Raw genomic sequence first — 144,179 nt, 5'->3', positions numbered from 1 at the left:
ATGTCCTACACCAGGGTACTGGTGGTCATCCTGGGGGTGGGGGATGGTGCTGGCCGCCGCAAGGCCTTCAACACAGTGGCGTCCCATCTCACGGTGGCTGTGCTCCACTATGGCTGTGCCACAGCCATGTATGCCAGACCCCTGAGTAGCCGCTCCCTGGAGGAAGATAAGCTCGTGTCCCTCATTTACATAAACCTCACACCGCTCTTGTACCCAGCCATCTATACACTGCGCAATCGGGACATGCAGGGCGCCCTCCAACGGGTAGTCAGCCAGAGGACGATGGGGGCGGTCCAGCAAGCTGATCCGTCCTAACTGTGGATGCCAGGTGTTACTGGAGGTGCTGATGGGAATCATGCCTCGCCACAGCCATCACCCATAACCTCCCCATCATCTGCCAGATGTAAACGTGGCCGTAGCATCAGAAGACCTCCAAACTGAATTTCAGACTAGCAACACTTCTGCTCACGTTCAGAATGACATAGCTCTTTGTAGTGGGGATGCGTGTTCAGCAGCACCTCAAGTCTCCACTCACCGAATGCTGGTGGCACCTGCTGGCCAAGATGTGGCAACCAAAAAAAAAAAAAATGTTATCAGAAACCAGGTGTGGAGACTCACACCTGTAATTCTAGCCCTCAGCAGGCTGAGGCAGGAGGATCAAAAGCCCGAGGCCAGGATGTGCTTACACAGGAAGACCTAGTTTGAAAAACAAAACAAAACTCCAATGAAGTTGGGGGTGGTGGCTCACCCCTATACTCCTAGCATTTGGGAGGTGAAATCAGGGGTTCAAGGTCATCCTCATGGTTACATGGAACGCTGGAGGCCAGCTTGGACTTCATGAATCCCTGTCTTAAAAAATATAGAAAGGACCATGTGTGGAGGCCCACACCTTCAATCCCAACATTCGGAAGACAGAGAGGCAGGTGGATCTCTGTGAGTTCGAGGCAGCCTGGTCCACATAGCAAATTCCAGCAAGGGATATATGGGAAAAAAAATGTTCAAGAACATACAGAAAGGAGGAAAAAAGAGAAAAGAAAGGGGGAGGAGTAAAAGAAAGAAAATTAATAAAATTAAATCTTAAAAATGTTGTTAGGGCCGGGCGGTGGTGGCGCACGCCTTTAATCCCAGCACTCGGGAGGCAGAGGCAGGCAGATCTCTGTGAGTTCGAGACCAGCCTGGTCTACAAGAGCTAGTTCCAGGACAGGCTCCAAAACCACAGAGAAACCCTGTCTCGAAAAACCAAAAAAAAAAAATGTTGTTAGACCAAAGACCCCCAAAGGGCAAAACCAACGTTGCTGTTGCTCTAAGCCTTAGCCAAACAGCAGCTCCTAGACAGATGCAGAAGCTTTCAGAAGCATCCGTCACACTATGAAAAGTAGAGACAGAGAGGGCTCACTGGTTAAAGCTGCTTGCTTAGTAAGCCTAACAACCTGAGTCCGAGCCTCTTGCCCCACGTAAAGATGGGTGGAGATGACTAATCCCTCAGTGGTGTCTGACCTCCACACGCCCACCAGGCATGACATCCCCATCATGCTTACATATGTACAACAATAATAAGAGAGTTTTAAGTATCTGCAAATGTAGACCTACTATAAATAGCCTATAGCGTATGTATGGAATACTCAGGAGTACTCCTGTGGCCTACTACACAGCAATGAGAAGGAGCAAACTGCTGTCATCAGAAACACACAAAGACGTCAGCACAAACACAGCCCAAAGTTGTCAGAAACACACAAAGACGTCAGCACAGACAAAGCCCAAAGTCTAGTAAGCCAGCCACAGAGCACACACCATGGACTCCCACGCAGATGATGATCCATTGAAAATGGCTGGTGTCCAGAGACTGGTGGGACACGAGGGTTGACGAGGGGCGTATCAGGAATATTGTCTGGGTGCTAGAATTACTATTTTTCTTGGTTTGAACCAGCAAGATGGCTTAGCAGCTAAAGGTGCCTGTTCAATGGCTGGGTCGCACATGGTGGAAGGAGAGAGCCAGTTTCTAAAAGTTGATCTCTGATCTCTACACAGGGTCCCCAAACCCCAATAAATAAATATAATTTTAAAAGCTCTATCGAGATCTATTAAGACACGTGCACACTGAAAATGTGTGCCTCTCTTTGTAGTAAACAAGCTGAGCTGATTCCGGTTATCTGGGCAGAGCGATCCTTCACAGCACCACTGCTTGCACTGTTGGGAGCCCGGTACCCTCTCTGCTTCATCCTGTGCAGATCCTTGTGTCACTCGAGACCAGCCCATCATCACCCTCTGGGTGCTGATGAAGCCCCACTGCCCTTCCTCTATAACCAGGTCATCTAGAATCAGCCTGAGGGCTGGGGAGCTGGTTCAGTTAGTAAAGTGCTGGCCGTGTAAGCATGAGGACCTGAAGGAATGGAGACTCCCAAGAACTCAGTCGTCAGCAGGCTCCAGGCTCAGTGAGGGGGCCCCGTCTCAGACACTAAAGTGGAGAGGCCAGTGAGAGGACGGGGGAATAAGGGTGTTTGCCACACAGCTGAGTTTGATTTCCCAGAGCCCCTGAAACCTATAAAAGGAAAGCAAACTCCACAAAGGTGTGCTCTGACTTCCACATGTGTGAAATAGTATGTATACATACATACACACATACACAAACACAGGCACTGATAATAATAAAAATTAAATTTAAAACAGTATCTATCTGTGTATAGGTGTGTGATTGTGCGTGCAATTGCCTACAGAAGCCAGAAGAGGGTGCTGTGTTGCAGTCCCTGGCGCTTTAGTTATAAGCCACTGTAAGCCGCCTCATGTGCATGCTGGGAACTGAACTTGAGCTCTCTGCAAGAGCAGTATGTACTCTTTTTTATTTTTATTTCTTTATGCATTCACTTATATTTTATGTTTATGGGTGTTTTGACTACATATATGTCTAGGAAGACAAGCATATAGTGCCTGTGGAGTCCAGAAGAGGGCATTAGATCACCAGGAACTGGAGTTGTGAGCTGCCAGATACATGCTAGGAATCGAACCTGGTCCTCTGGAATAGCAGCCAGTGCTCTTGAGGACTGAGCCATCTCTCCAGTCATTAAAAACAACTTTTAAAGGAGGCAATCTACTGAAGAACATACCCTACTGGTTGACACACATGAATGCAAGGGTAAGCATGCACACACACAAATAAAACAAAATAATGATCAAATGTAAAATGGGCTTGAAAGGTGGTTGCTTTTTTTTTTTTTTTTTTTTTTTTTTTTTTTTTTTTTTTTTTTTTTTTTTTGGTTTTTCGAGACAGGGTTTCTCTGTGGTTTTGGAGCCTGTCCTGGAACTATCTCTTGTAGACCAGGCTGGTCTCGAACTCACAGAGATCCGCCTGCCTCTGCCTCCCGAGTGCTGGGATTAAAGGCGTGCGCCACCACCGCCCGGCAGGTGGTTGCTTTTTGTTGTATTGTTTGTTTTTTTGAGACAGGACCTTTCTTTGGAGCCCAGGCTGGCCTTGAACTTACAGTCTTCCCCCTCAGCCTCTTGTTTGCTGGGACTACAGGCATGCAGTACTACATCTGGCAGACACATAATTGACTGACTGATTGATAAAGGTATTAGGGATAAAACCAAGGGCTTTCTGAGTGTCTGGCAAGTGCCCTATCGCAGGGTTACATTCTCAGTTCTTAGATTTTGAGAGAGGATTTGTGTGTCTTTTGTTTTGATAGTGTCTCATCAAGTTGGTCAGACAGGCCTTGAACTCATTCTGTGGACTAGACTGGCCTAGCATTTGCAATCTGTCTGCCCCAGCTTTCCGAGTGGCTCTGGGCTGAAAGGCCTGCCCCATCAGCCTAGGTAAGGCTTTTGTTTGAGAGTCCTGGCTGTCCTGGAACTTGCTGTGTAGACCAAGCTGGCCTCCGTTCACAGAAAGTCTCCTGCCTCTGCTTTTCAAGTACTGTAATTAAAGGCACATATGCCACCATCCCATCTATCTATCTATTTTGGCTTTTGAAACAGAGTCTCACTAAGTAGCCTGGCTGGTCTGGAATTTGCTATGTAAAATGGGCAGGCTACCCTTGAACTCACAGAGATTTGCCTGCTTCTCCCTGCCAAGTGCTTAGATTAAAGGAGAAGCCAGTGAATGTTGTTTTAGTTTTGTTTTTCCCCAAGACAGGGTTTCTCGGTGTAGCCCTAGCTGTCCTGCAACTCACTCTGTAGACCAGGCTAGCCTCTGTCTGCCTCTGCCTCCTGAGTGCTGGGGTTAGGGGTGTGCGCCACCACTGCCCGGCTGTGGATGTTTTAATCACTCATCATTTCCAACTGCTTATGGTAGTCATTACTTAACAGATGGTCCACCGAGCTCACGGGGACTGAGTCCCAAACTTGCACATATAAGATATCATTCTCATCTATTTCAAGACAAAGTCTTGCTCCATAGCCAAAACTGGTCTCTAACTTGTGACCCTCCTGCCTCAGTCTCCTAATTTGCTGGGATGATAGTCTTGCAGAGCTATGCCTGTCAATCTTAGTGACAAAATTCATTCTCGCAGTTTGAAGTGTAATTCACAGCTAACAAGATAAACTTTGTAATTAAGGATATCCTGTAAAAAAAAATATGGGTGGGTAAGATGGCCTAGCATGTACTAAACAGTGCTTGTCTTCCCGGCTGAGCATCTGAGTTCAGTTTCTCAGAGACGCGGTAGGAGAGAACTGACTTCACAAATGGCCCTCTGGTCTGTGTTCACGGGCTGTGGTTCACATGCACCTGCACGCTTGCACGAATACTCCCACAAAAGTAAATAGCAAATACAACTTCGAATATGTATGGCTCAGGGCTGGAGAGGTGGCTCAGAGATTAAGAGTGCTTGCTGCTTTTTTTGAGAAACCCAGTTAGGTAGCCTGCACCCACAGGACAGCTAGCTGACTGCCAGTAACTCCAGTTCTAGGGAAACTGATGCCCTCTTCTGGCCTCTGTGGGTAACTGCACTCACCTGCTCTTAGTCTTCCTCCGTTCTGTTGACTGGAAGGTGCTTTGCTTAGTTCTGCAGGGTGACAGGACGCCCCTGGGCTGTGTGGATGGTGTCACTGGAGTTGTTGCTGAGAATGCATGGGTCGTCACCCCCAGCTTGGCTGTGCTCACCGAAAGCAGCCCCTGTCATGTCTATCTGCCTCCAGATCTCTGTTGTGCACTCAGGGGTGTGTCCCGGCTTAGTGCCCACACTGGGTACATTCCCATTGTGTCACCGCAGAAGTCAGAGTCTCAGATTTGGAATAGAGAAATAAGTTCCCGCGTCCGTGGCACTCCTGTTTCCTCTGGGCCAGGTAGGCACCGTGCAGAAACCCATTCTCTGCTGCAGCCCTCTCCGTGTGGCTCACGTGACTGGGGCTGCTGTCTGGCTGAGAGAAGGTTTCTAATTGTAGAGATTTTTTTTTTATTTTGTCAAACTCACAGAGAACTTTATTGGGTTTTTTTTTCCCTCATCTTGCATCTTGAATGACCTATCCCAGCTATGTGTCTTGATGTCTCTGTTGTCCTGTACACTTGGGTATCCACTTGCCCGACTTCTAGGGAAAAACAAAACAAAATGAAAAAAAAAAAACACAGAAAAGTTTTCATTTATCCAGGTTTATGTCATAGAGCCACTTCAAAAGTGTTCAGAAGAGCCGGGCGGTGGTGGCGCACGCCTTTAATCCCAGCACTCGGGAGGCAGAGGCAGGCGGATCTCTGTGAGTTCAAGGCCAGCCTGGTCTACAAGAGCTAGTGCCAGGACAGGCTCCAAAGCTACAGAGAAACCCTGTCTCGAAAAACTAAAAAAAAAAAAATGTTCAGAAGGAAGATGAGGTTTGTTTTTCAAATCTAACAGCTCAGACTGCAAAATAACAGTTCTTTTTTAATGTAGTATTTTGGGATCTTAATTCCCTGGGCTCTGCTCGCACAGATCCTCATCTCTGTGACTTCCTTGAAAACCACTTCCTGGATGAGGAGGTGAAGGTCATTAAGAAGATGGGCAACCACTTGACCAACCTCCGCAGGTTGGCTGCTGGGCCGCAGGCGTCTCTGGGTGAGTACCTCTTTGAGCGGCTCACTCTCAAGCATGACTAAGAGACCTCTCCCGCCTCTGCTCTGCACCAGCCCGCCTCAGGACCTTCACCCGAACCTCTCAAGAAGCCACTAGGCAGCTTTGTAACGCCCTGGAGCCCCTCTCAAGTCTTGGACCAAGTAAAAATAAAGCCTTTTGAAACAGAAAAAAAAAAGGGAAAGAAAGAAAAGAAAAGAAAAGAAAAGACAAAGTGAATTGCTTAAAATTAAGCCAGGCATGTTAGGGTAGGCAGGGAGTCCGGGAATCAGAAGAGGAAGGTTTTTCCATGTGCCCACCTATTGGCAAGCAACCAGAGACACCCTCACCCATTGTCAGCGCGCGCAGCCAATGATAAACCAGTGTTGGCTTTTCATTAAGTAACGGGAAATCCCCGAAGTAGCTTCCCGCCAACCGCAAAGTGATAAGATAAACCAACGGCAGGAAGATGTGGTTAGAGACTTTCTTCCGGGCCCCCAGGAGCAGAGCAAGTGAATCAGAACCTGTGGAGAGCTGTTTCCTCAAATCTAAAACACGCACTCGAGGTTTGGTTGTGCTTGGTGCAGAACTGAAAGTTGATCCTAGGGTCCTGCGATCCCCACCATTAAGTAACAGCAGCCCCCAGTCTCCTTATGATTTGTTTCCTCGCTGTTTTAGTTAGGCTGCAGGGGCAATGAGCCGTTGGGATCCACCTGTCTCTATCACCCAATGCTGAAATCCCAGACATGTGCAGCCATGCACGGCTCTTTCTGTGTGTGCTGGGGATTCAAACTCGTGTCCTCATGTTTGCAAAGCAAGTGCTTTTATCTGCTGAGCCACCCTCTCCCACAGCCCCTTAGCCTGCCTCCTAAAAGCCAGACATGGCAGATACACATCGACAGGGCACTAGTGACCTCTGCGGCTCTTGGATATATCCCATTCTGATCAGTCATTCTCTTCAGAGTTGTACTGACTTTTTGTATGTGTGGGTGTGGGGCAGGGCATGTGTTTATGGGTGTGCACGTGCCCATGAGGGTATATAAAGGCTTGCGTTTGGGCATGTTGCCCTCAGAGGTGGGCAGCAGGTTTCTTCCTCAATCATCTGCACCTCAGTTTTCAGAAGGGTTTCCCTAAACCCGGCCAGAGCTCATCGCTTTGCCTAGATTGGCAGGACAGTGAGCTTCAGGGGTCCTCTAGGCCTCCGCAGCACTTGGAGTGCAGGTGCACACCGCAGGTCTTGCTGTGCAGTGATGCACAGCTTTAATCCCAGCACTCAAGATTTCCATGAGTTCAAGGCCAGCCTGGTCTACAGAGTAGTTCTAGGGCAACCCTAGCCACACAGTGAGTGAGACCTCATTTCGACAAAATAAAACAAATTTTAAAATATTTATGAAAATCTTCGGCTCAGGGCTTGAGGGATGGCTCAGTGGGTCAAAATAATTTGCTATATGAGCCTGACTGAGCTCAGTCCCCAGAGCCCATGTAAAGGTGGAAGGAGAGAAGTGACTCCCAGAGGTGTCTTCTCACACTGGCACTGTGATATGTGCATTCTCTCTCTCTCTCTCTCTCTCTCTCTCTCTCTCTCTCTCGCACGCACGCGTGCGCATGCACACACACACAGTGTGTGCTCCTGATTTGGACCTTGAGATTTCTGTCTGGTGCTCCAATGTGGGTCTCTGTCTCTGTCTCCTTTCATCGCCTGATGAAGGTTAATATTCAGTAGGATGCCTATATGTTTTTCTTTGGGTTCTCCTTCTTATTTAGCTTCTGAATTTATTCTTAATGCTAGCAGAAGGACGTCAGCCTTAGAGCCAATGAAGAATGCTGTATGGAATGCGGGCAGGGAAGTGAGCTAAGGAGAGGGTTTTGGTGTTGGTTTTTTGTTGTTTGATTGATTGATTTTTGGAGACACTGTTTCTCTGTGTAGCTCTGGCTGTTCCAGAACTCACTCTGTAGACCAGGCTGGCCTCGAACTCACAGAGATCCGCCTCCCGAGTCCTGGGATTAAAGGCTTGCGCCACCACTGCCTAAGGTGAGGCTTTAAGGCAGACATGAGAAAGGCGTGTATCTTAGTTCTTATTGCTGCTAAGAGACACCATATTCACAGCAACTATTATAAAGAAAGGGTGGCTCACTTGCGGTTTCAGAAGTTTAGTCCATCATGGTGGGGATCATGGAAGCGTGCAGGCAGATATGCAGCTGGAGGTAGGAATCATGGCTGTGTGCAGGCAGATGCACTGCTGGAGGTGGAGATTGTGGCTGGCATGTAGGCAGATGCGTGGCTAGAGGTGGAGATTGTGGCCGGCATGTAGGCAGATGCGTGGCTGGAGGTGGAGATTGTGGCCGGCATGTAGGCAGATGCGTGGCTGGAGGTGGAGATTGTGGCTGGCATGTAGGCAGATGCGTGGCTGGAGGTGGAGATTGTGGCCGGCATGTAGGCAGATGCGTGGCTGGAGGTGGAGATTGTGGCTGGCATGTAGGCAGATGCGTGGCTGGAGGTGGAGATTGTGGCTGGCATGTAGGCAGATGTGTGGCTGGAGCTGAAAGTGCTACATCGTGTAAGTAACAGGAAGTCAACTGGCAATCACACTGAGGGAAGTTTGAACCTAAGAGACCTCAAAGCCCACCCCCACAGTGACACACTTTCTCCAACAAGGCCACACCTCCTAATAGTACCACGCCCTTTGGGGGGGACCATTTTCTTTCAAAGCACCACAGTCTGTATTACAACTATCAGCCGAATCCACAGTTGGGCCGAAAAACTGTTTTACTTCCTCAGTTGTTTCTTATTTTCATGCTGTACAGAAATAAAAAGTGTTTCATCCCGTAGCAATAGTGAGTTTTACAGAAGCAAGGCAGCTGTTAACCTCACAGCCCATTATTCTTATCTCACCTGCAGGCCTCTGGATCTCCCAGCATTCTGAACAAAAGGTCGACAGCCCTTACAGGATGCCTGGCTCCAGATTCAGTTTCTTCAGTCCTCACAGGGGACCTGTGTAAACTATCACTCAGGTCGGAAGACTCTGCTGACTGCGATAGAGCAGTTTATTCCTGAGCAGGCAAAAACATAGTGTCATCAGGTTAGGGCTGGCTGTCACATCCTCATGTAGCTAAATTAGGTTTGTATTTACTGTAAAACTTAAGTTTCTGTTTCTCAGTATTGGGCGGTGCCCCACCCTTGTGAACACAGAATGGTCTGTAACAAATGTTTCAGAAAGATTTCTTTAACTTCCTGGTCTTGCTTCTGTAACCACACTTGCCTATAAAATCCCTCACCTTATGGTTTTGCCCTATAAAAGAGGCTCGGGAAGCTGGTTCAGGGCTGTTCGTGGGAGACAGCCACAGATTTGGCTCTCAGATGTGCACAATAAAGCTTACTTTGATTTGGCCATAATTTGAGGTCAATGGTCTTTCTCCTCATGTCTGTTGGATTAACGTGACCCTCTCCCACGTGTTTTCCACCCCAGTCTACCTGACGAGATGCTCACCTTGTTCAGTTATAGATCTCACATCCACTTTCCTACTCGGTTTTCATCCCCTTAGTTCACCTTCATCAGCTCTACCTGCTATGGGAGTTGAACTTAGGACCTTTGGAAGAGCAGGCAGTGCTCTTAACCACTGAGCCATCTCTCCAGCCCTGTTTTTCTTTTTCTATATTTGTCATTTTAAATGTGTGTGTGTGTGTGTGTGTGTGTGTGTGTGTGTGTGTGTACTGGGATGCCAGCATCCATGGAAACCAGAAGAAGACGCAGATCCCCTATAGCTGGAGTTACTCAAATGTTGGTGATGGGAATTCAACTTTTTTTTTTAATTTTTTAAATTTTTTTTTAAAATATTTTATTTATTTATTATGCATCCAATATTCTGTCTGTGTGTATGTCTGCAGACCAGAAGAGGGCACCAGACCTCATTACAGATGGTTTGGAGTCACCATGTGGTTGCCGGGAATTGAACTCAGGACATTTGGAAGAGCAGGCAATGCTCTTAACCACTGAGCCATCTCTCCAACCCCCGGGAATTCAACTTTGGTCCTCTATAAGAGCCCATGAATCTTTCTTTCTATTTTGTTAATAATTTATTTATTTTTATTTTATGTGCATTGGTGTTTTGCCTGCATGCATGCCTGTGTGAGGATTCTGGATGCCCTGGAACAGGAGTTAAAAAGAGTTGTGAGCTGCCATGTAGGTGCTGGGAATTGAACCACGGTCCTCTGGAAAAACAGCCAGTGCTTTTAACCACTGAGCCATCTCTCCAGGCCTCTCTCTTTTTTTCTTTCTTTTTTTCTTTCTTTCTTTTCTTTTCTTTTAGTTGGGGGGGGGCATTTTATTTTGTATTTTGTTTGTTTTGGTGTTGTTTTGTTTTGTTTTGTTGAGACAGAGTTTCTCTATGTAGCCCTGGCTGTCCTGGAACTTATTCTGTAGACCAGGCTGGCCTCAAACTTGGAGGTTTACCTCCCGCCTGGGATTAAGACATGCACCACAACCACCCGACTCCACAAATGTTTCTTAAATGAGTTCAGACCCCCCTGAAATAAAAAACACTTTTCAAAAACCTTCCTTGGATTTGCTCACTCTTCTGAATTTAACGCTGGCTGTAAGATGGGGTCAGCAGTAGCCAGGGAAGACTATGAAAGAAGGGAAAATATTCTCTAAAATAGTGGGGTGCACTGCCTTGCATGGCAGCTCCTCCTTCCTCTAGGAACCCAAACACAGGAGTGGACAGGAGTGGCATTCAGGTACCTGGATAGACAGTAAGCTACAAGTGAAGGGATGGAAGGAAATGCTCTCGGGAAAGAAGAGGTGATATCCGGGCAGCTTTCTGGGGTCCGTAGTGTCATGGCATCTGGCAGACTCTGGTGGACCAGGGCTCTGAGTAGGTAGAGCTGAAGAAGAGATGGTCAGTGAGATGATAGGCTGGACATACGGACACTAGAAGGACCTCTACACCGGGACCATGCACAGCACAGCCCGCTCTACAGAAACCATGCTCAGCACTGCCAGAGAGCAAAGCTATGCTTCTTGGAGCAGCTGGGACAGCAGCTGCCACCGTACTGCTTGGAAGTATGTACTGTCCAGAATTACACACATCCGCGTCCGACCCCTGAAAACAAGCAGAAAGACCCCACACCTGTGGGTGAAGAGAATACAACTCCCGAAGGTCACCGCGGCAAACTGGAGCGAGGCGCTTCCGGTCATCAATGACGCATTTCCGTCTACAGCCTGACAGGACCCGGTGATGTGACCCAGTTCCTGAATCCCATTAGCTACGTGGCCTAGCCGGAAGACGCTTTCGTGGCACTCCTGGTCCTGGAAGTTGTGAGGCACTACATCCTCTAAGCGTACCAATTGTATCCTTCGAGGATACCACGTGGATTTGCCCTGCGCGATCATGCAGAATTAATTATCAAAAGATCAACACTTGGGGGCAGTAGAGATGGCTCAAAGGTCCAGAGCAGTAGCTCTCAACCTTCCCAGTGCTGCGACCCTTTACTTCCGCATGTTGTAAATGAAAATGTTATTTTCATTTCTACTTCATAACTTCAATTTTACCATTGTTACGACTCGTAATGTAAATACCTGGGGGTTTTTTTGTTTTGTTTTTTCAGATAGTCTTAGGCGACCCCTGTGAAAAGGTTCTCATCCTGGGGTCCCGACCCACAGGTTGAGAACCACAGGTCTAAAGCACTTAATGATTTGCAGAGAGCTTGGGTTTGATTGCCATTAAAAAACTTCAGTTCTGGCGGGTGATGGCGCACCCCTTTAATTCCAGCACATGCGAGGCAGAGGCAGGTAGATCTCTGTGAGTTCAAAGTCAGCCTGGTCTGCAGAGTGAGTGCCAGGACAGGCTCCAAAGCTGTACAGAGAAACCCTGTGTGGTTGGGGGATGGGGGTGAACTTCAGTTCCAAGAGATCCTATAATCTCCACCGGCACCGGGTAACACGTGGTACACACATACACATACATACACTCATATCCACTAAAATTTATCTTTTTTTCTCCAGGACATCCAGGCTTACAAAGGATGACCATGAAGAAGGAGGTGGGGAAGAAGGAAGTGCAGGGGAAGAGAGATGGGTAGGTGGACCGATGTAGACTGAACATAGTTCCAGGTCAACTATGTAAGAAATAAGTTAGCTGAGGAAAATGAAGACCCTATTTCAAAAATATAAAAAATAAACTATTAAATGAAAAATTAATTAAAATGAAGAAAATGAGTCATAAGCTTTAAAAGAAATATTCAGAACTCACAGGAAAAAAGACAACCATGAACACTTGGATGACAAAAGGCAGTGGGATCAAAGGGATCAAATATGAAGACATTGTTGGATGGGTTTAATTTCCTGGGGACACCCATCTTCTCTGGGTGAATCAATAAACTAGACATGAACTCAATAAAACCACTATTCATTTCCCCCATCTTTAAGTTAGAGACAAGTTGAGTATCATTTTGAGACAAAAAAATTAAGGCAAGCCAGGCAATTCTTGAAAGACAGCGGGTGGCCATATATTGAGCCATATTTTAAGCTTTTATCATTAAATCAAGACACCATCATTTGCAGACACCACAGGGAAGCAGGAAAAATGGAATCTAGAAATAGAACCCAGCACAGATGCAAAGCCAGCATGCAATACAGATAGCATCTCGAGCCAGGAAGCAGGATAAAAGCCGCCCGTGTGTGATGGTGGGGTAGCCAGCTGGACTGATGGAAACAAAACGCAATCCCGTCTTCACTCCCTCCAGCTGATACATCTGAAATGAACCAAAGATTGAAATGGAGGGTGGGGATGAGACCAGAGCCTGGAGAAACGGGTCGGCAGTTAAGAACTCTTGCTGGTCTTGCAGAGGGCTTCGTACATGCGGAGCAAGCACTCTACCAACGGAGCCACATCTTCAGACCAGGGAAGTTTCCTAACAATAAGATTCAACTATATGAACGTAAAAAATAAAGCATTTACATTGCAGAAAATAATATGCCCAGAGTTAACAGACAAATTACTTACAAGGGGGGGGGAGGCTATGCTGTATCCTGCATCATAGATGAAGAGTAATTCTGTCTATCAGATAGTTCTTAAAGTGAGAGGAAGATGGCAAAACCCTTGTCATTAAAAATTAGCACTTGGGTGAAGGAGACAGCTCATTTACTAAGGTGCTTGCTGCCAGCCCTCAGGATCTGAGGTCTACTCTGGTTCCTATGTGTGGAAGGAGAGATCCAGCTTCCCCAAGTTGTCTTCTGACCATCCCATGCTCACACGATTATGCACATATGCCCACATGAACATGCGCATATATAACATATACATGGCCTCAAAATAAATAAGAAAGTGAAATCGGTGGCAAAGCCATTCCTGACAGAAAAGGTGAGGATGTCAGCGATTGCCCTAGCAACAGAACATGCTGTGCATTTGAATCATCTCATCCCCATAGCAACGCAGAATCATAGTCCTTTGGAGTCCGGTAGCAATGGCGCCTGTTTAGTGTCCAACCTCTTCAATGGAAACAAAAACAGAAACAAACCAAGGACCCTCTGCACCAGGCTTTCAAAACCTGCGTCGTCCATAGGAAATATAGTGGAATGATGGTACAAAAGGGATGAGCCGAGGAATAGCGGCTTTACCACTTTGCCTCTCTCTCTCTCTTTTTCGAGACAGGGTTTCTCTGTTTGGCCAGGCTGTCCTGGAACTCACAGAGCTCTGCCAGCTTCTGCCTTTCGAGTGCTGGGTTTAAAGGCGTGTACTACTATGGCCCAGCTATTCTCTCTCTGTCTCTCTCTCCCTGTCCCTGTCTCTATATCTGTGTGTGTGTGTGTGCTGTATGTATATATGTGTGTGCACCTGTGTCAGCCAGAGGTTAACTTCTACTGTCTTCCTCCACTGTTCCCCACCTTACGTTTTTTTTGTTTTTTTTTAATGTTTATTTATTTATTTATTATGTATACAATATTCTGTTTTGCGTGTATGCCTGCAGGCCAGAAGAGGGCACCAGACCTCATTACAGATGGTTGTGAGCCACCATGTGGTTGCTGGGAATTGAACTCAGGACCTTTGGAAGAGCAGGCAGTGCTCTTAACCTCTGAGCCATCTCTCCAGCCCCCCCCCCCCCACCTTACGTTTTGAGGCAGGGTCTTTCCCTGAACCTGGAGCTCATTGTTTTGTCTAGACTGTCTGGGAGCCCCTTATCTCTACCCTGATAAGAGACTGGGGAATACAGGCACACACATCTATGCCTGGCTCTTAACAGGTGCTAGGAACTGAACTCATGCTTGCACAGTAAATGCTTTGTCCACTGAACCACTTTCCCAGCCCCCACTTTGCCAATTCTCCAACAAATTTAAATGTGTAACCTGATTAGTAGAAATGAAGGGGAAACTGTCAGAGAGCTGGCTCAGAGGTTGGAGCACCACCTGCAGTGCCCAAGGTCCCGAGTTCGATTCCTGCCTGGGTAAGTGTCTGCGTATGTGAACGTGTCTGCCTGTCTCTGTGTGTGTTGTGTGAATGTGTCTGTATGTGTGAATGTATCTGTGTGTGAATGTAGATATGCATGCATAACTAATCAGAAAAAAAAGTTTAGAGACGAAGGAGATAAAACAATTTTTTTTTTTTTTTTACCCCGAGTGATGGAGGAAAAGCAAGCTTGACAGGGATGAATGTGGAAATGTTAGTATTGGAGACCACGGAGCAAGGACTCCTCATTCACTTCTCCTTCACACAAATGAGGTCACATGCTCGGTCACATGCTCCTCAGCTATGGGGGCTGGCTGGCAAGGTAATGCCCGTCCTTTTCATCAGCTCTAAGTATGTATTACAATAGGAAAATATTCTCTCTGCAATCACAACACTAATGTGTGGCCTGGAAGTGGGTTGCTTGTTTCTTTGTGTTTCCTTACTTATTTTGAAACAGGGTCTCACTATGTAGCCTGGGCTGGCCTGGAACTTGCTATTTAGACCAGGCTGGTTTGGACCATGATCCAGCAGGACTTCTCATCTGGGGACTGGTTAGGTAAAATTCATGGAAATCACCACCTTGTCCCAACCAGAACACCCTGGAAACTTAGTGACTCAGCTAAGACTCATCAGAGCCCTCAGGCCACACTGATGGCCTCAAACCAGGAGAGACACACACAGGAAGTTGCCAAGCAGGACTTACCTGAGCAGAACCCTTTCTGGGAATTGGCCACAGGCAGGAACTCCATTTTCAATGGTGAAAATGGCTGGTGTGAGCGCTAACCCGGCTGTTGGGCTCAGGACTGGCTTTGCGCGGTGGAATCTCTGGGTGCTGGAACCAGGTCCAAGGGTGGTGAGGTGCCTCAGAGGGGCCAGGGGGAAGAGCCCTCCTGTCTCTGCAGTGGAAAGGAAGTTAACTGACCAGAGCACCTGTTCTTGAAGCACCCAGCTCTTAGGAGGGCTAGCTGAAGGGGCCTCATCTGCTGGGCTTTAATCTGGACCCTCATAAACCTGGAGAATGGGGGGGGGCGCAAACCTGTTGTCATACACCCCCCTGTCCCACCCCCTTTATTCCCAAACTATCCCCCTCCTCTGTTTATCAACTTGGTGGGATGTGGAATCTGATCAGAGACAGGCCTCTGGGAGGGGCAATATGGTATTTGGAAGAAGAAGTAACTGAGAGGGGAAGCCCCTCCTCCTGAGTGGATGGAAGCTTCCAGTGCGACCAAGGTATGAGGAGGTCAGAAGTTTGCTCACTTGCCTTCACTTGCTGCTGGTGAGTGCATCCACCCCATTCTGGTTGCTGCCACCACCATTGTCCCTAGCTGACACTGGGACACAACTTTTGTTTTCCAATAAGGGTCAACAGCTCTCTGGAATCCTCCAGGCCATCAGTGCCAATCAGGACTGTGGGGGCAGCTAGCCTGGTGGACTGAGCAGCTACTGCGTTCCCTGCCTCTCAGCACGCAGACAGCAGTTGTTGGACTAGCCAGCCTGAATCAAATAAACCCATTTAACAACCTTGGGTCGCTACATTCATTCACGACATTCATTCTCTACGTTCTGTCCCTCTGGAAAACCCTGACTAATTCACTGACGTAAGCAGGTGAAAAGTAAGAGACTCCTTGTCAGAGTGTCATCAGTGTCCAAGGCTCAGAACACAGGCCTTAAGCTGAAATCCTCTGAAGCTTTGAACAGGGGATAGAGAGAAGAAAGAAGGCCCCCTGCCCCCTCCCCCTACTTTCAGCCACCCCTCCCTCCTTTTCTCCCTCCCTCCCTTCATCCCTCTCTCCCTCCCTCCCTTCTTCCCTCCCTCCTTCCCTCCCTCCCTCCCTCCCTCCCTCCCTCTCTCTCTCCTGCCCTCCATAGCCTGCAGTGGGTAAGGAAATCAGCTACCCAGCTCAGTGTGGTGGCATGGGCCATTAATTGCAGCAGCAGCAGCAGCAGCAGGGCTTGGGAGGCAGAGGCAGGTGCACCTCTGTGGGTTTGAGGCCAGCCTGGTCTACATAATGAATGAGGCTAGCCAAGGATACATGGTAAGACCCTGCCTCAAACAAAATATAAAATAGCCAGCAATCATGGGGACCTTGGGGGGGGGGGGGTTGAAGGAGGGAGGGGGGAGGCAGGGAGGGGAGCGGAGAAAAATGTAGAGCTCAATAAATATCAAGAAAAAAAAAAAAGAAAAGAAGGAAAAAAATAGCCAGCAATCTCTGGCAGTCTCAGCCCACCTTGGGAGGGAAGTCCATGTGAATGATGCCTAGCAATGAGAGAGGCAACTGATACAATGTGTTTGTAGTTGTAGCTGATGTCTGGGTCTTCCCCCTCTCACCAAGGACTAAAGAAGCCCAACCGTGGCTTAACTTCCAAGACAGGTTACAATCAGTATGGTATGGCTGTAGACTGGGTGTGTTGGTTTAAAGGAGAATGAATGGCCCCAGAAGACTCATATGTTGAATACTTGCTCCCTAGTTGGAAGAACTGCTTGGGAAGGAGTAGGAGGCGTGGTCTTGTTAGAGGAGGTGTGCTTTGAGGTATCAAAAGACTCCCACCGGGGCTGGAGAGATGGCTCAGTGGTTAAGAGCATTGCCTATTCTTCCAGAGGTCCTGAGTTCAATTCCCAGCAACCACATGGTGGCTCACAACCATCTGTAATGAGGTCTGGTGCCCTCTTCTGGCCTGCAGACAGACTATTGTATATATAATAAATAAATAAATTTAAAAAAAAAAAAGACTCCCACCATTTCCGGTATGTTCTCCACTTCCTGCCTGTAGTTCAAGATGTGAGATCTTAACTGCTGTTCCAGCTGACTGTTGCCAAGTTTTTCTCCATATCACAGGCCCAAGCCCTATGAAAGCATACATTCAATTAAACTATCCTTTTTATAAGTTCGAGTGGTGGTGCATGCCTTTAATCCCAGCACGTGGGAGGCAGAGCAGGAGGAAATCAAAGGTGTTTGGGGAGCTCTGACCAGGAACAAAACAAAAATACTTATTTCGTACTGTAAGACATGATCACAGTCGCTTTATTGAAATATTGACAGATTTCACAAGATATCAGCAAGTCACATCTGTTGCCACCCCGCCATCTTAGTTAGCTGTAGGGCCCTGGTCTGCCCCTGCTCCTGGGGTTCATCTTGAGGACAGTTTCTGGTCAGTCAACTAAAACATTCTGTTTGTTCCTGTGCTCCCTCTGCCCCACCTGGTGATTAGCTGTAGGGCATTGTTTACTCCATCTTGGGTGTGGTAATTTCCCACCTGCTGGGGGGGGGGCATTCCTTGTGCAGCAGCTAGGTGTGCAAGGATTTCTCCAAGGTTGAATAAACGGCCTTTGGCTGAACTCCTTTCGAATGACCCAGGTCTCTTGTGTGTTCTTTCAATCTCCAGTGGCACGGGAACTGTCCCGAGAGGGTAACACAGAATTGGGTGTTACAGTTAGCAGCAACATGTCCCAGTCATGGGAAGCAGTCAGGCTCACAGGGTAGATGGAAAGCTCACACTCTCATCCTCTTCAGAAGGCACAGACATTATCACTGGAAGCAAATACAGCTGTTTTACTAGAAGTCCTGGTGTCCATTATTCAGTGATAAGAAAACAAATCTCTGAAGTACACTCTTGAATTAGCATAGCTTATCATAGTTATTTTTTCCTCTAGAACCAGGTGCCTTGGAGAAGGAAATCCATTCCTCCCACAACTCAGATGATTACTGCAGAAATCCTTTCCTCCAGAAACCCTTGGGCTTTGTGACTACTTCCTGTCCTCGTTTTGCTTCACCCTGATGAAGAGCAACCCAGCTGGGAAAGGGTTCATTGTAGCTCCCATCTCCAGGTTACAGTTCATCAGAGCAGCGAAGTCAAGGTGGCGGAAACTTATACACAGTCACGGACTGGAGAGATGGCCAAGTGGTTAAGAGCACTGACTGCCTTCCTGAGGACCTGAATTCCATTCCTAGGACCCATATTAAGTGGCCCACAATGGCCTGTCACTCCAGTTCCAGCGGATCCAATGCTCTCTTCAGGATTTGCCAAGTACACGTACTCGTGTGTAGTCACATGTAGGCACATACATTTTTGAAAAGTCATGTCACATCTAGTCAAGAGCAGGGAGAGGCAGATGCGTACATGCACAGTGCTTGATTTCTTTCTTATTTTGAATGCATATGCATGTCTCTGTATGTGTAATGCATGCCATATGTGTGGTGGTGTCTTTGCAAGCCAGAAGGAGCTAGAGTTATAGGTAGTTGTGGGTCGCTAGACATGGGTGCTGGGAATAGAACTTGGGTCCTCTATAATAAGAGCATTGAGCTGAGCAATGCTGGCGCACACCTTTAATCCCAGCACTCAGGAGGCAGAAGCAGGCGGATCTCTGTGAGTTTGAGATCAGCCTGGTCTACAAAGTGAGTTCCAGAACAGCAAGGGCTACACAGAGAAACCCTGTCTCAGAGAGAGAGAGAGAGAGAGAGAGAGAGAGAGAGAGAGAGAGATCTGTCCAGTCATTCCCTCTGTCCAGTCCTTCCCTCCCTCCCTCCCTGCCTCCCTCTTTCTTTCTCTTTCTCTCTCTTTCTTTCTTTCTTTCTTTCTTTCAAGACAGGGTTTCTCTGTGTACCCCTGGATGTCCTTTAGATCTGTTTGGGTTCAAACATCCTCTCTGCCCCTCAGGTTCAAACTCTGCCTCCTGAGTACTGAAATTAAAGGCATGTACCACCACTGCCTGGCCCTTCTCCTTTTTTTAATACAGTCTAGGACCTAAACTCATGTAATGATACTGCCCACCGTATCAATTCTGCAATCAAGACATGCCCACAGACCAACCTGATCTAGACAATTCCTCATTAAGATTCATACATGTATATAATGAATCTTTTACATTCCTTACCTTATTACCCCTTCAACCCTCCCTCTTCCTCCCTTTGAAACCTTTTTCTTCCCAATAAATCTCATTTTTACCTTCATGTCATTTTAAAAAATGTGTGACCCACTGGGTTTAATTAGGGTATTTTGTATGGCCATAGATAGGAGGTTATTTGCTTAGGTAATATTTGCTTAGGTAATATTGATAGGAGGTTATTTACAGGAGCATCTTTAACTTACCAGTGGCCACACCGCTGACGAAAATTACGCCCTTTCCCCGGCTACCATTAACTGAGATACAGCCTCTCAGGGAAGCCAAGAGCTTCTGGAATTTATTAGTTCGGCTAGGCTGGCTGGCCAGTGTGTTTCAGAGACCTGCTGGTCTGAATCTTGCTGGTGCTGCCGGTGTCATTGCTCAGACTTTACTGGGTGCTGAGGAACTGAACTCGGTTCAGTTGATACTTTACAGGCTTCACCAACTCCCCACCCACTGAGCTCAGTCCTGGTAGCATGATAGTTTCGTGAGTTTGCAAATTTGTTAAAACTGATAGAAAGTATGCTTAATCTGGGTGTTGTGTTCTGTATATAAATTATATATCAATAACATCAATTTTCTTTTTTCATAATAATGGACCAGAATGACAGAAAATTACTGCTTTTGAAAGCAGATCCAGTTGGCTCTAGTTTTCTCTGTGACAAGACACACAGGGCCTCCATCTACATTAAGCTAATGACAATGGACATAGCTCTTGGGAGCAGACGGATGGGATACACGTCAGGAGTGCGGCAGCCCTGCATTACTGAGACTAGTCTTATAGGTTGAATGAACATTAACGAAGTACAACCAGAGAAAGGCAATTAGGGAGTCTGTGGAGCTGGGGGTACGGATCGATCGATGGGTGGAAATGTAGTCAAGCCTCTATCTCAGCACCACAGTGTGTCAAGAAGAACAGCCCGAGAAGGGGTCAACAGCTAGCACAAGGGCACAATTCTGGAGAGCGAACCCATCAGGCCCAGCGTCTTTTGCTGTTGTTTGGATCCGTGTGTTAAAGATTTGATCCTCAGGGTGGTACTACTCAGGTGTAGTATTAATTATTAATATGACACAGCAACTTAAGAGAAGAACAGCTTTAAAGATTTACTTTTATTTACGTGTGTGTGTGTTTGTGAATATCCACATGTTCGTGCAGATGCCCATGGAGACCACAAGAGAGTGTCAGATCCCCCAAGAACAGGAGGTACAGTTGAGTCATCTGACATCAGTCCTGGGAACCAAACCCCGGTCCTCTGCAAGAGCAGTACACACTCTTAGCTGCTGAGCCATCGCCCCAGGAAGAGTCTACTCACAGGTTGAGGGTACAGTCCGGGATGGGGGCAGGGGAGCTGGAGTGTGAGGTCACTTTGCACCCACAGTCAGTGAGCAAAGAGATAAACACAGGTGCTCTACTGGCGGTCTGCTATGTGTGCAGTCTGCATGGGCTCCCCCCCCACAGATGTTAGCAGAGGCTAGCCTAATCCAGATGACACCTCCTAGGCTTGCCCAGAGATTTGTCTCCCTGGTGATTAGAGACTATCAGGTTGCCAATCAACATAAACATCAAAGAGGTGGAGGAGCCTTTAGGAGGTGGAGCCTATTCAGAGGTCTGTAGGTCATTGAGGGCATGCCCTGAAGGAGGTTGTTGTAGGGACTCACCCCCTTCCCCCCCCCCTTTCTTTTTTGGCCGGGAGGTAAGCAATTTGTTCCATCACGTGCTCCCCACTATTGTCATTTGGATCACCAATCAGAGGGTATGATTGGCCTGATCTTGGGCTGGAACCTGGACAACTGAAAGTCCATATTAACCTTTTCTCTTTATTTTTTTTCTTTTTTTTTATTTTTATGTGCAGTGGTGTGAAGGTATCAGATTCCCTGCAACTGGATCTTCAGACAGTTGTGAGCTGCCATGTGGGTGCTGGGAATTGAACCCGGGTCCTCTGGAAGAGCAGTCAGTGCTCTTATCCACTGAGCCATTTCTCCAGCCCCCCAACCTTTTCTCTTTGTAAAGGGATTCTCTCCGGTGTTTTGTCCTAGAATAAAAAACTGAATAACATTCCTTTGGGGGTCTTATTTGCTTGTTTTGTTTTGTGGGTTTTGTTTGTTTGATCTGTTGGTTGATTGGATTTTTTTTTCAGACAGTCTCACTCTGTAGCCGTCACTGGCCTAGAGCTCCCTGTGAACCAAGGTAGTCTTTCAGCTTGTGGTACTCCTCTTAACGCCTGTTCCCGAGGGCTGAATTTACAGGTTAAATTTACAGGTTAAATCTCTTCCTAGATTGAAATGATCACTCTTTTGCAGGGAAGCTCCTCAAACAGGTAGGGAAACAACTCAAGAGAGCTTCAGGAAACCCCCCCCCCCCCCCACACACACACACTGATCAGATCCACTAGGTCCCTCCTTGCCAGAGTAGGCACTAAAAGCTGAAGTCACCCTCAGAAGAGCAGAGCCAAGCTGCAGGGAAGACTCAGATGAGCAAAGCTCCCATAAAGACTTGAGACCAGACCAGCTTCCTGGGTGAAGCCACAACCAAATAAGCTCCCTGGAAGAGGTTTTAAACCAGTTGTGGCCCCTGGAGGGGACAAGCTCCACCCTGTTGAGCTGCCTGCAGGCTGGGTAGTGTGTCCCAGATCCCCAGCTTTTTTTGAGTTGGAAAAAGCAGAAACCAGTGGTGCTCCCTGTAAGAGTTCTAAATCACCCGAGACGCCCAAAAGGGACACACTCCAGCCTGTTGAAATGCCTGCAGGATGTGCAGGGTGTCCAGGTCCCCAGCTTTTGTGAGCTGTCACTCATGCTGGGGTGAACTTTGGTGATGCAGCGTCTTTGAATCCTTTCTGCTCTGTAAATAACTTCTCACCCATAGCCCTGGAAGGAACACCAGTACAGCTCACAGGTTCAGTAAGTTGGACTTGGGTTGAATCTACATGGGTTCCCTGTCGGGGTGAGTAGATTTCTGTGTTGCGTTTCTCTAGGAAACGTTTTATCACACAACGTAGGCGCCACCGCACTTGGCTTAACCATCTTTGCTTCATTCCCCACGTTATTCCCAAACCTCACCCTAAGTTGTGGAGGTATATACCTATAATTCTAGGAATTCTAGCACTTGGGAGGAAATTGGCGGCCAGCCTGAGCTACATAGCTGGACCCTGTAACAATAACAATAATGCAGGAACTGAATCCTAGAAGCAGGGCCATAGGCTCTGTCACCCCCGCTCTTTGTGCCTCTGCTCTCTGGCCTTCTTTTCTGGTCTGGTCTGCCTTTGCACTCTAAGCAAAGTTCACATCCTGAAACATACTCCTTGGTTCTGTGTGTTACTGGTATTTGGAAATGGAGATTTTGAGATTAGATGAGGTTGTGAGGGTGGGACTCTCACAATGACATCAGTGGCTTTATAAACAGGAAGAGACTCCCAAGCTAGGACAGGAAGTCTGTTTGTTTGTTTGTTTGTTTTGGTTTTTCGAGACCAGGGTTTCTCCACGGCTTTTAGAGCCTGTCCTTGAATTAGCTCTTGTAGACCAGGCTGGCCTTGAACTCACAGAGATCCGCTGTCCTCTGCCTCCCTCTTTTTGACAATGCAATGCTTTCTACTATTTTTATGCTTCAGTATTGAGTTTCTCTCCTGATCCACAGTGCCTTCTGGCCTTTGGACTTCCCAGCAAGAACACAAGTTCAAAGTCAGACTAAGCTCTGTAGTGAGTTCAAGGCCAGCCTAAATAATCTAGTAAACTCTTACCTCAAAATTTAAATAAAAGTAAAAGAGAGGGAAGGAAATGTAATTCAGCATTTGGCAGCTTACCTAGCATGTACATGTATGAGATCTGGGGTTCAATCTCAGCAACACACACATACACACACACACATGCATCCACTAATAAAACCCAAAACACAACTATAGAAATGGCTCAAAGGTTGAGAGTGCTTGCAACTTTACCAGAGGACCATAGTTCCAGAATGCCTAAGTCATGACTCAGAATAGCTCTAGGGGATCTGATGGCCTTTTCTAGACTCTGAAGTCATCTGCCCTTTACATCAAGCACGCACGCAACAAGTGTGCGTTCAAATTTAAAAACAAATTAAAACATACCCAAACCAAACAAAACACACAGTAACTTAAGTTTTTTGATTTTTTTTTCATGGAGAAACAGGTTTTTTATTTATTTATTTATTTATTTATTTATTTAGAGACAGGGTTTCTCTGTATAAACTTGGTTGTCCTGGAACTCTTTTTTTTTTTTTTTTTTTTTTTGGTTTTTCGAGACAGGGTTTCTCTGTGGTTTTGGAGCCTGTCCTGGCACTAGCTCTTGTAGACCAGGCTGGTCTCGAACTCACAGAGATCCGCCTGCCTCTGCCTCCCGAGTGCTGGGATTAAAGACATGAGTTACCACTCTGCTGTGAAATAAAATTTAATTATTTTTGTCTATTTTTAAAAATTTAATGTGTATGGGTGTTTTGTCTGAATGTTTATCTGTGTGCCACTTGTGTGCCCGCTGCCCACAGAGGCCAGGAGAGGTCGTCAGATCTTCTGAAACTGAAGTTACAGACTGTTTGGAGCTGCAAGGCAGGTGCTAGAATTTAAATCCGGGCTAGGGCTCTTAACCATTGAACCAGCTCTCCAGCCTTTATTTAACAAACGTTGAATAGGGGCTGGAGAGATGGCTCAGGGGCTAAGAGCATTGCCTGCTTTTCCAAAGGTCCTGAGTTCAATTCCCAGCAACCACATTCACAACCAACTGTAATGAGGTCTGGTGCCCTCTTCTGGCCTTCAGGCATACACAGAGAGAATATTGTATACATAATAAATAGCCGGGCGGTGGTGGCGCATGCCTTTAATCCCAGCACTTGGGAGGCAGAGGCAGGCAGATCTTTGTGAGTTCGAGACCAGCCTGGTCTACAAGAGCTAGTTCCAGGACAGGCTCCAAAACCACAGAGAAACCCTGTCTCGAAAAACCAAAAATAAATAAATATTTAAAAAAAAAAACAAACGTTGAATAGAATGTATGAATGTTTTATTCTTGACCAGATACCCTTGGGGGAGGGTCATTTTACCGACCCACCTGGTACAAAGAAAAACCTCAAGAGGGGACAGATAAGAGGTCAATCAGTTGATTCCATGATCAGCTGCCTATACCTCCCCAACCCCCAGCTTTAAGAGGAGACAATGACCCTGGGGTTCAACAGTTCCTTGTCCTCCTGCCGCAAGGGGGAGTCAAGGCTCTGCCGCTGTGGAGCCCAGATGAAGGCCCGCTAGGCAGCCATCTCTATGGTCTGGCTCACCAGGCCCCTCCTCTCCGGCCCTCCGCGTGCCTCTATGGTTCTTCCTGTCATTAGTCGGGAGGGGGCGCTGCGCGCAGGCGCGAGGTAGACGCCGTGGCGCGGCCGGAAGGAACGCAGTAGCGGCCTCGGCGGCAACGGCGGCGGCAGCTGGGGCAGCGCCGAAGCTTTTCGAGCGGCTGCTTCAGGTGACTTGAGACTGAACTCCGGGCGCCGATCCGCGCTCGCGGACCTGGGCAAGCTGCGCGGCGGGTACGTGACGGACCCGCGCGCGTGGGCTCCTCGGGCGCGGGTCGAGTGAGGCGAGTGGCCTCCCGCCAGGGCGCCACTGGGGTGGGGGCGGGGGCCGAGGGGGGACGCGCTCGGGAGTCCCGGGGGTCCGGGGGGCTCCGCACAGGGGGTGTCGGGAGGGGAGCGGCGGAGACGGCCGCGGGCCAGCCGGTTCTCCTCCCGCCACTTGAGGAAGTTTCTCTGGCCGGCCTGCTGCCCCGGGGGCGACGAGCCGCCGAGAGAAACGGCTCTCTGGCGGCTCTGGCTTTGGTGGCCGTGCTTCCCACCGCGGCCTGGAGGAGCGGAAGAGGCGACGGACTGTTGACTTTGAACTCCAGCCCGGGATAGTTCGGGCCCCTCGGAGTCTTGAGTTGACAAGCCTGTCATCCCAAGCAGCGCTCCGGAGTAAGGGGACACACAGCTCTTGCAAACGGAACCCTGGTGCTCCCGTGGCGCGTGGCACGCTGGGTGAGCGCGAGACCCACGCTCGAGTGGACGAGGCGGCCCCTTGTGGCTCATCCCGTGATTCCCAAACTCCCCGCCTGTCCAAAGGGTGCAGTGACCCTGGGACCCTCTCCTGCGTTGTCGTTTCCCAGTTGGGGTTTGCTTGCCTTCTTTTGAGAGTCTCACTGCATAGCCGAGGCTGACCTGGAACCTGAGAAGTAGATGAGGTTGGCCCCTGGAACTCGTAGGAATTCATGTACCTCTGCCTTGGGAGTGACGGGGCTAAAGGTCTAGGCCTAGGAAAGCTGCGACTGCTTGCTATTTTAGCATATGAAGAGAAAGGGCTTGTGCCTGCCCTTCTTAGGAGGAAGGGACCAACAATATTTTGTTTTCAAAACAGGGTTTCTCTCTGTGTTGCCAGGCTGGCCTTGAACTCAGAACCCTTTCTTTATGACCTCTTCCCACAGTTTAGTTTATACGAACTAAGAAATAACCAAGCTTTGCATTCTGTTTGAATCCAAATTGACAGTGCCTAGGGTATAGAAAAGGTGGTGAACTTCAGGAAGTGGCTGAGGATCTTGAGTTTAGTTTTTGAACAAATTCTTGAGCCTATTGCATTAGGGACTTGAGACTTTTAAATTTTATTTATATTTATTTTTATTTGTTTATTTATTTCTTTATTTTTGAGACAGGGTTTTTCTGTAGCTTTGGAGCCTGTCCTGAAACTAGCTCTTGTAGACCAGGCTGGCCTCAGAACTCACAGAGATTCGCCCTACTCTGTGAGTGCTGGGATTAAAGGTGTGTACGCCACCACCCAGCAGGGCATTTGAGATTTTTATCAAAAGAGGACAAGAATGGCTAATAAGAAGATCTTGAAGAGAAATCTAATAAAATTGTGACTCATGGAGATTGAAAGTTTATGAAGTCAGCCAGGCCATATTTAGTGCTCGCCTTTAATCCCAGCATTTGGGAGGCAGAAGCAGTCGGATCTCTGAGTTCAAGGCCAGCCTAGTCTACTAGTTCCAGGACCCGCCCAAAGCTACAGAGAAACCCTGTCTCAAGGGGTTAAAAAAGTGGTTTGTAAAACCTGGTGAGACTGTTTACTAACTATAGTATGAAGTACTCCTTTTATGATTACTGTATTCTAGGCTTTGCCATATTCCAGACATAATGAATTCTTATATTGCCATCACTTTTGTCAAAACAGTGTTTCTCTGTGTAGTCCTGGCTGTCCTGTAATTCACTCTGTAGATAAGACTGGCCTCAAACTCACAGAGATCTGCCTGCCTCTGCCTCCTGAGTGCTGGACTTAAAGGCGTGTGCCTCCACACTGGGCTCAAAACCTTTAATTTTTAAAAACATTTATTCAGCATGTATATGGGCACGTAATTTCACTTTATGGTCAGAGTACAGTTTTTGGAAATGAGTTCTCTTCCACCATTTGTGATTCAGGCAACTAACTCAGGCTTTCGGGTTTAGCAGCAAGTGCCCTTAACCTGTTGTGCTGACTCAACAGCCTTATCTGTACAAAACTGATGCTAAGTGTGATGTACGTACAACTCTTAAGCATTTTTCTTATTCTTAGCCCTATCAATTGAGGTAAGTGCTCCAGTATCACGCTTGCGCGCGCTCGCGCTCTCTCTCTCTCTCTCTCTCTCTCTCTCTCTCTCTCTCTCGTGTGTGTGTGTGTGTGTGTGTGTGTGTGTATGAAGGGAGGTGCTGAAAAATGAAACAAATGTAGTAAGGTTCAGAGCTAACTCTGAAACTCATTTGGTTGCACAGTTCTTGCCTCTAATTGATTACCCTGTTGTACCTTGTTAATGCTATTCAAAATGTGGTTTTAGACCAGCTTCTTGGTGCCTGGCTGTGTTCTTGTCCCCAGGCTTTGGAAGTATTGAGTAAGACATGGTCTTGCGCATTTGGAATTTAAGTTCCAGGAGAAGAGGTTAACATTAAGTATAGTTTCTTAAATTGTTGAAGTTACTCTGTAGTAGTTGAGAAATTGAGGGATGTTTTTTGAATAAACGGGTCAGGGACACTTACAGGTTAGTCAGGAAAGGTTTTTCTCTGAGGGAGTAGAGAATTGAGGGATGAACATAGGTAACTTGGCCAAAGAGGCAGTCTCACAAAGAGAATTCAGCCTGAGAAAGTAAGTTTGGTAAGATCAAGGAACCAAGACATTGTTGCTAGAGAATGGGGAAAAAACTATCAGGTGACACTACTTGGATCAGCAAATGCTTGATGAAACCTGTTTTATATACTGTGGTAAGGACTTGGGTTCTGTCATAGTGACACTTGTAATTTAAAAAGCAGCCAGGTGTGAAGGTGCATGCTTTTAATCCCAGCAGAGGCTGGTGTGGTCGACATAGCATGTTGCAGGTCAACCAGTCTGGAAAACAAAACAAACAAAAACAACCCCCAGTGCTAAATAGGTCAAAGTGTGGAGCCTAGAAGGCAGAACTTGAACTAAAAGCAAGATGCAATGCGTTGTAAGCTCCGAGATGATTTTCAAGGACTAGGGCTGTATGGGACTTAGCACCTGCCAGGCCGTGGGTTCAGCTCCTTGTACGGTGCCCCATCACCAGAAACATAATTGAAAATGTGAGTGACTGTTTACTTACCTGCTCCCATTTCAGAATCAATTTTCTAACAGTTGAGAAAAATCTTAACATTTTATGTTAACTTTTTCTAAAACAGTTTCTTGTCATGCAGGCAGTCTGATCTCAAACGCACTATGTAACTCAGGATGATCTTGAACTAGTACTATCTATCCATTCTGCCTTTTCTGAGTACTGGAATCAAAGGTCTTTACCAACATTTCAGGATTATGTGGTACTCATTGAACTCGGCTTCCTGGCTACCAGGCAGACCTGTCCTTGTATTAAAATCGTCAGCTAACTCTGAGGCTATTAAAGAGCAGTTGCTGTTCTTGCAGAGGCTCTGGATTTGGTTTCCAGCATCCATGTGGTGGCTCATAAACACCTGTAACTCCAGCTTCAGTACCTCCTTTTGGCCTCTGTAGGTACTGGACACACGCATAATGCACGTACATATATTCAGACAAACATTTGTGTGCACAATTAAAATAAAAATATTTAAAAATGTTTAGCTAACCAACCTGAGGATTGTGAATTTAATTTTTGGTGTGAGTTTTAGTGTAGAAAAACACTGATATAGGACTTTTAGATTTTTTATTATCTGCACACTTACATTTGTAAACATGGATATTATACTTTACGTATTTTATTTTGACTATATATTAAAATTAACATACTAAATTTTCTTATTCTGAACTCCTTGTTTGTTTGTTTTTTTTTTAAAGATTTATTTATTATGTATTCAGTGTTCTGCCTTGCATGTATCCCTGCAGGCCAGAAGAGATGGCTGTGAACACATGTGGTTGCTGGGAATTGAACTCAGGACCTTTGGAAGAGCAGGCAAAGCTCTTAACCACTGAGCCATTTCTCCAGCCCCCTCCCTTTTTTTTTTTTTTTTTTTTTTTTTAGTTTTTCAAGACAGGGTTTCTCTGTAGCTTTGGAGCCTGTCCTGGCACTAGCTCTTGTAGACCAGGCTGGCCTCGAACTCTCAGAGATCAGCCTGCCTCTGCCTCCCGAGTGCTGGGATTAAAGGCGTGCACGCACCACCACCGCCCGGCTCTTGTTTGTTCTTAATAGTCCTGCCATTCTCCACTTGATCTCACCATCTAGGTCAATTTAGACTCCTTTCTTTTTCTTGCCTCATAGCCAATTATATTCAAAATTCTACCTAAATCTAATTCTGTATTCAGTATCTGTGCCCCCTCCCCTTATATACTATTATCTCTAATTCAGGCTTCATAGGCTCTTGTTTACTGGGTTTCCTGGCACAAAATGTCCCTGCGTTGCCCATTGCGGCAAAGCTGATCTTCCTAATATGAAGCTCTCATTGTTCTGTTTCCCACTGGCTGGAAAACATAATTTGAACTTCAGTTCAGCATCCTATCAACACCACAAACTACCTCCAAACGTACTGGCAATATAATCATTTAATCTTTTGATAGGAGTAAAAGAGAGAGGGAGAAGGAGCGTGTGTGTGTGTGTGTGTGTGTGTGTGTGTGTGTGTGTGTGTTTTGAGAGGAGAGGAGAGTGTGTGTGTTCGATAGAAGAGCGAGTGTGTGTTTCTTGAGTCTGGGTCTTGATATGTAGACCAGGCTAAAGTTCCCAGCTTTTTTACGGTCTGGAGATAAAAGAGGACTCACCTGGTGCATGTTGTCAGCTAAAATGGCCATTTTTTTTTTTTTTTACTCACAAGCCTTGTCAGAGATCAGAGACTGCTAGAAGTCTTGGGTTTTGTTGTCTATAGTGCCAGAGGATTCCATTTGACTCCAGCTGACCATGCAGACTTAGCCTTCCAGAGAGAGCTCTTAAAGGATAAGATGGATTATGGCACAGCACTTGGTGGTGTTTAAAGTGGCTGGCCTTGCTAAATGGTTCCTGTCTACCTCTCCTGCTTAGGATAATTTCTGTGTGTATGTGTGCACATGTACATTGTGTGCTTGGATGTGCAGGTGTGTGTGTGTGTGTGTGTAGACCAGAAATCAACTTCCTTAGGAGCTGTCCAACTTGTTCTTCTACTGGCCAGGAACAAGTCAAATGGGCTATACTGTCTAGCAAGTGGGCCCTGCAGATCTACCTCCACAGCACTGGAATTACAAGTTTGGGCCACCATACCTGGACTTCTGTTTTGATACTGAGGATCACAACTGTGTTCTCGTGCTTTCATGGTAAACATTTTACTAGCTGTTTGTCTCTCCAGTCTCAAGTGATTTATTTATTGCATGACTATCACATAGAATGTACTTGACTTTCTTTTACTCTTCCAAGTTTCCTTTATTTGGGGGGGAGGGGTTCAATTTTTTTTTGTTTTATTGATATTTATTGAGCTCTACATTTTTCTCTGCTCCCCTCACTGCCTCTCCCCTCTTCCCTTCAATCCTCCCCCCATGCTCCCAATTTACTCAGGAGATCTTGTCTTTTTCTACTTTCTACTTCCCACGTAGATTAGATCTGTGTAAGTCTCTCTTAGTGTCCGCATTGTTGTCTAAGTTCTCTGGGATTGTGGTTTGTAGGCTGGTTTTCTTTGCTTTATGTTTAAAAACCACCTATGAGTGAGTACATGTGATAATTGTCTTTCTGTGTCTGGGTTACCTCACTCAAAATAAAGTTTTCTAGCTCCATCCATTTTCCTGCAAAATTCAAGCTGACATATTTTTTTCTGCTGTGTAGTACTTCATTGTGTAAATGTACCACATTTTCCTTATCCATTCTTCAATTGAGGGGCATTTAGGTGTTTCCAGGTTCTGGCTATGACAAACAAAGCTGCTATGAACATAGTTGAGCACATGTCCTTGTGGCACGATTGAGCATCCTTTGGGTATATACCCAAAAGTGGTATTACTGGGTCTTGAGGAAGGTTGTTTCCTAATTTTCTGAGAAATCGCCACACTGACGTCCAAAGGGGTTGTACCAGCTTGCATTCCCACCAGCAATGCAGAAGTGTTCCCTTTTCCCCAAAACCTCTCCAACATAAGTTGTCATCAGTGTTTTTGATCTTGGCCATTCTTACAGGTATAAGATGGAATCTCAAGAGTTGTTTTGATTTGCATTTCTCTATGGCTAAGGATGTTGAACATTTCCTTACGTGTCTTTCAGTCATTTTAGATTCCTCTGTTGAGAGTTCTCTGTTTAGGTCTGTACTCCATTTTTTTGTTGGATTATATGATCTTTTGGTGTTCAGTTTCTTGAGTTCTTTGTATATTTTGGAGATCAGACCTCTGTCTGTGGGGCTGGTGAAGATCTTTTCCCATTCTGTAGGCTGTCATTTTGTCTTGTTGATCGTGTCCTTTGCTTTACAGAAGGTTTTCAGTTTCAGGAGGTTCCATTTTTTTTTTTTTTAGTATTTATTTATTATTTTGTCTGTGTGTATGACTGCAGGCCAGAAGAGGGCACCAGACCTCATTACAGATGGTTGTGAGCCACCATGTGGTTGCCGGGAATTGAACTCAGGACCTTTGGAAGATCAGGCAATGCTCTTAACCTCTGAACCATCTCTCCAGCCCAGAAGGTTCCATTTATTGTTTCTCGCAGTGTCTGTGCTGCTGGGGTTCTGTTTAGGACGTAGTTCCCTGTGCCAGTGCGTTCAAGTTTATTTCCCACTTTCTCTTCTATAAGGTTCAGTGTGGCTGGCTTTATATTGAGGTCTTTGATCCATTTGTACTTGAGTTTTGTGCATGGTGATAGATATGGGTCTATTTTCATTCTTCTACATGTTGATATCCAGTTTTGCCAGCAACACTTGTTAAATATGCTTTCTTTTTTCCATTTGATATTTTTTGTTTCTTTATCAAAGATCAGGTGTTTGAAGATGTGTGGATTGATATCCGGATCTTCTATTCGGTTCCATTGGTCCTTTTTTTTTCTTAATGTATATGTACTGAGCATTGGTAGTGCACACCTTTAATCCCAGCACTTAGGAGGCAGGGACAGATGGATCTCTGAGTTCAAGGCTAATCTTGTCTTTCAAGTTTCAGGAGAGGCTCCAAAGCTACACAGAGAAACCCTGTCTAAAAAAGGTGGGGGGGAGTAAAAATTGCATGTATGTGGTGGCAGTGTTTTACTAGCATGTGTATCTGTGCACTGTTTGCATGCAGTGCCTACAGAAGCCAGGAAGAGGATATTGGATCCCAGGGAACTACAATTATAGGAGGCTCTTAGCCACTACTTTGAGATCTGGGAATTAAACCTCTCTGGTCCTGGAAGATCATTCAGGGCCCTTTAGCACTTACCCATATTGCTCTAAGTTCTTTAAAACAATATTTTCCATGAGAGATTTTCTTTTGTATATCTTCCTCATGCATCATAAAATCTTTGTGCCATGTAGCAACACACTAAATATTTGCTGAATTCTTTATTGTTTGATTTTTTGGGGGGTTGGGGGCATGGTTTCTCTGTGTAGCTCTGGCTGTCCTGGAACTCGTTCTGTAGACCAGGCTGACCTCAAACTCATAGATCCAACTGCCTCCTAGATTGTTGGGGTTACCTCATGTACCACTACCATCCACCTTATGTTCTTAAGTTTATATTGTGGGCCAGTGAGATGGCTCTAGTCTGACATTGAACTCCCAGAGATCTGCCTACCTCTGCCTCCCAAGTGCTGATTAAGGCCATGCACTGCTATGCTCTGCTGCCCTTCCATATTCTTTTCTTAGAATTTATCTGTTGTTGAACTTGGTCCCCTAGACCTATGATTTCCCAGAGTCTTAATAAATATTTGTTAGCCTTAAATTACCATTTCCCTATATAGAATTGTTTAGAAATTTTTGCCCAGTTGGGGAGTGGTGGCACACGCCTTTAATCCCAGCTCTTGGGAGGCAGAGGCAGTTGGAGCTCTGTGAGTTCAAGGCCAGCCTGGTCTACAGAGTGAGTTCCAGGACTGCTCCAAAACTACAGAAAAACCCTGTCTCGAAAAATCAAAAAAAAAAAACAAAATAAAAACAAAAATCTTACTAAATTTCAACCAGGCACTGGTGGTGCACGCCTTTAATCACAGGTCTTGGGAGACAGAGGCAGATGGATCTCTCTGAGTTTGAGGCTAGCCTGGTCTACAAGAACTAGTTCCAGGACAGGCTCTAAAACTACAGTAAAACCCTGTCTGGGAAAAAAAAAAAATTTCCCTACATGTCTTTTTCTTGTTAAGTGCTGTGTAATGAAAAGTTCCTCAGGCTTTCATTCTAGAATGTGGCCTGATCAGACTTGCATTCTGTTTTGTTTGGCAATGTAACATTGTTTCCTTAAAAAGGGCTGATTCTTTTTTTTCTTTTTCGAGACGTGGTTTCTCTCTGGTTTTGGAGCCTGTCCTGGAGCTAGCTCTTGTAGACCACGCTGGTCTCGAACTCACATAGATCCGCCTGCCTCTGCCTCCTGAGTGCTGGGATTAAAGGCGTGCGCCACCACCGCCCGGCAAAGGGCCTATTCTTGCCCCTAAAGAGTTTTCTCCAGTAGCCAGTACTTGTTAGTGTCTAGAGTTGGCAATTCATTGAAGGCTGAAAAATGATGGTTATCTTTTTTTGTTGTTGTTTTTTTGTTTTGTTTTGTTTGTTGTTGTTGTTTTTTTTGAGACAGGGTTTCTCTGTAGCTTTGGAGACTGTCCTGGAACTGGCTCTGTAGACCAGGCTGGCCTCGAACTCACAGAGATCCACCTACCTCTGCCTCCTGAGTGCTGAGATTAAAGGCGTGCGCCACCACCGCCCGGCTAATGATGGTTATCTTTTTATTAAGTTTTTATTTGTAGCCAGGCGGTGGTGCCACACACCTTTACTCTCAACACTCAGGAGGCAGAGGCAAGTGGATCTCTGAGTTCGAGGCCAGCCTAGTCTAGAGAGTTCTAGTACTGGCTTCATAGCTACTGAACAACCCTGTCTTGAAAAAACAAAAAATTTTGATTTGTTTTAGTTAGAATACTTTTATAAAGAAGCCACTTATTTGGTCACTCAGTTTATGTAGGAAAAGTAAGGGAATGTCAAATTATTTGTCCTTATTTAACAATTTATTGATTAATTTTGTATGTTTATTTCTTTGTAGTTTTGTTTTTTTCCTAGACAGGGTCTCTCTATGTAGTTCTGGTCATCCTAGAATTCACTATGTAGAACAAACAGGCTGGCCTCGAACTCACAGAGATCTTCCTTCCTCTGCCTCACAAGTGCTGGAATTAAAGACATACACCATTACATTCTGATGTGGTTTTTTGTTTGTTTGTTTGTTTGCTTGCTTGCTTGTTTTGAGACATGGTTTCACTGTAGCTTTGAAACTAATCCTGGAACTCACTAGGTCTAGCCAGTCTAGCCTTGAACCTGTCTGCCTCCTGAGGGCTGGGGTTAAAAGTTTGCAGCCACCACTGCCCAGCACGCATTGATGTGTTCTTGTTGTTGTTTGGTTGGGGTTTTTTTTTTTGTTTGTTTGTTTATTTTTCCCCCTAGACAGGGTTTCTCTGGGTGTAGCTCTCATTGCCCCAGAACTAGCTCTCTAGACCAGGCTGGTCTCAAACTCAGGAATCTACTTGCTTCTGCCTCCTGAGTGCTGGAATTATAGATGTGTGCCACCACTGCCCTTTCTTTAGAAAGGGTCTAATGAGCCTAAGTAGGGCTCAAACTCATTCTGTAGTTGAGGAGAACCTTGAATCTAATCTCTTGACCTCCCAAATGCTGGAATCTCCACATTCAGCTTTCATTTGCTAGATAATTCATCTATTGCTTGTCATCATCTGAATATGACCTTTAACAAATTACAGAAGCTAAGGAGATAGCTCAGTTGGTAGAGTTGGCTGTGAAAGCATGAGAACTTAAGTATGATTACCAACAGCCCTGTAAAAAGTGTTAATCTTAGTGATGGGGAACTGGAGACAGGGGAATCCTGGGACTTGTTGGCTAATTAGCCTAGCCGTATTGGTTGGTGAGTCCCATTTTTCAGTGAGAGAATTTGTCATAAAACCCAAAATTAAAAAGTGCCTGAGGAGCCAGGCAGTGATGGCACAAGCCTTTAATCCCAGCACTGGGGAGGCAGAGACAGGTGGATCTCCATGAGTTCAAGACCAGCCTGGTCTACCAAGTGTAGCTCCAAAGCTACAGAGATACCCTGACTTGGCGGGGGGGAGGAGGGGAAGTGCCCGAAGAATGATACTCAAGGTTTACCTCTGGCATCCACACACATGCGGGCACACACCACACAAAATTATAAACTCTCATTTATACACACTGAAGAATTCCATGTTAAATAAATTCATATCTTTATTGAAAGTGAAGATTTTCTGTTTTAGGGCAGTGGGAACTTCTCCAGACTTGTTTTCTAGTTTTGCCAGAACCCAGTCTTGACACATAGTCTTTGTTAACTCCTTTGATACTGAATGACAAGATGCTCCAGACTCATTTTGTATGTCTCCAGCCCAAACCTGTAGTTGGTAATTGTCCAAAATTACTTTTGGTAAAAAAAAATTTAAAAATTAGAGAAAGCCCTATTTTGTGTGGTTTTCTTCATTACCTTCAAAAAATTGTTTCATATATTTAGTCTTAACAGTAGTTTTATATAAAAAGGTTTCAAAGTTGGTCTATACGTGCTGAGTTATGGCCAAAATGAAAGACTCTAGAGGTCAGTAATAGTGTGTCAGTGGTCTCAGGGTTGATTGTGAGCATTGTCAACATTAACACAGAGAAGGTGATTAGAAATGCCTTACTTTAGTTTGTCATTATGTTGTTACTATCTCAGACAAGATCAAGGATCATAATTCAGATATCTGGTAAATACCACTCCCTTGGTATATCACCCTTAAAATTGTATAAGATTTCTCTTTTTTTGACTTTTTTTTTTTTTTTTTTGAGGCAAGAGTTTCTCTGTAGCTTTGGAGCCTGTCCTGGAACTAGCTCTTGTAGACCAGGCTGGCCTAAAACTCAGAGATCCACCTGCCTTTGCCTCCCAAGTACTGCAATTAAAGGTATGCGCCACCCACCACCTGGCAAGATTTTAATTTCAATTTTACAAAAAGGTTTTAAGTTTTAGTGGTAATGGAGTGGCTTTCTAAAATTTAGACTAGATTTCATTATCCATTTACTATGCTGTAGATGGTGTTTTTGGGTTTTTTTTTTTTTGTTGTTTGTTTTTGTTTCTTTTTTTTCGAGACAGGGTTTCTCTGTGGCTTTGGCGCTTGTCCACTGTCCACCTGCCTCTGCCTCCCCAGTGCTGGGATTAAAGGCCTGCGCCACCACCACCTGGCTGATTCTTTTAACTCTTTATGTGTTACACTGGCTGGCATTTGCAATAAAAATTGACTTTATTACTGTTCTGGAGGCTTGAAGTCTTGGAAATAGGATTGCCAGTCTGGCTCTCATGAGGACTTTCCTTTAGGATCACAGACAGCTGTCGTCTCCTCAGTGGTAATCGAGTAAAAACCTAAGCAAGCTCTTTGGTTCTGCTGCTTCTGAGGGTGCCAAATCATAATTGGGCTTCATCCCTTAGCGTTCTGTTATATTACCTTACAAAAGACCTGCCTGCAGCTCCTGTCATAGTGAAGGATTTGAGTCAATTCAGGGAGCAGGGAGATAGTTATTCTAGATTCCGGTTTCTCTTAATGAAGGGTTTTGTTTTGTTTTTGTTTTTTAGGGTGGGATTAAGTAGCTCTTTGAATAACTTTTGAGTGGTAAACCCTGCATATCTAAAAATAACTTAGGGGGGCTGGAGAGATGGCTCAGCGGTTAAGAGCATTGCCTGCTCTTCCAAAGGTCCTGAGTTCAATTCCCAGCAACCACATGGTGGCTCACAACCATCTGTAATGGGGTCTGGTGCCCTCTTCTGGCCTTCAGGCATACACGCAGAAAGAATATTGTATACATAATAAATAAATAAATATTTAAAAAAAAATAAAAAAATAAAAATAACTTAGTCCTTATTCAGAACTGTTTTAGCTGATTGATTCTAGTTTCATATTTATGTTTTATAACCCTTTGAAAGTAGTTTTCATTATCTGAAAAATTATTCCTTCTAAAGAGCCAATGTTTTATCTCTACAGTTTTTTGCCGTTTTGAGGCAGTGTTTCTATGTAGCTTTGGAATCTGTTCTGGAACTTGCTCTGTATACCTGGCTGGCCTCAAACTCACGGAGATCCACCTGCCTCTGCTTCCCAAATTTGGGATTAAAGGTGTGGGCCACCACCACCAGATTTATCTCTACAGTTTTTAATGGTTTTAATCTTTGTCTTTAGGATACATTTAGGCATACTTTTATTTGCATGCTAAATAGTTGTACTTTCATGACAGAAAAGTCATTAAGAAGTATCTGAGTTGAAGGCCAGCCTGGTCTATAAAGTGAGTTCCAAGAGAGCCAAAAAAAAAAAATCACAAAAGAAAAAAATGAACAAATGAATAATTAATTTACCCAGGTATGGTGGCACATGATTTTAGTGGGAGGCAGAGGCAGGCAGATCTCTGTAAATTTGAGACCAGTCTGGTCTAAATAGTGAAATCCAAGTCATCACCCAGGGCTACACAGTGACACCATGTGTCAAAATAACAAACAGGAGTCTGAGGTTGGCATCCTTAGCAGGGGTGGGACTGGAAATTGCAAATGGCTCTGCTGCGAGGGGTAGAACTGCTCCAGAGGCTTTACTGGTCCTTGTTACATTGTTCCTGACAACTCTCAGCAAGCACACTATCAGGTCAGACAGTTTACAGTTTCACTGCTTGAAGAAAAGCCTGAGAGAATTCAGCAGATTATTAAAAAGAGCCATTGAAGATGTTGACTGAATCATGAATAAATATTAAAAGAAAGAAAAAATAGGGCTGAAGAGATGGCTCAGAAATTAAGAGCACTGCCGGGCGATGGTGGCGCATGCCTTTAATCCCAGCACTCGGGAGGCAGAGGCAGGCGGATCTCTGTGAGTTCGAGACCAGCCTGGTCTACAGAGCTAGTTCCAGGACGGGCTCCAAAGCCACAGAGAAACCCTGTCTCGAAAAACCAAAAAAAAAACCAAAAAAAAAAAAAAAAAGAAATTAAGAGCACTGACTGCTCTGCTCTTGCAGAGGACCCAGGTTCAGTTCCCATTACCAACATGATAGCTCACAACTGTCTGTAACTCCCATTCCAGGGAATCTGGCACATTCACATAGACATACGTGCACATAAAATAAAAATAAATTTTTTTAAAATATTTATTTATTTGTTATGTATACAATATTCTGTGTGTATGTCTGCAGGCCAGAAGAGGGCACCAGACCTCATTACAGATGGTTGTGAGCCACCATGTGGTTGCTGGGAATTGAACTCAGGACCTTTGGAAGAGCAGGCAATGCTCTTAACCTCTGAGCCATCTCTCCAGCCCCTCCGGTGACTTCCTTTTTTTTTTTTTTTTTTTTTGGTTTTTCGAGACAGGGTTTCTTTGCAGCTTTGGAGCCTGTCCTGGAACTAGCTCTTGTAGACCAGGCTGGTCTCGAACTCACAGAGAACGGGTGACTTCTTATACAGAGGAAAGTGGGCTTCAGAATCAGGCAGCTATGGATCTGAATCCCAGAGCATACAGTTTCTCTCGAGTGCTGCTTGCAACTCAGTTTCCTCCCAGGGGAGGACTGAATGAAAAGGAAAAGTGCTAACACAGTCATTGTACATAGGGACCTTAAAAGGAAGCTAGTGCCCTGGTTTCTCTCCCAGCTCTAGATTTGCTCTTCCATACTCTGCATCTTCTCTTAAGAACTCATCTGAGCCGGGCGGTGGTGGTGCACGTCTTTAATCCCAGCACTTGGGAGGCAGAGGCAGGCGAATCTCTGTGAGTTCGAGACCAGCCTGGTCTACAAAAGCTAGATCCAGGACAGGCTCCAAAACCACAGAGAAACCCTGTCTCAAAAAACAAAAAAAAACAAAAAAAAAAAAAGAACTCATCTGTGATCTTGTCCTGTCCCAGCTCAGACCTCCACCTGCCTTATCTATCACTCACATGCCCTGCACTCTGCCAAATTGCTGCCCCTCCTGACCCTTTCACTCCATGCCCAGAGAAAGAAGTCCCGGTCCTTTGTGGTTTTAAAATATGTAATAATACGAGATGGAATACTCCCTGAGTATACTGAGCCAATATGTCCTTGCAGTTATGTGAGTCAAAGTGGCATCTGCCTCTGCCAAACTGATAATGAAGTAAGTGTATCAATTTGTGACAACTCAGAAAAAAAATCTTACCTTTTAAAATATTACTTTACATAATTGATTCTCAACTTTTCTAAAGCTGTAACCCTTTAATACAGTTCCTCATGTTGTGGTGACCCCAACCATAAAATTATTTTGGGGGGCTGGAAGAGAGGATGGCTTAGCAGTTAAGAGCACCATTGCTCATACAGAGTTCCTGAGTTCAATTCCCAGCAACCACATGGTGGCTCACAACCACCTGTAGTAAGATCTGGTGCCCTCTTCTGGCCTGCAGGCATACATGCAAACAGAACACTGTATACATAATAAATAAATCTTTTTAAAAATTATTATTGTTGCTACTCCATAAGTGTATTTTGCTAGTTATGAATCATAATGTAAATATCTGTGTTTCCCACTAGTCTTAGTTGACCCCTGTGAAAGTCTTTTGACCCCTACCCCCCAAGGGTTTGAGCTGAGAACTGCTGCTTCACATAATTTCTTATTTTCTTCTTCTGAATTCTCTGGCACTTCTGTGATAGAACGTTTGTCTTCTATGACTAACCTCTCAACATTTTTTTAGTATAATCTATATTTAAATGACATGAACAGATAACTGAGGATATAATATGACCCATTCCCAGTTTGCTCCATCTCAACAGGTGCATGTAATAGACTCATGTAATAGATAACCTCTTCGAGCTCTAGAACACTTTTTCCCCTCAAAAAGTTGCTCCATAATCTTTGAGGTCATCTTTCCTTTCACAAAGTAGTTCTTGATTTTCTGTCATTATAAATTAGGTTTTTTCCAGCTGGGCAGACCTGTAATCCCAATGTTTCATAAATGAGGTTGAAGGATTATATGAATTCAAGGCCTACCTGGGTTACTGAGTGAGGCCCTGTGTGAAAAAGGAAGAAAAACTACATGGTGGTGAATGCCTTTAATCCCAGCACCCTGGAGGCAGAGACAGGAGGATCTCTCAAGACCAGTCAGGGCTACACAGTGAAACCCTGCCTCAAAAATTTTTTTTAAAAAGCCAAAAAGGTGTATTTGTGTAAATGTAACTCATATATTTATATGAACTTTCACATTTGCAGGTCTTTTTTGTTAGTTTGTTTTTTAAGACAGGGTTTATCTGGCCTGGACGGCCTGGATCTCACTCTGTAGACCTGCCTGACCTCAAACTCAGAGATCCACCTGCCTCTGCCTTCTGAGTGCCAGGATTAGAGGTGTGCACCTCCCCTCCAAGATCACACTTGTAGATTCCTTATTGCAATGAAATATTAGGCTTGTGGAGGGTATAGTTCAGTGGTAGATTGGTTGCCTAGCATATGCAAGGCCTTGAAGTTCCCCAGCAATTCAGTTTGTCAGTCATTAATTTTAAATTCGGTTTTTTATGTGTCATCATTAGCTTTTATTGAAATACTTAGGAAGTAAGTTTAAATCCTGTGAAAGTACCATAACACTGGGTTTAATGGTACAGCCTGGTCTTCACAGCAAGGTCCAGGTATGCCAGGGCAACAAAGAGAAACCCTATCTCTAGAAAAAGGAAAGTACTGTATGAAAAAAATTATTTTTCTCTTGGGACTGAAGATTGAACCTAGGCCCTTATTCTTTCTAAGCAAGAGCTCTGCCCCTGAGCTCGTCCCCAAATCTCTTTAATGGCACGTAAACTATATTCCCTTGTTGTATTTCTTTGATTCAGCATTCTGTTTCCGAGATTCATCCATGTTGCATATATTGTGTTGATTCCTTGTTTAAACAATATTCTTACTAATTTGAGAGTTTCATGCAGTGTATTTTGAATATTTTAACTCCCCCTAATATTAATTCCTTCTTTTGCTAAGCAGTCTGTATTTCATAAGTATCTACCAATTTAACTGTTTTTCTATTGATGGAGACCTGGGCTACTTTCAGTTATTGTCTGTAATGAAAGCAGTTATGTACATTTTTTTACATTTATTAAGCATACAATGTACTGCTGGCATGGAAGGCACCAGGTCTCATTACATATGGTTGTGAGCTACTATGTGGTTGCTGGGAATTGAACTCAGGACCTCTGGAAGAGCAGCCAGTGTTCTTACCCTCTGAGCCACCTCTCCAGCCCTTACATTTTATTTTACATGTGCACACATACACCTATGGAAGTCAGAACAGTTTGTAGGGGTTGATTCCCTTCTTCCATCATGTGAGTGGGTTCCAGGAACTAAATCATATTCCCAGAGGCACCCTTTCCCACTGCCCACTGTACTATCTAGCCTCTGAACATTGTTTATTTTAGATTGTTACTGATTTTTTTTTTAATTTTGTGTGTATGTATGATTGTTTGACACTTGCTTGCATGTGCCTGAGAAGGACAAAAGAGTGTGGCATTGCTTCTAACAAGAGTTAGAGACAGTTGTGAGTTGACCAGCATGGGTTCTGGGTTCCAAGTGTAGTCCTCTGAAATAGACATCACATACCAGGCCTGCATGTGGGGCCAGAGTACAACTTCTAGGGTCAATTTTTTCATTCTATCCTGTTGGTCACAGGAATCAGCTCAGGTAGTCAAGCTTCACAGCAAGCATCTTTCCCACTGAGCCTTCTTGCTGACTACCTGGACATTCTTAAATGGGTTTTTCCTGCAAATATTTGGGAGGGGTAAATTCTTTGGAGCAAAATAATATGTTTACATTGATAAAGATACATATTTAGCTTTTTTTTTTCCTTAATAACATTTAGCTTTTAAAAGCTTCCAATTTCAGAGTTATTCCATTGTATTTTTTAACTATTGCTATGAGCTATATGGCAATATTTTTTGGGAATTTTTAGTATCCTGTTTTTTGTTTGTTTCAGAGTCAGGGTCTTTCTCTGTGTGTCTCAGGCTGGTCGTGGACTCCATGGTCATCCTGCCTCAGTCTCCCCAGTCAGAGGATTTTAGGTCTATACTGCCATTGTTTGTTTCTTTGGTTGGTTGGTTTTCATTTTTTTCTGTCCTGGAACTTGATGTGTAAACGAAGCTGGCCTTGAACTGAGATCTACCTGCCTCTGCCTCCCGAGTGCTTGGATTACAGGCATACACCAACTTCCAATCTTATTCTGATGTTTTTGTTTTGTTTTGCTTTTTGAAACAGGGTCTCTTTGTGTAACAGCCCTGGCTATCCTGGAACTCATCCTGCAGACTAGGCTAGCCTCAAGCTTACTGTATTTCTCTGTGTATTCCTGGCTGTTCCAGAACTCACTTTGTAGACCAGGGTGACCTCAAATTCATCCCTCTATTCTGCCTCCTGAGTGCTGGGATTAAAGATATGCACCACCATCGCCCAACTATACTGCTGTTGTTAATGTTATTTTCTCTTCTTTTACAGACCCTGTGGAATAGATGATTGCCATGTTTGGGTACTAACAATCACATTATTTATATTGGAATTTGAAAATGGCAGAAGGAAACAACAAAGAAGAGGTCATTCACTTGAACAACTTTCACTGCCACCAGGGAGAGGGTAAATTGCTTGTCTTTTCGCCCTTTACTCAATGCTTTTTCTTTACTGCAATGGTTGTATCTTTGAAATGATCCTGTTTTGTACCATATATAAACCAGGGAGACGGCAGAGGCAGGCAGATCCCTGTGAGTTCGAGGCCAGCCTGGTCTACAAGAGCTAGTTCCAGGATAGGCTCCAAAGCTACAGAGAAACCCTGTCTCAAAAAACCAGGGGGACTCCACTGCTAGACCTAGATCAGGCTTAAAATGTCAAAGTAGAATTATGCAGATTTATACTGTATTGATTTGCCTCTAGAGGTTTTTGAGGAAATGGAGGTCATACAGGAGCACTCCGGGCCTGTCAAATTTAAAATACCAGACAATGCTAGGCATTCTTGTTCTTAGATACTTAATTTCTTTTTTTTTCTAGTTTTGAGATTCTGACTTAGCCTCATTGAGAATGTTAGGACATAGTTCTTTGTTTTATATATAGTCCTTAAAATTTTGACAAATTCATTGATTTGCAAAGAGCAAAAGAGTACCAGCATTTGCATAACATTCCTAAATGTGTGGGAAATTTCCTGTCAAATCTGAATGTACATTTATTAATACTTGGTCCAAAAGAGAAAAATCATGTTGATGAATAAAGAAAATTCTTAATATATTCATTTCTTTTGAGTACAAATTCCATGATGAGGCTAAACTAGCTTTGTTTTTTCTCCTGATGACATTTTATAATTGTGACAACAATTTTTTCCTAGTATGAAATAAATCATGTATTTTGCCTTCAGCAATTTGAAGTGTAGGAAATTATAACACGTGAATAAATTTAGAGGACACAGAATCATTCAAACTGTACAAATTATAGGTACAAAAGAAATACTGAGTTTAAGAGTTTGTTGATAATGTATTATGACTTGGGTAGTGATTGTAATAGCCATAACTTGTTATTCAGAAAGTTTGAAATCTTAGCTATAATTTGTACCCACACTCATTTCTGACTTCTGCACATGCATATTGAATTAATGTTAGAATTTTTTAATTAGGCCTTAAATGCAGTTGAACAGTGTTTTTCAAAAACAATTACTAGGCGAGGTGTGGTGACACGTTCTTTTAATCCTAGCACACAGGAGGCAGAGGCAGGTGAATCTCTGTCAGTTTGAGACCTGTCTAGTCTATATAGTTCTGTAATAGCCAAAGGTACACAGTGAGAGTTTGTCTCAAGAAAACTAGACACACAGACAATTACTTCCTTATGGAAAATTGCTGACTTTGGAAATGGTTTTTTTATTGTTGTTGTTTTTGTTTTGTTTTGTTTTTTTGCTCAACAAATATAAACATGCTTTACCCATTATAAGGATATTTGTAAGGTGTGTAGAGTTGATTAGTAGTTTTATTGTGCCAATCTCTTAAGCTTTTTTGTTTGTTTTGTTTTGTTTTGCTTTGCTTTTTCTCTGTAGCCTTGGAGCCTGTCCTGGAACTAGCTCTGGCCTCAAACTAACAGAGATCCACCTGCCTCCCAAGTGCTGGGATTCAAGGCATGTGCCACCACCACCTGACAAGTTTTTTCTTCTTAAGAGTTCTGAAAAACAAACTTGCAATCTCACAATTGTGAGCAGACCATTTCTGTCACCTTATGAAGATTCCTATGTTTTTTTTTGCAGGCGTGCCCCACTCCATCTTGCCTTGAGGAGGGCACTAATCTACTTTGTGTCACTACTCGGTTTCCTTTTCATGGATCCGCAGTACACAGTTTTTTGGGGGAGGGGGGTCTGGCTAGAATTTTTCTGCCCAAACATATTAGAATGAAGACAAATTACAAGTTGTTGTTTTTATTTTTTTTTATTTTTATTTATTTATTTTTTTAAATATGGAACGCTTCACGAATTTGCGTGTCATCCTTGCGCAGGGGCCATGCTAATCTTCTCTGTATCGTTCCAATTTTAGTATATGTGCTGCCGAAGCGAGCACAAGTTGTTGTTTTTAAAATATATTTATGTATTTGGATGTTTTGTCTTCATGTATATCTGCACTCCAGAAAAGGGCATTCAATTCTATTATAGACATTTGTGAGCCTGTGAATGCTGGGAACTGAACTCAGGACCTTTGGAAGGGTTGCCAGTGATCTTAAGCACTGAGCCATCTCTTTAGGCCCACAAGTTCTTATTAGAAAATCCTTATATATGTGGAAGATAAGAATAGACTTCAGGCCAGGCAGTGGTGGCACATGCCTTTAATCTCAGCATTTGGGAGGCAGAGGCAGGCAGATCTCTTGAGTTCAAGGCTAGCCTGGTCTACAGAGCAAATTTTAGGACAGCTAGGGATACACAGAGAAACCCTGTCTCAGGAAAGGAAGAAAAAGAATAGATTTCAAACTAACCTATCACAATGGAAATTCATGTTTTGAAGAAAATTTAAGGCCTAAAAATGCATGTATTATATATCAAGTAAAACTGGGAAATTAAGAATCCAAGTTAGGGATCAGTAAATGGTAGGTCCAAATAATCAGTACAGCCTTGTAGACCATGTGTCTCTGTTGTATCAACTTATCAATACAGTGTGTCTCCTAAGATTGAACATATGCTTCCCCTTGTGACTCAGCATTTCCATTCCTAGAATGTTCCCAACTGAGATGAGCACATAAAAGCATGTACATAACAGCAGTATCCAGAATAGCCCATGTTAGCACCAACTCAGACGTCCATCAGGGAAGAATGAGTAGTTTATGAAGTCCTCTTTTGAGGATAGAAGGCAGTGATGGGAAGAGGAACAAGGAGGTTGCTAATGGGCTAGAAATAAATAGTTCATGATTTTTTCATGGTTGTACGGTCATTTTGTGGCAATTCATGGAGATAAACCCTTGATTGGTAGTGTCTGCTTAGTGAGCTCTGTTCTAGCCTGAACTACAGTGTAAGACCCTGTCTAAAGGAAAAAAAAATGTAAAAACAAAATCAGGACTAGCAGTATAGCTAGCTCAGTGATAGTGCTCTTGTCTAGCATGCATGAAGCCCTGGGAGATGGGTAGCTATTGAGCAGAACCTTTCTTTGGCTCCCCCTCTCTGTCCCCCAGAACCTACATAAAGACAGACACGATAGTGTTTGTCTACAGTACTGGTATTTCTGCAGCAGGATGGGAGGTGGAAACAGAAGAATGTCTAGAAGCTTGCAGGCCAGCTAGTCTGGTTACATAGCAGCGCACAAAAGACCTTCTCAGACAAAGTAGAAAGTAAGGACTAAACATCTGATGTTGTCCTCTGATGGGAATACATATGCCCTGGTGTCACTCTCACAAAGGAACTCATGTGCGCTCACATACACCACAAAAATTTATTTAAAAAAAAAAAAAAAGGCATGTCACTCTTGTGCTCAGAATCTGGACGACCCACCCCCCCCAAAGCCACCAAGAGACCAGATCTGATGCAAAGCAGAGTATTTTTATTTCTGAGTTAACGCGGGTCCTCCATTGGTCCAACACGGTGGAGTAAGTAAAAGGGGCCCTGAACTGCAGTGGGTCAGGGCGTATTTTGGGGGTAGAACAAGATGGGCCATCTGGGGGTCTTCTATTTGCACAGTAACAGTCTCAGGATTGGCACACCTCCTTGCTAGGGGGAACCTGTCCGAGCTGATAACTGTAGCTGCAGAAAGGTTGCTATAGCTGGAGGCCATGGCGGTCACCGCATTCCGTCATTATTAGTAAAGCCCGTCCAGAGAAAAACTTCTGATCCTCTCAGTAGTTAGGGCAAGGTCGGGGGCTCAGCACATTCTGCTGAGTCAGGGGCCTATTGCTAGGTCTTTTCTGCAGCCTGTCCTGGCTGCTAAAGGTGTGTGGGGGGAGGGAGAAGTGGGGGGGAAGGTCTGGGCCCTTCAGTCATAGCAATATATATCTGTGATCCTAGTGCTGGGTAATCGTAGACAGAAGTGTGACTGAATCAGACAGTTCCAGGTTTAGTGAGTGACTCTGTCTAGAAAACAAGGTGGAGAGTAATTGAGGATGACACTTGATATTCCTCCTCTAGCCTTCACACACAAGTGCTTGTGGGCCCCCACATTCAAATAAATACGAAACTTTTTTCTTTAAGCAAAAAGGCAAAAATAGATAATATCCCCAATGGGGAAAACAGCCTCCACAGCTGGATCCACACTCACCCACAGATTAGAGCAAGCAACAACTATTGTTTACCTGCAGAGCTTGTTTTTAGTTTTTCGAGACAGGGTTTCTCTGTGGTTTTGGAGCCTGTCCTGGAACTAGCTCTTGTAGACCAGGCTGGCCTCGAACTCACAGAGATCCGCCTGCCTCTGCCTCCCAAGCAGAGCTGGGTTTTTGGATTTAACTATGGTTTATTTAAAAGAAGAGCAGGCAAGTTAAATTGCCCAGTGTCACAGATGTATCCTTGGTAGGTGATTGCTTGGTAGATGCTAAGTGTTTGGTTGAAATGGAAGTTCTGCTTAAATAGCTTATTATAAAGTAAGCTGATTTTTAAATCTTAAATAAATATATTACTATTTTTGAGTGCTAATTTTTTTTTGAGATGTAGCTGTTTAAATTAAACCGGTCTTTTATTTCTTCAAGGAGTAAACATGGGAAATCTCTAAAGAAACTGGCAGTTCTATGTCAGTGTCATAATTAGAAAAGTTTTATGTGGGAAAAAAAGAAATTTGTGGTTGGCCTAATAACTCATTCAGGAAAGTTGTTTTTTGAGGCAAAGTCTCACTCCCTCAGGCTGACTTTCCTAACTTTCTGTGCTGTGACTGCTAGAATCTGAAACACGTACCAATGCGCCCAACTAAAGAGCAAATTAAATGCCTGTGTTCCTAGGATTTGGAAGGCTGAGGTGGAGGATTGCCAAGAATTTGAGGCTAGTCTGGTCTGCATAGTACGAAGCTAGCCAGGCTTGACATAAGATCCTGTCATAAAACAAAACCAAAAAACCTTCAGATTTCTCTCATTTAACAAAAGAAAAATTTGATACATTTTGAGCATTTTATCTGTCATCTCTTAGTGTTATTGGCAAAAATAAACAAGGAAACAGTTCTTACTGCTTGAATCTGTGTGCACTTGAGGTGGTAAGTTAACTGTTAGTAGCTTTGAACTTGGCTTGACTTGGACCAACAGTGAATATAGGGACTGAATGTGCTCATACTGGCCTCACAGTGACCATGTTTTTTGCTTCCATGTAGAATGGATGAGTGTCAGAGATGGGCCCATCACCATATCTGACTCCTCTGATGAGGAAGGGATTCCCATGCTTGTTACTCCTGCTACTGAGCAACATGAAGATGATGACCTGGATGATGATGTCATACTGACAGAAGTGAGTGTTTTATGAACTTGAAATTGACTTCATGAGAAGAGTTTTTCTTTCTTTATGGTTTTGAATATATAGAAACAGTTAAATTAAAGCTTTTTCTTTTTACTTCTCCTGCAGCTTTTCCAGTTTCCTTTTCTTTCTTTTGTTTTTTTGTTTTGTTTTTTTTGGTGGTGCTTGCATTTGTTTTCTCATGCATGGATTTCTGCTTTGGTGTTTATTAGTTCTCTTGTGCTTTTATCATGTTGACACACTTCGTTTATTACGTGGTTTCTTTACTACTTATTTTTTCATTGTGTGTTTACCTTTTTATAGTTGATTTTTTTTTTTTTTTTTGAGACAGGATTTTTCTGTTTAGCAACTCTGGATGTTCTGGAACTCACTCTGTAGACCAGGCTGGCCTCAAACTCAGAGAGATCCATTTTTCTCTGTGTCTGAGGGCTGGGATTAAAGGTGTGTGTCACCACAACCCAGCTGCATCTTTATCCTCTTATTACATCACATTACAGCTTAATGACTGCAGGCCTATTATGCATGCTTTTAGTTTGCACAAGTGCTTTTAGTGTAAATTAAGAATTATACAGATACGTCCACAGTTTGATTTCAGAACATTAACATTTAGAATATTTTAGAACAGATGACGGTCATTTAAATTGTACTTTTTGACTCCCATGAATAATGTATAGTTCTGTTGTAAATATTCATGTAAAGGTTTGTGTGTGACTATATATTTTTATTTCTATTTGTATATGCCAAGAAGTAGAGTTGCTGAATCACTCAGAAATTGTTAAGTTCTGCCAACAGCTATGCCATTTTACATTCCTACTAGTTTTACCTTTTTTTTTGGTATTTTGAGAGATGGTTTCTTTGTAGCTTTGGAGCCTGTCCTAGCTCTTGTAGACCAGGCTGGCTTTGAAATCACAAAGATCCGCCTGCCTCTGCCTTCGGAGTGCTGGGATTAAAGGCCTGCGCCACCACCGCCTGGCTACTGATTTTTTTTGTGTGTTTTGATAATACTGATTTTTGTGGTTTGATTTACACTTACCAGTGACCAGTGATTTGAGCATTTTGTGTGTGTGTTGTATGCATAGGCATGCATAGACAAGTGGGCATACATATGCATATGGAGACTTTAGGGATTACTGTCTTCTTTGTTGTTTTCTACCTAATGTTTTTGATTTTGTCTCTCAGTGAACCCAGAACTCACCATTTTGGCTAGACTGGGTAGCCAGGAGGCCATTGCAATCTGCCTGTCTCTTCCTCCTTGACATTGGTATCACACACATGCGCTGGGCATTAAACTCGGGTCCTTGTGCTTGTGTCAGATACTTCACCTCAGTAAGCCATCTCCCCATCACCTAGAAGGTGTAGCAGGTGGATCTCTATGGGTTAGAGACCAGCTGTGAGTACATAATGAGATCCTCCCTACCTTAAAGAAAAGATAGTATTTTTTCTCAGGTGATGCTTCTAGTTTTGTTTCTTTCCTCTCCTTTCACTGTAAGTTCAGAAGCAGGCATAGATACAGGAAAGAAATCGAATTTTTATTATTAAAATTTCATTTTTTTCTTAGAAACATAAACCTCAGACATCCCGACCCAATCTCATCAAACCAGCTGCCCAGTGGCAAGATCTGAACAGATTGGGAGAAGAAAGGCCTAGAAAGTCTAGAGAAAACTGTGAAGCAGATCCCCACAGCTATTTTTCCTTTTGTAATGACTCACTGTTTGATTCTGGGGCACAGGATGATTCTGAGGATGAATACGGTCAATTTCTGGATCTTGGGAGTAGCAAAAAAGGAGAAACCAAATCTGGACCGAGCAATAAGCAGACAGCAAACAACATTGTCAACCCCAAATTGGAGCAGAAAGTCATTATAGTGGGAGAAAATGGCATTCTTTTCCCAAAAAGTGAGCCTTTGAAAGCTCAGAACCAATCATCTGAAGACTCAGAGACAGATCTCTTATCAAATCCTGGAGAGTCAACTGCCTCAGTAGATGACCAAGTAATCGAAGAAGCGTACTGGCTGGACCATCCATACTTCCAGGCTCTGAATCCACAGCCTCAGGAGAGAACAAATCAGGTTGTGCCCCAAGAGCGACATTCAGAAGCAGAAATGGGCCCAATGTTCTTCCGCCATGATTTCCCAGAGCCAGCTTTTCCAAGGCCAGAACCTCAGCAGGAGGGGATTCCAGGCCCTGCTTCTCCTCAGCCAGCCCATCCTCTAGGAGAACTTGAAGACCAGCAGTTAGCAATTGATGAAGACCCTGGACCAGCTTTCCCCCTTCCAGGATCTCAGCAGGCTAATTTGGAAAACATGTGGGGACAAGAAGCTGCTGAAGGAGATCAAGAACTTATTACACTATTAGTTAAAGAAACAGTAAGTTTAATTTTTTTAAATTATGATTTAAATAATACTGTACTAGTAATCCTCTTTACTGTTCTCTTGTTTTCTGTCATTGCAGTAAACAAAGATATGCTTTGTGTAAACTTTATTTTCCTAAGAAGTATATATCTAGAAAGGATGCAGATACCTCTAAAACCTGCAGCCCAGACTATACACTCTACCTTCAAGAAGTGCTCTTGTATATCATGGTGTCTGGTGCTGGCATTCCTGTAAACTCCTATTTAATGGATTTCCTAGATCTAGGCCATCTAGTACAGCAGCACTAGCTAGCCCCTGTGGGTATTTACATTTAAGTCTCTGGCAACTGAGTGAAGTAACAAATTGTACTTCCAGTGCATCAGTCATTTTAATAGCCATGATTCTGGAGGATACCTGTAGTAAAGAGCAAAGCAGGTATTTGTTTTCTGGGGTCAGAAAACCAGTTTTCTGCTTGTTGCTCTTCCTGGGTTTCTTAATCCTGATTTGCCATGTCTTTTTGACATTGTGAGGTGTGTCCTTGAAGGCAGGCAGGGGATTGTGCCTTCCTCATACTCAGTAGTTATTGGAAGAATGAAGACTGGAGCTATAAAGTGAGACAGGGTAGATGACCTTTAAGTCCTCATCTGTGCTCTCTAACCTGGGAACTAAGGGCTGCTTTTAAGCCAGGCACAGAACTGCTTTACAGCTGTTCTCTGGTCTTTAGGCATTCTATATACTTTTTGCCGTACAGTTTTATTGCCTTCCAGAACCATTATAAGGAACAAAATATAAGTACTGTTTACTACTTTGTAGGAAGCAAGATTTCCAGATGTAGCAAATGGATATGTTAAAGAGATAATTCATTTGAAGAATTACTATGATTTGAATGTGTAAGTATTCTACCATGCTTTCGCTCTCTTTCTGGTGGTAAAATACAGGTAATGTTTTTTCCATTTTTAACCATACACTTGGATGTCATTAAACACATTTCTCATTATTATGTAGACCTTTCAAATGTTGATCTCCAGAAATTGTATCATCTCAAACTGAGACACTATTCATTGAACACTTCCTCATCCCCTCTCTTAGCCCCCAAGATCACCATTATTTCAGTCTCAGGAAATTAGATTATTCTAGGCATCTCTTAACTCTGAAATCATAAGGCATTTGTCCTTTTCTGAAACTGGGGGGAAAAAAGGTCCTGGATCAGACTTGGAAGAGATGCTTGCAGCTAGTTTCCATGTCTCTTTAATGATCCTCTGATTTATTTTTTGAGACAGCGTCTTACTATGTAGCCCTGGATGGGCTACTCAACCTTCCTCTGCTTCCTGAGTGCTGAGATTAACGGTGTATGCAACTACACCCAGCTTGTCAATGCCCCTTACATATGATACCTCTTTTAGGTAACTCCTTTGGCACCTGGGTAAAATAGGGAACATCTGTCATACTGTTCTGGGATACACTACTGACATTGGGCAAGAAAGAAACTGGGTGAGAGTTTTTAAGAGAAGGGATTGTCCTACAAATATGCCCAAGCAAGGAGAGGAGAACACAAAGAAAATCCTGATTCCCTATTAGCTGACACTTTCTTTTGCTACTGAGCCCTATTCACCACTGTTGTACCTTCCTCTGTCCAGCCTTCTGATTTGGCTTGGTTACTGGATGAAGAGCCTGGATAGTTGACTTTGCTTGAGTTTTTACATTTATGTGTCATTGTGAATTAGCTTGTACTACCTTATCTTATCTTGAAGTACTCCAACAGTGATGTGGAGAATTAATATTCTTCAGTGAATAGAGAAAGCCTCATAAGTTTGGTATATAGAGGATCTGTCTAAGAAGACATGGTCTGCTCATCAGTCTTATAGTTAGCTAATAAGCTGAGCCTGACTCACATAGTCAGTCTTGCATTACCAAGTCTTATAAAGAGAATTGATGTCTCAGGGTTCATTTATTTGCACAACAACTAAATCTCATAGCAAATGTGTTTGTGAGTGTGAATACACACTTTCTTGTAGTTGGATTTTTCTTTTTGTGACCTCCAGCTCACAAATAAGGACATGGAGACTTAGTAGTCATAAAAGTTTGGCCTACCTTAGACTTGTTCCTATCTAGTTCTTATAACTTAAATTAACCAATATTTTTAAATCTATGTTCTTCCATAAAGCATCTCCATACTGCCTATCCTGCTTCCTCTGTGTCTGGCTGGTGATACCACCTTTCTTCTTCCTAGAGTTCTCTCTGTCTAAAAGTCCCACCTAGCTATTTTCCATTTAGCTTTTTATTTCAGTAATGATAACAATGTCTTCACACAGTGTACAAATATTCCACAACATTTACTCTTGTTGATATGCTTATTGTTTTCTTTTTTGTTTGTTTTTCAAGACAGGGCTTCCCTGTGTAGTCCTAACTGTCCTGCAACTCGCTGTATAGACCAGGGTAATCTCAAACTCATAGAGATCCACCTGCTTCTGTCTCCCAAGTGCTGGGATTAAAGGCATCACCACCGCCCAGCGCTCATAGTTCTTTTATTAGCTACTTCTATATTCTCTTGTTCCATGCAGTTTAAGCGTTACTCATTTCAGTGACTTCCCATCATAGAGAAAGCTCTGAGGAGTCTGCTTTTGTCAGCGTGTTCATTGTTTTTGTTCTGTTCCAGCTAGAGTCCTGCTGTGCAGCCTCAGCTGGCTATGACTTTAGAGTCTTCTGCTCCAGCCTTCCTGAATCCTGGGCTTTTAACATGTGTACCACCACATCAAGCAAAGTGAACCCAGAAACCTGATGTGGCTGTCTTACTTGTTTAGTTTTTCTTGGGTACAGCATCTTAATTCTTTTTCTTTCCTTTCCTTTTAAACTGAAGCAGTATCATATTTGAGACCCTCCTGTCTCAACCCTCTGAGTATAAGGATTACAGGAGTGTGTCAACACTGGTACATCTTAAATTCTTTTTTTTTTAAATTAATTTATTTATTATGTATATAGTGTTCTGTCTGCGTGCCAGAAGAGGGAACCAGATCGAATTACAGATGGTTGTGAGCCACCATGTGGGTGCTGGGAATTGCACTCAGGATCTCTGGAAGAGCAGCCAGTGCTCCTAACCTCTGAGCCATCTCTCCAGCCCACATCTTAAATTCTTGATAACTCTAACTAGAGGCTTTTTTAAAAAAAAAAATATTTCATATGACTCTGGGCAAGCATGGGATTTAGAAAGTTCTAGGAGTAATGAAAGTAACATTGTGTGGGGATTTTTGCAGACTTTGTAATTTTCTTCTGGAAAACCCAGATTATCCAAAGAGAGAAGACCGAATTATTATCCACCCCAGCAGCAGCCTGCTCGCCAGCCAGGATGATGTGAAGGCAAGTGTCCGTAGTTTGTTTTTTGTTTTTTTTTAAATATTTATTTATTTATTATGTATACAATGTTCTGTCTGTGTGTATGTCTGCAGGCCAGAAGAGGGCACCAGACCCCATTATAGATGGCTGTGAGCCACCATGTGGTTGCCGGGAATTGAACTCAGGACCTTTGGAAAGAACATGCAATACTCTTAATCACTGAGCCATCTCTCCAGCCCCGTAGTTTGTTTTTTTAATCTTACTATCTTTTTATTTTTTTCTTTTTTAAGACAGGATTTAGGATTTCTCTGCATAGCTCTGGCTGTCCTGGAACTCACTCTGTAGACCAGGCTGACCTGAGCTCACAGAGATCGCCTGCCTCTGCCTCTTGAGTACTGGGATTAAAGGCATGCTCCATGACATCCTAGCTAGTTTGTTTTTCTTAATATTTTGCAGTTGTATAAAAATTGAAATACTTCACATGAATTGTTGGTATACTTAACACTAGTACTATAAAAATTTTATTAGCCACTCTTAATATCTCTGTCTTCGATCTCCACTTATTAGAATACTGCAAAAGCATTACTACACTTCCCTGCGAATTCTTAAGCTTGCAGATAGCTGTCCTTACAACATTTGTGTTCAACCTATTGAGCCACATCCCATGTCAGGATGTCAGAAGTTTCAAAACTTTTATTCTTAGCCAAAAATTGGTCTAAGATAATGTTGAATATATATATGTGTGTATATGAATAGACATACATATATGTGTGTATATATGTAATATATAAAATTAAAATAAGCAACCTGGACTAGAAGGAAGGAAGGTGTATAATGTCTGCAGGGACATTATTGAACTCCCATGCTCAAGTTTCTATGACTAAGGAGACAATTCATTTTATACATATATATTTTTTGAGGGGGTATGTTTTAGTTTTTTTTTCCCCCTGAGAGAGATGAGTCCTTTTTTTTTTTTTTTTTTTTTTAAAGTGGGGGGTTCGAGGCAGGGTTTCTCTGTAGCTTTGGAGCCTGTCCTGGAACCAGCTCTTGTAGACCAGGCTGGCCTCAAACTCAAACAGAGATCCACCTGCCTTTGCCTCCCAAGTGCTGGGATTAAAGGTGTGTGCCACCACCCTCCGACCGAGAGATGAGTTCTTAATGTGTTGCCTCAGCTGGTCTTGGACTCATCATCCCCTGCCTCAGCCTTCTGAGTGCCAGAATTACAGACATGTACCACCATGTCCAAGATTATCCACCACTTCTTCATTTTGTTTCAGTTTGGTCACCTCCTTATAGAGTAATTTTGAGAATAAACAAGATTCTTTCCTGTAATACATACTTTTTAAAATATTTATTTCTTTGTTTTTTGGTTTGAATTTTTGAGACAAGATTTCACTGTGTAGCTGTCCTATAACTAGCTCTGTAGACCAGGCTGCCCTGGAATTCAGAGATGCATCTGCTTCTGTATCCCAAGTGGGATTGAAAACTTATGTGTTATTTTTTGCGGGGTGGGAAATGGGTGTGTATAAATGTATACCATGGTGTGCATGAAGTTATCCATGGGGACTAGAAGTTAGCATTAGATTCCCTGAAACTGAGCTGTCTGGTATGTGTCCTGTAATCAAACCCCTCTCCTCTGGAAGAACAACAATTGCTCTTAACTGTTGAACCTTCTCTCCAGCTCCTGTTATTCCTTGTGGAGCAATATACTCTCATCTCTAACTTTATGCTTTTTGTCTCAATTTAGTTGCCTAAAATAGACTTTTTTGACTATTCCAAATTGACTCCACTTGACCAACGATGCTTCATCCAAGCTGCTGACCTCTTGATGGCTGATTTCAAGATGCTCAGCAGCCAGGACATCAAGTGGGCCCTACATGAGCTCAAAGGACACTATGCAATCACCCGTAAGGTATGTCCTTGGGCTTCCTTTTGAGATCACTCCTTGATTCTCCTTCAGAGACAAAAGTGTACAGATTACATAGATTGAGGGGGCTTGTGATGGCAAAGTCCTTTAGAGTTTGTCATGGACAGTAATTGCTGATCAGAAGAAATTAATGAGAAGAAATGCTACTGAGAAATAGGGAATCCCAAACCTCTGTAAGACCCTACAAGATGTGGAAAACAGGTTGCCTGGAGTATGTTGTGTGTCTACCACTTTATAGCTTGTTTTAAGTTAAACCTATTTAAAGCTATTGGTTACTAAGTGTCTCTTTCCTGCTTTATCTTTTTCTTGAAACTTGTTTGTTGAAGAAAAAGTTGTTATCCCATAGGTTTCAAGAGTCTGGATTTTTGTCAGCTGTGCCCCCAGGTGTCATCTGCTTATGTTCCCTGTATTTCTAGATCTTGAGTCTGATAAAATGTAGGGGTGATTACTTTTTCTCTTTCCCTGACTTTAAACATTAAGGTCTGCTGCTTCCTAGGCTGTGATTTGAGCAAGTGTCTGGTGCACACTGAGTTTAAGTTTACTTGCAGTATAGAAAGGTTCTCTAATCCTTCTCTAGATCTGGATAATAGTGTAGAGCTTTTACCTGGTGTCTGGCTCATGTGGGGCTTCAGTAAGCAAGTTCCAGCCATAACACACTTAATACCTCTAGTCTCAGGGGCTCTGACACCCTCTCTGGTCCCTGAGAGCACTGCATGTATGTGGTGTACAGGCATACATACATGCAGAACACTCATACATATAACATAAAAATAAGTCTTCTTTTAAAAAATCAAATATTGTTCAAATACCTGTATGCAGTTTTTGTTTTGTCTTTTGTTGGTTTGTTTTTTGAGACAGGGTTTCTCCATCTAGCCCTAGCTGTCCTGGAATTCACTCTGTAGACCAGGCTGGCCCCAAACTCACAGAGATCTGCCTGCTTCTGCCTTCCGAGTGCTGAGATTAAAAGTTGTGTGCCATTTCTGTCTGTTTTTTTGGTATTTTGAGGCAGGGTTTCTCTGTAGCTTTGGAGCCTTTTCTGGAACTAGCTCTAGTAGACCAGGGTGGCCTTGAACTCACAGAGATCTGCCTGCCTCTGCCTCCTGAGTGCTAGGATTAAAAATGTGCACTACCATTGCCTGGCCTGTATGCAGTTTCAGAGTGTCAGGCAGGAGGCTTCTCTCTTGAAGCAGCTCAGTTCTATATATTTTGTAGCATTTGCCTTCATGATTTGCGCATAAGTCATTAATGAATCATTTTGAAAACTTCACAGCTCTCTCATGGTGATAGGGAGGTCTTATACATGCACATCTCGTTTTTAAATTGTTTCTATTGAGCTACACATTTTTCTCCATTCCCCTCCCTTCCTGCCCCTCTTCTTCTCCCCTCTCTTATGACCCCCACAGTCCCAATTTACTCAGGAGGTCTTCTCTTTTTCTCCTTTCTATGTAGATCCATGTATGTCTCTCTTAGGGTCTTCTTTGTTCTTCTAGGTTATTTGAGATTGTAGACTGTAGGTTGGTTTTTTTCTTTGCTTTATGTCTAGAAGCCACTTATGAGTGAGTTCATATTTTGTCTTTCTGGGTCTAGGTTACCTCATTCAATATGGTTTTTCTAGATCCATCTATTTGTATGCAAATTTCAAGATGTCATTGATTTTTACCGCTGAGTAATATTCCATTATGTAAATGTATTACATTTTCTTTTTTTTTTTTTTTTTTTTTTTTTTGGTTTTTCGAGACAGGGTTTCTCTGTGGTTTTGGAGCCTGTCCTGGAACTAGCTTTTGTAGACCAGGCTGATCTCGAACTCACAGAGATCCGCCTGCCTCTGCCTCCTGAGTACTGGGATTAAAGGCGTGCACCACCACTGCCTATTCTTTGATTGAGACTCTATTCTTTGATTGAGGGGCATCTAGGTTGTTTCTAGGTTCTGGCTATGACAAATAGTGCTGCTATAAGCATAGTTGAGCACATGTCCTTGTGCTATGATTGTGCATCCTTTGGGTATATACCCATCAGCAGTATTATTGCTGGGTCTTAAGGTAGATTGTTTCCTAATTTTCTGAGAAATCGCCGCATTGATATCCAAAGGGGCTGTACAAGTTTGCACTCCCACCAGCAATGGAGGAGTGTTCCCCTTACCCCACAACCTCTCCCCCATAAATTGTCATCAGTGCTTTTGATCTTGGCCATTCTTACAGGTGTAAGATGGAATCTCAGAGTTGTTTTGATTTGCATTTCTCTGATGACTAGGGATGTTGAGCATTTCCTTAATTATCTTTCAGCCATTTTAGATTCCTCTGTTGAGAGTTCTCTGTTTAGGTTTGCACATTTTTTATTGGATTATTTATTCTGTGATGTCAAATTTCTTGAGTTTTTTGTATATTTTGGAGATCAGTCCCGTGTCTGCCTGCCTGTCCTCCACAAGAGACGTCTCTTATTTTTACTTATTTTGAGTCAGTCTCATTGTGGCCTGGAATTTATATAGATCAAATGGTTTTGAGATCCTGCTTCTACTTCCCAAATGCTGGGATTAAAGGGTGCACAACCTCACCCTGCTTGCTTTGGTAAAGAGAGGTCTCACTGTATAGCTCTGACTGGCCTGAAATTTGCTGTGTAGACCAGGCTGGCCTCAAACTGATCTGGCTGCCACTGCTTCCGAAGTGCTGGCATTAAACCTACCTGGCTTACACACTGTTTATTATACACATACTTTTTGGAAAATCTGTTTTCAGGATTTTTTTTAAATCAACATAGTTTTTTGTTTGTTTGTTTTGTTTTGTTTTGTTTTTTTAAGACAGGGTTTCTTTGTGTAGCCTTGGCTGTTCTGGAACTAGCTCTGTAGACCAGGCTGTCCTTGAACTCACAGAGATCCACCTGCCTCTGCCTCCTGAATACTAGAATTAAAAGTGTGCTCCACCATCATCCGGCTTCAGGATTTTCTTTATTAAGACTTTTGGGATGTATTTGTTACTCAGACAAATAACGTACTCTTTATTATGTTTTCTTTCTTGAGGTTTCAGGGGGATTTGTAGTTAAAATTAAGGGTGGTGGTGGTGGAGGTGGTGGTAGCAGCCATAGGCTAGATACACACTTCTGCACAGGCAGAGGCAAGAAAGCAAAATCAATAGCTTTTCCCTTGGACCTTCTTATATCTGGGCCATTGCTTGGACATGTAACACACCATGGTGAATGTGAGGAGGTCAAAGGGGAAACTCTCTGAGGACACTTCTTTCCAGCTTTTATGTGGTTCTGGGAATTGGGCTCAAGTTTCAAACACTTTACCTGCTTAGTCATCTGTCTGGTACAATGTTTTGTTTTTATTGAGCTATACATTTTTTTCCCATCCTTTCAGGCTTTTTTATCACCTGTCCTAGCCCACACATCAGGAATATCAAAGGAACATTTAAGACCTCTAATGGTGCCGGTCATCTCTAACTTGGTCTTGCTCCAGGCTTCCAAGTTTTCTCCTGCCATGTAACTTTAGTAGTCATCTTATGTTCTGTGTGAGTGGCATTTCCTTTACCCTTCCTCCTTCACATGGCTCTAGTCTTTTCCTGCCCCAATTCTTTAAGATATCAACATGCCTATTATGTTTATGAGTGTTTTGTCTGAAATATATCTAGGCACCACATGCTTGTGTAGTGCTAGGGAAGGCTAAACAGTATCAGATTCCCTGGCCATTGTGAGCCACTATGTGGATACTGTGAATCAAACTCAGGTCCTCTGTAAGAATAGCCATTGCTCTTAACTTCTGTGTCATATCTATAGTCCAAAGATGATGAATATAATATCTTACAGCCAAGTACTAAGATACAATTTTAAGATTGCTGCATGAGGGTTTGGAAATTCTGGAAAGAGGAAATGGGAAGTTCCACAGTCAAAGGAGAGCACCAAGGAAGCATGTTGGGTTTTGCCTTTTGCAGGCTTTGGTGTGGTTTCTCCAGATCTGTATGAGGATGAGGTAGTATTGTCAAAGAGGGGAGCTTCAGTTCTAGCCTGTTTGCAAATCTAGCCTTTTTTTTTTCTTTTTTTTGGAGATTTACTTGGGGTAGCCCTTCCTCTCTCAACTTTTTTTAACAGGTCTTGGAAGGTCCTACAGAAGAGGTAGATACGGTGGAAGGTGCTCCTTCTCTCTTTGTTAGCTAAAATGCTTATTTTCTTTTGATGCATCAGTATGTTGTTTTTTCTTCCCCCAAGATGAACAGATTCTAGGCCGGTCGGTGGTGGTGCACGCCTTTCAATCCCAGCACTCGGGAGGCAGAGGCAGGCGGATCTCTGTGAGTTCGAGGCCAGCCTGGTCTACAAAGGGAGTTCCAGGACAGGCTCCAAAGCTACAGAGAAACCCTGTCTCGAAAAACAAAAACAAACAACAAAAAAAGATGAACATATTCTAAATGTGCATTTTAGCCTTTGGCACACATATCTCCCTGTTTATTTATCTCCATTTAAGTGGTGCATACAAACTGTAGGTTACCAAGGGTCTACCGTGAGCTATGCTGCAAGATTCTGTCCTCCAGAGGCTCACAGTGTGCTGGAGGGAATGACTTTAAGCAGAGAAGCAAACAAATAATCATGCTGTTGGTGACTGAGATGTATCTGAAAGGAAAAAATAAAGTATGTTTACAGAAGACACAACCGGAGGCATGGAAGAAGACTGTATAGAGGGAAACTGAAAAGAACTGACTTGCAGGGACAGAATAAGGTGCAACTTTAATGTAGTGTTTGTGTGGCAGCCAATATGTTAGGTGGTTGAATGGACAGAAAAGGCTAGAGAAATTGTTGGAGATGGGATTCTGAGGTTTACCAGTTTGTAGAAGGCAAACCTGCACTGTGATATATCTAGAGAATCTGTCAGGTAGAGAGGACTTACTACGGGGGGCTGGGATAGCCGAGGAATGAGGAAGAGTAGGTGGGAGCATTAGCACATGGACACCGCCAGGGATGTCAGGGAGATGAGGCCTTGTGTGGAGGGCTGTGCTTGACCCCTTATTAGTACATGGACTGAATCGAGGTTGAATCAGAAGCATGGCCTCTGTAATTTCATGCCTTTTGGAGAGGGAGGGGTGAAACAGCATCTGATGCTATTTTGACCACAAAGAGGTAAAGAGGGGTGGGCTTAGAACTGAAAGGGGAATGAGGTCTTTTTATGTGCTGATTGGAAAATCTAAGAAATGAAGAAGAAGCTGGAGTTGGAAGAAGATACTAGTTTAAGGATTTCAGACTGTAGTGTCTGTGTGTGTGTGTGTGTGTGTGTGTGTGTGTGTGTAGTAAAGAGCCTTGGCGTGCTAGAGAAGGAATCTGTGGGGGCTAGAGAAGGACTGCTACCATAAATACTGTGTAGGCTGAGACTGTGGAACCAGAGCACTGTTCACAGGTACTTAGCCTCTGCTCATGCATAGGCACCTTTCGTTTCTTTATGTTGCCTTTTAGCCTGTTAGAAAGCATTTTGTTGTCACACTAGGCAGTACTGGCACTGTGAGGGAAGATGAGGTTTAAGGATTAACTTTTTTTGTTTTATTACATTTATGATGGTAACCTTTCCCTTTCTCAATTTTTAGGCCTTTTCTGATGCCATTAAAAAATGGCAGGAGCTGTCACCTGAAGCCAGTGGAAAACGGAAAAAGAGGAAAGAAATGAACCAGTATTCTTTCATAGATTTCAAATTTGAACAAGGTAATGATAAGCTTAATGTCAGTGATAACAATGTAAAGTTGTAATCTTTTTTGTGAGGTCACGAAGCAGGTCACGTCCAAGAGTAACTGAGAGGACTGTTTCAACAGCAAACCACAGTTTCTAGACATTAGCTGCAGTTGTTGGCCTTTTTTTCCCTTGGGTACATTCTATCAGGAAAATACTGTGTAGTGGAGGATTTTGTATGAACTAAAGGGAATGATGCTAATCATGGATAAACACTGCTCTCGAAATGTATCAGCTATATAGTTGTACTGACCTTTAGTCACTAATCACTTTATGATTAATTGCTATAGGGAGACAGTTTTGTACCTGATCAGCCAGATACAAAAGTCAGGTATCAGTGTAGCTGATAGCCAGGTTTTTATAAAATTCCCTTTGGAATAACTTCAGAAAGTCTTTCAAAGAAATCACTTGGTTCTGAAACCCCATTACACAGACTGCAGGATTTTATAACATTTCATGTGACTCTGTTACATCAACAAGGAACTAATTGCTCTTAGTTCACATCAGAAATGGGAAGTTGCCATTTCTCTTTTGTTATGTGTGTGTTTCTAAAACTCATCCAAGTATGATTAAATAAAATTTAAAAGGTTTTAGATTTGTAAGTTTTCTGTTGTGGCTTTCATTCCCTGAGACTGTGGTTCAGAGCTCGTGTTCCTCAGCAGTCTGAGGAGCAGTACCTTCTTATGTAACAGTCTCATTGGTCCCTGGTTATGATGTCAGTATCTCTCACTCAGCTATACTAATGCAGTTTCTGTCAATCCTAAAATGTAGCCATAAGGATATTGTTTCTGGTGTTCAGTAGTGGAGAGCATGTTCCTTACAATATGTTTTACCCCTTGTTGGCCAGCTCTGTCTTTCACAAAGAAATCTCTTCTTTATATCAGACAAAACACACTCGTGGAGCTTCCTGTCACAATTGCTGGTCATGTGGCTGAAGAGAAAGAAAAACTGATGCATAAAAGGGCTGAGCGCCTTGCCAGTGCATCAATAAGTAAATGAGCTGAGATTCCAGTTCTAATGACCTGACTTCACACATGAATCTTAGCACCGTGCTTCACTATCCCTAAAGCAAAAGACTGGTTTTTAAATCAAAAGTTACATATTTTATTTGTTTTTTCTGAGACTGTTTCTCTGTCCTGGAATTAGCTCTATAGACCAGGCTGGCCTCAAATTCAGAGATCTGCCTGCCTCTGTTTCCTGAGTGCTGGGATTAGGGATGTGCATTACCACCGCCCGGCAGAAGTTTACATTTTTAAAAGCTTAAGAACAAGAGAAAAGAGGATAAATATATGAGGAACCAGACAGTAAATACTGTTAAAATTAAAAGATTATCAAAAATAAACGAGTAGTAATTGGATATCTGGATATAATCATTTTCTGGATAAATTAACAGAAGAAAACAATGCTTGGAGGCCAGTTGTTCTGACTTTCAATGTGATTTTGGTGAATTTAGGTGCTGATCTTTTAGATAGTCTAAGTAGTTGAAGATTTTCATGACTAACAGTTTAATATGTGGCTGGGTGGTGGTGGCACACACCTTGATCCCAGCATTTGGGAGGCAGAAGCATGTGGATCTCTGAGTTCCAGACCAGGGTAGTTATAGAGCAAGTTCTAGGACAGCCAGAGCTACAAAGAAAAACCCTTTCTCAAGAAAACAAACAAAAAGTTCAGCGTGCATAATGTATGTTTGCATTTGCCCCAGTGACTGAAAGAAGCATCTGGTAATATCAGGTGTGGACCAAGGACATGAAGCAGATGGAACCCATACATTGCTGTTGGTTAGGGGTAATATATTGGAAAGACCACTTTGGAAAAACTGCAGTTATTTTCTATAGCTTAATGTAAAGCATGTCCTAACTACTACCTATAAGCCCTGGTGACTGGCAAATTGACCAGAAAACAAACACAGGACATTCTAGCTGTATCTGTAATAGTTAAGAACTTTAAAGCCGCTGTTATGCTAATAAACTGTATGCTCTAGAACTGGAGAAATGGCATGAAGGTTAAGAGCACTGATTGCTCCCCCAGAAGACCTGGGTTCAATTCCCAACACCCACATGTCAGCTCTCAACCGTAGCGCCTGTTCCAGGATTTCTGACTCATAGCATGGACATACATGCAGGCAAAACACCAATGAACATATAAATAAATAAAAATAACTATATACTCACCTAGTGCAGTGCTGTCAGAATGGGAGAGGCTTTACAGTTGGTGCTCACAAAGAAAAAATGAAAAAGGACGAAAGCCTTACCACAGATTAAGCATGATAAGGCGTATGGTCTCAACTGTAAGATGAGTTGTTGGAAGCTGTAGTGCCCTGCCACAGGGCTGGTGGGGTGGTGCTAAGTTGTAGAAGACAGAATGGCTGGCCTGTATTCCTAGTAAACAGTCGTTCTGTGATTTCACTTTGTCATATGTCTTGTAGGTAACATAAAAATAGAAAAGAGAATGTTCTTTCTGGAAAACAAGCGTCGACACTGCAGATCCTATGACCAGCAGGCTCTCCTTCCAGCTGTGCAGCAAGAGCAGGAATTCTACGAGCAGAAAGTCAAAGAGATGGCAGAGGTAGGAAGCTGTGCTCTGATCTTGGAATGTGGTTCTGAAGTTCTAGTTTGTTCCCTGTTGGATTAAGAGTTCCTTTGGGTGCTGCGGATATAGCCCAGCTTGGGTTCCATCACTAATATCACACCAATGCTTCCTTTTCAAGAAAAGTGTGGTTGTTCCATCCCTTAAGCCTAGCACTGAAAGCTAAAACAGGAGAATCTTGAATTGGAGGGTTTGTTTATCCTCATACTGAGGATTGAACCTGCAGTTGGAATTCTGCCACCAAGCTACAACATCTAGCCCAAATTTTCCCCTTTTTGATTGATTATGTGGTAAAGTTTAGTTTGCTTTTAGTTTGGGTCTTCTTTTTTTTTTTTTTTTTAAACCAGTCTGTCTTGGTACTCAGTTATGTGGTTCAGCCTGATAATGGAAATCTTGCTGCCTCATTACTCCAACTGCTTAGGTTACAGTTACAGGTGTGCACCACCACACCCAACTCAAAGTTTTTGTTTTGTTTATTCCCTTCTTACTATATGTTTTGTATTCATTTTGCTTACTTTTTTATGGACTAAAACAAGTTTTAATACTTTGTGAAGAGGGCTTCTGTGATTTCTTCAGGTTTGTTTCCAGCACAGAAAGGTTTTTTTTTTTTTAATTTTATTTATTTACTTATTATGTATACAATATTCTGTCTGCATGTATGCCTGTAGGCCAGAAGAGGGCACCAGACATCATTACAGATGGTTGTGAGCCACCTTTGGAAGAGCAGGCAATGCTCTTAACCACTGAGCCATCTCTCCAGCCCGAAAGGTTTTAAACAAAACAAAACTATCGTTTAAATTTTTTGTTGCAGTTATTTATGTATATGTTTGTAGGCACACTTGTACCGAAGCATGTAAGATATGTCTTTAACTTCTCATTTAGCTCTATAACTTTCCCAAATGTTATAAAACATTCAATTCAATTGGAGTACACCTATATTAATTATTTAAAAATCTTCTAGGCTTTGGTGACGCCAAGTTCTGAGGTCACATTTGGCGGCGGGGGTGGTGGTGGTGGTGGTGGTGGTGGTGGTGGTGGTGTTTGTTCCAGCGTGGTTTTTTGTTTTGTGTTTTTGAGACAAGATCTCTCTACATGGTTTTGCGTGTACTGGAATTCTCTATGTAGACCAGACTGGCTTTGAACTCCCAGAGATAAACTTTGCTCACTCTGGAATTAAAGGTGTATACCACCTTGTCTCACCTGAAGCCACATTTTTTTCTTAGAAGGATGAATAGAATTTGCTTTTTTAATTTTTTTATTATTTATTTGTTTCAAATTTGGAGCAATAGAAAAAAGGAATGGTGACTTAGCAGTCTCCCTGCACTCAGTATTTTAAGATGCCAGTCTTATCCATGTGTGGTGTTGTAATTCCAGCTACCTTGGAGGCTGAGACTCCAAGGATTAGTGAAAGTTCCAAGGCTAGCCTAGATAACTTAGAGCCAAGGATGTGACTGAGTGGTTCAATGTTTAATTCCCAGACCACCAAGATAATAATAGAATATGCAGATCTCTGAGTCTGAGGTCAGCCTGGTCTACAAAGAAATCCTGCCAGAAAAAAAAACCCTGTCTTGAAAAACCAAAAACATAGAAGCAGTACATAAGTGTTCTGGCAGCATCTAGATATAAGAGCTGATCCTGAGGAGAGGTACTTGTCAACTTGAGAACAGCTGAATCTTTATTATTTCTCTACCACTCATAGAATATCATTTTTACTTTTAAGAAAACAACATGAAAATTATTGATTAATCAGTATTGAGTATTTGGATAGACACTATCTCATAACGAAGTGGTGGTTTGTTTGTGTAGATAAAATTCTACATCTCAAGCCGGCATTAGAATTTGAAGAAAGTTTTCATCTTGATCCATCCATTTATTAATACTACCATGGAGGGTTACAGAGAAAGCTCAGAGTTTAAGAGCACTGTCTGCTCTTCCAAAGGAATTAGGCTCAATCCCCAGCACCCACATGGTGGCTCAAAACTATCTGTATGTAACTCCAGTCCCAGGGGATCTGAAGCCTTCCTCTAGCCCTCTATTGGCACCAGACACACACATAGGACAGAGACGTTGTAGGAAAAACACCCATATACATAAGATTGAAATAAAATTTAAAAGTCATCACAGAGCTTATCCAAGAGCAATTTATAGAATTAATAGATTATCTGTTATTTGTAGTTATTATTAACCTTATATCCAAACTATCCTCTGATCATTGGCAGCCCCTTTGTTCTAACCTGATAGTCTCTGACCATATCCTTGCTCTAACATGGTGAAATGGTCTAGTCTCTCTCGCTTGTCTTAGTTAGAGTTTTATTGCTGTGATAAAGCACCATAAGGAAAAAGGTGTTTATTTGGCTTTTATTAACCATATCAACTTTCATCATCTTAGAAAGTCAGGACAGGAACTCAAATACAACAAAAACCTGGAGGCTGGATCTGATACAGAGGGTATGGAGGGGTGCTGCTTACTGGCTTGTTCACCGTGCTTGCTCAGCCTTCCTCCCTCCCTCCCTCCTTCCCTCCCCTCCCTTCCTTCCTAACTCTTTTTGGTTTTTAGAGACAGGGTTTCTCTGTGTGCCCTTGCTGTCTTGGAACTAGCTTTGAAGACTAGGGTGGCCTCTAACTCACAGAGATCTACCTGCCTCTGCCTCCTGAGTGCGGGGGATTAAAGGCATGTACCACCACCACCCTGCCTGAAATAAATTGTTTTTAAAAAGGAAATAAGGCTAGCAAGATGACCTAGTGGGTAAAGGCATGTGCTGATCAAAGCCTGGGGACCTGAGTTTGACTCCCAGAACCCATGTGAAGGCATATGGAAAGAACTGGCTTCACAAAGTTGTCTTCTGACACATGCCCACCCCCCATGTGTAGCATTTTCAAGTAATTTTTAAGAGAGATACTCTTAAGTTCCTGCTATTTCACTTAGCACCGCATCCTAGCAGACATTCCCTGATGTGGAATTTCCCTCTTTATGCTGTAAATATGATTCTTAATCATTGGTTAATAAATAAGTGGCTTTGGGCCTGTTGCAGTGCAGAATAGGGCAAGGCAGAAATTGCAGGCAGATGGAGGAGAGGATAGGCAGAGTCAGGGAGACGCCATGTAGCCACTGGAGGAGAAAGACACCAGCATAACACTTGTAAAATATAATAGAAATGGGTTAATTTAAGATATAAGAGCTAGCTAAAAATACATTTAAGCTATTGGCCAAACAGTATTGCAGTTATTACAGTTTCTGTGTGATTATTTCGGGTCTGGGTGGCTGAGAAATGAAGAAGCATCCTCTGCCTACAGAATGGCAATTTCCGTCTTTATGCTGTAAATATGCTTTAATTACCGTTGGTTAATAAAGAAGTTGCTTTGGGCTGATGACAGCGCAGAATAGGGCAAGGTGGCGAATTCCAAGCAGAGATTGAAGGGAAAAGAAGGCAGAGTCAAAGAGATGCCAGGTACCCGCCAGAGGAGAAAGATGCCCACACTTCAGTACTGCTAAACCATGAGCCTCGTGGTAAAATATAAAATGAAAAAAATTGGTTAATTTAAGATATAAGAGCTAGTTAGCAATACGCCTAAGAGATTGGCCAAGCAGTTTTTTAATTAATACAGTTTCTATGTGGTTAATTCGGGTCTGGGCAGCCGGGAGCAAACAAGCAGCCTCTGCCCACAAACCATAGAGGTCTTCCTCTTTGCTTTTTAAAACTGCCTGTAACATTGTTTGATGAGGGTCAAGGCTTGTTTCTAGGGTTTGCTGTCTGTAAATATGTTTGTGTAAATATGTCAGTTCATATTTATACCTAAGAGCATCTTGGGGACAATTTCCTGAGCATGACTTTGATAGCATATAGCTTTAATCCTAGCACTTGGGAAGCAAGGGCAGGCAGATCTTCATGAGTTCGAGGCCAGCCTGGGCTATATAGTGTGTCTCTGTCACAAAAGTTCTGGGCAGACATTGTGGCTCATGCCTTTAATCCCAGCACTTGAAGTGGGGGAGGAGGCAAGCTGATTTTTGAGTTTGATTTACAGAGTGAGTTTTAAGTCAGACCAGTACTACATAGAGAGATCCTATCTCAAAAAACAATCAAACAATTTTTTTTCCACTGTTGAGTTTACACCACGTGCTTCCTTCATAGTCAGCCATTTTACTCTTCTGCAGCAATAGATGGTACTGGTTGGTTCCCAACTTGACCAGCAAATCGAGTTATCAGACTTGGTTTTGGCACCTGTAGCTTCCTGTTTATTCTTGCTGTTCTTTGTTATCCCAGACAACATCTGTGTTGATCTGTTCCTTGTTCATTCTGCAGATTTATCCTTTGGTAACCTTTTCAACTACTAAACCATGTTAACTGAAGGGATACCTATTAATAATGTGTATAAATTGAAATCCATGCTTGTGCCTTATAATCTCCTTTCTACATCTGAATGTTTGATTCTTTTGTTTCTCAGCACGAAGACTTTTTGCTTGCTCTTCAGATGAATGAAGAACAATATCAAAAGGTATTTTTAAATCTCAACAAGTTCATTTATTCTGGCTTTTCAAAGCAAACTTTTTTTTTATAACCTCCTCTTGACTTGTGAATTTGCAGTTGACTTAATTCACAGTCAGTATAACAGCTAGTGGATGTTATCATAATACAAGACCAAAACAGAACTGGAAGGAGATAGATATGTTCCCAAAGAGCACGAACAGAAATTTACTAGACAGTTGCCAGAAGGGACGGTTCTACATTCCTACACTCAGATTCCCTGTGTGTAGCCTTGGGCTAGGGGTTTTGTGCCATATTTGCCCACTTGCTTATTGGCATGGCTGAGAGCAGGCTGCTGACTGGATCTGTCTTCTCAATGAGCAGTGGCATCACATCTCTGCATGTACTTAAGGATGCGACTTTATTTTCCTTAGTCCTTTAACCAAAAGCTAGGGCCAGCTGATGGTCTCTTCGCATCCTATCTTCTGACAAGAGGAACAAATCCAGCATTAGACAGCTTCTTGGGTAATGTGCCATGCCGTTAGCCCTTTTATAGTCACGTCAGTATCTGTTGCAGCAGTTGCTCGCTATGGTATAGTGTCATACTGACAGTCTCAATTGGATTTATGTTTTTTGTTTACCTACTTTTTGAGACCAGGTCTCACTCCATAGCCCTGGTTGACCTCAAAGTCTAATTTCTCCTTTCTTAGTGTCTTAAGAATTGTCATTATACATATATTGTCATGATACCAGCTTCTGTGCTAGGGTTAGATAGCAAAAAAAGTTCACTGTTATTTGGTGTCACCTCATTGTGAATCTGTTTCAAGGAAGATAAGGCCACAGTTCTTGAATGGCATATGGGGGTGTTCATGTGTATCTTCTTTGGCTTTCAGGATGGACAGCTGATTGAGTGTCGCTGCTGCTATGGGGAATTTCCATTTGAGGAGCTGACACAATGTGCTGATGCTCACTTGTTCTGCAAAGAATGTCTCATCAGATATGCCCAAGAGGCGGTATTTGGGTCTGGAAAGGTAAGAAGTATGTCATGCACGTAAATATGAAAGATGACTGTACTTGTGTGGGGAGGAAAATTCTGATGATAGGTGATATGTTGGTTCTGACTCCTTCATGCCCTGTGTCTAGCTCCACAGGGCCTCCTGCCTCAGCGCTCACTTTCCTGGTCACAATTAGATAAAGGGTGAACTCAGGAAGAGTTTATTTTTTGAGCATATGAAAGTGTAGTAATATATTTTTACATAAAGATTTTGTAGTTCATTTAAAAAGTCATAATAGATGTAAGATCATATTTCTCTTTCCAAAGTCCCTTTCACTTAACACCAACAAATAGTATTAAGAGGTGTTGCATATTGTTTTATATCTCTTTCAGCACTCATACCAAAGTGATATTGAGCCAAGTGGCTCAGGTCTGTAATTTTAGCTACATCGAAGGCTGAGACAGAAGGATCACAGATTCAAAAATAGCTTGAACAAGTTAGTTGATATCCTGTCTCAAAGTTTTTTTTTTTTTTTTTTTTTAAATAGGACTGGGGACCTGGGGCTATAAGACCTTATAGACCTAGCAGTTAGAGTCCTTGCCTAATATGTGTAAGACCCCGGGTTCCTTTGGGGCTGTAAGACCTTATAGACCTAGCAGTTAGAGTGCTTGCCTAACATGTGTAAGACCCCGTGTTCCTTCCCTAGTTCAGACAGGGTAAGGCAAAGAGGGAGAGGGGAAAGAGAAGAAGACAGAGAAGAAACTAACATCGTGATCTAAAACGTGGACTTTTATTTTTAAGGATTGTCATATGCATGTACTATATTTACATCACACACACTCCAACCATCCGTTGTCTCCTGTGACTACCATCCTTACATTTTTGGCCTCTTTAACTTTTGGTTTTTCAAGACAGGGTTTCTCTCTGTAGCCCTGACTGTCCTAGAACTCACTATGTCAGCAGGTTTGCCTCAAACTCAGAGATCTGCCTGCTTCTGTCTCCTGAGTGCTGGGATTAAAGATGTGTGCCACCAACACCCATGCAGCCTCGTTTTCTTTAATTTGAGAGAAGAGAGAAAAAGAATAAACACATATAACCTGCTAAGTTATTTTAGTGTTATATGTGTGTTTAAGGGGTTCATCCCTAGAGAAGACGGATTCTCCCTCCATCAGCAGCCATTTATCACCTGAATGTCTTCATTTCAGGTGTTACCTTCATTAAGGTGTTGACATGTAGAAATTTTGTGGGTACAGTCTTCCCATAAAATATAGAAGACATTTTCTTGTAGCCTACATCTTGGTCCTCTGGCTCTTAGAACCTTTCCATACCTTCTGTGATGTTCCTTTGGCCTTAGATGTAGGCTAGCTTGATGGAGGATCAGAGCTATACTTACAGTACAGGGATTAGTATTTAGAATGTAATTTGAAATTATACTGGCTCAGTGAAACTAAGGGTAGTAGGTTTTCCTTAATGGCCTTACATCCATGGGTAGTAGACTAGATTTACAGTATCAGAGATGAATTCCCTCCTATTAAATTGGCCTTAAGTCCAATGGCTGTTGGTTACCCTTAGGATATAAATGCCTCCGCTGCTTATACTTGAGGTTTATACAAAGGTTGTTGTAAAGCTCCAGATCAGCAGACCAAGCTATCTAGTATAAGAGCTCTGTCCCTAACTAGGATGCACCATCCTCCTAGCAAGGCGGGGGTGGGGTGGGGGGGATTGCAGGGTTTTTCTGTAGCTTTGGAACCTGTCCAGGAACTAGCTCTTATAAACCAGGCTGGCCTTGAACTCAGAAATCCGCCTGCCTCTGCCTCCCAAGTGCTGGGATTAAAGTGCCACCAATGCCCTGCAGGGTTGGAGTTTTATTCCCCTTCCTGTAAGCCTCCAGTATTCAACATCCAGAAGTTCTCTAGACCCTGTCCTTTAAGTTTTTATAGAGACTTTATTGCATTGATAGGATTGAAGTATGGACAACCTGTGAAAATGGCATCAGAGTTTGATAGACTAAAGAAACTCAGCGAGACTGTATGTTCAGATTTTTCCTGGGCTCTCTGTACCAATCCTGTAGGTATGGAGTATGACCCCTTCTGAAACAGGTGTTCTTGAGGCCACACTCGACCCTGAACATTCCCTCCTTTATGTTGATTGCCATCCATAAAATCAGAATAGAAGCCCAAACTATTCCCTCACCATTTCTTACCTAGTTACCACCTTTCCTCTCCCCTTCCAAGAAGCAGCTTACTTCAGACACTATAACCAGCGTCGTCTGCCAGCTGAACCATGTCACCTTAGCTATTGGTGTTCAGTCTTTATAGATTGTAGTTTGGACTGCTGAAGGTAGTCTACTAACATTGAGGAGAGCCCTTATGTGCTTGTTAATGCTTCCTGGTTTAAAGAATGATTTCTCAGAGAACAGGAGGACTTTGCTACAACTGTGTCATTGCCACCACTGTCCCTTAGCTTTAGTTATTCTGAATCCCTGGTTAACTTTTTTTTTCTTACCTGCTTACTTTATTCTAGTCAGAACTCAGTTGCATGGAAGGCAGCTGCACATGTTCCTTCCCAACCAGTGAACTGGAGAAGGTGCTTCCCCAGACCATTCTGTTCAAATACTATGAACGGAAAGCTGAAGAGGAAGTCGCTGCAGCCTATGCTGATGAACTTGTTCGGTGAGTTCTGAGAGTCTACTGATTCCCCAAATTTAAAAAAAGTAAAGTCTGCTGGAGCATTGATCAGGCGAGAAGATTCAGTGGTGTAGCTGGTTTGTCTGGGTTTTCTGGCACTCCTTGCTGAGAAATGAAATAATTAACTAAGTTTTATAACGAAAGCATCTATCAATAGACTCTGTGTACCTTATTTACTACCCAATCTTCCAGACTGTAGCTAAGTCACTGTATCCTGATTGGGAGGAAAAGTAATGGTTACAAAGAATTCTTGAAAGCTTGTGGTGTTTGGTTGACAGTAAATTTGAACACTGGGATGGTGCCTATATTCCCTGGTAAGTCCAAGTAAAGGAAGAAGCTCAGTCTATGTTAGAATGAAAACTAAAGGAGTACACAGCACTGTCTGTTTTACGTAACACTCCATTTGATAACACAGTCCCATGAAGTCTACTTTAACCAACTTGAGTGATCTGCCTGTCCTTTTTATTTCAGATGCCCCTCATGTAGCTTCCCTGCTCTGTTGGACAGCGATGTGAAGAGGTTCAGCTGTCCTAATCCTCGCTGCCGAAAGGTAAGGAACACAGTTTTTTCCTGACACATTGCTTGAATTTTGGTGCTTTGCATTATCCCGATGACGTATATAGTTTATGGTCTGTCTGCATGCTGATGCATGCATGAGAACAGTTTGCCTGGTCCTTTTCATGAAGTCACTGAAGATCTAGTCAGCATTGTTAGAGATGAGATTACTTGTGGCATTCCAGTTTTCAAAGCTCAGGATCTCTTTTCTATGTTATTTTATAAAGACAGGTACTTTGACACAACACGTGAGGGGTTTTTTCTTTTGCTTAGTTGTATTTGTTGCTTGCTCTTTTCCCTATTCTCTGTTCAAATGCAGCACGTACACAGATATACTTCCTACCAGTTTCAAAGTCCAAGTGTCACTTTTTGATTAAGGAGCTAAACACTGTGTTAGCATCTCTGTCTTATCTGGTAGGTTTTCACGTGACTCTTTCAAAATAATCAGCCATTTCAGGTGAGCAGAGCTATGCAGTCACCTCACTACTGAAAGTCATTTAATAAGGCTTCTACTCTATAAAAATGTCCTAAAATTTACCAGCTATTTATAAACCACTTAGGGGTTTTAGTTAGTGGACATTGCCTTCCCTCTAAACAGATGTGTATTTCTGTGTGAAAGTTTTATGTATTCTTATAGTTGATGTAACCATTCTGTAAGTTGTCCCTACTTCAGTTTGTTGTGTATGAATTGTTCTCTCACAATTCTGACCTCTTGGAATAGGAAGGCACAGTAAGATGTCCCTGTGGGTATCTGGTGTGTCAGGCACTGGAATGTTTGAGCAGTCGGCACCTGAGCTAAGACACAAAGAAACAGAAACATAACTAAAGCAAGTGAATGGTGAAGGGATGTTCTGGCCAGGAGTAGTATCAGCCTGGACTTTGGCAGATAGAACAAGTGAAGGAAGCTCATGAACTGGGTGAGAGCAGGCATTGCATCCTGAGTAAAGGAGAGGCAAAGTATTGAAGACCTGTTTGGCTGGTAAGAAGTGTACAGCAAGTTGTCCTCTGATCTCTACTCATGGTGCTGTGGTACATGTACCCACATATATACATACATACATACAAAGTAAATACATTAAAAAATGGGGCTGGAGAGATGGCTCAGAGGTTGAGAGCACTGACTCTTCTTCCAGAGTACCTGTGTTGAATTCCCAGCACCAACACAGCAGCTCAAAACAATTTGTAACTCCAATTCTAAAGGATCCAATGGCTTTCTATCCTCCTTAAGCACCAGGGACACACACAGATATAAATATAGGCAAAATATTCATACACATTTTAAAAAGGAAGAAAGAACAAACAAACAAAAAAAATGTGGTGATTCATACCTTTGATCCCAGCACTAAGGAGGCAGAGGCAATTAAATAGATCTCTGTGAGTTATAGGCCAGTGTGGTCTACATAGTAAGTTCCACTTTAGCCAGGGGATACTCTATAAGACACCTCCTCCCTCTTTTTTTTCTCCCTCATGTGAAGCATGCATAAAATTCAGTGGATTTTTCAGCAGAAACCTTGCAAACAAGGAAGTCTGGTAGCTGAAAGAAATTGAATGGGGCTAGGCCCAGTGACACACACCCTTAATTTCCAGTACTCAGGAGGCAGAGGCAAGAAGAGCAATATGAGTTTCAGGCTATCATAACAAGTTCCAGACCACCTAAGGCTATCTAGTAAAATACTATCTTTAAAAAAATAAAAATAAAGCCGGGCAGTGGTGGTGCACACCTTTAATTCCAGCACTCTGGTGGCAGAGGCAGGTGGATCTCTCTGAGTTCGAGGCCAACCAGGTCTATAAGAACTAGTTCTAGGACAGGCTCCAAAGCTACAGAGAATCCCTAAACCAAAGATAGACAGATGGACAGACAGACAGATAAAAGCTTTTTAAAAATGAAGAAAAAGAAGAATAAAGCAAGGCTTAGAAAAAGCACAATCAGTAAAGTACTTGCTACATAAGTGTGAGATCCTGCCTTCAGTTCCAGGTATGGTGGCACACCCACAACCTCAGCACTTGGGAGGCAGAAATTGACTCTCACCGGTGAACCTAAGTTCCAGCGAGAGACCACCCCCCCCCCCTTTAAAAGATTTATTTACTTCTGTATAAGTGATCTGTCTACATGCACACCTTTATTCCAGAAGAGGACATTAGATCCCACTGTAGATGGTTGTGTCCTTCTGTATGAACTCAGGATCCGCGTGCATACATATATACACACATAAATGAACGTGCACATATACACGGAAATTAGGGGAAGAGAAACCAGGTATTTTCCTGTATTCCCAGTATTTGGGGGAAAAGACTAAATAAATAGCAGCACAAATGTATATAAAATTATAAAGTCGATTATCAAGTAAGTATACAAATATTTCCTGATTTAGGGTTTTTCTACCCTAAAAAAAAAAACCCTGTATTTTTAAAATTGCATTTATTTGTGTGTGCATGTGAGTCTGTGTGTTGGTGTATGCACATGTGGAAGTCAGGGCAGCTTACGGGAATGGGTTCTCTCTTTATACTATGTGGAACCCAGGAATCAAAATCAAGTCATCAGACTTGGAAGTAAGCTTTAACCCACAAAGGCATCTGCTCAGCCTAATATACTGTACTTTGAATTTTGATCTTTTTGTCAGACTAGTAATGTATTATAATAATACTCTTCTAATATGATACTGTGCAACAACAGCAAGCTACAGTTACCAGTCAGCCACACAACCACAAGTAAACAGTGAGCCTTCTATACTGTGCTGTATTGCTAAGTTTTGGTGTTTGGGAAGTTAGGTGAATCAAATGCATTTTCAGCTTACAGTGGGCCTATTGGTATAAAACTTTATTGTATGTTAGGGAGAATTTGTATGGACATACAGAATTATGTAATATGGTGGTTATATATAAATAATACAGATTTTAAAAGACAAAAACTATTAAAGTACTAATAGATTCACAACAACAAAAAAAGATGTAACTTGTGATGTCAATCCACAGTGGGTGGATGTAAGAAAGTAGAGTGTATAAATCAGTTTAAAAAAATTGTTATGAGCCGGGCGGTGGTGGCGCACACCTTTAATCCCAGCACTCGGGAGGCAGAGGAAGGCGGATCTCTGGGAGTTCGAGGCCAGCCTGGTCTACAAGAGCTAGTTCCGGGACAGGCACCAAAAGCTACAGAGAAACCCTGCCTCGAAAAACAAAAAAAGATTGTTATGAATGCAAGATATTTTATGTATGTCCCATGGTAACCTCAGGGAAGACTTCTATAGAGAATATGCAAAAGAAAACCGAAAAAGGAATCTTGGTAAGAAATCCAAGCATAAAGGGATACAGGAAACAAAGGACCAGAAAAGACACACACACAAACACCAAAAAAAAAAAAAGGTGATATTAAGTTCCTTCTTACTGGTGATGCTTTAAATGCAACATGGAATAAATTCGTGAACAAACGACATGCAGAGTGACTGTACTTTAACTCATGCTCTGGAGTTATGCTATCTACAAAAGCCTATACTGGGTTTGTGAATATATGCTGGCTGAAGGTGAAAGGAAAGGTATTTATGCAGAAATGATAACCAAGAGAGCAGGTTGACTATTCTTCAACAAAATAAACTTAAAAACTATCATGTGAAAGAGAAGACAGTTATAAATACATGACCATCCTGTGTATCCATGGGATCTGTAGCCATAGATTCAGCTAATCACAGATAAAAATACCTGGAGGAAAAATGGCTCCTGCTTTAAACATGTGTAGACTTCTTTTTATCATTCTTCCCTAAGAGGTTGTTTTAAGTGAGGGTGTGCATAGGTTATACACAAATACTGTTGCAATTTCATATAGGGAACTAGAGCATTAGCAAAATTGGCTACCCAAAGGGGTTGATCGTTACTTCTCTGTTGCTATGACATCATGATCAAGGAAAGCACTTTATAGAAGAAGAAATTATAAGGGCAAGGAAGTATGGTGGCAGAAGCAGGAAACTGACAGATCACATCTTTAACAGCAAACATGAAGCAGAAAGAGCAAATTAGAAGTGTAGGGTAAACCTATTTCATCTCAAAGCCACCCCCCAGCATATACTTTCTTCCATCAAGGCCGCACCTCCTCTAACTCCCCAAGCAGCACCACTGCTAGTGTTCAAATGCCTGAGCCAGTAGAGCAGCATTCTCATTCAGATCACACAGGAAGCCTGAATCCAGTCACCTAAGAGATGACTGACTGTATGCACCCTTTATGAAGCAGACATTAATAGAATTCAAGAAAGTTTTGGATCGTAGCACACAAACAAGATCTATGATGGATAGAGCAGCCCAACAGAAGACTGAAAAAGTGGCAGACTTCAGTGACATTATAGGCTGAGTAGGACCTAACAGACACACAACATTCTGCCAATCAGAAGTAAAAGAACCCCTTGCAAGCACACATGAATATGCTATCTTCAGGATAGAATGACAGTTCACAATGCAAGTACTAAGACTTAAGATTGTCATCGTACCAAGTGTCTTTTCTGACCACAGTGGAGTGAAGCTAAAAATCAGTAGCAGCAAGAAAACAGAAAAATTCAAATGTATGGAAAGTTTCTTTGCTGAGACCAAGAACAAGGTAACTGTGTTAGTTTTCTATTACTATAACAGATGCTTGAAATACCAGATTACCAAGAGAAAAGACATATTTTGGCTTCTTGGAGGTGAATTTCTTTTTTTAAAAAAATATTTATTTATTTATCTATTTATTTATTATGTATACGATATTCTGTCTGTATGCCTGAAGGCCAGAAGAGGGCGCCAGACCTCTTTACAGATGGTTGTGAGCCACCGTGTGGTTGCTGGGAATTGAACTCAGGACCTTTGGAAGAACAGGCAATGCTCTTAACCTCTGAGCCATCTCTCCAGCCCCTCTCAGGTTTTTTTTAGATAGGTTCTCTATATGTAGTCCTGTCTTGGAACTCACTTGGAAGAGCAGGCAATGCTCTTAACCACTGAGCCATCTCTCCAGCCCCTGGAGGTGAATTTCTTTGTGTTTCTGTTGCACAAGCAGAATGTCATGTCAGAAGGTTGTGGTAGGAGAAAAGTACATACAGTTTTTAAAGCAACCAGATGCAAGCAGCAGGGTTCTGAACAGTAATTGCCAGGTCTAAGAAGAGAGGAAATAAAAGAATTACTGTTCAATGAGTAGTTTGAATTAGAAAAGTTGTTGGTATCTGCTTATACAACATATTGTTTTTAGCTAGCAGTTCCTAATGGATGTCATGTTAATTTTTGTCACAGGTTTTGGAGAGGGCAGGGCATGTATAGTTCACTTTCTGTTCCCCTGTTAAGATGGAGGTGCACCATAAGGTTCAAGTTTGTCTCAGCAATAACTTCCAATCTCAAGGACCAGAAGTAACTGGGAGTTTTTGAGAAGAGGATCCCAGGTCAGGGTTGTAAGTTACAGGCTAAATGTGGGAAAGGCAAGAAAGGTACAGGTGAGTCTTCTGCTTTGATCCACTGCATGATGGAATGGGGATCTCGCAGGATCTCAGCAGAAAAAAAAAGTTGATGTTGCTTTTAGCATATTTGGATTTCAAGGTGGAAGTAAAATATCTTGTCTGTGTGTGTTTGCCAGTTCCTCAGTGCACATTTGCAAAGTGACAGGTCACGCAGTCTGAAGAGGTTGAGGGGAGAAAGAGCTTGGAGCCTGTAGTTTGATACTGTGCAAACGGTTAGGTGGTTCTCAGAGGATCAAGCTTTTTCATCCTTACGTACACAGTACTCACAGTGAAGAGAATGCAGCACAGGGTGGCAAAGCTTCCAGGGCCATGTGCTTCAGACTTTTCCCTAAGGAAAATGGCACTCATGTTCTAGGTTCCTTTTTTGTTCTTTGAGGAAGGGGTCTGTGGGAGATAAAATAAAGCTCATAACAGACAACATCCATGTTAGGCTGTCTTGTGTGTGCTATGAAACAAAATGCCACTAGGTGGCACTAGTACTCCACAGTTAGGGTTCCTCTTCCCTTTGGGTATTTACAAAGTATTTTTGTCAGCACAACTGTCTTGTAAACAGAATTGATAAAATTCTTCTAGGTTAGTGCTAAAGCAAACCAATACATGCATTCAGAACTTCACTGCAGAGATGGATGCACTGTTAGGAAGGACACCTACCTTTTCTTCTGTACTTGCCCTAATTCTCTAGGTGACCTTTCTCTTCAACAAGATTGCTAAACTGGCAGTTAATCCTTGAGGATTTTGCATGTGCAAAAAATGAGCCACGAGCTAATTTTGGCCTGGGCAAGACCAAAGGCATCTGCTTTCTCATTGCATGCAGTGTTTGCCAGTAACCTACACTCCAGTTGGATTTCCAGGAATCTGTCACTCTGAGATAAGGCATTTATAGTGAGGCGTTATCTGAAAGAGGAAGGCTTGCAGCCCAAATCCCTGAAGAGTGAGACTGTCTTATGTGAAATAGGTTGCGTCTCATGGATGTGATGAAGTGTTTGTCTGTTCAGTTTCCTGGTATGCTTGCAAAGCATTGTTTTGCCATGCTGCTTTCAGCAGTGGATAAGGGTGTATTTGGTATGGAATGGAAGAATGGTAGATTTTGTAGGTTCTGAGATGGCTTCAAATATTCTGTGTAATATCAGACATTTCCGTGTTGAACCTCTATCTTTTTGGAGTTACAACTCTACTATATGCTCCACAGTACACGTAGAGCTTCCTAGAAAATTGGCCAGGGTCATAAGGTAGATATTCACCAGTCCACAATAAGCAAGTGCTAAGGAAAGACAGCCAGTATAAAGAGTTGAATGAAAATAACATGAAGATCTTGTATGGGGTCTTTTAGTAGACACTGAGAATGTGAATGTGGTTGTGTAATCACCCATCTCTGCCCAAGATCACTTGGGTTTGCTTTATTTGTCCATTTCACCTACAAATCCTCTTCCTTGCCCATCTTTTTTTTTTTCCTTAAAAAAAAAAAAAGCTGTCAGGCCCTATTCCATCCCATTTCCAGTGCTCTTAACTCTTATGTCTATGAAATATAACCAAAAATCACATCTGCAAGAAAACAGTTTGCTGTTAAAAACTATGCATCTGTAGCTTCCTGCAGTAGCTGAATGAATGTGTGGAGAGAATGTAAATTAATCTGGTCCAGCTGTCGTTTGTCAGAACAGCTCCAACTGTGGTAGTAAGGCCATCGGCACTTACTAACCACACGATATTGAGGGGATCCAGTTAGTGTGCTGACTCTTTGACAAACCAAGCTTTCACATTGTCCAGAGATGATGAAGCCTAGACTCATGTTCTGTCAGAGAGGACCTTTAATCAGGAAGTTGGCATTGACAAGAACCGAATGTCTTGCTGACAAAAAGATTGCTAAGCCTTATGTGAAGGCTCTCTTCATACTACATAATTGGAGTCAGAAAAGGGAGGGGTTAGAATAGGGAGTCCTCAGCTGGGCGGTGGTGTCATAGGCCTTTAATCCCAGCACTCAGGAGGCAGAGGCAGGCGGATCTCTGTGAGCTTGAGGTTAGCCTGGTCTATAAGAGCTAGTTCCAGGACAGGCTCCAAAGCTACAGAGAAACCCTGTGTCGAAACCCTCCCCCCCCAAAAAAAAGTAAAGATAAGATATGCGTATCTGTGTGACTTGGTCATATTTTTTTACTTAATTGAAAGTTGTAGCCCTTGGAGTCCAAGCTACTTCCCCTGCCTCTGCTTCAAGTCAGGACTGCTATTGTCTGCTGATTTTGAAGCAGAACATACCTGCCACCTCTTGTGTTTGTTCTGTACTACTTACAGAAAAAGATGGGATTTTTAATCTATTGAAATAGAAACTGCCCCCTTAGTTGCTTTATGGTTTAGCTTTGCTTTTCAGGCTCATCACAGCCCCATCTCATTTGCACAGTCTACCAGGAACTCTTTCTAAAAACCACACACCAGTTTACTTATGTTTTAATGAAAAGTTTCTGTGTTTTTTACTTCACTGAAAGAAAAATGTGTTTTTGTTGTCTTTAAAAATCTCATGTTAAAAATCTCTCAAGAATCAATAATCAGCAAACCCTTTATAAACAGTGATTTACCCCGTCTTATTTTCACTAATTGTGAACTACCAGGTGTCAGCCCTTTAATTTGTTTTAATGATTTCATTGTAATGTCCTTGAGCAAGGGCTCTGTATGAGAGAGTACGCATGTGCAATGAGGTGCCAGAGAGAGCATGGGCAATGGGGTCTCCTTTGCATTCTCAGCACATAGCACTGCAGGGTTTCCAGCTTTTCCAGGTAGAAGAGACATTGTTGCTATGGCAATATCAGAGGCAGGAAGCTCCTCAGTCCTAGAGGGGCTGTGTGTGTCAAGGCATAGAACATGGGAGGGAAGTGGTAGCAAAGAGATGGGGGACCATTTACTAAGCAAAATGAGAGCAACTCTGGGACCATAGGTGCTCTTTGTGGATTTTACATTTTCTCTGAATTCAGGTTCTTTCATGGCCTCTGACCCTTTAGTCCTCCCTGAACTAGAGACAGGAAGCAGAGTGGAAACAACTGTTAACTCACTCGTCCCCGCACTCTCCATGACCTTCTCACAGACCACAGTTAAAAAAACAAAGTCTCTTTCTGGCCTGCTACCCTGACCTGGAAAACCTCACTGCCCGCAATAGGGGAAGATGTCGGCCCCTTTGAAACTGTGGTGCACTGTGTGCTCTGTGTTTGCACTGCATGGTAATGAACCCTGAGATGACTCGGTAACCTTGGTTACTCAGAGTTAGTAGTGGAGAAAAATAGATTCTGATCTGCTGAGGTCAGGCCTAACTCAGTATGTGTAGTCATGACTCCCTAGCTTGAGAGCTTGACACCATCCTTAGACTGAAATCCAGAGACATGTCTAATGGAGCTCTCCCCTAGTGGGTGTGAGCTACCTTATGCTTGGAATCACACAGTAGCAAGTGCTGTCAGTGGGAGTCAAACCTAGGGCTTCCAGTCGCTCTTTCTGTATTTTTGGAATGATTTTATTGTGTCAGTTTCAGAGTTTTTATCTTTTAGAGATAGACAGTGAATTGTTTATAAGTGAACCAAGTAGTCTGGAATTTGTTTCATGGTTATACAGTAGGGGATGGAAGAAGATGAAGTGGGCAGATAAGCTAGGATAGGCCATGAGTCAATCATTAGTAGCCATTAGTGGCTGGGTGTGTGGGATTCTTTATATTATCTGCCTTTGCATTTTTCTTACCAAAAATAATTAGTATTAAAATATTACTAAGTGTTGGAGGTGTAGTTTGGTGGTGGAGCACTTGCTTAGCCATGTGCAAGGCCCTGGGTTCAAGTTCCAGCAGTGCAGTAACTAAATATAATACCCAGTAAACATATCTGTATCTTCTCATTTTAGCTATCTGTGCTCCTGTCTGCTTTGCTTTGCTAGTATGCATCTGCCTACCCAACAGGGACTGGAAAGACCTCACTCAAATGGCTTGTCCTAGGGCTGTCAGTCACTTTTCTGAGATGAGAAAATTGGTAATGTAACAGAAAAATGGCAGCAACTGCCTGTGGGAGGGCAAAGACCTCATCATCCTGGAAGAAGGAGGGTTTTGTGTCGAATTTTTCAGAGTCTGTTTTTTTTAACCAGTACCTGGGAGGTGGGGCAGGCAGAATCTATCAGGGCTACACACATGGAATTCATCCAGACCCAAAGGGCAATAGTGTGGCCCGCAGAAAGGCTGCTGAAAACTGGAGACCCTGCATCAGTGTGGCCTCCTCCTCCCTTTCTTACTATGGAGGCTGGGGTGTGGCTACAGCTGACTGGTCCATCCAGGGCAGCTTGCACACAGGATATTCTACCTGAAGGCCAGAAGAGAGGCAAGTCATCTTTTTAGTGTCCTTCCGGTCCAAAGTCAATGCTTTCTAGAAACCTAGGATTGGCATTTGCTTTTCAAAAAGAAATAGACTAAGAGTCTCTCAGATTAAATCCCAGTAGCCTCATAAAAGCACTTTCCCCCCCAAATTTATTATCCATCAGAGGTTCATATGAAAAGCATTTCTGCTACAAAAGCTCCCTGTGCCTGAGAAGCTGATCCAGATTCTAGCCCAGAGTGAATAAAATACCACAATCTCTTTTTTTTCTTGTCTTTGACTACAGCTTGTCTTTTTTCTTTCATCTCTACTGTCAGTCTTTGGAGGCTAAAAACACCTCTAGTTTCCATAGCCCTCTGAGTTCGAAGCTCTCTCACCCATGAAAGCCTCCCCTTTGCCCTCAAGGCCAGTGCTTGTGTTCCTTTAAGGGTCTCCTTGCTGCTTCTTACCTAGACTGTCATGTGCTGCCCTCTTCCTCTGCCCCCCCACATCTCCTGCACAGAGGAAATGGAGCACCACAGTAATAGGAACAGTTTGGTAATTCAACAGCTGTAGTTTAAAGAATGCTATAGGCTGACTCGTCTAAACAGCAGTGGGAGATAGTGGGACTCCCAGGAAGCAAACGTCACTAGGATTTGCCACACCGAGTGAGTAAACCACTGATGTGAGCTGTCTTTTGACCTGACTATGCTACAGTGAGACCTAATATGTGGAGACAAAATTTTGCTGTGGTCCTAGAGAATCATGTGAGCCAGGCTGTATTCGTGGTCAGCCAATAGACAAGTATGACCATAGTGGGAAGAAGTAGAATAAGGTAGCAAAATAGACTCCAGATCATGGACTATCACAGTGTAGAACAAGGAGTGTGAAGTTAGTTCTGCAGATACCAGGGAACTATTACATTGGTCACAGTGGGTTCACGGTGCTTTAGAGGGTAAACCTTTAACTTCGAAAAAAAGCAGTTATAGAAAGAGACCTTCAGGGAGCCTTGTCAACATACCACGACAGGTCATCGCTGGCGACCTTGCAGTCCTTAATTAATTTTACCCTAAAGCCTGTTAACAAATCTCCTAGTGTTTGCATGGCTCTTTCTCCAGAAAGCTGAGATGGTAGTGGCTGAAGAAGCACCAATCCTTTGTTAAAACTATAGATACCAATGAGAGGTGGCTTTGGGCCAGACAGGCCAGTCCAGGGCCATATGGGGTAAAGACCAACATGCATGCCCAGGAGTATCATTCCTCTTTCTTGTAGTTTCCTGTGGTTGCCCCTGGAGCAGATTCCTGGGCAGTTGGTGTGTCCCTACAATTTGACAGGCCAGCTTGCCTTTTGTGTTCTGTTTTATTTTGTTTTTTTGTCCTTGCAAACTTTAAATGTGGAAAAAACTGCAAGCATCACAGTTGTATGCTACCCACCCCCCATTTTAAAAGGCTTGTTTTCCAGCTGAAAGCATGTTGGATAAGCTTAATTTCTCTCACTCAGATAAGCTTAATTTCCCTAACTCTTGATGGGCCTACAGAGAATTGCCTAATTCTCCTTTTGCAATGTGTGTCTGCAGCTGCTGGGAAGCCTGCTTTTTTTCTGTGGGCCTCTTGACAGAAATGCAAACAATTTAAGGACTGTGTTGCAAACTACTGCTTTATCAGCAGAAGGCCCTGGGACATTGCTGTGCTTTCCTGGGGTGGACTCATCTGCAGTAGATGGCTGTTTTCCTGGCCCTCTGTGCTTCATAGGAGGATGGGGAACCCTTGGCCACACTGGTCTCCTCTATCTTGTACACTATACAACCTGAGTCCCACTAGCTTGTGACAAGGTACTTGATTCCAGTGGTTGGAACTCTAACTTCTGGGGCAACTCTGCTTAGACCTTTCACACAAAACAAAACATTTTCATGCTTTGTTTTTATAAAAAGAACACTTCCACAAAACCAAGGCTCACCACTCCTCATAAATGGCTTATCTATTCACAGGCAGGCTAAGGGAGAATGCCTCCAACAGTTAACCAGGCCTCTCTTCCTTAGCAGATGTCTGGTGTACACCATATATCCAAGGGTGGCTGAAGTAAGAACACTATTCTGTGGCTGCCAAAAACCACAACCCCTTCTGTCATCTCTGGGGCCCAACACTGGGCAAGCAATTCATTTTTCTACCATAAAAGGACAATGAGATTTGTCTATAGCTGCCATGTCTGCTGTACCATGGGAGAAAGCAGAGACAGGCAAGGAGAGCTGCTCTGATTAGCCCTGGTCTGCTTAGTGCAGGCTCCAGTGTGACGGTAGAAGCGGTAGGAGAACTCATCTGCACTGCCCTGCCTGCAGTAAGACTGGAGCACAGAAGCTCAAGATAGATGCGGTGTTTGTTTACCTTTCTGTTGGTCCAGTGGAGCCTGCTCAGGTGTTTAATATTGACTTTTGGTCTCATGGCTTGTAATTGTAGAGATCCAGTTTTTAAAAGAGACTTGGGAGATCATGTACCCCAGATATCCTCAATGTTCTTAGCCAATAGAAATTTTAATTGGTAGGTTTATGTTAGTCACCCAGAGTGTTTTGGAAAGCATAAAATTTGAGTAAAGTGTAAATTGTTAAAACAAAACAAAACCCTGGTCTTCTGGGCGGTGGTGGCAAACACCTTTAATCCCAGCACCCAGGAGGCAGAAGCAGATGGATCTCTGAATTCCAGGATAGTCGCGGCTGTTGGAAAGTAAAACCCTGTCTTGAAAAAAAAAATCCTGGATAATAATTGTTAGAACCAACATAGAAGCACTTTTTAAAAAGTAAATACTCAAGTTTGGTAGTGCACGTCTGCAGTATTAGCACTTCAGAGGCAAGGACAGCCTGGGCTACATGAAACCCTGTCTCAAAAAAAAAAAAAATCAAAAGAGAAAGCAAACACCCAGCCCCTTTGACACCATTATAATACTTTGAGTGGGGATGGAGCTTTAGTTGGCTTAGTGCTTAAGAGCACCCGTTGCTCTTGGTAAGAACCCAAGTTCACTTCCCAGCAACCAAGGTTAGGCAGCTCACAAAGAGATGTAACTCCAGCTTCAGGGGACCTGAAGTCTCTGGCCTTCACAGTCACCACTCTCTCTCACACACACATCAACATAATTAAAGATAATAAAATAAATATTTTATAATGATATTTTTATTTTATTTGCATTATGTTTTGCGTGTATGTATGTCTGTGTGAGGGTGCCGGATCTTGGAATTAATTACAGACAATTGTTAGCTGCCATGTAGATGCTGGGAATTAAACCCCAGTCCTCTAGAGGAGTAGCCAGTGTTCCTAACCCCTGAGCCATCTCTCAAGCCCCTAAAATTAATGAATGCTTTTAATAGAATACTTTTAAGATAGTCGCTGTGGAGTTCCTGCCCTGTGCTCCCTAGCCAAAAGGGCTAGGATAACATCCTAACACACGGCTGGGCAAGTGTCTGAAAGGAAAAGCTGCCTCAAGACAAAGTAAGGTTCCTATAAAGAACCGCAGTTTGCTTTATCTTTTAAATCTCCATTCTGGCCAGTTTCATTGTGGAAGCTGGAACTGTGTGGAGCACTTTTTTTTTTTTTTTAAGGAAATAAAGATCATCCAAGATTCTTGCTGATTCAGAAATTTGGGAGGAAAACAAGGCTAAGGTTGAACGTTGTTACTCAGATAGTGCTGGTTGGACTAGGTTCTGTATTCAGCTGGCTCCCATTCAGAAATTAATCACAAATCATTCCTGAAAGAGAGAATTTTTAATTAGAAGTGGCAGAACAAGGTCCATGGGAGTCAAGTATCACATAACTAAACCCTGTTTTGAAGCTGTAAGACCAACTTGAAGCATCACTGTTCCGGCAAGTAGAGCAGGTGGATAGGTAACATGAAAAGTTACCATAGAAATTTTTTTCCCTTTCTTACTTTTTTCCTGTCTTTAAAGTAGACTTTTCTCTGTTCCTTCTTCTTTCTTTCTAGCCAAAACCCGAGGTTTTGCATTTGCCCGGCAACTGCTCTGCCACCAGCCATATCTTCAGCTCTTGATTCTGTTAATCTATTGAAATGCTGATTAATGCCATATCCCTGGCCTATCTTACCTGTGCTGTCCTGGGACTGTATAAGAAGATGGGTGGCACATTTTACTGGTCCACATGGTTTGTTTCTGGAAAATTCCTGTCTTTCTGCCTTCTCCCCCATCTTACTATGTATGTACCCCAGGCTAGAATCAAACTTGTGTGCTGTACTGCTCCTCCTCCACAGGAGTGCTGGATCACAAATGTGTACTGCCACACCTAGCCTTTTGGAAGCATGTGTCCACCCCCCCCCCCCCTTTTTTTTTTTCCTTTTTGGACTGCCACAGCAAGAAAAATTATTAATTCTGAATAACTGTAATTTTTAAGCTTGATTTCTCAAGCAAATAGCATTTCCTTCTGGAACTGATACTCCCTTCCCATCCATCACTGTCTCTGCATGCCTGTACATCCTGACCATGTGGTGACCACTTAAGAGATATCAGCCAGCTTGTTTCCTAATTTGGTTACGGTAAGTTCCAAGCAGTGTTGCCTAACCTTAGAAAAACACAAACACAAGGAATAGCTCCCATACAGCAGAGGGGGATTTCCTCTTATCAAAAACCCATGGTTCCCTTCTTACTTCCTCTACAAAGAAGAAGTAACATTTTGAAGAGGTGGTTGCTCTCTCTGAAGTTCCCTCTTGAATCTTGACTTCTTCCTCATCCTTAATTCTTCCCAAGTATAAGTTTTAATTCTATTATTTTGTTGGTCTTTGCTTTATTTTGATTTTTGAGACTAGGTTTCTCTGTGTAGACCAGCTGTCCTGGAACTTGCTCTATAGACCAGACTGGCCTCTACCAGTGCTGGGATTAAAAACGTGTTGTCATCACCAGGCCATATTTTTATTCTTAAGGATATCCATTTCCAAGACCAGAGTTAATGGTTCATGCCTGTAATCCTAGCCTTCGGGAGTCAGAGACAGGAAGAATTTGAGGCCCAACTGGCTGCAGAATGAGACCTTGTCAAAAAATGGGGAGGAAGCTATCCATTTTCTCTTTGGATAGTTATGAATAGGAAATAAATAGCTACGTTATTACTATGGCATTTGCTAGATAGGAGGCGCCAAACCTCTTTTTTTAAAGAGACCATACATACACTCTTGTCTGACTGCTCACTTCTGCTTTTGGCATGAAAGTAACTGTAGGTTACACATAAACAAGTAAATAGGCTGTGTTAAGTTGGTTTGGTTTGGTTTGGTTTAGACACAGAGACCTTCTGTTCTCAGTGCTGTGGTGACAGGCATGCACTACCATACTCATTTCTACATTGAAATCTTAAATGGAATGAAAAAGGTATTAACATGCATTAAGCTGGATTGGAAGGCTAGACACGGAATTGATAGGAGACATCTCTACATAGGCCTGCTGAGGGTCAAGAGAAGAAGCATATATATTATGTTTTTAACAAAAAATTACAGTTGTCACCAACTTGTCATTTTTTTTCTGCTTGAATATCTGTACACTATGTGTGTGCAGTACCCATAGAAACCAGAAGAGGACACTGGATCCTCAGGAACTGGAGTTTCAAATGGGTATAAGCTCCTGTGTGCGTTCTGAAAATCAAACCTGTGCATTCTGCAGGAACAGCTATTGCGTTTTACTGCTGAGTTCTCTCCAGCCCCCATTCAGTCTTTAAGAGAGAGCTAAAGAGTTTTGTTCCTTTCAAGAGAACTCAAACGGAAGAAAATGGAATTGTCAAAATAAGTTTGTGTGTTTCTAATTTTATATCTGTGTGTCTCTGGTCCCCATGAGGGCTGCATGCCTCAGTGTTTCGGTCATAGGTGAAGTGCTAGATTTGTGTGAATGGAAAGAGCTGCACCACTTTTCTTGAGGCGTTTCTGCCCCAGCTCCAGTCACAGCAATTGCTTTGGAGCTGCCACTGCTGTGCTAGATGTGAACTGTAATACAGCCTTTGTAATTGAGATTCAAGATGGCTTCTAGTGCTTCCCTTTCCCACAGAGACCCTCCTGACTAGCAGGTCAGGATGGGTTCTGAGTCAAGAAGCGTTGCCATGACAGGCTTTTAAAATGTCTGGTTCGGGTTGTGAGAACAGCTGATAGAGTCACTGCTTTCCTAGTATGTGACACAGCTTGCTTTTTGGTACGTGCTGAAGGCTGAGTAGCAAATCCCTCTGCTGAGGGGGCAGTGTGGGGTATAAACAGCTGAAGAATTCACATATGGCTGCAGCCTCCTCCCAAACAGATGCTCTTCAAATAGCCAAACTAAGCCTTTCCCAGGCATAATTCGCAGGCTTCTTTGCCATCATTCAGTTTGTCTACAAAGCTCTGCATAGGAATGTCAGAAGTGGGAGCTTTTGAAATCCCTTCTTGCAGACATGGAAATTTGTGGAGCCAGGCAGGCAGTAGCAGCAATACTGACTCTCCCCTACCCCCCCCCCCCGCACCCAAGCAGAGGGGAGAGCTGCCACAACCCAGGCTGCTGTGTGCTGATGCCCTTGGCTATGGCTGAAAAAGTGGTCAGCAGGCACATTCTGCTGAACAAGCAGGCCTGGCCCTTTATGAAATAAGTTGTTTCAGATATTGGAAGTTGGTTTAAAAGATGCCAGCATAGTTCCTCTGACCTCAGTTTATCCACTGGCAGCTCTCCAGTGCTGATGGACTGTATATGACAGGTGGCCAGGGATGTGGGTTCACTCCCAGACAGAGAAAAAAGCCATGCCTGCAGTAGCTGTGCTTCATCATGCTTGGGACTGGGCATTTCAAAGAGTCTCTTTGAAGCTGGCATTGTTTCCCACACGTGCATGCACCCTTTCTTCTCTCGCTACCCCCACCCAAGCTCGTTCCTATGCTGCTTTTAACCTTGAAACCTCTGTTGCATATTTGTGCATTCTTCCCAGTCCTGCTCTTCCAGTATTAGTGGGCCTGAAGCAATTTACCAAAGACCTGACACTGCTGATCACTACGTGGAACTCAAAAGTGAGAAGCATAGAGGAAAGAGTCCTTAGACACTCTTTCTGGCAATACAGCCCCAACTCTCAAGCGAGAGGGTGTCTGTTGTGAGTGTTTAGGGGTTGGTTTGTTCCCTCAGACAAGCAGACCCAGCTGGGTGGACATTAAGATAATCTTTAATTTGTAACTTTGGGCATGGATTTAGAGAAGAGGATGTGCCTCACCTCACCTGCAACATCACCAGCAGGTCCCTGAGTGAGGACAGGGTTCTTTGTGTATGAAAATAGCAGAATGCAGGGAAGTGTTGAATACTCACTGGCTTAGGGTACTTGGATAAGCATGTGCCTATCAGAGTGATTTCCTGGTGATTGTGTACATTGTGCATGGTGCAAGTATATGATTAGAATATTTGAAGTTCCTGGAACATAGCTGTGGCAGCAGAACATGCACATAAAGGAGAATAAGGAGTTAGAGGCCCATTTGGGATATATATTGAGACCCTGTCTCAAAGGATGGTCTGTTTAAAAATTATTGCCAAGGAAGAAAAGGATGGGGAGCACAAGCTTAAATTTTTCTTGAAAAAGAAAAAAGAGAGCTCCGTGAAAACAAGGAGTCATTGATTGTGGGGCAACAAGAAGGAACAGTGCCGTTGTTTAGTCTTTTTTTTTTTTTTTTAAAGATTATACAGTGTTCTGTCTGGCTTGCAGGCCAGAAGAGGGCACCAGATCTCATTATGGATGTACATTATGGTGGCTATGAACCACCATGTGGTTGCTGGGAATTGAACTCAGGACCTCTAGAAGAGCAGTCAGTGCTCTTAACCTCTGAGCCATCTCTCCAGCCCCATTTGTTTAGTTGTTTTTTTTTTTAACACTTCTTGCTTTCCTTCCTACATTCAGTCAACATTGGCATTCAGTCTCATTAATTTTATCAATTCATTTGTTTCGTTGATTCTCCTTCCACCTGGCCTGGGCTTACAGTTAGATATCACCATGCATACACTAAGTTGTACTTTTATGAGCCGTGTTTGAGCCAGGTGGTTGTGGTGGTGTACACCCTTAATCCCTACACTCAGGCAGCAGGGACAGGTGGATCTCTGTGAGTTTGAGGCTAGCCTCATCCACAGATTGTGTTCCAGGACAACCAGGAATATACAGAGGAAAACCCTGTTTCAAATAAAACAAACTAAAATAAAATAAAATAAAAGCAGAATAAAAGTGTTTTATGTCTTGATGTTTCTCATGCATGAGATCATGTGTCATAGTTATCTAAAGCAACCCTTTCATTGATAAGAAAGTGAAACGCATAGAATTAGTGTTAGTCATCAATTTTCATATCCCATTACAAAAACATGAGGCATGTAAGTGCTAATAAGGAAATCTTTTGTCAAGAGATCAGAGCAAGACATGAAACATAGTGTGAGCTTCCTGTTCTTTGTGTCTAAATGTCCAGTATCTGAATAGAGGCATAATTTTTTGCTTTGTTTTTCTGGGAGGAATCCAACAACTAAAGGATGGTTTGGCACAAGTGTCCACTCTTTAATATGATATGCCTTTTTGTACTTCTTGGTATGCACATATGTTAGCAGAGATTTAAAATAGTCCTGATTTGGCTGAACATCCCTCCCCTGTTCTTCCTAGAATGAACCAAGTGGTATTTCTTTTTTGGCTCCTAGGTTTATGAGGATGTGATAGAATTTGCAGTGTGCAGTTCAGCTTCATTTCATTTGCTGTCAGGTTGCATTTTTTCTTATGTTTTACTTTTTCTCTCCGTCAACTAATAATGAAAAGAAGACTAAACATTGCTGGAAGTGCTTTCTACTGCTTTTAACAACAAAATGAAAGCCTGGAGTTTCCCTGCCAGCTGTAGCCTTGGTGATGTCAGCAGAAATGTGCTGTCCTAAGCCAGTGCCTCCCATCTTTTAGGTGGCCATCTTACCCCCACCTCCACTAGGAAACAGGAAGGTTTATTGACAGAGAGTAACAGATGTTAAGAGTTCTAGGCCATTCTTAACGATAAGAGCAAATCCTTAGGCTGGAGAGATGGCTCAGAGGTTAAGAGCACTGGCTGCTCTTCCAGAGGTCTTGAGTTCAATTCCCAGCAACCACACGGGGGCTCACAAACCATCGATAATGAGATCTGGTGCCCTCTTCTGGTGTGTATATGTTAACAGAACATTGTATGCATAATAAGTAAGTAAATAAATAAATAAATCTTTAAAAAAAAAAAGAGCAAATCCTTGATCCCTTAGCAAAATGGCTTCCAGCTGGGATGCAGCTCAGTTGGTAGAGTACTTGCCTAAACTGGATGAAATCCTGGGTTTGTAATTCCCAGCACTGAATAAACTAGACACTGAATAAACTAGACACAATTGGCACATGCTTATAATCCTAGCACTCAGGAGATTGAGGGAGGGGGGACCAGACGTTTAAGGCCACTGGGGCCGTAGCGCATACCTTTAATCCCAGCAGAGGCAGGTGGATCTCTGAGATCAAGGCCAGCCTGGCCAAGAAGAGCTAGTTCCAGAACAGCTAGGGCTGTTACACAGAGAAACCCTGTCTCAAAAAGCAAAAAATAAAAAAGTTAAGGCCAAGGCCAACCAATCTGGGATACAAGACCACCCCCCCAAAAGATGCATTGCATCACATATTTATAAACCTAGTTTAATAACTCATGAAGTGGTTACTGCCAGAAGAGAGTAAGAGGAAAACAGGACCGTTTGTGGTGTCACAGACCTTTAATTCTAACACTCAGGTGGCAAAGGTAAGCTGATTTCTGAGTTCAAGGCCAGCCTGTTCTACTTAGTGAGTTCCAGGACAGCCAGCCCTACACATAGAAATACTGAAGGGTGAGTGGGCTGGGGGCATCTACAAAATTATTTTAGCACCTTTCAGCTTCAGTCTCTTGGAAATGCAAATTGATTCTTTTATCCCTTCCCTCTGCTGTGCTGCTCTTTGGCTTGTTTTTTGTTTTTCTGGCTCGTGTAACCTTCATGGGGTTCATCCTATTTCTGAGACCCCCTTACCTTGGAATCTTGTAAAGAGCAGAGGATTGAGTCCTTGGTGCTGAGAAGAGGATCCTTCAGCACTCTTTGCTCAGAGCTAACTGTCCTTGGACTCTTTAATATCTAGAGATTTCACACATTCCTTAATTTTTAGCTCTTAATTCTGAACCAGGCACAATCAATTGACCGTGGTAATGAATCCAGTTGGGCTGGTCAGGGCTTCTGCTTTCATTTTTTAAGACCTTCTATAGGTAATAGTCCATTGCTGAAAATAACACTGCCTTTGACAGTACTTTGGCAAGTTTCCTAAGCCCTACTCATGTATTTTAAAGAAGTGAATGATTCTAGCAGAGCAGAAAGTAGACACTCGATACTCCATAGATAACTGTGCACCATGGCTCTGATAATTCCCTACAGCCGCTGTGCTGTGTGATCATCAACAGAGTATTCACCCTGACTTTCTCACCAGAGAAACAGACATTCTCTTTCCCCAGGGTGCTTTGACAGAGATCAGAGAGCTATGGCAGTCCAAGTCTCCTTGGGAGTTTTGAGACACACATTACTTCTGCAAGGAAAGCCGTGCTGCCTTGGCTGCCCTCCTTCAGAAAGTAATGTTGGGGTTAGCACCCCACCTTTAAACAGAAGGTGGGCCCTGGAGGACTGAGGAGCTCAGAACTCCGGAAACGAAAAGTCTTTCCAAGGTGCTGGGGGCAACCCAGAGAGTCCAGATCAGATTGCAGAAAGGAAGTGGAGGCTATTATTTGCAGGCTCAGTTATTCAAGTCCTTTTAAGTGAATCTGTGAGGGCTTAAGAATGTAGCTCAGTGAATCACTTACCTTACAGGAGTGAAGCCCTCGACTCAGGTCTAGCACTGAAACAGAAAGAAAAGAGGAGTAAAACTGTTTACTTGGGCACATTTTTACGACTCAGTATGGGCTGAAATTGTATCTACATTCTTCCACCAGTTTTTACAGTGTATTCTTCATGGAATTTCTTACATAGTTTTCTACAAGGTCAGAACAAAAATGCATACTAATGCTAACAGATTTAAATACACATTTTGAAAGTGTTTTTTGCTTTTGTCCAAGCCTTCTTAGCATACATATTTAATTACAAGGCATGAGGATTAATGGGGCTTTGAATATTTAAAGCTCTTCTCCTGGGATTCATTTGATTTAATTACTCCTGAGATACGCTTTTGCAGCTTGGTGACTTGCCATTTGGATGAGAGTGTCAGAGGATAGGGGATGAATCTGTGACTTCTGACAGGTTCAGCTTTGAGCTTTTTACTTCCGCACAATGTCCCCTTCCCTTTGGTTTTTAGTGCATGCATCTCTTTGTCTCGTGTCTGGAGAGGAGAGAGGAAGGGTTAATAGAGTTTGCCTTTATGAGGTTCTTCTCATAGCACTGTTTGCAGCAGCAGTACTGCTTCGTGTGCCTGCCCTGGCTCCTGGGGAAGTGGGTAATAGAACAGTTTCTCTAGCTCTGTGTCTTTATGTCTTTTCCTGTTGCTGTTATTTAAAAAAAATAATTCCCAGCCTAAGAGAGAAAGGGTTTCTTCTGCTTGCAGTTCAAGGGTACAGTCCACTGTAATGGGGAGGGCAAGGCAAGGGGAGCTTGAAGGAGTTGTTCACAGCACATTCAGAAAGCAGAGCATGATGAATGTGTATTACTGCTCTGCTCCTTTTATGTTATAGTCTAGGACTCCAGCCAAGTGCCATCTACAGTCAACAGGTCTAACTGCCTCAATTAAAGTAACCAAGGTAATCCCCCATAGGCATGTCCAGAGGCCTGTCTCCCAGGAAATTCTAGATTCTGTCAAGTTGACAGTTAATGCTAACCAATGACCGCTTACTCTCCAAAAGACCAAAATCCTCTCTAGCCCCTGGCCTGAGTCCCAGAGACCTATGTGGAGTAAGGGCCTGGGAAACAATGACCCAGCCCCATGCTGTCATAGTCCTGAGGGCCATAGAGCAGGGGCTCATTTTTCCCCCAGCTCATTTCTGTCTTTGACTCTGCATGTATTTGTAGTGGTGGTGACCATGATTTCACAACTGCCAGGCCCACTGTGGCATGAGCAACCAGTAGCCAATACAGAGGGTTCACCAGGAGAGCCAGTACTATCCAGAGTTGTGGCTCACAACCCTTAAGAGACCCAGGAACCTTGTCATTTGGAGGCCTGCCCTCTGGAAAGACCATGGTTGTTGGACATTTGTTCTGTTCAGTTCTATGTCCTCTTTAGCTGCCTGAAGCCTGTTTGGTAAAGGAGACTTACCCTTTCCCAAACTGGTCTGGGTACCCAAGCCTCTTTCCTTCTTGGAGAAGTGAATAAGTTACTTGACTAAGAGAATACCTTAGAGCACATGTATTTAAAGTTTCATGCCAAAACCCCTTTTCATTCCAGCCCTCTAGAGGGCATCTCTGAATTTAAGGCCATGGTCTACATACAGAGTTCCTGGGCAGTCAAAACTACACAGTGACCTTGTCTCAATAACAAAGGTCTAATAAAGTGATTGTTTTACTCTGTGCTCCTGTATCTACCTCAGAAATAAAGAAACGTATTCACTTGCTTTATCAGAAGCAGAAACCACAAAAGTATAAGTTGTTTTTCTTCGCATTCATAAGGTGGCTCAGTAGACATGAGTGCCCATTGGAACAGCTGCTGTTCCTGCTAAGATAGCTGTAAGGTGCCCTTCCCTCTGCAGTGGGGAAAAGCACCGGCTAGAGAATGGAAACATTACATGGGCATATGAGGTGCTTCCCCCCTCCCCCTACTTCCTCAGCCAGCTTCTGTTTTCAGAAACCCTGGGGACCTATGCTGCCTAGACACTTGAGAAGTACAGCTGGTGCCTCCCCTAGTCACTGTGAGTCCTCTTCCCTTCACAAAAAGGGTTCCACAAAGCCCAACCATGGACACATGTGCTATGCCCAGAACCAGGGCCAGTTTCAGTGTTGCCTCCCTGTTCTGCTCATGCCTCAATCTGTTTAACCTCATATCAGCCCGGTCTGCCTTCTCATCTGACCTAACTGGTAATAGGATGGCACTGTCTGTCTGTAAATGGTAGGAGTGTAAATACCAATCCTCTACAGGAGCCAGAATGTGGTTTCTTGTTTGTTTCTTCTCTGAGCAATAGACAGCCGAGGACTGCTTATACAGCTCAGGGCTTATCTACTGCTATGTTGTCGTTATTCTGAGGCTGCTTGATGAGAACACCAAGGTAAGTTTACACTTAGGGCAGAGTTAGCGAATTCCTTTTCACATATTCATTTAAAAGGTTATGATGATGGTTAATTGGGCTATGTCCTGTGTGTGTAGCTCCAGTCTGTTCATACAGGGTGGAATAAAGCAGTGCTAAAACCAGTCTTAGTTTTTTGAAAAATAATTTTGATAGCAATTTGGTAAACGGGCTGAAAGTAAGAGACTTTTGGAAACCTGTTCGAGGGCTCCATTAGTGGGGACAAGTGAAGCCACCTTACTCACCTGCCTTGAGACTCTTGATGGTCGATAGAAAGACTGATCTCTGAGGGTCGCCAGGTTGCTAGGGTGAGGCTGACTCTTTCATCCATGCATGTTATCATGATGAAATCAGTGCTATGACAGGCAGTTTTAAAACGGTACTTACTCCCATGAGACCAGTTAAGGAAAATGTCAGCAGACCAAGAAAGGCCTTCTATGAATAGAGTAAACCTGTGCCTCCACCTTTCTCCCATCCACTTCCTGCAGTAGTATATATTCATTTGTTGGGCAGAATCCTTAATAAGGATGTTCTGTCTTTCTTGCCTGGTTTCAGGGTCTTAATTTCATGGTCCCTTGCCATAGGTCCAAAGCACAGTCTCTATCAAACACTCATTCCATGAACACTCAGACTCCAGAAACAGGAGACAACTCTTTACTGCTGCCCTAGCTCCTTACCACGTTTCTATGGCGCACCAGCAGCCTCATTAACACCATATCTATCTCTTCATGTCAGTGGACTCCTGTTACCTGCCCACCTCTTGCAGCTGGCGACTCAACTCTTTGCCCTATTCCACACCCACCATTCTGGAGCTAGCCAATTTGCCCAAAGTCATGTTCCTAGATGGAGTAGAGCAGATCCTTTGTTCAGAGGACTGAATTGACTGTTGACCTGTGTTTGGATGACCTCCACTGGCACCTCGAATATCAGTTACAGTTCTCTGTGGCTAGGAAAGGGAATTGAAGATAATTAGCTTGGTAAGTGAGGTTTAGCCCTAAAAGATCCTCAGAGGTAGCTGACACTATTCTTGCTGTGCACAGTCTTTCCTCCTCCTTAGACTTACACAACTCCATTCCTTTTTAAGATGCTAGGCATAGTGCTACACGCCTTTAATCCCAGCACTTGGGAGGCAGAGGCAGGTAACTCTCTGAATTTGAAGCCAGCCTGGCCTACTAGCTTCATAGTGAATTCTAGGACAGACTACCCTTACATATAGAACTATATAGTGAGATCCAAAAACAAAAAAGAAATCGTCCCTTGTTGCTCTCCTCGTTGTCAGAGTTGTTGGGGAAGTCATTGACAAAATGGTTCTTGCCATGTATTTAGCTTTTCGTTGTTAAGTCTGCAGAACTAGCTCCAGTTTTTTAGTACTCTTGCTATACCTTTCTGGAAGTTTCTTTCTGTCTTTAGGTTGTCCAGTCAAGTTCTCACTCTTTCCTAGAGTCTGGGTCTGTCCAGAAATGTGATCTGTCCCCATCTGTGTGGAGAGTGGCCTTTCCAGCTCATCCCAATGAGCAGGCAGAGTCACTGTACCAGGAACCCAGGCTGACATGGTGAGAGCACAGTAGAACAGCACTGCTGGGGGCCAGCCACCTTGCTGAGTGCTTAGAGTGTATCTCCTTTATCCCTGATAACTCATTTTATACATAAGGAAACTGAAGCTAGGGCACAAGGCCACTTGCTCAGAGCTGCTGCTTAGTGTTGAGTGATTAAGGAGAACTAGATCTGTCTAGGATCAGGCTCTGGGCCAAATCATGTAAGCCATAGAATCTGTCCTGCAAGATGAGGTTGCTATTAAGTGTGTGGCAAGATAGTGATGCCCCTTAACTTCTAGTGAGAGTTTGTATTTTTTAAGCCTGACACAAGCTTTATTCTTCGGTCTCATTATAAAATGTAGATAAAGTATTTATATTGCAGAATACACCATAGAAAACACATAAGAACTATATAGTTCTTTTACGTGTTTCAGTGAGCTTGAATGTTGAGAATCAATTGTGAGCCTCAGAGGTGGTAGAGCAACCTAGGAAGATTTTGTTGGTCTAAAGAATACCTGAAAGTAGCCAGTAGATGTCCCTAGAGCCTCACAAATAAACCTACATTCCAGCCAGCATAAGCCTGACTTTCCCAAGCTAGTAACCAGCAGCCTCCCTTCACCTGTAACACAGAGAAGATGTAGAGGGGTCTAATATTGGGGCTTCTGTGCATGTTTCTATTACTATAATCTGCCAGAAGCTAATTTGCAGATATGTAGCCTTTAAACTGTGGTCCTGTAGCTGGGCAGTGGTGGCACACATCTTCAATCCCAGCACTTGGGAGGCAGAGGCCAATGGATCTCTGAGTTCGAGGATAGCTTGTTCTACAGAAGGAGTTCCAGGACAGCCAGAGCTACACAGAGAAACCCTGTCTAGATAGATAGATGAATGGATGGATGGGTAGGTGGGTGAGTGGATGGAGGTCCTGCATGTCATTCCTCCTATTATTCTAGACTTCTTCTTTCTTTCCTCCTCCTCCTCCTCCTCCTCCTCCTCCTCCTCCTCCTCCTCCTTCTTCCTCCTCCTCCTTCTTCTCCTCCCCCCCTCCCCTCCTCCTCCTTCTCCTCCTCTCCTCCTCCTTCTTCTAATAGAGGAGAGCTTAAAACAATAGCAAGAAAGCCCTCAAACAAACAAAAAAGAACCCCAGCAATACCACATGGTTCTCTAAGTAACAGTCACAGGGAACTACCTGTCCAATGCCACCTTTAATGACAGCGTGTGACATTGACCACACTATCCAGCAAGCAGAGGGTAGGACTTCCTAAAAGCATAGCCAAGTGGGGCTGGAGAGGTTAAGAGTACTGGCTGTTCTTGCAGAACCAGGTTGTTCCATTCCCAGCAACCACACGTTGGTTCACAGCAATCAGTAATGAGATCTCATGCCCTCTTTTGGCACGCAAGTAGAATACTGCATACATAATAAATAAATGAATAAATAAGCCAAAAAAAAAAAAGAATGGCCAAGAATTGGAGAGATGTGGCTGTTATTTCCAGAGGACCCAGGTTCAATTCCCAGCACTCACATGGTGACTTATAACCATCCATAACTGCAGTCCCAGGAGATCTGACTCACTCTTCTGGCCTCCATGAGCACTATACACAAATAGTGCACAGACATAAGCAGGCAAAACACCCATACTTGTAAAATAAAAATAAAATCTCGATGGGAGGGAATACTCCTTGCTTGAGGCTGAGGAGTCTCCAGGTGAAGGGCATCTACTCCCAGGTGAACACTTTGTTCAGAGGCCATGCTAGTAGAAAACTCCTTAAACAGTTTATTATAGCACAGGCTTATAATCTCAGCACTCAGGAAGCTGGGGAAGGATAATTGTGAGTCTGGAACCAGCCTGTTTCAAAGAATGGAAGCAGAGGAATGAAGTTGTTACTGTAAGCCATACTTTTTGATTATCCTAAATCTGTTGCAGGATATATGTGGTCTATACAGTGTTTTACTGAGATCAGGCCCTCTTGTTCCTTAGGATCATTTCATGTGTCTGGTATGCCTTAGTTTTGTTTTGTTACTTCATAACAATGATTTCTTCTACCCATGGGAAATAATGGACCTTGGATGAGGTTATATCCGCACCCCTGGTCCCATGTGGGCCCACACCTGCTTCACAGGCCCAAGGCCAACATGAAATTAGAAGCATAGGACAATGGCTAGAAGGGAAGTGCCTGAATCCTGAGGCGGTGACTTTTAAGTGTCATGGCACAACTGAACCAGGTTAGGGATCTTTTCTTTCTTTCCCAGTTTAAGCCTAAAATGCCATTCTTTCAGAATAGGAACTTAGGATTCCCCACAGCGCGCACGCACACGCACCATGTTCTTTTTAGTGGTATGTGGATTCCCTTCCCTGCTATGCCTGTCCACACAAAAAGTGGCCTTTGTGTTCCAAGAGCCCCTTGGACAATGGCAGCTAAACAGCTGGGCATCAGGACAGGCTAAGAGGCAATTGAGAGACAGGGCTACCGACTCAGCCTTGAGCTGTAATTGCTTCCAGGAGGTTCCACAACTCTTCTGATGGTAGAGCTTCTGTTGGTTTGGAGCCTTACCATCTTCACCTGATGTTAACAACGATACAGACATTTTTTTTTTTTTCGAGACAGGGTTTCTCTGTGGTTTTGGAGCCTGTCCTGGAACTAGCTCTTGTAGACCAGGCTGGTCTCGAACTCACAGAGATCCGCCTGCCTCTGCCTCCCGAGTGCTGGGATTAAAGGCGTGCGCCACCACCACCCGGCTACAGACATTTTTTTTTTATTTTTTTAAAATATTTATTTACTTATTATGTATACAATATTCTGTCTGTATGCCTGAAGGCCAGTTGAGGGTGCCAGACGTCTTTACAGATGGTTGTGAGCCACCATGTGGTTGCTGGGAATTGAACTCAGGACCTTTGGAAGAGCAGGCAATGCTCTTAACCACTGAGCCATCTCTCCAGCCCCCAGACATTTTTTAAAAAATATTTATTTATTATGTATACAATCTTCTGTCTGTGTGTATGCTTGAAGGCCAGAAGAGGGCACCAGATCTCATTACAGATGGTTGTGAGCCACCATGTGGTTGCTGGGAATTGAACTCAGGACCTTTGGAAGAGCAGGTAGTGCTCTTAACTGCTGAACCATCTCTCCAGCCCCCGATACAGACATTTTTAAGGTCAAATAAAATTCTAAAGTTGATGTCTGTGAGAAAGAGAATGTCTTTGGAATGGAACGAACTCATCAAGGAGCACTCGGGCCTCTCCTGGCTTGTGTGGTTCCTGTTTGCAGTGGTTTGAATGAATGAACAAGGATGTGAGTCATGAAGACATGCTGCCACTTGAGGGTGCAGGCTGGTGTCGGTAACCTTTTAGAGAGGCCAGGTGATCAAAGAGAAGCAGGAAGAGAACATTCTCTTGAACAGGACAGAGGCAGGAGGGGCTTGAGGCTGAGTAAGAACCACAGCAAAGTTCAGTTTATGTGCTAGCAACTCAGCATGTTCTAGTGGTCTGCTAGAATGCCCCTCGTCTGTGCATACCCAGAGGTGGTGATCTGGGCCTCTAGAACATAAGTACCATAGGCCCTACTAAATGTGTTTGGTCAACACCAGCAATATAAATGGAACTGCACGCAACCAGATTTTACTTGGAATTGCATCCTGCCTGGTAGCTCCTCATCATCCCTGATGTTACAAATTTTCAGCTCACATTGCTGCTTTCCATGTAGGCATTTTGTGTTCATGAAATTTGGGTTAGACCATGCTCCACTGAAGTCAGAGACAGAGTCATGACTACCATTAATTTTTACTTTTCAACTGTGTCTGGCGTGCTTGAATTCAATAAGTGCTGAAATAGGTCTGGCCAATCACACTAAATACCATAACTACAAATTTGATTCAATATGGATTCTGTGAATTCTGGAACATTTAATCCTAGCACTTGGGAAGCAGAGGCCAGTGGTTCACTCAGCTTCAAGCCTAAAAACTCAGAGGCAGATATTGGAGTTCAACCTAAAGGTCAGAAAAGCAAAACAGTCAGTCACTGACTCTTAACTCTGTCTCAGTCCAAAATGGTGAATATGCCTCCAGGATTCCTCAGAATGAGACTGTGTGAGAGCTGACTCCTCCTGTCTTATATTCCTCTCTAGGGCTGGGATTAAAGGCATGCATCACTACCATCCGGTTTCTGTGGCAAACTAGTGTGGCTACTGGGATTAAAGGTGTATGTTGCCATTGCCTAGTCTGTAAGGCTGACCAGTGGGGCTGTTTTGCTCTCTTGTCTTCAGGCAAGATTTATTAAAATAAAAATGAAATATCACTATAGCTACATAGTTAAGACACTATCTAAGAAAAAGAAGAAAAAAACAGAGCCAAACATGGTAGCACAACAACAAAAATAATAAAATAAGATCAAAATCTTCTTGTTAGCTCGGTAGCCCTTTTTTTATTATTATTATTTTATTTTTTTTTATTTTTCGAGACAGAACCGGTTTCTCTGAAACAGTTCTGGCTATTTTGGAACTCATTATGTGTACTAGTCTGGTCTTGAACTCACAGAGATCTGCCAGCCATGCCAGCGCCCTCAAGACCTTTTTGGAGGCCAGTGCATGAACTCTGTTAGTCCTTCAGCGACACAAAAATGAAGTCTCCAGAGGGCTCACCTAGTCAGAACAGGTGTTCAAGTGGTTAGTAAAACCAAGACCTGTCAAACAAGCCAGGGCTTCCCAGACCGTGCAGTGTGTTGAAATCACTCAATAATCTTGTCAAAATGCCTTTTTGAGGGGCTGGAGAGATGGCTCAGTGGTTAAGAGCATTGCCTGCTCTTCCAAAGGTCCTGAGTTCAATTCCCGGCAACCACATGGTGGCTCACAACCATCTGGAATGAGGTCTAGTGCCCTCTTCTGGCCTGCAGACATACACACAGACAGAATATTGTATACATAATAAATAAATAAATAAATATTTAAAAAAAAATGCCTTTTTGATTAGTGGGTTCAGGACTGGCCTTCGTACCACTGTGTCAAGTCCCCAGGTTACAATACAGCTGCTCATCCGGAGTAGCAAGAACTAGATGATCAGTGTTTGAGCTTGGTTGAACTATCTCTATTCTGTGTTAGCTTGACCTGTGTTTTAAAAAGTTTATAATTTTTTTTCAGGGGTGGGGGTTGTTTGTTTGTTTTGCATTTTAGAGAAAGGGTTTCTCCATGTAGCTTTGGTAACTGTCCTGGGACCCGCTCTGTAGACCAGGCTGGCCTCAACTCACAGAGATCCTCCTGCCTCTGCCTCCCAAGTGCTGGAATTTAAAGGTATGCACCTAGGTTACTAAAAGTCATTATTAAACTGCTTTATATTTCTGATGCCAACACGGAATCTGCCCTAAAAACCTTTTGTCAGAGAAGTATAGACAAATGTCCGGGGGGCAGAGCCAAGCCATCCATGAGGTCAGTGATCAGGACAGCCTACTGCGTGCCAGGAGCTGTACCCTCACTGGTCCTTACACAGCCCAGAGGATAGCAGAGCCAAGGCATTGAACTCTAGCCTATTTCCGTCCCTAAAATCTGCACTCCTCCCACACACATACATTCTGTTTCTGTTCCTCTCAGGACACTGGGCAGCAGATGGGGGGACATGAACTTCAAAATAAAAGTGGAAGGAAAACCACTGGGATTTCCCACTTAGCAACCTTAAAATAAATATACCTGAAACCAGGACTCAGAGTCCATGACTGCAAATTATAGCTAACTTTTTGTTTATCATTTATACGTACAATCCATCCAGGATGGGGAACAGTAAAATGTGTCTCATAAGACACGTCTGACTGACTGACTGTCTGTGGGAACAGAAAGAAAGGGAGAGTTGGATGGTGGGATTACTCAGTGAAATAGATCCTTAAATCTACTCAGAGTAGAAAGGTGATGCAAGACTGAACACTAGAATGAACACCTTGTTGTCCTCATGCTAATCCAGGAGTCGCACATCTCTCTGTTCAAATTATTGGGAAAGCATAGCTAGCAATAGGTGTTAGAGCCAATACAAAAAGGACTGTATATCTGAGTTAATCATTACCTCTACTCCAAAGCATACCTCCACCCCATCAGCACTGTCCTTTTTAAGGGCCCCCTCTCAGGTTTGTTGGGTTTTGTTTTGGTTTGGTTTGGTTTTGGTCTTTTGGTCCTAGGGATCAAACCTAGACTTTGCACATGATAGGCAAGCACTCTACCACTTAGCTACTTCCTGATACTCTTTGCTTTTATGTGTATCTTGAAAAGGTGAGCTTCTGTTCTTAAAGCTTTCTTGTGGGCTGGTATGTGCTGTGGATCCTATTAAGGGCTTTAATGTAGGTTGTAGGCTGTTCCTGAGGGAACAGACTATTGTGATTTGGCTGTTCCTTCTGGGGATGATGACAGTGGAAGCTGAGCAGGGACAAGTTGAGTTTACTAGCTTCTCCTGCCAGGCCAAGATTCCCAGAAAATGCTAGGAAGCCCAGAGTAGCACAGGCATTGAGCAGAAGTGTTTATTTTTGAATTTGAAGTGTCTGTTGTTAGTTAGGTCCCCCACTTTGTACCATATCACCTACTCTTTGGCGACAGTTAAGCCTCTGTTAGTGTCTGATGCTCATGCAATATTCTTCCACTTCGTCTCAATTATCCTAGGGACTTCTCTGTATAAGAATGACCCTCAGGTGCTTTCTTTTCATTTCTCTTCTTTTCTTTTTTTTAATGTACATTAGTGTTTTCCCTACATACATGTCTATATGAGGGTGTTAAATTCCCTGAAGCTGAACAGAGTTGAGCTGTCACGTGGGTGCTGGAAATTGAACCCCAATCCTTTAGAAGAGCAAACAGTCTCTTAACTGCTGAGCCATCTCTCCAGCCCCATCAGGTTTTCTTTTTTACTTTTTTGGGGTTTTTTTCGAGATAGGGTTTTTCTGTAGCTTTGGAACGTGTCCTGGGACTAGCTCTTGTAGACCAGGCTGGCATCAAACTCACAGAGATCCGCCTGCCTCTGCCTCCAAACTAATTTTTGAATGATTAAATTTGTATTAGCTTATGCACATATTGATTTAACATAAATTCAGGGCATGAGTATATAAATATCTAACTGAAATAACAGTTCAACAAAACAGTATGTGGGGTGCACAATTTTCTGTCCTAGTTCAAAACCCACTAATCATAATCTTATGGGATGATTTCACCTCCTTACCAAAGGGATACAGTTCTTAAAGTCATTGCTGTAGTGACTTTGACTCCACAAACGCCAATTGTGTGGAACCTATATATTAGGCAGATGCTTCTGAAAGGGTGTGAGTCATGGCCTCTTCCCTCCTGTCCTTTCAGAGCTATGAGAACTGAACCCCTGGGCACAGAAGCAGACAAGACCCCATCCTAACAGAGGGTGTAGTTCAAGCCTGAGAGTGTCCCCCTTAAAAGGGCAGCCAGCAGCTTTATGTACAATCACTATGGGGAGACTCTGCCTACTCTGGGTGTTAGCCAGGCTCTAGTTATCACCTTCCCAAACCAGCCAGCCTCATACCCCCACAGCCCCTTGCTTGATTCTCTTGACTAGTCACCTGCCTCTCTCCTTGCAGTTCCCCAAGACATCACAAGACATACCACCTTGGCTTCTGTGCACCTTTCGTTTACTTCGTTACAGCCCTTCCCTGATATCCATCTGACTGAAAACTTTAGCCCTGAGCCCTAACCCTGGTGACCTACCTTCCTGCATGTATCCCTTTAGTACTTATAATCCTGTCTTATTTGTATTTCACTTATTTAACCTGTCATCAGCCCTCTCCAGTGTAACTTACTAGTGGGCACGGAATTGATTGTAATCTTTTATCCCTCAGAACAGGACCTAGAAGGGAACTCAGATGTTGTTTCTAAACGTCTGTGTCCACTTGCCCAGGTGTTGCAGATGATCTGTTAAAGGGCCTCAAATAAACCAGACTCAGTTTTAGTTTTTAATAACTTCTGGGAGAGTATTGGTGAGTTAAATTTGAAGTCAATTCTGATAAAAGTAAACTGAATTGTTATTGATGCCAAGAAGGCTTCGGCAGCCACTTTTTATCCCACAATCCTGATCCCAACTTTATCAAATACCAAAATACCCAAATCAAATACCCAAAGGGTAGATTGAGACCAGGGTGCTTTTATACCCGCTTATCCCTAGAGGGCAGTATGAGGACAGAAATCCAGATCTTCCTGAAAAGAGTACTTGACTAGTTCTAGCCTATGAGAGTAACACTGAGTGATTCCTTTACTGTAGAGAAATAGTACGGCACATCCTTTGGATTTAGTGTGTGTCTATAATTTTTTTTTTTTTTTTGATTTTTCGAGACAGGGTTTCTCCGTAGCTTTTGGTTCCTGTCCTGGAACTAGCTCTTGTAGACCAGGCTGGCCTCGAACTCACAGAGATCCGCCTGCCTCTGCCTCCCGAGTGCTGGGATTAAAGGCGTGCGCCACCACCGCCCGGCTTTTTTTAAGGGCAGTCTTTTCCTTCTGAAGCTCTTTGCTGGAGACTAGAGAGGAAACCAGGGTCATTTTTAAGATTTCACAGTACTTGGCTGGCCACACCAAGTTGAAGTTTCTGAGAGATGGTTTGTTTTGAAACAGTGAAAAAACCCCTGCAGATATAGCACAACTTCATGTAAAGATGTGAGCTGATTGTCAAGTACCACATCTTTAAAATGAGTGGGAGAAGAGTAGGGACATAGAATCTAGCATTTGGGAAGCTGAGATATGATACAAGGCCAGCCTGAGTTACAGTGAGACCATTTCTAAATGGTGTAGCTGGGCAATGGTGGTGCACGCCTTTAGTTCCAGCACTCAGGAGGCAGAGGCAAGCAGATCTCTAAGTTTGAAGTCAGCATGGTCTACAGAACGAGTTCCAGGACAATCAGGGCTACACAGAGAAATCCTTTCTCTAATAATAATAATAATAATAATAATAATAATAAAAGAATTGTAAGCCAAGTGCCCCAGGTATTCAGGAAAAGAGCACCATCTTATTTCCAGATCATCAAAATTTCCCAGATGCCCTGATATTTGACACAGCTATGCTATTAGTAAATGTAGAGGGTGTGTACATTGGCAAGGGGCTACTGGTCTTGGCCATAGATACTGACTAGTCAGTCGTTTCTCTAGACTCCTCACTCCAGCTCTCTAAGGGAAGGGAAGCTGCTGTACCTGCATACCCTACCTTTCTGACCTGACCTCATCATGCTCAATCCTCAGAGGAGTGCAAGGCTTGATAATGTCCCACCAGCCTAGAGGGAGATGGAGAAGGGAGGGCCTCATAATGCCCTCCTCTTGGGCCTTTGCAGAGAGAAACCCTGCCAGATGGCTTGACATTCAGTAGCACTGGATAAAGAGGCAAGAATGGGCAAGTGAAAATGTTTTTTCATTACTTCAGTGCAGAAATCATTGCTGTTTCGAATATCACTCTAAACCAGAACTTTGACCCAATTCTGTGATAGTAATAATCACCAGCAAATCCTAACAGCTGGTCACAGTGACATATCTAAAGTCCCAGGACTCAGGAGGCAGACACTATAAGCTAGTGGCCTATAAGCTAGTCTGTGCTATATAGTGAGACTCCCAAAAACAAAAAGAATTAAAAATCCAAATGGTCAGAGTCTTAGCTACTGTTGAAAAGGCAATTGATGAGTATTCACAGGAAGGATCCAGGACTAGCCAGCCATGGAGAATGACTGACTGATCCTTGGCTCTGGTGTGGAAAGCACACATTGAGCCTGTCTTTGTCTGTATATACGTCTTTCTATTGCCCCACCAGATGTACAAAGTGGCTGAAGGAGGGAGGAACAGCCACTTCCTTTCATGTGACCAGTTTAAGGATATACTGATTAGCAAGCTCCTGTGATGATCTGAAAGAAGGGGTGGCCTCATATTTGATCCCATTCCATTGTTCTTTTGTCTGTGTCATTCTCAGCTCTCCAGGAAGCCCATTTAGGAAGCACCATCCTGCACAGCTGCAACTGGGCAGCCTTGCCAGTTGCCCATCTGTGGCCTCTTTACACGAGATTCCATTGAGACCTAATGGCTTGTCTCATGATCCTGTGCCTTGAGTTTTCTGCTAAACAATGACCAGTTCTTGCCAGCAACTACCACACAGGGAAGCAGTGGAAGCAGGGGGAAAGAGCAAGCCTGCTTGGAACCAGGCTGAATTGTGTCTACAGTTCCATGGCCTTGACCAAGTAATGTGACAGCTTCCTTTCTCGTTTACTTCAAAACACATACCTATATATGGCGGAGGCTCTTCCTCACAGAGGAAGAGGGTACTCAATACTCTGGAACTGGAGTTATAGACAGTTGTAAGCTGCCATGTGGGCACTGGGAATTGAACCTGGGTTCCCTGGAAAAACAGCCAGTGCTCCTAACCACTGAGCAATCTCTCCAACCTCCAGCTCACCCTCCTTTTTTTAAAGATACATTTTTCATTATATTTGTGTTTGTATGTAAGGTTGAGTTTATGTTCACCATGACCATGCTGGAGCCCAGGGAGGCCCGAAGAAGGAATCAGATCCACCACTATCACCACCTCTGCTACTGCAACCATCAAGTCATCATACTTCCTTCCACTCTCCCTGACTTCCTGTAGCCTTGGCACCAGCAACCTGCTGACCCAGGTCTTCCTTTTGCATCTCTACCACCCCTGAACATGCACTTTCCTATCACTGACTGACTCCTACTCACCTTCTGGGTTCAATCTCAATATCTCATCCCCCACAGATCTCTCTAGCCACTAGTCTGACTGGCTGTGGCCGTTCCAGTGCCATGTCCTGCCTACTTGGCAGCTCTGGATCCTGCATACTATGTTCCCTTAAAACACAAATTTGGCCTGGGCATGGCGGTGCACAGCTTTAATCCCAGCACTTTGGAGGCAGAGGCAGGCAGAGCCTCTGGTCTAAAGAGCGAGTTCTAGGACAGCCAGGGCTGTTACACAGAGAAACCCAAACCCTGTCTCGAAAAGTTTAAAAAAAAAAAAGTTCCAGGAAGGCAGAAACTGAGTCTCACTTGCCCACGGCCACAGCCCTATCATTTTACAAGTGGTAGAAACTTCAGCCCTGACTCATACCCATCTGGCATCACTATTTATTTATTTATTTGTTTATTTATCTATCTATTTATTTATTTATTTTTAAGGTATGGTCTCATTGTATTACCCAAGCTTACCTCAAACTGACGAATCTCCTGACTACCCCAAGTAGCACCAACCCAGCTTGTAATGAACCATACCCCGAAATCCCTGAAATAAGTTTTGTTTATTAATATGAAACCCTTCTGTGTTCATTGGAGGTTCAACTTATGGAATGCGTCTCGTTGTCGAGCTGCTTGGTTCAAGGGTCTGTTTTGAATGTTTGATATTTGGTTATTGTTGGTAGCAGAGCCTGGAAAGACGCCTTACCAGACAGTGTCGGTCCAAACTGGGTAACTGTTTTATCAGTTATGTGGGCGTGTGTTCCCCAAGAATTTTAGTTTAAGACCTCAGGCAGTTATTAAAATATACACCTTTAATCCCAGCATTCAGGAGACAGAGGCAGGCAGATCTCTGTAAGTTCAAGGCTAGCCTGATCTACAGAGAGAGTTTCCGGCTCTGTAGAGAGACCCCTGTCTCAAAACAAACAATCCGGGAAGTGGTGATGCATGCCTTTAATCCCAGCACTCAGGAGGCAGAAGCAGGCGGATGCTCTAGATCGGTTAGACTACAAAGCTACCCAGAGAAATCCTGTCTCAAAAAGAAAAAAAAACAAAAACAATACCAAGAAAGATATTATCAGCTCCTTAGAGTGCACTTGCCACCACCCCTCTCACACTAGATATACATGTGTATGCATCCACACTGTCACCTCATACCACTGCACCCTACTTGCTTTACTGAGCTAGCTAGCTACTGAAATTTTGGATGAGGATCAGGCTCCTGCTGATGTTATTTCTTCCTTGTATGGAAGAAAGGGAATTCCCTGGGGTCTCCAGTGACTTCCTTCAATAACAGAAACTCACTGAATCTGCCTGGGCTTTGATTTAACTGAGCTACATTGATTCTCACAACTTACTGCATCTGTCACAGTGTCTCTAAATCAATGTCCTTCTAGATCTTCTGGTTCTTACCCATATGACTTTGGGAGATGGCGGTGAGGGGGTACTAGCATCTTCAACAGCTGGAGGACACAGGTGGCCTAAAAGCGTGTATCCCTGTGGTCCCTAGAGTTGGCTAGGCATTAATGGACCCTAGGGAATTGACCAGGATGGCTGGTATTTGTTTGTTTAGTGTGTGTGTGTGTGTGTGTGTGTGTGTGTGTACACATGAATGCAGCAATCAATCTCCAGTGGTGTTCCTCTGCCTTGTTTTTAGAAATAAGATCTCTCATTGAGGGCTTGCTAATTGCTATAGGCTGGCTGGCCTTGAGGCCTCTGGGATCATCCTCCCCAGAACTAAGATTACAAGGACTCTCTACTATGCCTGACTTTTTTTTTTTTTTTTTGATGTGGGTTCTGGGGGTTGAACTCAGATCCTAATGCTTGCAAGGCAAACACTTTACCAACTGAGCCATCTCCCCAGCCACCTATATTTTCTCTATATTACAAGATATCTTAGCGTTTCAAGGATCCATGGGCCCCATAAGACTTAGGCATAACAAGCAGCAGCTGGTAGCAACTCCTTTAATGATTTGCCTAGGTTAGCTAGCACCTGTGTCCCCTCTCTTTTTCCTGGGGTGAAGTCACCAGGAAAGGGATGGGCCTGAAAGCTCAGGCCTGGCTGGGTTGGGTGGACATGGTGTGCTGTGCTTCATGTTGGTAAGTTACTTGTCAGGGTGCTCTGCCCTCCTCCAAAATAGCCTTCTGGCATTTCTCATTCTCCCCAGTTTAAAGAACATAGTTGTTGTCACATTACAGAAGCTTCTTGATATTTAGGAACAAAGCCTAGCTGAGTTTGGGAGAAGAAAATTACAATGCTTAAAAGAGATGATGCAGAGTGCTCCACATGATAAAGTCTGCCCAGCCTACTCTGTGCTGGGTTTAGAGTCTAGCTACAGTGCCTCTTCAGAATACAATTGAGGCTTATTCTTTGAGACCCTTGGGCCCTTTACTGTGAAGGAATATAACCAACAGGCTGACCACTGTAGGATAGAATACAAGCCAGAGGACTTCCCTTTGACGCTCATAAACCATAAGCTATTTTGTGGGCTTGGGCCTTACCTGGAGAATGGGGTTTCTTCACATAAGAAGACAGGCCATGAATTAAGTAAGGATGTTCAGAAGAACTGCCTTCCTGCCATGCATTGTTTTCAAGCTGTCATTTCTGTGTGTGGTTTGTTGTTCTTGTTTAGGAGGAGGACAGAATCAGACACCAGCTCATCTATTTTCCAGATGTTGTTTATGCGATTTTCCTGGAATAGTCACAAAGTCTTTTTTTTTCTTTCCTTTTCTTTCTTTTTATTCTTTTTTGAGACAGGGTCTTTCTATGTAGCCTTGACTGTCTTGGAACTCTCTACATAAACCAGGCTGGCCTTGTGTTCATAGAATCCACTTGCCCCTGCCTCTTGAATACTGGATTAAAGATCTTTTAAGAATCTACAGATTCTTAAATATGTGCAAATACAGATTTTTGTTGGGAAGTAATTATATACAGTATTGACTTAGCTTTGTTTTCTAAATGGAATGCAAGCATTAGAGAGAGAGAACATCTGTGTCCCTAGAAGAAGTAACTCACGTGAACTCATCTATACCACCACACCATTGATTGGAGCCTTTGAACCACATTCTGCTCAAAAGTGTGCATGTTCCAGACTCTTGTGGCCATCCATATCATTTTTATCCCTAAAATTAAATGTTTCTTTTGTTATTAGCATATATATGTCATATACAATTTAAAAGTAAAAAAGAAGACTAGAAATATACCTCAGTTGTTAAAGTAATTTCTCAACATGCCACAAGGTCCTTGGCTCCATCCCAAGCACAAAATAGCCAGGTGTGCCATCTATCTCTCATCTTAGCACTCAAATCTAGAAGTTCAAGGCAGGAGGCTAGAGAAATGGCTCATTGGTTAAAAGCACCGACTGTTCACCCCACAGTCTTACTGTGAAAAGTATTGTGTCTTCTGTCAGTTCACACCACACCACCCCCTTTCAGCTGCCTGGGGGGGCCATTAGTGCTGCAGTGTCCTTGCTGCTGATTGTATCTGCTCCACCAGCTGTTTTCAGACTCCATTCTCTTTTCTCCCACCAAGGCTGGTACTACCATGTACTTATGTAGAAGTAATAGTCTCTGGCTGAGAAGATGGATCAGTGTGCTGTTCAGGCCTAACAACCTGAGTTCAGATCTCCAGAACTTACATAAAAACTGAATTTGACAGCCGTCGATACCATGAGATAGAAGGTAGAGACTGGAGGATGGTCTGGACACTCTTGGGCTTAGGCTAGTTAGCCTGGAGTATGCAATGGTGAACAGCAAGAGAAACCCTATTCCAAACAAGATGAAAGGCAGGGTTGTCCTCTAAACTCTATACACACACACGCAAGCACCCTTGTGTGCCGTGGTAGTGTCTATATGTACCGTCCTAAGCCTAGAGTCACCTAAGTCACCAGTTACTTATGGAGAGTAGAATTGTCGTGAAGCTCTTATAGAGCTAAGCAGCATCTGTGCTGCCTTCTCCCTAAGTTTAAAATTTGCCACCAACCCCCTACTTCACATTCCCAAGAGATGTCTATTGTGTTACCACCATCCAGATCAGATAGGGTTTTTGTCTGCTTCCCACTCAAAATATGTCAGTGTTGCTGTTAATATCTTGTCCAAACCAGAAAAAAGTCAGTCCTCTTGCAGCCTCATCCCCACACTCAAACCTGCTGAGCTTGCTTTCTGAAGTTTCTCCCATATCAATTAACTTTCAGCTTCTCTGCAGGGTCTCATGGACCTTCATTCATCATTTGACTAGGTGGCCATACTAGCTCCCAGCTGTCGTGTTTTGCCTATGTGAATATAGATGTGCCACATGTATGGCTGCTACCCACAGAGGTCAGAAGAAGGCCATGGATCCCCTGAAACTGTTAATGCAAACAGTTTTAAACTGACATGTAGTTGCTGAATCCAGGTCCTCTGCAAGAACAACAGATGCTGCTTCCTTCCTTTTTGGTTTTTCGAAGCAGGATTTCTCTGTGCAACCCTGTCCAGAACACTCTCTGTAGACCAGGCTGGCCTCAAACTCATAAATCCACCTGCCTCTGCCTCCTGAGTGCTGAGACGAAAGGTATGCACTGCCACAGCCACCCAGTGCAACAAGTGCTCTTTAACAGCTTGAACCATTTCTTCAGCCATCCAGCTGTGTTTCGAACATTATATTCTTTCCTCCCCTTAGTCTGAATCTCACCCAGAATGCTCTAGTAAAATCACAAATTTACTCACGTTACCTTCATGCTTCTTGATGTTCTGGAATCAAAACTAAACTGATAAGTAGGTCACTGTAGGGTCTACATGAACTGCCCTGGCCCATGCGTGTTTGTTCAAGCCTGCTTGTATCATCTGTACCAGCCACAGTACCCTAGAGCCCAGTTTTCTCCACCAGTATCTTCTGACCAGAATGTTGTTTTCTTTAGGTATCAACGGCAGACTTGTTAAATCCCTGATTTTTGTATCCTCCCCTGACAAGGCCGGAGCCCAGGCACCATCTTTTCCTGTGCTATACTGAGCAGAATTTCAGTTTCCACTTCTGCCCATGATGGATCATTGGTTTAATGTTTTCTTATGTTCTTGTTACTAATATAAAAGGTAATGATGTTTATGTGCACACACATGCTCCAAAAGCAAACACTTTCACAAACAATCTCCTCATCCCCAAAGTAATGACATTTTTTTTTCAGTTTGTGTTTGTAATGAAGTGAAACTATGAATGCTTATATCCATGCTTATGAATGATAGGTGTAAGAAGGAATGTCTTCCTTAGTTCCCCTGGTGATCATATTCCTCAGTTCTATGCCAAGAGCCTGGCTGGAAGAATTGTGGAGGGTAAGATCCTAACAGATACACCCTCAAACAGCTCACAGTACTTTAGAAGACTTCACTCTTCTGCTGCTGCTCTATCTTTAGAAGTAGCCTTGCTCATTGGGACAGCAGTTCTCAGAGACTCAGACCCAAGAAGCTCATTTCAAAGGCATTTATTTTGTGAACAGAAGCTTGTGTGGCACTCACCAGAAACTTTGTATCTGTCTTTCGTCTCCAGGAGACCTGTAGGAAGTGTCAAGGACTCTGGAAAGAGCATAATGGCCTGACCTGTGAAGAGCTGGCAGAAAAGGATGACATCAAGTACCGGACATCTATGTAAGTAATGTGATGGCTGAGCTGGCCCTGAGAGGAGCCAAGGGTTCTAAGGGAAGTGCCAGTTTGAGCCATCCCCACCCAGAGGAATCTTAGGCAGGACTCTAACCGATTTCTTTGTTTCTAAACCTATAGCTATTCAAATGTCAGGTAGTAGTACTGCCTAGCCAGTAAGCAGGTGTACCAGGTCTTCATAGGCAAGAATGCATTGATGTTGTTTCTGCCTGTGTTGTAGGATACTGCTGGCCTGAGACAGTAAGTAGAATTGCCAACCTCCAGAAGGCAAAAGACTGTATCAATTATTTTAATGACCGGCACTGTGTGGTGCTCCCTTTGTGGCTGAGCAATTTCTAAATGTTAACTTATGAAAATGCAGTCACCTGCCAGGCAGTGGCCATACACACCTTTATTCCCAGCACTCAGTAGGCAGAGGCAGGCACATCTGTGAGTTCGAAGCCAGCCTGCTCTACAAGAGCTAGTTCAAGGACAGGATCCAAAACAACACAGAGAAACCCTGTCTGATAAAACCATAAAAAGAAAGAAGGGAGGGAAAGAAATGAAATGCAGCCACTAGGTGCTATAGAAGTCTGTTTCTTTCATATAGAATCCAGCTCTGCCAGGCTAGTGGGCTGTATCCCATTAAGTCACACTGACTCCTGAATCCCTATGTGTGGTGTGATCCTCTCTGTGGTTGTGTATAAGAAAGGAGGAATGAGATAGGTTATTAGGTAGGCAACTTTTCCTCAAATTGAAAGTAATGTAGAAATGATGTATATGACCTCCAAGTGAATGACTTCATTCATGTTCCGCTTAAATATGGAGAATGGGCATGGGAGTTTGTTGCTTAGAAGATGAAGAATGACATTTGGGACAGCTAGAAATCTGTGGATCTGTATCACAGATAGGTCCTGTTGTCCTCACTTTGCAGTCTAGTTAAGGAAAACCCAATTAGCATGATCATTGTCACACAGCATTACAGGGACTTTAACCTAGGGACTTGGCTTCTGGTTGTGCTCTGTGTCATAACTGTGGTAGGTAGAATAATGGCCCCCATGATGTTTTTGCATATGAAACAGGGGCCTTACCAATCAATTTAAAAGTTAGGGACCTAAGGTAGTGTACTCATCTGATTGGGGGTTCTTTAATAGAATGCCTTTTTTGGAAGTAGTCAGATAAGAAATGACTGTGGGCTTGGAGACATTAGGACCTGACTTTCCATTGCTGTCTTTAAAGCTGGAGGAAGGGGCCCTGAGCCAAGGAGTGAGATCTCTCCTAAAAGCTAAGGGCAACCATTACCCTTCAGCCCCCCAAAAATGGAGAACTTGTTTCTCTGTATCAAGTAGCTGAATCTTGCCAGCAGGCCATGGATGTTTCTCAGGGAGATTGTGGTTGTTTTAGAGTAGACACTCCTGTTCTGCATCTCTGATTGCCCTGGAATTTAGCTTGACAGTCCTCTAGATCAACAAACCTATCAGAGTAGAGCATCCAATACAATGTCTGTCAGTTCCAGAATTCAAAAATACCTTCCCCAAATGCTTCACTGTATGTAGAAGAGGGTTGAGATACACAGCACACACTTGCTTTTAGGAAGACTGACTGTCCTGGTGCAAAACTGGCCTCCCAACCACCAGAACTTTGTAGAAATGTCACACACCACTGTTCCTTACTAGTGCATGCTAGGTCACCTGCTGCTTTGTTCATCAAGTCAGATGTGTCTATGTGTCACCTGAATCACAGACTAGTATATTGTCTTGGTGGGAGACAGATGAGATCCTTGTCAGCTGCTATTCTCTACCATTGAACAAAAGAACAAAAGCATTTTCCATATCAGTACCTGTGTGTCATTGCCAGGAGCTGTTTATTGCTACAGTAAGAATAGCATCTGAACCAGCAGCTGCAGTTACTCAGTACATGATAAGCCATCAGCAGTGTACCTGCCATACTGCTCTCTTAGGCCCATTCTTCTTGCAGGCCACACAGACAAGTAAAGAACAGAAGAGGAGAAGTCAACATTGTAAACCTTGAAGTCAGTGGGAGTTAGATGCTGGTTTTAGGTAGCTTTAACTTGCCTTCCTTACCATATAGCCATTCCTCCATTGACCTCGGGGGATCATACTTGTGCCAAGTAGCAAAAATAAGAAAGCTCGGGATGTACACAGGGAAATGCTATGAGGTAATGCTCTAACTGGATACCCTGGCAAGGCACTATTCTGAGCTGGGTATGGTGGCACGGGCCATAATCCTAGCACTTAAGATGCTTATACACTGGGTTACAGAGTAAGACCTGTAAAAAGAAATTTCTGTCCCAGCCACCTATTCCCAAATAACCACTCTGAGGCCTATATTAATTAAATTCTCAGCCGATGACTCAGACTAGTTACTAGCTAACTCTTACATTTTAAGTTAACCCATATTCCTATTTACTCTCTGCCATGTGGCAGTACCTTTATTAGCATCTTCTGCTCCCTCTGCATCTGGCTAGTGACTCCTAACTCTGCCTTTTTTTGTTCCAGCATCCTCTTAGTCTGGTTTTCCCACCTGACCTTCTCCTGCCCAGCTATAGGCCAGTGAGCTCTTTATTAGCCAGTGAGAGTAATAACATATTCATAGTGTACAAAGATTGTTCTACAGCAAATACCTTTTTTCAAAAATATAGCCACGCACACAGAGCAAAGCTGTAGAAGGCTAAGTGCAGAACATTTGCCTAACTTACATTAGGCTTTGGATGTAATTGTTTCTCTTAAAGGTTCATGAGCTAGAAGCTTTGCCCCTAATGTAGTGGGTGGTCACCACACAGCCCAGCTGACCCAAGACTTACGGTTCTTCTACCTCTGCCTCCCAAGTGCTGGCATAGCTTACCATGTTGGTGACTTCTGACAAAAACAGTCGGCCTACAGAATACTGTCAGATGACTTTAGTGAGGAAATTTCACAGAGGAGCTGAGCTACTTAGTGTCCACCTGGTCCATCATCAGATGCTCTTTTTTTTTTTTTTTTTTTTTTTGGTTTTTCGAGACAGGGTTTCTCTGTGGTTTTGGAGCCTGTCCTGGAACTAGCTCTTGTAGACCAGGCTGGTCTCGAACTCACAGAGATCCGCCTGCCTCTGCCTCCCGAGTGCTGGGATTAAAGGCGTGCGCCACCACCGCCCGGCCCATCAGATGCTCTTAAACAACAATTGTTAGGCCCAGACATCTTGGAGTTGATGGCTACATGGGTAGCTTTAACAAAAAATAAGGTAGGATTAGAAAGAGGCAGGCATATGGAACCCCCATAGTTCCAGCATTCGGGAGATGAAAGCAGCAGAGGCAGAAGTTGTCTGGTGGTGCATACTGTTAATCCCAGCACTCGGGAGGCAGAGGCAGGCGGATCTCTGTGAGATCTCAAAAAACCAAGAGAGAGACAGACAGACAGAATACACCTTCCAAGACTTTGGGCAGAATTACATAGAAATTAGAGGAAGATAATACATAGAGATTAGAGACAAGAGAAAGGAGTAGCTGAAATCTCAGGTTAGCATCCTCTGTGGGTAGTCACAGCTACTCAGATGAAAATAGTGAAAGCTGTTATGCTCAAAGGACAGCTTTCTTTGGCAGTATCTCTCCCTACAGCCCTGAATTTCCTAGAACTTTTTTACGTACATCAGCCTCCTCTGCCTCCCAACTGCTGGGTTTAAAGGTGTACATCACCATGCCTGGCAGAGGACAGTGTTCCATAATAGAATTTCAAGTAACCTATATTATACAGTGAGCTGAAGACCAGAATGGACTAGGAACGACTCTGTATGTTTGGCTTCAAAGCTTAAAAATATCTCTCCATTCTAGCACTGATCATAACCTCACACAATGGAAAATACAATGCTTATGAAACAGCTTTAAAAAGCCTCATTACTGCCAAACCTGCAAGAAGCAGTCTGATTTGCAATTTCCACTTACAGTATTAAAAATACCCAATTTTCAACAATAATTTACAGGGCATTCAAAGAAACTAGGGAAGTGTGACCTATTCGCAGGAGGAAATACTGCATACAAATCCTTAAAATCTATTGTCATCAACAGAGAGTAAAAAGAAGCCATGGACAGAAAGTACCAGTACCAGTGAAAAAATATGAAAAAAATGTAATAACAGATTTGAGCAAAAGAATGAATCAGAGGCTGGGTGGTGATGGCGCATGCCTTTAATCCCAACACTTGGGAGGCAGAGGCAGGCAGATGTATCTCTGAGTTTGAGGCCAACATAGGCTATAGAGTGAGTCCCAGGACGGTCAGGACTGTTCAGTAGAGAAAGCCTGTCTTGGGAGAGAAAAAAAGAATCTGAGAGTGCTAAAAGTTAGCTCAATTGGTAAAGGGGTTTACCTTATATACACAAAGCCCTGAGTTGAATTCCCAGCACTTCATAAGACTGGTTACAATGGTACATGCCTATAATCCCAACCCTTAGGCTGTCAAAACTGGAGGATCAGGAGTTCAAGGTCATCTTCAGCTAATACCAAATTTGAGGCCTGCATTAGACTATGTCCCAAAAGAAAAGGGGACTCGGGATTGCTCAGTGGTTAACACATTACGTTGGCTGTTCTTTCAAATGACCCAGGTTTGATTCCCAGCACCCACATAGCAGCTCACAAGTATCTGTAACTTCAGTTCCAGAGAGGATCCAAGGCTCGCTTCTGGCCTTTGAGGGCACTGGTACACAAGTGGTGCACTGCCATATGTGAAATCAGAACACTTGTACACATTGAAAAAAATCAAAAAATGAATTAAAGAAAAAAAATGAGCCTGGCTTAGTGACACATGCCTTTAGTCCCAGCACTCAAGAGGTAGAGGCACCACATGGATCTCTGTGAATTCAAGGCCAGCCTGGACTACAGAGTGAGTTTCAGGACAGCCAGAGCTATGTAGATGAGACCCTGTCTGAGGCGGGGGGGGGGGTGATTTTTGAAGATTGTTGAATTGACATCATCCAGTTGGAAAAATGGAGAGAAAATAATTAAGAAAAGGAACAAACTGATCTTTGTGTTAGTTTGGGGGGGCGGGTTCATACTTTGGTTCATTTTCAATTTTAGAAATATTAACCTAAGGACTTAAACGTGCCTGCAAGTGCTCTCCTGCAGAGCTAGTCTCAGCCCAAATAGAGATCTTCAAAGCAGCAAGAGAATGCAGTCGAACCCAAAGACAGATAATTTCTGTAGGTATTCTTTAAGAAAATGAGGGAGCAATAAGCAGTCACTAGTGTTCAGTTGCATCGGAGAAGTCCAAGTCAAACCATAGCAAAGTAGCTGCTAGAGTGGCTGCAGACAAAATGATTGGTTTCTGGATAAAAGTGGGAGGCTGAGTGGCTGGAGAGATGGCTTAGAGGGTAAGAGCATTGCCTGCTCTTCCAAAGGTCCTAAGTTCAATTCCCAGCAACCACATCGTGGCTCACAACCATCTGTAATGGGGTCTGGTGTCCTCTTCTGGCCTGCAGGCATACACACAGACAGAATATTGTTTGTTTGTTTGTTTAATTAATTAATTAATTAATTGATTAATTTAAAAAGTGGGAGGCTGATATGTGTCTTCCTTAGTCCACTCTCCAGCTTTGTTGTTGTTGTTGTTGTTGTTGTTGTTGTTGTTGTTGTTGTTAAAAGATACACTGTTTTATTTGGACTAGAGAGATGGTTCAGCATTGAAGAGCACTTAATTTCTCTTGGTCTTAATTGGTATTACTGTGATGAAACACCATGACCAAAGCAACTTAGGGAGGAAAGGGTTTGTTTGGCTTATGCTTCCACATCCATAGTCTATCGGTGAAGAAAGGTCAGGACAGGAACTCAAGCAAGGCAGGAATCCCTCTGAAGTCGGGAGCTGATGCAGAGCCCGTGGAAGGGTGCTGCTTACTGGCCTGTTTGACCTGCTTCTTTATAGTGCCCAGGATCACCAGACCAAGGATGGTAACAACTCAGTAAATTGCTGGGCCCTTCTCCATCAGTCATTAATTAAGAAAATGTCCTACTGATGTGTCTTATGGAGGCTTTTGTTGTAAGGAGGCTGCTTGTTGGTTCCAAGCTGCTCTGCCCCGAGATAATCACACAGAAACTGTATTATTTAAATTACTGCTTGGCCCATTAGCTCTAGCTTCTTCTTGGCTAACTCTCCCTGACTCTGCCTCCTTTCTCCCAACATTCAGTTTAGTTTTCCCTACCTAGCTAAGTTCTGCCCTATCAACAGACCAAGGCAGTTTCTTTATTAACCAGTGGTATTCACAGCATACAGAGGGGAATCCCACATCACCTCCCCTTTTTTGATTAAGTAAAAAGGAAGATTTTAACTTTAACATAGTAAAATTACTATATATATATACATATATATATATATATAACAAAACAGGTATCAAACAAGAATTAAAGTTACAATATTTATATCTATTTTATCTTTTATCATAACTAAGGAAAACTATATTATTACTACCTATTTTTTAACTCCAAAGACTCTAGAAGGATATAATGCCTAAGTAAACAGGAAGTCCAAAGCTTTAGAAATGACAGAGACATCTTGCTGCCTGGACAGTCACCCAAAGTTCTTCTGCACCATGGGGGTACCTACAGGCCCATAGTATCCAGCAGACTTTTTCACGAGCAAGAAATTTCAAAGACAGTTCCGCCAATGTTGGTAGTTTTGTCAGTCACTTTTTTCTGTGTCCTGCAGAATGTCTACAGACTCTTTTATGAAATAGGAACCTTGAAGGACAGTCTCACCTTTAGGCAAGTCATTTCTCTGCAGGTCCTACGTATCCAGTTCATCAAGCAGTCCAGGCAAGAGCAGTTTCTTGCCCAAATGGCTAACCAACTCCATAAGGAGCCTCTTAAATGCCCATCTTCCTCTTGAAGTAATTGGTGCTGCCAGGAGCAGATGTGTCTCATTATCATGTAAAGTCCTAAGTTCTGAAAACATTTAAATGCCATATTCCGTAGGTCTTTGAAAGATTTGAAGAATACCCATCTAACTGAAATATATCTCTATATATATAGAAAACCTAACTAGCATGACTACAAGCTTGACTATTATAGATGACTTTCTATTAACCTATATTTCTTAATTATACATTACATTCCTAAATGAGCTACACAGACACAATACCTTAATCAAGAGCAGAAATGTACATACACATATAACAAAATTGACCTTAAATTTCTATCAATAAACCAAGATCCATATCAATGCAAATCTCTATAGCAGGCATTTTCTCAAATGAGGTTTCCTCCTTTCAGATGACTCAAGTTTGTGTCAAGTTGACATAAAATGAGCTAGCACATTCTTGTAGAAGACCCAAGTTTATTTCCTAGCACCCACATGGTGGCTCACAAACCACCCATAACTCCCCTCCAAGGGGATCAGACACCTGTTTTTCAATTTCATAGACACCAGGCATGTTCATGTTGCACACGCAGTTTTAGGCAGAACACTCATACAAAGACTAAGTAAACTTTTTTTTATGTGCTTGGTACAGTATGTACACTTTTAATTCCAGCACTAATGAAGTAGAGACAGGTGTATTTCTGTGGTTTAGTGGTCAACCTGGCCTACATAGCAAATTCCTGGCCAGCCAGAACTACACAATGAGACCCTGTCTGTTTCTTTTGTCTGTCTTGTTGTTTTGGGGGGGGGGGTTGTTTGTTTGTTTATGGGAACAGGGTTTCTCTATGTAGTCCTAGTTGTCCTGGAGCTCGCTCTGTAGACTAAGCTGTCAAACTTACAGAGATCCCGCCTGCCTCTGCCTTCTAAGTGCTAGGATTAAAAGCATTTGCCACCACTGCCCAGGCAAGACCTTGACTGTCTTAATGGCTTTTCAAAACAAGGCTTCTCTATATAGTCCTGGAATTCACTTTGTAGAGCATGTATGTTATCCTCGAACTCAGAGATCTGCCTGCCTATGCCTATGCTAATGCCTCTCAAGTGCTAGGATTAAAGGTGTGTACTGCCACCTGGCCAAGACCCTATCTCTTAAGAGAGAGAGAAGAAAAAGTGTACACATTCATGGATTGGGAGATCAAAGGACAACATTCAGGAGGCATTCCCTCCCTCTATTATGTGGGTCCCAGGACCGGTAGCAATCGCCCCTACCCACTAAGCCATCTCACCAGCATTTAGCCTTATTTTTTGAGACAGGATTTCTCATTGAACCTTGAACCTAACAATTGAACAAGACTAGTTAGCCAGCAAACTTTAGGGATCTTCCTGTCTCTACCTCTCCAGTACTAGGCTGAGACACCTGCCTTTTACATGGGTGCTGAGAATCTCAATTCAAGTTATGCTTGTATATGGCAAACACTTTAACCAACTGAGCTATCCAACCCTTTTTCTTAATTTTTTTTTAAAAGAAATTGCCCTAGTTGTGACATGAATTTATAATCCCAACACTTAAAGAGGTTTCAAGTCATCCTTGTCTACATAGTAAGTTATGGACCAGCCATGACTGCATAGTAAGAGTTAGCAGGGGCTGGGGAGGTGTAGAGAGAACAGAAGAGAAGGAAGCCCCCTAAGATTACTTCCCATTATCCTTGGGTAATGAAGCACAAGTAGTGCCAGAATCATGGGATGTCAGTGGCTGCACAGAGGATGTCTCTGAGTCTTCCTGTTAAACATTAGGTCAGCAAACATAGCCAGCCTCAGCTTAGACTTCTCTTCCTGTCCTGCTTCTGGAAGCACATCCTGTGGGACTCTTTCCTGCCTAGTTTACAGTCTTGTTGCCGGATCACTCTAACAAAGGAAGCAACTATGGCTTCTCAGTTCCCTGCAACAATGCACTCTCATAGTGGCAGTCCTTTTTGGTGTGGGCCCATTCTTGCCCTTTCTGGTTTGTTTGTGTTTGTTCTTGTTTTGGATTTTCAAGACAGGCTTTCTGTGTAGACCTGGCTGTCCTGTAACTTGCTCTGTAGACCAGGCTAGCCTAGAACTCAGCGATCTACCTGCCTCTGCCCCCTAAATGCTAGGATTGAAGGCATGCACCACCACTGCCCAGCAAAACCTTGAGTCTTACTGAGCAACATTGAGAAGTTCATTTACTCATGTACTACTCTCATTTGGCAGTAGTAATGAAGTGACTTTAAACCTGATCTCCTGGACACACTCCTAATCCTAATAGAGGAGGCAGAGACAGGCTTTGTGAATTTGAGGCCAGCCTAGCCTATGTGATGAGCTCCAGGCCAGCCAAGGCACAGTGAGATCTTTTTTTTTTTTTTTTTTTTTTTGGTTTTTCGAGACAGGGTTTCTCTGTGGTTTTGGAGCCTGTCCTGGAACGAACTCTTGTAGACCAGGCTGGCCTCGAACTCACAGAGATCCGCCTGCCTCTGCGTCCCGAGTGCTGGGATTAAAGGCGTGCGCCACCACCGCCCGGCCACAGTGAGATCTTAATTCCAAAAGAAAATAATGATTAAGCTTGTTCTCCCTATTCAACAAAATTTAAAATTTGCCTATTGTTCTGTAACTTGAACTGGGTGTAAATTCTTTCCACACTAAAGTTCTGCTTTCTTCATCTCAGGCCACAGAAAGATTGTACCTAAATTAAAGTAGCAGCCAGTTTTCTGGTACATTTGGTTATTTTTAGATAGTGATCGGGTGTCTAGGGAGGAAACTGCAGCAGTATTTAAGTATCTGTAGTGCAGTGGAAGCACTTCCTGCCTAGATTGCAGCATGTCCTGCTGAACCCACCCCACTGGTTCCATCTTGTAGCTGGCCACCCTCTGTCTCAGTTGCAAATTTGTTTTGATCCTGCTGCCCTCTCTCTGCCTTTTGAAGGCCCTTGATGTAACAGAGAAAGGTGGAAATGTTGGTTTGTAATTGGGAGCCGCACTACAAAATACCAACACAACAAGAAGTCCCTGGCAAAAAGTTAGGGTGCCCTTCTTATCAGTTCAGATGGTTCTAGGAACAATCGCACTTTGAAAGCATGAGCTTTTGACTTGGGATGCCTGCTCTTTCGATAGGGAAGTAATAGGACTGGCCGTAGAATTGCTCATTCTCGGGCCAAGTGCTCAAAGGCCCAGGTTGTGTAAGGTTTGGGCTCCCATGTCTTTTTTTTTTTTTTTAAGATTTATTGATTTATTTATTATGTATACAGTGTTCTGTCTTCATGTATGCCTGCACTCCAGAAGAGAGCACCAGATCTCATTACACCATGTGGTTGCTGGGAACTGAACTCAGGATCTCTGGAAGAGTAGTCATTGCTCTTAACCTTTGAACTATCTCTCCAGCCCTGGGCTCCCAGTTTTTAGGTACTAGCTTTGTATATATAAAATTTGAATTAGGAAAAGGCTGAGTTTCTTCCCATTGTCAGCCTGTAGGGTTCCTAGAATGGTGAAGTCATTTTTCTAAATGTTAAGTGCCAGGCATTATGCCTAATGAGTTTAAATGTTATTTGGATTCCAAAAACAACAATAGAATGTTATGTTTTTCTAATTTAAAAGGGAGGAAACTGAGTCTCCTGGCAGTTGGGAAATTTACCCAAGGTAATATAGCTGATAAACTTTAACCTGGTACTTAGACTCCAAAACATAGGCCCTTTTCACTGTTTAAATGTCACCAAAAGCCTCAAATACCATTACATGTGGAAAAAATAATATTAATGATCATACTATTTTTCATTTACCTTCCCTGCCAACTCCAATTGTTTTTTTCTTTTCTCAGTGAAGAAAAAATGACTGCTGCTCGCATCAGAAAATGCCACAAGTGTGGGACTAGCCTCATCAAATCCGAAGGCTGCAACCGCATGTCTTGCCGCTGTGGTGCCCAGATGTGCTACCTCTGTCGAGTTTCTATCAATGGCTATGACCATTTCTGCCAGCATCCTCGTTCTCCAGGAGCCCCTTGCCAGGAATGTTCCAGGTGCTCCCTCTGGACCGACCCCACTGTAAGTAGATGCGTGAGAGCCCAGTTCCATATATGGGAAAACAGCCACACATTTCTGTAATGAAAACTATTTTGTTTATATGTAACAGGTTCTGACTCATGGAAACATACAAGAGATTACATAGACCAGTAACCATAGGAAAAACTTAAGAATGTCATCAAAAGGGGCTGGAGAGATGGCTCAGCGGTTTAAGAGCATTGCCTGCTCTTCCAAAGGTCCTGAGTTCAATTCCCAGCAAACCACATGGTGGCTCACAGCCATCTGTAATGGAGTCTGGTGCCCTCTTCTGGCCTGCAGGCATACACACAGACAGAATATTGTATACATACTAAATAAATAAATATTTAAAATAAAATAAGAATGTCATCAAAAAATGTTCATCACAATATGATGGGTGTGATGGGCATGCTTTGTAGCTGTTCTCAGAAGGTTGAGGTCAGAGACTCACTGAGATCAACCGAGCAACAGAGTGTGACCCCCATCTTTAAAAAAAAAAAAAAGGCTTGTGGGCAAATTCCTCCAGTGCTCTGGGAAATAAACATTTTCTCTGTCATCTGAAGTATTGTGCAGAACGATGGAGTGTTACCAACAAAACAATACTGCCACCAAAGCCCCACAGCTTTCACTAGAAAGAGTGCTGCAGAGTTTTCAGGGCTGTCACAGACAGACATGACCCCACACTTGTAATTCCAATATTCAGAGGATGAGGCAGGAGGATTACAAGTTTACGGCTATGTAGGGGGATTTGGGACCCTTCCCAAAAATCTAAAAACCAAAGAAATGTATTATAGGTCTAGAATACAGTATCTCATAGAAACACAAGGAAGGGTAGCTTCATATCGGCAGCATTTTTGTTTTTCTTCTTTTGTAGCCCTGGCTGTCATGGAACTCACTGTATGGACCAGGCTGGCCTTAAACTTGGAGGTTCTCCTGCCTCTGCTTCCTGAGTGCTGGGATTAAAGGCATCAATCCCCCACCCCCCATTGTAATTTTAAGAAGCAACACACTAGAGAAAAACAACATGCAACAGAGTTTACGTGGAGGGGTTTTTATTAGGGAAAAAGGAGTGTAAAATGGGGGAAGGGGAGCTAGGACATCTGCTCCTCTGGGGACAGGAGCAGCAGAAGAAAAAGGCAGAGAGAGAGATGGGGGAGAAACAGAGACAGGCAGAGAAAGAGAAATAGAGAGAGAGATAGGAGGTGGGCAGGGTCCTTTTAAAAGGGAACATAGTGAGTGTGCACAGGAGGTACTCTTAGTGGCTACAGCTGAGGGTGTATCCTGTCAGAACCTTCAAGGGCAGGCCAGTACAGGTGCCTGAATACTAACACCCTCTCACCCTGCCCGCCCAGCTTTGTTCTTGATATAAATTTCAAAAATGTTATGCTGGGCGGTAGTAGTATACACCTTTAATGCCAGCACTAAAGATGTTAGAAGCATGCGAATCTCTGAGTTCAAGCACAGCCTGGTCTACAGAACTAGTTCCAGAGTTTTTTTGACTGTCAGGCCCACAAAGAGAAACCCTGTCTCAAAAACAAACTAATAATAATAATGTTGTTGTTGTTAGAATACTTGCCTAGCATGCAAGAGGTCCTCTGTTCAAAATCCAATACCACAGAAGAATAATAAAATAGGGGACTGAAGAAATGGGTCAGCAATTAAGAGCACTTGTTGTTTTTGCAGAGAACCTGGGTTCCAGTACCCACATTGTAGCAAATCCATGGCTCTAGTTTTAGGAGATCTGATAGTCTCAACGACCTTCATGATTTACAAGCATAAATGCAGGCAAAACAATCATACATATAAAATCTTTTTAAGAAATAGTAGCATTAGAAGAATATTTTTCTTTATGGTGGGAATGATATCAGTTGTTAGGGTGCTTGCATGGTATGCATGAAACCTGGATTTCATCCCTGGCACCACATAAACCTGGAGTGTTGTTGAACACCTACACTCCCATCACTGGTGAAGTAAAAGGAAATCATAAATTCTAAGTCATCTTGACTACATACAGGTTTCAGGCCCTCCTAGGCTATATGAAACTAAACCTATCTATCACCAAGAGGCTGGAGAGATGGCTCTGCAGTTAAGAGTCATTCTTAAGGAAGACCCATGTTTCATACCCAGCACCTACTTGTTGGCTCATAACCTCCTGTAACTCTAGCTCTAGAGGTTCCTATACCCTCCCTGGCTTCAGAGGATATTACACACATGTGGTACACGGACATGCAGACAAAACCACCCATACACATAAAATAAATAGATTTTTTAAAAAGGGGGGGCAGGGTAATGGCACGCACCTTTAATTCTAGCACCAGAGGCAGAGACATTCACATCTCTATGAGTTCTACCAAGTAAGTTTCAGGACAGCCAAAGCTACACAGAGAGACCCTGTCTTAAATAACAAAACAAAAAAAGAGAGAGCACCCTTTTCCTCCTAGGTTGCCTTGTGTTAATATAGGGGTTTGTGCCTCTTGTTAGGCCGTATTTGTTTGAGATCACTGGGAAGCCTGCTCTTTTCTGAAGGGAAATTAAGGAACAGTGGATGGAGGAGGTGTGGGGAGGAGCAACTGGGAGAAGTGGAGGGAGGGAAACCTTGGTCAGAATGTATTGTATGAAAAAAAGAATTTTTGAAAAAAAAAGACACTGTCAGCCGGACATGGTGGGTGCCCACCTTTAATCCCAACACTCCAGAGGCAGAGATAGACAGATCTCCAAGTTCAAGGCCAGCCTGGTCTACATATGAAGTTCCAGGACAACCTATTACACATAGAAACCCTGTCAGGAGGGAGCAGGGGGAGGACATTAGTATTTAGACATCAGTACTGGCCTGCCCTTGAGGTCCTGACATGATATATTCTCAGCTGCAGCCAGTAAGAGTACCTTCTGCCCACAATCCCTACATTCCCTCTCTGTGTGTGTGTCTGTCTGTCTCTGCCTCTCTGTCTCCAGAGGCCGGTCTCCCTTCCCTCCCCCTTTTTCCCATTCACTTTCCCTGATACAAAACCCCTCCACCTGAGCTCTCGCATCACATTGTTCTCTCTTGCACCACATTTTAAAATTACAACAGGGGACTCTGTCTCAAAAGGAAAAAACAAAAACAGGTATCTATGGCAGTTCTAGTACTCAGGAGGCTGAGGTAAAAGGCTCTCTCCTTCTACCTATCTAACTCAAGAATGTTAAGCTTCTCTATAGACGCTACCTCTTGTCGCCTCTGCTTTGGTTCCATTAGCAGAATCGTAATCCTGTGATCTCAGTAGCAACAGAGATAGGAACTTTGCCTGTATTTTAGATCGGGATGGACCCAACTAATCTTCCCTTCCTGTGGCAGAGACAAATAAGAGACAAATGTTCTGCTGTGAGTCAACTCAGTTGACTCCTGCTGGAAGAGATGGGTAGGAAAGTGAAAAGTTACAGGAAGCAGAGAAGCTCATACAAAGCTGCCAGCTTCCTGCCTATCCACAGCCTATTGGGGTTATGGTACTGACACCCCTAATCATCTAGAACATGGAGATGGCATATTACCTGTAAAGTTTGCTTCCTTTTGTAGGAGCCATGTTGTTGAGGGATTGGGAAGGTGCCAGTATGCACATTGAAGTAACAGAGCCAGTGTGGGGGCAGCAGTGTACAAAAGGGGTTTGTTGTTTCAATAGGTTCTCACTGTGCTACCTGTGCGGCCTTAATTGACCACTTGCAGTCCTCCTGCTTAAGCCTTCCAAGGAACTGGGATTATGGCCACATGCATGTTCCCAGCAAGAGCAGAAATTTGAATGTGTATCAATTAATGTGTTAATGGCCAGTTAAGAAAGGTATACAAAACTGCTCTGTAGTAAAAGATTGTACATTTAGAAACACATTTTAATTAATTTATTTTTGTTACATGTGTACTCATTTGATTGCGTGTATATCTGTGTGAAGGTGTCAGATCACCTGAAACTGAAGTTACAGGCAGTTATGAACTGCCATGTGAGTGCTGGGAATTGAATCCAGGTCCTCTGGAAGAGCAGCCAGTGCTCTTAACCACTGAGCCATCTCTCCAGTCCCTAGAATCACGTTTTTTTACATAGCTGAAACCATGATATATGTCATACTTTATATATGCGCAGTTTAGAATAATACAAAAATGCTATATGCATGTCAGTTTTTTCAAATATGGGAAAAAGAATGTGAAAGATTGCTATGTAGAAAGGGTTATATGGGCTGGGCGGAGGTGGCATGTGTGTTTAAGCTCAGCACTTGGGAGGCAGCTCCCTATGAGTTCAAGGCCAGCCTGTTCTACAAAGCAAGTTCCAGAACAGGTTCCAAAGCTACAGGGAAACCCTGTCTCAAAAAAAAAAAAAAAAAAAAAGGAAGAAAGAAAGAAGAGTTATGAATAACTGGGACCACAGACCAATTACCATAGGGCCAGCTGGCAACCAGGACTAAGGACTGTGGAACCAGCATGGTAAGGGCCTATTTCAGGGACTGCTATTCACCTTGGCATTTATGCCGGTCACTATATTTTTCCAATTATCTGAAAACCATGTTCTAGGCAGGATTCTGTCACCCAAAGCAAAGACTGCTTTCTGCCTTTGGTGTGGAAATGCACTTCAATATCACAAGAAGGAGCCAGGTCACTAGTTAGTCACTCTGGTAGCCATGGATTATCTTGGAGATTGACTTAAATACATGTTAGAGGGGGATAAAATCAGACCACCTCCAGAGCCACCGCAGTGGTAAAGCAGTGCCGCTCTGAGGGCCAGGCATGCCTGCATCAGTAATCCTCCGCCATGAGCAGGCTTCTGCTGCTATTGTTCCAGTGCAGGCTCAACACTTACCTGGTTGTGCTGAAACCTCCAGCCAGCCTGTCCTCTGTCTTCAAGGGGGGGGGGGGGGTCTGTGAAACAAAGAGGTTTTATGGGTAGAAAGTATAATCTTCCCAAATTGCTGGTTGTGGTGAGGCAGCCTGCAAGGAAAGTGGTACACTTGAGATGCTTAGGAGGTCCCTTGAGCTAGGCCTGGTCATTCGCTGACTCCTGCAACCACCTCTCTAGCTTGCATCTCTAGAGGCTCAGGAGGAAATGGAGTCTTACTCCTAATCTGGGGCTCTTTCTAGAGCTATATTTCATCTATAGAAACAGCACAGTGGGCATTGCCACACAAGGTTGGGAGTTCAGCAGCTTTTTCCTCCATACCTCCTCTTTCCCTACATGAAATGCTGTTTTGCACCTTTTCTGTCTACCATAGTAGGTATTTTTCCCTGTTTTCTTGAATTGCCATCTTGTAGGCTGAGGAAAGTTCTGTGGTCACTTAAAGTTTGAAAAGAAGGTCAAGCAAATGGCAGTCCCCCTGATTTCCTCTGGACCATAGTGGAGATTTTGTTCCACTTGTCCCATTCTCATCAAACCAGGGATCAGCCTGGTTTCCTTGATTCTCACCAGGATACGGATTGAATTCCAACCCAGCATCTGCTGAGTCCTCTGAGAACACAAAGCCATTCAGAATCGCCTGAGACAAAGCTTACACTGTCCTGCTCCAGCCTCTGCTTCATTAACTAGCAGGCCAGGAAGAAGCTCGCATTGTCAGTTGGGGAATTGTTCCTGCACAACTTGGGGTGAAGAAAAGTTTGAGCCCTTAATAACTAGAGGTAGCTTAGGAGCCTGAAAGGACTCTGTGCTGAGGGCTTAGATGGCAAGTAGTAGTTGTCTTTGTTTGCTACCACAAATACCTGAGTATGCCAGAAACAAGTCATGAAGCATGTTGCATGTCTTCATCTATAGCATTAAACCCAAAAACAGTAGACCTCCTTGTCCCTCTTGAATCCCAGTTTCAAAACCTTCTAGCTAGCTATCAGACACTTGGGATATAGAGTTCAGGCCAGCCTGATCTACATAACAAGTTCCAGGACATCTGGGGCTACATAATAGAGACTGTCTCAAAATAAACAAAACAAAACAAAAAATGCTTGCAGTCACCAATTCCAACAGCTGGCCTTGGCTTTTATTCGCAGTCACTGTCTTCAATCCCAGTGTTTCTGTGAGAAAATGCGAGGAGGAGGGCAAGGAAAGTGAGTGTCATCGTTTGAAGTGTCTGTGAAACTTCCTCACGGTACACAGCACTCTGCTTTGCAAGTGTTAGGTGGAATTTTGACAGCATGGCGGGGGGGGGGGGGGGGGGGCAGTGGTTTCTGTCCAGCATCCTGGACTTGGTAAAAACAGAAAGCCTAGGTCTTCTGCCCATCGTTGCACAAAAACAGGAGGTGGCCTAGAGGTGCCCACAGGGTCTCAGTCCTGTGAACCAGGCAGGCCTTGTAGAGATTGGGGACTCAGTGACCTCCTTCCCAGCTGAGCAAGCTGCAGGTGGCAGGAGAAGCCCCACCTCAGCACCTTGATGGGGTACTGGACTGTCCCGGTAGCAGCAGCAGTCCGGTGAGTGCCCATGCACACCATCTTCAGCAGAGCCTGAACACTTGACCCTGCCTGGAGTCAGAACTTGATGCATTCCACCTCTTCAGGACCTGTGGAGAAGGTGCCACGCCCCCCACCACACACACACACACACACACACACACACACACACAGGCGTACCCACCCACCTTCCGTCAGAAGCATTTGAATGTCTGGCTTCTATGACTAAGAAGATGGCTGCTGGAGCTAGAGCCTGTGTAATCTTTGCTCCTCCCCAGCACACCATTTCCTCTGCACAGCATGTGCCTCCCTGAGCTGGGTTTTCCCTTCCACCACCACCGCTCCACTTTCCTGTTGTGGGAAGACAGCTGGGGGTGGGGGCTAGGGCTGCTGTTGTTCAGCCAGTCCCACAACTGAGCTGGGAATAATTTGAAACTAAATCTCTAGCCCTTTAGAAGCCTTTCGCAAAATCCTTGGAAGTTTATTAACAACAGCTGTGACCACACATGACCAGAATCATGGAGGGAAGGTGCTGGGGTCGGGCAGCAGCAGGCTTGCCTGTCACTTTTTTTTTTTTTTAGTTTTTCGAGGCAGGGTTTCTCTGTAGCTTTGGAGCCTGTCCTGGCACTAGCTCCTGTAGACCAGGCTGGCCTAGAACTCACAGAGATCCGCCTGTCTCTGCCTCCCGAGTGCTGGGATTAAAGGCGTGCGCCACCACCGCCCGGCTGCCTGTCACTTTTCTAGGAGGAGAGAAAACTAAATCAAGTCTCCCGTGGTCATATGATCCTAGCCAGCAGACAATCCAGTAATGAAAAATAAGATTGGGGTTTGGGTTCATCAAGTCTTGGAAGGTCTTAGCAGGAACAGCTCTCTGCCAAGTACTCGGGCATCCATCTTGGGCCCCACAAGCTGTGGCTGGTGGCGGCTGTTAGTAGCTGACCTGCAAAGACAACCTCTGTCTCCGCTGCACTACTTGTAGTTTCTCTTCTGCAGTTTCTTTGTCCAAACCCCACTTTGTGAACAGCTGTGGCACTTGTGCTTGAGGGACAAGCAAAGGTCTTTGCATTTCTCCTCTTAATGAAAACTTCTGGTGATTTTTTTTTACCTCACTTCCTGTGAGTGTCTAGAACAGCTGCTTTTTCCCTCAAACTTTGTACCCAGCTCCCCTCCCCACCCACCCGCCTTGTAGCCTTGAATGAGAAACAAGTTTTGCCAGGGCCTTCTGAGTCCTGAGCTCAAAAATTTCAAGGATGGAAAATAAAACCTCTCCCACCCTCCTTGTCCTATTGAAAGCACTCTTCCAGGGATCTGCTGGGTGTGAGGCTCCACTTACACCTTCCTCTTTTGTCCTGACCCTGCAGCTGGATGTGCTGTCCCGCTGTGGAGTGCTTGACATACTTGATTCTCACCCAGTTCAGGTGACCATAGGGCTTGCTGCTTAAGATTAGCTGCAGTGCCATAGAGACATTTCATGACTCACTTCCATGTCAGCCTGCTGTGGCCTCGCTCCCTTTCCTCTGAGACCCTGTTTGTCTTGGGACAGTGTCAACACTAACCGGTGTCCACCCACTTCCTAGCAGCTGGCCCTGCTCTTCAGAAAGGAACTGTGTAGATGTGCTTAAAGTAAATACCTGCCCCACCCCCAAAGACTGGGATAAGTCAACAACGGATACAAAGAGAAACTCATTCAGACCTGTAGCATCCTTTTACAGCCAGGGCCCAGGGAAGGCCAGGAGAGAACACTGCAGGATTCTACCCACAGTTTCCCCTGGCCAAGACAGGCAGGTGGGGGTAGAGCTCAAGATAGCTTGAGGTCCTATAGAACACTGCCTGGAGTCTAGACCTCCTGCCCTATCCCCACTGCACTCTCACTTAGACTGACTCTCAGGATGTCTCTGGATCTCCAGCTTCAGTGCCCTCTTTTTGTACCCTGCCAGTCCCTATGTGAACATAAGCCATGGGTGACAGGTGCGGGCCAGCCTTCCAGTGTGAAATCTCAAGAATTAAAGTGGAGTCAGAAAAAAAATTGTTGAAAATATACCAAAATGACAAGGTTGTGGTGACACGCGCCTTTTAATCCCACCCAGCTCTGAGGAGGCAGAGGCAGGCTGATCTCTGAGTTTGAGGCTAGCCTGGTCTACAAGAGCTATTTCCAGGATAGGCTCCAAAGCTACAGAGAAACCCTGTCTTGAAAAACCTTTAAAAAAAAAGAAAAGAAAAGAAAAGAAAATATACCAAAGTATTCCTAGGAGTTGATTCTGGTAAGAAATTATCAGTAGGTGGTTGATTGGTCAGTTTTGCTTGTTTGGTGGGGGTCTTTGTTTGCTTGCTGATTTTGGGGGATCTTATTTGTATATTCAGAGCTGGAGGTTAAACCCAGGGCCTTGTTCATGCCATGGAACATTTTGCTATTGAGCTACACCATCCGCTGTCAATAGTTATTGCATTACTTTAAACAAGACCTACTAGAAGACCTAAATTTAGGGCTCTAGACCCAGGCTTGGGGTCTAGCTCTGACCCTGCTTCCCAACCTGTTCTTTGAGAAACTGTTGTGCGAAGGAAATGGAAGGGACTCGGTGATGATTGATCTTGGTTGGCAGTCTAACACTCCTGGGAAGAAGGAACCTCATTTGAGGAATTCCTTCTATCAGATTGACCTGTGGGCATGTCTGCTTTTTACTTTAAGAATAGACTCATTGTATGATATTGGCCAGCCTGGAACTCAACTATGTAGACCAGACTGGCATTAAAATCATAGAGATCCACCTGCTTCTGCTTCCCAAGTACTGGGATTAAAATATGTATCACTGTACCCAGCAAATAGTATATAATACTATTTTAAAGATTTCTTATGGTAGGGTTTTACTGTATAGCCCCCTGGCTGACCTGAAACTTTCTATTTATAGCAGGCTAGCTTGGAACTCACAGAGATCCAACTGCCTCTGCCTTCAATTAAAGGTGCACACCACCTTGTCCTGATTTTATTTTTTAGCTTTATGTGTGTTACTGTTTTACTTGCATGTATGTGTGTGTAACGCATGTGTGCTTGCTGTCCACTGAGATCAGAGCATTGGATCATACAGAACCAGTTACAGATGTGTAAGCAACCATGTTGATAATAGGAATAGGTCCTCTATAACAGCAGCTGGTGCTTTTAAGTCACTGAGCCATCTCTCCAGCCCTCTTTTATTATTTTTCAGTGTGTGTGTGTGTGTGTGTGTGTGTGTGTGTGCGCGCGCGCGCGCGCAGGTGCACATGCCCACAGTACAAAGATGTTAGATACAATGGATCTGAAGTTATAGGTGGTTGTGAGCCTCTACCCCCTGTGGGTACTGTGAACCAAACTCAGCTCCTCTATAAAAGTAGTAGTTTGTGCACTTAACCACTGAACAACCATCTCTAACCATGTATTCTAATACGAATACCTTGGCCCTCTAGCCAACCATGAACTGAAAGTATTTGGGAGCAGAGGAAATAGCGTCTGTTCAGAGCAAGACAGAGCTTGCATGAAGTAGGCCTCTAACTTGCCTTACTTTTCTCTGGAGTAATTAGGAATTCTTTTGTCTGTTTGTTTTCTGGTTTGGTTTGGTTTGGTTTGGTTTTTTTGTTTTTTAAGACAGGTTTCTCTGTGAAACAGTACTGGCTGTCTGCAGCTCACTCTGTAGACCACGTTGGCTGCTTGGATTAAAGGTGTGCACCAACACTGCCCAGCGTAGTTAGGAGTTCTTAATTCCCCAGAGTTGCCTGTGATGGGTCTGGTGGACATAATTTCTCAATTGAAGATGCCTCTACCTGGGTGGGGAGTGGTGTTAGGGCTAAGTCCCAAACCTGGGTGTGGAGACCCTAAAGTTGTAGGTGTTCTGTTCACATCCATTACTTACCCTATGGCTGTGGCAGGCAGGCTCCAGCTTCCTGTAGGTGACTCAGCCAAAAGAGCTGGAAGTCTAGCCTGTCATCCTCTTTCCTCCTGTTGTTCCCATTTTCATAGGCCCCACAGCAAACCCTTCCTCGGTGTCCCTCACTCAGGTGGCCTGGAATGTCTCCATAGAGCATCTGTCTTCAGACCAAAGAATCAGAATCAACCCTAAACCCTAGCCTTCCCTCATTCTTTTTAACATTACTGGTTTTTCTTCAATTGTGATAAAGTAGATGTTAGATAAAGATTTTTATGTCGGTCCACCCTGCATCAGCTTGAGGAAATGTAAACTGAAGGGGACTGCCACTCAGTGAAATACAAAGTGACCAAAGTACACATACTGAGTGTGTGGCCTTTTCTCTCTCTTTTTAAGAAAGACAAATTCCTTTAAAGTTGCTAAACACAACAAAAGCCCACTGGTGCAATATTTGCTCAGAGTTCTTTATTTTTGTTTTTTCTCATAGTTTAGTTTTGTTTTGAAATAGGACCCTAGCTAAATCACCCAGGCTGTCCTGGAAGTCACAGACCCTCCTCCATCTAAGGGTATGGACCACAGGTCTATGCAACAAGGTGTCCGGGATTGTGATCTTTGTCACTTTCGGGCTCTACTGTAGCCTTTTTCATCTCAGAACACTTCTTGGGTATCATCAGATCAGCCTGAGGAGCCTAATGGCACAACACTCAGGTGGCTGAGGCAAGAGGATCACAAGTACCAGGCCTTGTCTCGAAAAGAGCCAGAGCCAACTTCTGCCAGCAGTCCTCTGACCTCCACACAGGTGTCAGAGCAGGCACACACACCACATACACAAAAGAAAGAAAACCAACATTAGCGAAGATAGGCTGGTGACCTGGTCCTGCAGAGAATCACGTGTTTCCAAGTCTTAACCTCATTGAAACTTGCCTCATCCCCCATGTTGGTTTTTGAGACAAGCCCAAGATGGCCTTGAACTCCTGACCTTACTTCCACCATCCAAGTGCTGGAATTGCAGGCACACAGCAGCACACTCAGTTTTGGATAGTATCTCACTGAGTAACCTAGACCAGCCTAGAACTCACCACATTCCTGCCTCTGCTTTCCAAGTGCTAGGATCACAGGCATGCACTAAATTTGGCTGTTTATAAGTCTTAGCAAGTTCTTTCACTTACTCCCAATCAGTTCTGTTGATTTATCAAAGTCTGCTATGGCGCTGTGCCCTACTTCTGATGGGCCACCACCCCTTGAGACCTCCAGCTGGCCAGAAAAGATGTTCACCGTCTTGGTAGATTTTGTTTAGAGAGCATCTCCCTATGCAGCTTTCGCTAGAACTATCTAGAGATCAGGCTGGCCTCAAACTCACAGAGATCTTCCTGCCTCTGCCTTCCAGGGCAGAGATTAAAAGCATGCACCACCATGCCCAGCCCTTGGTGAGGGTTTTCAAAACAGTGAAGTCTTTTGGTCCCACTGTTAACTAGAGGGACTTTGCAGGCTGCTCAAGAATGGAATGACCCTAGCCCCTGGCATGAAGCAAGCATGGGCCTTGGTTCTGACAAAAATCCAGGTCTTCTTCTGAGCACATGGCACAAACCTAGCCACTCACAGTTGCAGGGTGCCTCTAGTTCCTCTCCCAACAAGGGACGACTGGCTTTCTTACTGCCCTCTTCTCTCCTTTCTGCCTCCCTGAGGCCAACCTCTGCTGCAGAGGCACCACAGGCAGCATCCACTTAGCAGATTGCCCATGTTCAGAAAGGTGGGTCCAAAGACCTGCTGTCCCCAGAGATGCACCGTGGAGATGAGAAATGTTTCAAATCATCTGCCCTCTGCCTTCATGTAGTTCACTGGGAGCCCAAGCAATCACCTTTCTGGCATAGACCCCACTCAACAGCCCCCAGCCTCCTCATTAGAAGGCTAACCAGCTGTGAAGGAAGAGGGTGTGTGAGATGGGAAAGTGCTATAAGGAGCCACCGCCCTCTGCCCCACCCATGGCCTTACTGCAGTGCTGCAGGCTCACCCTTGATGTTGATTGTATTCTAGGAAGATGACGAAAAGCTGATTGAAGAAATCCAAAAGGAGGCTGAAGAAGAACAGAAAAGGAAGAATGGAGGCAAGTGTTCTTCTCAGGCACAGATGGGGCTGGGTGAGACTGTCCCTCGGGGGTTACTTCTCAAACCATGCGTTCCTCATGATGGGACACTCCCAAGAGTGAGTTTGAGCTCTGGAGGCAAATAGAAGCCTAAGGAGACTGCCTCGCCACAGTGGAGGTTTGCTGAGATGACAGCAAGTTCCTGAGGCTGTGAAGGGACATCTCACATGGGCTGTTCCAAGCTAGATAAACAACATACCACCCTCTGTGGGGTATAGGAGTGACCAGTGGGAAAGTGTAGATTTGCCTGCCTTTGGCATATTGCTCTGACAGGCAGTGGGTGTCTTTTGTCTTGAATTTGATGTCAGCCTACTCTTGAGCCACTATTTCTGGGCCCAGAGGAAAGAATACTGAGGGTCAGAAGTAGCCCTCCTCTGTTGGGCTGTCCCTATAGGCTTCCAAGCCCTGGTCATAAGTGTCATATGTTGCTCTAGTCACAAGCAGAAGTGTATTAGATCTGGTTCTGTCTGTGTATTTGCTTCCTCTGAACCCCACTTTTCTTTCAGAGAACACCTTCAAGCGCATTGGACCCCCACTGGAGAAGCCAGCTGAGAAAGTACAGCGTGTGGAAGCCCTGCCACGGCCTGTCCCACAGAACCTGCACCCACAGATGCCACCCTACGCCTTTGTGCACCCACCTTTCCCCCTGCCACCTGTGCGGCCTGTGTTCAACAACTTCCCCATTAACATTCGTCCTCTGCCCGCACCCTATGTTCCCCCTCTGCCCAATGTGCGTGTCAACTATGAGTTTGGCCATGTGCATGTGCCCCTGGAGCACAATCTGCCCATGCACTTTGGTCCCCAGCCACGGCATCGCTTCTGACACTTAAAGCCCTGTCCAGCCACATTGAGTCTGCAAGAAGACCCAGTCTCACCTTAATAGGCGTGGAGTCTTTGCTTCCCTCCCTCATGAGGGTGGGCTCATGTCCTCTTGCTCTTTTCTTTGCAAGGTTCACAGACCCTTCAGGTCCGATACCCTTTGGGTGCTGTCACTGGGGCAGTGTTACAGCAGCTCCCTGGTTGTGCCATCTTAGCAGCCAGTATAATGGCTCTGACCATGAAGAGGGCCCCTTAATCACTTGCCACACTCCCTCCCCAGCAGACAACTGAAAGCCTAAGGGAGGTGGCCTGCATCCCCAGGCCGGGCCTCTCATTCCTTGTTGCCCAAGGCCCACTCAGGTTCAAGGGCCTCCAAGACACATCTATGGCGCAAGTTTTGTTCTGTTATCAAAGCAGTTGCTCCTGTTCACGTAGTTTGAGCTGAAGTTGTTCGTGAGCTATTCAAGTTTGTCCCCACTCTTGAAAAGTCAAGTTGAAAGTATTTCCCCAGGGCCGGCAACTTCTGAGAGCCTCATCCTAACACTTGACATCAGACAAAAAGGCTATTTTGCAAAATCGTCACTTATTACTGGGCTACCCCTTTTCTGGGGGAGATGTCACTTGTCACCAGCCTGGGATGAGCATCACCTCCTCTAAGGTGTTTCTGGGTTTTCCTGGGGCAGAGCCCCTCCACCCCGCTCCAGGATGAGAGCGACTGCCTTCCCTGAAGTCAGGAGAATGTTCCCGCTGCCTGTGTCCCCTCCTGTCCAGACTGTTTGCGGAGCAGGACTGGCAGCAGATATTTTCTCCGTTGTGTTGACTGCCCTTGTCCTCCCATTGCTGTGGGGTGCTCCACGATCAAAGTGTACAGACTTGGAAGTGGGAAGATATCCGTAGGAAGGGGGAAAGACTCCTTGAGGTACCCCTGGTCACCTGAGTGTGGGTGGGGCACACACAGTGGTGACTCGGGAGCCCTGCTGTGGGTCACCTGAACAGTGCTACTAGTCTGAATGACAGTGCCTTGGAAAGATGGGCCACGTGCTGCAGGACAGGATCCTCCAAGTACCTTAACTATTAGTGTGTTTGTGTTCCCTGTACATCTCCGGGGCCCCACATATGGGTGGTTACTTCAAGCACTGCCCTCCACGGCCTCATGAGGCGCTGGACTGGGCACTCAGTTCTGGTTCTACACAGTACTCCTATCACATTATCCACCAAGAGGCCAGGTGAGGAGCCTGGCAGTTTCTGGGGTTACTGGAAGAACAGGTGCCACCCAAAACTTGGCCCTCGGAGAAGTAAAGCCAGGGTCATGTCCTCTGAAATGTAGTCTGTCTGTGGCCACACATGGCTGCAGAGAAGGCTGCTGTTGCCTGTCTCCATCAAGGCCTCTCGTCCTTAGTGTCCTCCCAGAACCTGTGTGCCAGCAGGGATCGCCAAGGCAGCTGGCACCTTAACCTCTGGGGCTGAGAAACTGCCTAGCCACTCCCAGTGTATTTGCCTTAAAACTGGAGAAAATCTAGTATTTGCACTTAGCAAAATATTTCAGAAGAGAAAAGTGCATGATCTCGCTTTATATATAAAAAAAATTTTAAAAAAAATGAAGTAGATGGCTAAATGTTTTTCTTTACCTTTTTGGTAGTAAAAATAGAGAAACTATGTCTGTTTAAACTACTGTGTAAAAAGACTGTATCATATGTAACTTGAATTTTGTGTAAATAAATGTTTGTGAGCTTTACTCTTGGCTGTTTGTCCCGCTCCAATCACAGATTCCAAGCAGCCCTCAAGTGCAGACAAGCACCAAGTGCCACTGGCTTCCCCAGTGAAGGGTGTGGAACTCCTGATGCAGCAGTGTGGAGCGGGGAGAAGTGCTCCTTTCTCCTGCCAGGAAGAAACCCAGTCCCAACCACGCATGGCACAGGAAGTCCTTAGAGGATACTTCTCCAGATGCTCCCAGTGTGTCATTAGAGGGTAGCCCTCAAATGTGTGACGTTTTACTCTTGGCTTTTTTGGCTCTTTGGGGTACCCACCCACTCAGTTCCCAGATAAGTCACACAGATACGTATTTTTTCTTATAATTGCCTGCCTTAGCTTGACCTGTTTCTTACCAGCTTTTCTTAACCCTTCTACCTTTTGTCTCTGGGCTTTTATCTTCCTTACTCCGTGGGTGGCTAGGTGGCTAGGTGGCTGGCCCCTGATGTCCCCCTCTCCTTGTTTCTCCTGTTTATACTCTCTGCCTGCCAGCCTCACATATCCTTGCTCCTGCCTCACTATTGACCATTCATCTCTTAATTAGACCACGGGGCAAAGAATCATAGCTTCACAGAGTTAAATTCAGCATAAACAAAAGAAACACATCTTTACATCATTAAATGTTCTGCGGCATAAATAAAAGTAACACAGTTTAAAATAATATTCCCCAACATCCAGATCCTGGGCTAGCCTCATCCAGCTGACAGGGACAAGAGAACAGCACTGAATCTGGCATGGGAGTTTCTGGCCTGGCTGACAAAATGGACAGGAACCCTCTGACAGCTCACTCACCAGACAACAAAACTGCAGACAGGAGAACCAAAACAACACTCTGGGAAGACACCACGGCCTTTCCTGCCGCTTGTCTTACAGGACTTGTTTCATATCTGAAAGAATTTTTGCTGAAGTAAAATTTGGGGATGAAATTTCTTTATATTCCCAGGTTCCAAAGCAGTCATTGCCTACAGACTTCCTTAGTTGTCCCCTGCCATCCCGACCTACCCTACAATGGGTTACACATTGTGGTGGCTAAGGCTCAGCAGCTGGGTTGCATTAGTAAAAGCTGCCCATCCTCCCTTCTAGGTAACAAGTCTTTCCAGAATCTTCCTTACTACATACGCTTTCCTGGATACCATGCATGCTGGCATTGTTTAAAGACAAGGTCTCTCCATGTAGACCAGGTTGGTCTTGAACAGAACTGCCTGCCTCTGCCTCTCCTGTGCTGGAATTAAAGACGTTCCACCCAGAAACCTACAGGGTTTTTTCTCTGATACTTCACCTGGATTTGCTAGGTCTCTCAAATATTGCCCTAGTTAAAATAGAAGTCCAGAGGTCTCCAGTGTTGTCATTATACCTAGACCTTCAGTAAACACCCTGTACATAATGGGTCACATGCTAGACAAGAAGGACCACCCTCAAAAAAAAAAGCTGGGTAGTGGTGTAATCCCAGCGCTTGGGAGGCAGAGACAGGTGGATCTCTGTGAAATCCTCTTCAAGTTCCAGGACAGCCAGGACTGTTACACAAAGAAACCCTGTCTCAAAAAACCAAAAGGGGGGTAGGGAACACCCTCAAACATGGAGAGGGAGCTTTGTAGCCCAAGCTAGCCTTGCACTCTACAATGCCCCTGTCTCAGTGCCCCACATGCTGGGATTACACCTTGCCTATGTAGCATCTGTAAGGGTGCAGGGTACGGGGGCGTACATAGTGAGCCTATGGAGGATCTGCGTCTTTTATTGTGTTGTTCTGTGAAGCATAACAGGGTTTCACTACGCTGTGCTGACTGGCTTGGAACTCACTATGTAGGTTGCCTCTGCTGGGATCAAAGGTGTATACTACCAGGTAAATATGTTTTTTAGACCTCACTGAACCTAAATTCACCAACTTAGCTATGCTGGCTAACCAGCAGGCCCCAGGAATCCTGTTTCCACTGAGCTACTGCTCGATTACACATGCCTGCCGCCTGGCCTGCAGTTTGGTTTAGTTTTTATACAGATCTCAATCCTCATGCTTCTGTGGCAAGCCCTTTGCTGACTGAGCCATCTCTCCAGCCCCTTCTGAATAATATCTTTCGATAGGGGTATTTGTGTGGTTCTTTGCTGAGATACATACATGCTTCAGTTTTCTCCTTCCCTGTCATTTGATGGGTGGTAATCAAAATAGTCTCCCTACGCATTTTTTTTAAAGGTGTGTGCCACCCCCCGACTATTGTATTTCTTTTTTTTAATTTACTGATTATGTATACAATATTCTATCTGTATGTATGTCTGCAGGCCAGAAGAGGGCACAAGACCTCATTACAGATGGTTGTGAGCCACCATGTGGTTGCTGGGAATTGAACTCAGGAACTTTTGGAAGAGCAGGCGGTGCTCTTAACCACTGAGCCATCTCTCCAGCCCCTCCCTATGCATCTTGAACTTGGACTCCTCCTACCTTGGCCACGTGCCAGTGTGCTCTGCCATTTTCCCCTTGGCTTGGCAAGGTTTCCCTCCCAGAATGGCAGCTGAGCTCCACACCCTCTTGCCACAGGCTCCACTCGCCTCCTTGAACATGGTGCCCTCATTGCTGTGACAGGTGTGGAGCCAGCACTCTGGCCTCGTGACCCCTGGGGAGGCAGTCACTGCCACAGTCCTGGGGGCTGTCTCAGTCCTCATCAAGCAGGATTCAATCAGCGTCAGTTCCTCCCATTGCTTCCTCTGCCGGGGGCTGTTTTACTTGACTGGTAGAGATGTGGGGGGATGAAGGCCCCATCTCTCCCGTCACTCTCAGCCCACCCCAGCTGTCAGAGGTAATCGACAGCTCAGCCGTGGTGGTCCCAGGAAGTCTGGCACATTTGTTCAGTGAGTACTCCAGGCGATTGGAGCCCAAGCTCTGAGACCTGTCATGAAGTAGGAATCAAGATGCATTCTAGCCAGGCATGGTGGGCCAAGCCTTTGATCCCAGCACTTGGGAGGTAGAGATTATAGATCTCTGTGAGTTCCAGACCAGCCTGGTCTGTATAGTGAGATTTCCTGTCTGAAAGGCAAAGACTGCATTCTAGGGTGAGCAGCCCCTGCCACCCAAGCCTGAGGATGTAAATGTGGAAGGAGACAATTATCTCTGACCTTCACTACACACACTTAAAGCACACACTTAGTAGTAATAAAAAGAAATTAAGACTGTACACTAGAAGGGCATGGTGGTGCAGGCCTGTAATCCCTGAGTTCGAGGCCAGCCCGTACTACAGAGTGAGTTCCAGGACAACCATGGCAACAACTCTGTCTTGAAAAAAAAAAAAAATAAGCTGGGTACGGTGGCACATGCCTGTAATACAGCACTCTAGAGGCAGGAGGATTACCAAAAAAAGTTCGAGGCCAGCCTGGAATACAGAGTAAGTGACAGAACAGCCAACACTACATAGTGAGACCCTGTCTCAGACAGAAGGGTTAGGGAGATGCCTCTACAGGTGAAGGCGCTAGCCGTGCAAACCTGACATCCTGAATTCAACTCCAGAAGCCGTGCAGAGAGCTGGGTGCTGTGGCATGCATCTGGAGCCTCATCAGCCGAGACTGGAAGCAAGAGATCCACCCAGCTCACAGGCCAGCTAGCATGGAAAACACAGCAGCTAAAATGGAAGAGCCGTCCTCAACAAGGTGAAAGGTAAGACGAGGTCACCAAAGGCTGTTGTTCTCTGACCTCCACATGGGTACAGTGACACATTTACCCCCTTGCCAGCACACACACACACACACACACATACACACACACACACACTATTAAAGATGTGTACCATCCTGCGCCTTTAAATGCATATTTAAAAAACACTAGGGGCTGGAGAGGTTAAGAGCCTTTGCTACTCTTTCAGAGGACCTGAGTTCAGTCCCCAACACTCAGGTCAGATGGCTCACAAACAGATCTATAAGTCTGGGACACTCTCTTGGGGGCCTCCTCAGGCCCCTGAACACACATGGGTGGCACACATTCATACAGACACACGCACACATACACATACACAATTTTAAAGTTTTTAGTTGGTTGGTTTTGTTTGTTTGTTTGTTTTGAGACAGGGTTTCTCTGTGTAGCTCTGGCTGTCCTGGAACTCGGTCTGTAGACCAGGCTGGTCTTTATTTATAGTAATAGAATCTGTATACTAGGGTCCTGAGACCAGCAGGCATAGAAATACCTGACACAGATACCATGATGCCCACTCCTTTCATGGGGCTCACACCTTCAAGTGCAGTGAGCTTGCCCCCTGCATCAGCTCTACCCCATGTCCGCCTTCCGCTCACAGGCGAGTGCTCGCCATGCCTGGGTGTAGCTGGGTCCACGCGGCAGGAAGCTCGGGCCAGCTTCTACGCGGATGACTCTGGTGGGTGCTGCTTCCTCTGAGCTGCCCAGCTCTCCTGTCCACGTGGTGACTCTACTGGTCCCTTCCTCTCAGTGTCTGAGTCCTCCCCTACAGTGCTTCCTCTTGGCTGGTCCCAAATAAACCATGTGGCCTTGAAGACCCGTATTTTCCCAGGGAAGCTTGTCTCTGCTCCTTGGGCTGACCTTCAACTCACTATGTAGCCAAGGATGCCCATGAAGTCCCCATCCTCCTGCCTCCATCTCCCACCCCAGGTGCCACCAGAACTGACCAGCCTGATTCATTCTTTTCTCTTTTTTTTTAAATATTTATTTATTATGTATACAATATTCTGTCTGTGTGTGTGTCTGCAGGCCAGAAGAGGGTACCAGACCTCATTACAGATGGTTGTGAGCCACCATGTGGTTGCTGGGAATTGAACTCAGGACCTTTGGAAGAGCAGGCAATGCTCTTAACCGCTGAGCCATCTCTCCAGCCCCAGCCTGATTCATTCTTATAGGAACCCCAATCTTTTGGATCAGTTCTTGTCTAATGACCGTATTGTATCATCTATCTATCTATCTATCTATCTATCTATCTATCATCTATCTACCTATCTTCATTGCTAGGGGTTGCACACGCTACATAAGCCTTCTACCACTAAGCTACACCCCCAGCCCATTTGACTTCACTTTAACTCATTCACCTCTTTCTTTATTTGCAGGGGAGGAATGGGAGACAGGCTGTCACGTAGCCCAGGCTGGCCTCCAACCCACCATTTAGTCAAACCTGGCCTTGAA

The 144,179-nt window shown here is 43.8% G+C and overlaps 1 protein-coding gene and 1 non-coding gene across 4 annotated transcripts; one reads left to right on the top strand and one right to left on the bottom strand.

The window, feature by feature from the left end:
• The first annotated feature begins 24,711 nt into the window (after positions 1-24,711).
• Positions 24,712-139,043, top strand: LOC121465022 (E3 ubiquitin-protein ligase RNF216). 3 transcript variants are annotated; one of them, XM_041678186.1, is made up of 17 exons: positions 24,712-24,856; positions 42,358-42,492; positions 47,649-47,782; positions 49,518-50,153; positions 50,952-51,028; positions 53,390-53,492; positions 55,216-55,380; positions 60,954-61,068; positions 63,518-63,657; positions 68,122-68,172; positions 69,035-69,172; positions 71,660-71,808; positions 72,295-72,373; positions 113,096-113,193; positions 123,848-124,070; positions 136,381-136,450; positions 136,996-139,043. In XM_041678186.1, the coding sequence occupies exons 2-17, from the start codon at positions 42,426-42,428 to the stop codon at positions 137,310-137,312; spliced, it is 2,562 nt and encodes an 853-aa protein (XP_041534120.1). In that variant the 5' UTR covers positions 24,712-24,856; positions 42,358-42,425; the 3' UTR covers positions 137,313-139,043. The 3 variants fall into 3 exon arrangements, with proteins under 3 accessions (XP_041534120.1, XP_041534118.1, XP_041534119.1); XM_041678184.1 differs by having other exon boundaries at positions 49,347-50,153; XM_041678185.1 differs by having other exon boundaries at positions 24,724-24,792; positions 49,347-50,153.
• On the bottom strand, positions 44,335-44,441 carry LOC121465195. The gene has a single exon (XR_005976626.1). It is a non-coding gene; the product is annotated as a U6 spliceosomal RNA (small nuclear RNA).
• Positions 139,044-144,179: the final 5,136 nt, after the last annotated feature.

Source organism: Microtus oregoni, unplaced genomic scaffold, assembly GCF_018167655.1.
Source record: "Microtus oregoni isolate MIOR12 unplaced genomic scaffold, Mior012 000029F_ref0000214, whole genome shotgun sequence".
NCBI classification, from domain to species: Eukaryota; Metazoa; Chordata; class Mammalia; order Rodentia; family Cricetidae; genus Microtus; species Microtus oregoni.
This window is presented reverse-complemented; position numbering and strand designations above follow the sequence as displayed.

What these genes read in the sequence shown, in the direction of transcription:
- LOC121465022 (XM_041678184.1), top strand. Translation starts at nt 42,426, where the DNA reads ATGGCAGAAGGAAACAACAAAGAAGAGGTCATTCACTTGAACAACTTT. An exon ending in TCACTGCCACCAGGGAGAGG is followed by an intron (nt 42,493 to 47,648) that starts GTAAATTGCTTG and finishes GCTTCCATGTAG; the next exon opens with AATGGATGAGTGTCAGAGAT. An exon ending in CTAATCCTCGCTGCCGAAAG is followed by an intron (nt 72,374 to 113,095) that starts GTAAGGAACACA and finishes TTTCGTCTCCAG; the next exon opens with GAGACCTGTAGGAAGTGTCA.